The sequence below is a fragment of the Mytilus californianus genome, unplaced genomic scaffold (genome assembly GCF_021869535.1).
Source record: "Mytilus californianus isolate M0D057914Y unplaced genomic scaffold, xbMytCali1.0.p SCAF_1, whole genome shotgun sequence".
In the NCBI taxonomy this organism is placed as follows: domain Eukaryota; kingdom Metazoa; phylum Mollusca; class Bivalvia; order Mytilida; family Mytilidae; genus Mytilus; species Mytilus californianus.
The window spans coordinates 4,812,102-4,935,486 of NW_026262581.1; the positions used below are offsets into that span (position 1 = coordinate 4,812,102).

The 123,385-nt window shown below is 31.9% G+C and overlaps 1 protein-coding gene and 1 long non-coding RNA gene across 7 annotated transcripts; both read left to right on the forward strand.

Moving 5' to 3' along the window:
- The first annotated feature begins 1,107 nt into the window (after nt 1-1,107).
- LOC127698466 (uncharacterized) lies at nt 1,108-16,398 on the forward strand. Its single transcript, XR_007980848.1, has 3 exons — nt 1,108-1,247; nt 8,097-8,158; nt 16,357-16,398. It is a non-coding gene; the product is annotated as an uncharacterized LOC127698466 (long non-coding RNA).
- Nucleotides 16,399-46,416: 30,018 nt separating this feature from the next.
- Nucleotides 46,417-116,633, forward strand: LOC127739261 (dystroglycan 1-like). 6 transcript variants are annotated; one of them, XM_052250918.1, is made up of 4 exons: nt 46,417-46,660; nt 70,315-70,374; nt 103,927-104,363; nt 110,512-116,633. In XM_052250918.1, the coding sequence occupies exons 3-4, from the start codon at nt 104,034-104,036 to the stop codon at nt 112,810-112,812; spliced, it is 2,631 nt and encodes an 876-aa protein (XP_052106878.1). In that variant the 5' UTR covers nt 46,417-46,660; nt 70,315-70,374; nt 103,927-104,033; the 3' UTR covers nt 112,813-116,633. The 6 variants fall into 6 exon arrangements, with proteins under 6 accessions (XP_052106878.1, XP_052106868.1, XP_052106857.1 ...); XM_052250908.1 differs by lacking the exon at nt 46,417-46,660 and adding an exon at nt 59,210-59,290; XM_052250897.1 differs by lacking the exon at nt 46,417-46,660 and adding an exon at nt 69,908-70,039.
- The last annotated feature ends 6,752 nt before the right edge of the window (nt 116,634-123,385 follow it).

Consider the following 123,385-nt stretch of genomic DNA (forward strand, 5'->3'; position numbering starts at 1 on the left):
AAGCTTCTCCCTCAAAGACAAAAAATGAAAAAAAATGGTAAAATTCGTCATCTAAGGACAATAACTCCTATAAGAATTCATCTGACAGTTATGATGTTAACATGGTTAACAGCTTAACGGACAATTGGTTTTCAAGATAACAGACAAAACTTGCATATTATCCTTATGTTCTATTTTTAGCCATGTCGGACATGTAGGTTAGCAGGCGGGTCATCGGACATAAGTTTTAAAGGCTAACGTCACGGTACCCAAATTGCACCGAGTACCCAAATTACACCTATCTAATGAAAATAGCAGAGGAAATCTTACAAGTTTTCCTAGAGACTAAACAATTTGTATTTTTATGATTTGACACTTTGCACGTCTTTCAACATAGGTATATATATTTAAATATACACAAAAAATTCACAGTATATATAAACAGATGAAGTGTTCACTGGAAAAAGGAAAATCAGAGACATATAATACAATTATAATACAATTGTATTATATGTCTCTGGTAAAATGTACGGAAACGTCGCCATGCGACGTCCACAAAAAGTCACCTTTTAAAAATTATATTAGCAAATAAAATATGTTACAAGCATTCATTTCTTAAAAAATGAATAGTAAGCATGGACTAATGTCAAATTGTTCTAAATATTTAAAGAAATAAAACAAAATATCTGTTATTCGACTTTTGAGGATGTGAATTTAAGCATGGATGCAATTTGGGTACTCCTCATTACAGAATTATTGGTCGTTTGGAGGTCTGTTCAAACCCATTTTTCTATGATTCAATATGGATTCAAAATTAAATTGGTGGAACTATATAGTAAATAATAATATATCTACAAAATAAACACAGAATGGAAACTTTTGTCTAGATCATAAATAAACGTAGGTGAAAAAACTGTCAAAATAGGTGCAATTTGGGTAGCCTCACGTTTGATACCATAATGATGATTGGGCCAAGTTTGCTTGAATTTAGTCCAGTAGTTTTAGAGGAGAAGATATTTGTAAATACGGCGACGGACACTAAATTGACGAGAAAAGCTCACTTGGTCCTGTGGGCCAGGTGAGCTAAAAAGGTGGGTAATGTTAAGCGCGGGAAAATGCCTACGGAAATTGTCGAAAAACGACGATTAGGACATGTGATTGTGAAAGCGAAAGTAGAACACGCGAGAGACCGCACGAGTCGGGGAAAACTTACTGTTCACAGAAACCCAAAGGCACAGTAGATTGTCCCTGTTTGGTTTTTAATTATTGTATGTAGTTGTTGCTTGTGTCATATAAAAATAAGTTTCCAACAATAGATGCTCATTATAAAATTTACACATAGAAGCTAAGTAAGCCTGAAAATTAAATACTAGATAAATATGTATGTGTTTACTGTCACAAGTTCCACAAATTAGGGTCAGTACTTTTCCACTATCAATCTTATACACTTGTCCCTGTGGCAGTCAGTGGCGTAGCTAGACTTATAATGATCTGCACGCAGAAGTTGCCGAGCGTAGAAAAAAGAATCTTTTTTCGATCTAAGATGTTTAATTCTGAAGTGAAGTATGCACAGTTGAGTGTTTTGCTATACTAGTATATCAAATCAAAGACCTAAAACTGACTAAAAAATTCTAAAAACTTTGCAATGCTCGCCAATTTATTATGCTTCAAAGAAAGAAAGGGCTAGTGAACTGGATCATCTCATGACATATATGTTAACATACGAAAACAAAGCAATTCAAACAATCAATTTTTAATTTGGTGATATATGAATGTGACGTTCGTATGTAAGACCGTATGTAAGACTGAAGTTAACAACCGAGGTCCTTTAGGAGAGTAACATTTTCATTTGCCTAGCATTGTTAAACGTGTTAACTTCTTTTAATAGTGTCAATGTCAAAATCAGAAAGAACGTGCAGCAGTGCAAGTGAAGAAAGTCTTTCTTGTCCCATGGTCGATCTCAGATACGTTTTTACGCGTTTCAGAGCGTTGAAAGAGCGTTCAGCAGTAGAGGTTGAGGGTGGCATGGTGAGAAGTATTTTCAGAATACAGAATACATTTGGGCAAAGTTCTTTCGGCGTCATCTTCAATGTTGCACAGAGATGGTCTGGTTTCTTAGATGGATAAATATCCCATCGCGCAACCCACCTTTTAATTTTGAGAAGAAACTGATCTTTTGATTGAAGATCGGACTCGTAGGCGTGAAATATGCGAATTTGATGGTCCCGATTCAAACTTTTCAGATTGTTTGGAAGAAGCATCTGGGCAAGAAAACGTTCTTCTGAACTGACAAGACGATCTCGTAGTTCGTTTAGTAGATGGTCTAAAAATAGTATATACCCATGTACGCACAACAAAACTGAACTGATAGAAAACACGGAAACCTTTCTGACAAGTTGAAAAACCTATATATATAAAGTGACAGTCAAACGCACTCTTTCTTTTTTTTGACTGCTATGATTTTTTAATTATGATTTTTTTTGGGGCCATTTCGTTTGTGCACGCAAGTGTGCGTTGCGTCAATGGTAGCTACGCCACTGGCAGTCAAACTTTACCATCCTCAATCCTGGTTCAGTGGTTGACAAGCTTGGCAGAACTTTCCTATTCGATATTTTAAATAATGAAAATTATGAAATTTTTGCATGCTATTTATTAGTCCAAATAATTATTTGGACTAGCTATATAGAATGTAAAAATGACCAACATATATCACATAAGAGGAAGAGATTTACAATTTCTATACTAATTAAAATTGGGTTAAGAAAAAAAGTCTAGGAAAGGTCTTTTAAACATTGTGAGAATTCTTATTGCATTTTTTGTTAGCATGGATCAATGGACAAAAATGTGAAATAAATCAATGTGATTTCAGAAATAAGTATTCAAATAATGCAATTGGTATTAAAATGTGAGTTCCAGATAATGGAAGTTCTAAATACATGACACTAATATTTTTAGCAATGATAAAACATAGCTAAAATTTATGAACTTACAGTAAATAAACAAAACTATTTATCCTGTAGCAGGAACAAAAAATACTAAAATGATGTGAACCAGAATGTTGATATTTTTACTTGGTACTGTACTTTAGATACAATGTACTATCATGACTATGATTTACATCAGAATATCAAAACACATGACAGAGTGTGTATGTACGTAGTCCGTTGTGTTTGCTTGCATCCCCTTGTTTGATTAATTCTTATAAAGAGATGAAGCTGTGTCCAGTTAGGAAATTAAAGTACTATACAAACAAGAAAAAATTATATTAAGTCTAAAGATTTGTTCCACCATGCTGATATGAAATATATAAATATCAACTTTATTTTACTCTTTATAATTCTTGACTGTTAGTAAATAAGTCCTATAGCATCTTTTGAGTTACTTCCCTTAGATTAAGAAACAAACATTTCTGAAATGTAATTTCAAATATCCATGATATATTTGTCACCTGGCAGGTGTTAACACCAACAATCAATCCATTTCATACTACAATGAGAGAATCCCCCCCCCCCTGGCAAAAAAACTTGTAATAAAAAAATCTATATTTCAGAAAAGATATAGTTTGTCTTATATATTAGTGCATTTCCTGATTTCTTGACGAAGAATGTGCTGCATAAATTTGAAATTAGTTACCAGTAAATGATAACCTTTTCTAATTCAAAAGATACATAGTGCTGTTCTTTATTGACCTACAGAAATTAGGGACCAAAAGAATGAAAAATATAATGAAATTCCAATTTATATGGTCATGTAATCTAAAACTAGTAATTCTATAACATTTTCCCCAAGTCTTTTCCAGGCTGCCTTGCTTTACTTAAAATTTTCTCACCATTTGATAAACTATAGTCTAAACTGTATTCTGGCTTTCTTTTCAATAAAAAGTGTTAAAGTGTTGGCATGCACTAAAATTACAGAATTCTTGAATTGACACAGTTCAGTGATAATTCAATATGCTGAGAAAAATTTCCTGTCTTTAAATTGAAAATTATGTAACAGATAATAAAGGAATAAATAATATACTGATAAGAGTTTCTCTTTAAGTTTTTAAGCCCTTTGAAGGACTTTTAGTTAATCTACACTTTAGTATACACTCTTAACCTTTAATATACACTCTTAACCTATTCACCTCAATGACAAAGTTCCTAAAAAGATTTACATATATTATTGGTAAAGTTATTTTTTCCTTTTACGTTAATTCACCAATATATAAACTATTAAAGATAAAAGCAACAAGCATATAGTATAGGACCTATAATTACTTACAATCTCACCAATTGGTCAATGGTGGATAGTTGTCTCATTGGCAATCATACCATATTTTATTTCACACAATACCAGGAAAAAAATATCTGAAAAAAATAACAAGGAGTTGAGTTGCAGAATGAAACAAGATTGAAGCTACTGTATATTCAGAAATAAATGTGTGCATTTATTTTTGTGATTTTTGAAGAATGGACAAAAATGCAAGATTAATTATTGCTTTTTCAGGAAAATCTGAAAATAGATATATGTATCCTGCTATCAGAATGCAAGTTTGTATTATTGCAAATCTCAGCCAGTCGCATTATTCGCATTTATAAAAACATCGCAATATTTTCTGGATTTACAGTATATCAAAAACAACCTACATTTACACCAAGATGTTGTTAAATGAAAGTGGATACCCTTCATATCATGCTTTTCAATAACATGGTAAAATTGCTGAATGACCCCCCTCCTAAATTATTATTGAAAACTATCATTCTGCATTGACAAAAATATCTTGGTGTAAATTAGATACACCAAATCGGGCGTTACTCATAGGTGTATCTAATACATATATATTAACAGCTTATTATTTCATGATACTAGAATTCTTGCAATTTGGCAAGTGTTAAGAACTAAGTAATTTAATAAGATTTTATTTTCTAGTAGATATGATTGCATACCAGCCTCCACCCATTATATTGTCATGAAAGTATATTACTTTTCAGTATGGCTAATTTGATACAATTCTACTGCCTTCAATTATTGCCTATCAGATATTAAATCTTAAAAACTTAGAATGTATTCTAGATATCTGGTTAATATATTTTTCTTTGATAAATGATATTGTCTGTGTACATGGTGTAATAGTAGCTTTAGATTATATTTCAAGTTCAAACAAATTGATAGTCGATACTGAATAATAAAGAAGAACAAATATGATGTTGACGTCATTGAGACAATAGTAATTTAAATGCCACAGTCCAACAAACCTTTAAAAAGACCATTACAATCCCCAAATTATGAAAGGTATGCATAAAATGATTGATTGATTGATTGCTGGTGGTGGTATAAGCAACAGTTTCAGTACTAATTGATTGATTGATTGCTGGTGGTGGTATAAGCAACAGTTTCAGTACTAATTGATTGATTGATTGCTGGTGGTGGTATAAGCAACAGTTTCAGTACTTATTGATTGATTGATTGCTGGTGGTGGTATAAGCAACAGTTTCAGTACTAATTGATTGATTGATTGCTGGTGGTGGTATAAGCAACAGTTTCAGTACTACTGACTATATCATGGCACCCAGACTTTATTGTTGGAGGAAGCTCAGAGAGAATAAAAGGAGATGAGGGTTATATGAGACAGCAACCCAACAAGATAGACAACTTAAAAACATCTAGTGGTCAACAATAGATATTTTTCTGCAGGTATAAAAAAATGTCAGATCATTTACAATTGACATAAGACAAACAGTTGTGAATAAACATTAGAAATTATCGGAGATCTGCAATCAAAAATTTGAAACTAAAAAAAAAAAAAAAGGTATAACAAAAGACAACCATGCACAGATAAGGTCCATGCAGAGTTAAACTAATTTTCTGGTCTCAATTTGGTTCCCTCTGTCCTTTAATTGATAAGTGGAATAACACACTTGTATATAAATGAAGATACAATGAAAATCAGTACTGAGGCACCTAACTCCAAAAATGGATTTTATTTATCAAATTTCTTTATGAAAGTTCTTTAAATCTTTTAAAATATATATGTCAGAAGACATGGAAATTCTATAGAGTCATACAATTGTCATTAATGATTCTAAAGTCACACTCCACACAGTTCTAAAACCTGTAGAAAGGTACAATCTACATTTATAATGTTGTGCCTAGAACTAGCATTGATTGAATCAGTTCTAAAACCTGTAAAAAGGTACAGTCTGCATTTATAATGTTGTGCCTAGAACTAGCATTGATTGAATCAGTTCTAAAACCTGTAGAAAGGTACAATCTGCATTTATAATGTTGTGCCTAGAACTAGCATTGATTGAATCAGTTCTAAAACCTGAAGAAAGGTACAATCTGCATTTATAATGTTGTGCCGAGAACTAGCATTGATTGAATCAGTTCTAAAACCTGTAGAAAGGTACAATCTACATTTATAATGTTGTGCCTAGAACTAGCATTGATTGAATCAGTTATAAAACCTGTAGAAAGGTACAATCTACATTTATAATGTTGTGCCTAGAACTAGCATTGATTGAATCAGTTCTAAAACCTGTAGAAAGGTACAATCTACATTTATAATGTTGTGCCTAGAACTAGCATTGATTGAATCAGTTCTAAGAACCTGTAGAAAGGTACAATCTACATTTATAATGTTGTGCCAAGAACTAGCATTGATTGAATCAGTTCTAAAACCTGTAGAAAGGTACAATCTACATTTATAATGTTGTGCCTAGAACTAGCATTGATTGAATCATTGATAAACTTTCAAGCTGAAAATAAAGAACAGATGTGAATTTAGCATCAATGAGACTGACCCAACCATATAAAAACAATAAGGAAGACATCTGAGGGTCAACATAACATCTTAACAATAAACAAATTTAAAAAATACCTTATTTCAAGTTGTAAATTGTCTTTAAAAGTCTTTACAAAATGCTAATAGAGGTTTGATCACGAAAGTATTATATTGACTTTTTTCAATTTACTTCCATGGTTTTATAAGGTCCTAATATGGCCCCTATTTCTAGCCTAAAATTTAAAACTAGTATTAAATGGCTATTAACAAAATGTATTCCTCTTAAAACAATAACCAAATAGGAAATAGAACTTTTTTTTTTGGAAATTGACATATAGGTGCATCAAAGGAGGGGGTATGATAAAAGCCACTGAAATTACCAAAAAAATAAGAAAATTATTCAAGCCTATCAAGATTATGCAAACTTTACTGATAAATGAACAAGTTGATATAATCTTGACATTTAAGTGCAGAAAGGTCACTTATATAATCACTATGATATCATTTATAAACATGTTAAAATTGACATATTTGACCTAAAATGGCCATTTTACACATAGTTTTGGAATAAAAAAAGATATGAGCCGAGGCTTTACCCCATAGAATATTTTATGCACATACATGTAAACATCTTTGTAAAATACATCTTGCAGAAAAATATCTTTTTGGGTAAAGCCTTGTTGAACCCTGCCTAAATGTGGTTGAAATCAATAAAACTTAGTCATATCTATTTGGCCTATATGAGTTGAAAATGTTAATGCTTTATTAGAAAAGCTTGACACAAATCATTCTATTTCACTTTCTCATACGTTTATCCATCAACTTGAAACTCTTTTCATCTTAATATAAAGGAATTTATATTCAGGACCAAAAAGTGTTTTACCACATCTTCTCATGTAACAGAATGAAAAAGAAAGGATATGTTGTAATGAGTTGTTGACAGATGCAAGAGTTATATTTAGAGATGGACCAATTTGGTCACCTTTTGGGCACTTCCATATCTTGTAATTTATAAATTTAATTCTTGACACAAAAAAGATAACTTTACCAAATATCTACAATAAACATCAAATTTAAAGCACTAATAAAAATGAACAAAAAATGGCTTCTTGACTTGGAGCATGCTCATTTACATGTGGTGGACTGAAACTATCTTTTAGGATATCTGAACATGAGATGAAGCAATAGAAATATATGGAATAAGCGGATTAATAGCCAGTATTAGAAGTTAGAACTTCCCTGAAAGTCGGATGATAGTTCTATGTAGTTTGTGGTTAGAGATATATATATGTATGATACAAAAAGATCTCCATATGACCAACAATTTGAAAATTACTTTTTGTTATTGTAGATTAAAGAGCTGAGTTTTGCAAAAGTAAAACAACAGAAGAAATGTTGGAATATGTATAACCAGTGAGTATCAAGTTTGACAGATATTTGTTCATATGGCTTGGTTTTATAGTCAGTAGATTGTTTATAGATCGACTACTTATTAGAGCCCCGCCGAATGGCGGACGCCCAATAGTGATCAGTCTGTCCGTCCGTTCGTCCGTCCGTCCATCCGTACGAAACAAATTGTGTCTGCTCTATATCTAGAGAACTGTTATGATTTCAAAGTTTATACTTGACATGTATATTAACCAACACCAGAGGGGGTGTCATAATGTATGTACAACTTCCTAGGTCAAAGGTCAAGGTCAAAAACTTTGGTTTTAGTTGACAACCCCATGTCCTATGGTAAAGATCATGTCCGCTCTATATCTTGAGAACCGTTATGATTTCAAAGTTTATACTTGATATGTATATAAACCAACACCAGAGGGTGTGTCATAATATATGTACAACTTCCTAGGTCAAAGGTCAAGGTCAAAAACTTTGGTTTTATTTGACAACTCCATGTCCTATGGTAAAGATCGTGTCCGCTCTATATCTTGAGAACCGTTATGATTTCAAAGTTTATACTTGATATGTATATAAACCAATACCAGAGGGTGTGTCATAATTTATGTACAACTTCCTAGGTCAAAGGTCAAGGTCAAAAAGTTTGGTTTTAGTTGACAAACCCATGTCCAATGATAAAGATACAAGATTTTTTACCACACATTATTCACAGTGGGGCCCACAGAGATGGCTCCCATCTCAATGATATCTAGTTGTTACCTCTATGGTACTGCCATGTCTGTTTTGCCTTTGCATCTTTTTTTAAAGAACATCCACTTTTGCAACCTTTTCATCAAGACAGTTGTCAGATCCAAGTAAAAAGTAGACAGTAACTTTTTCACACAGGTGCTGTGAAACTTCTTTGATATGCAACCAAGCTTATGGCTCAATACCACTTACTTTTATACGTGGGTATGACCTACATTGACATGCTTTTCTTATAGTTGCTGAAATCAGTTTTCTTGGTGAGGACACCAGAATACTTTTTATTTTTAAACTCCATGACCTTCAGAAAACTAACATAAATTTTGGCCACATGCTGCAGAGTAATTATGCATGCCTGGGTGTGTAATGATGCAAGGTAATTATGCATGCCTGGGACTGGGTGTGTAAAAGATGTGAAGGAATAAAACAGATACTATCAAAGATGTGCCATGACTTAAGACTACCACCGAAGAAATTCCTGTTTTGGGATGGGCACATGAACATGTGGCAGGGTTTATAACATTTAAGTAATGTTTGTCATCATTTTTTGTACAGAAAAAAAGGACCAGTTTCAATTATTTATAGTAGAATGATAAAAAGGCCCTTGATATCCATATCTGTATCTGTGTAAAAATTAAAAACATAGTAAAACTTATTTTTCTCCACAACTGAGAATTAGAACAGTAATAAAAGAAAAATTTCACTCGCATGTAAATAGGATGGAAATGTAGGTACTTTTACAAAATGTATATAGATCTAAGACATGAACTTATGTGAAGCAGTGAAGCATACAATATCTTACTATATGGCATGGTTTTTGCTCATTGTTAAAGGTTGTACAGTGACCTATAATTGCTTATATCTATGTTTTTTGGTCTCTGATAGATAGTTGTTTCATTGGCAATAATATCACATCTTCTTATTTTATACTGAAGGTCAAAATGAAACTATTTTTGTGGATTTTAATTGGTAAGGGTTAACTGCAAATTTAAGTGTTCAACAAAACACAAATTAAGAATTAGAAATGTGTGCAGAATTTACCATACACAAAATCAATTTTTGCTCAATCCATGATGTATGTTGACCACCAAAATAAATGAATCTACAGTATAAGACAGAGAAACTTTAACCTAATCAATATAAGTGAAGTGTGAAGTATGGGTCTGTATAAAACCTTCATTTTACAGCAAATATTCTACCAAAATAAATCTTCTCCCTACATTACTGGTATATGGCTAAATATCATTTAGTTTCTGAAAATTGTCTTTTGACACTGACAAGAACATGGATGATTTGATTATCTAATACCCCCTCCACTTCCAACTATTTAGTCTTAAGCAATTGACCATGTCCTTGTAATGATTGAAGTTAACCTTGTTTGTCCCTCACAGTAATGCTGTCAACCCACTTTCTCCGACAATTTTTATATGAATGAACAAATAGATTATCCTTCAGTGAAATTGTGTTCCCCTTATGTGTCCTCGGTGATGATATATTGTATCATAATTGAAGTAGACATCCCATTTGTTGTTATTACAATTTACACCTAATTTAACTTGTTTTCTACCTATTAAATATATATAAAGATGAAATTTTATCCAATACACAAAAAAGGAAACCAACATTATTGAAAGGTGAGTAGTTCATCATTATTTCATGCCCTACGGTCATATCAAATTTGAAGATACAAAAAGTCAGTAATTACTACTCCACCTCTTTGGCTACTTATTGTTCTTCATATTATGGTTATTAGTAATATTGTTGTTATTTGTGGTTTTGACAAGATTATTGAAGGTGCCATAAACAAAATTTAAGTTAGAGTGACCACTCGTGTCATCCACAGTATTGTACACTTTAATTTGACTTGATAAAATTATTTTATAATCAGATATGTGGTTTACCTGTTGAGCATTAAAATAAGTTCATGGATTGACATTCTTGAGTAAGGGTTTTCCATATTATTTCAAGCTGAAGTCTCATACTTGAAGAATATTGTTCCACATTAGACGAGCTGGATTCAAATGCTAGAGTTTATGAAATAAGAGTTCCTTCATAATATATATTAGTTCCAAATTGAATAATATTCTAGAATATTATTTCCGCTAGAACAAATATTACAGTATTTGTAACGGAATAAATGGTATAGAATTTGTGTTCCAACAGGAACAGATGTTATGGCATTATTTATATAAACAAAGTTTCCATGGGAACTTCTGTTAGGTGGAACAATTATACATTGTCAGAGTAAGGTTGTTTAACATTGTAAATTGAGGGGTAAAAAAAAATTTGAAGGATAGGAAGACTTGAGTACATGTACTTAGGTTTAACAGGGACAAAAAATACAGCAAGTAAATACAAAGAGATGTTTTGGGGATTTACAAAGAATATGAGCCCAGTATATAAAAGTATGTTCAGATGAGCAATGATTTACTTCAGTTTTGAAACAATTTTTTATTTAAGATTTAATTGAAAAAGGGTGTTCCTGTGGAGATTTTCATTCTTTTGCACTCAACGAATTCATGAATTTGGAGTTGTTGCTATATTAGTGTTAACAACTTTTTAAAGTTTGTGATTAGGTCAGTCTACGGGGAACCATTAATGGTATGTCATTGATGTTTGGTATGCAGTTAAAGAAGCATTGGGACATTGGAATCAGGAGCTGTTAGTTATGCGTTTTCAGCATTACCCATACTTTTTATTAAGCATTGTCACATCTCATTTCTATGGAGATTATTGGGCCCCGCCCACTCATTCTGACATGGTCTATTGACTTTGAAACTTTTGCTTAGTTTAGATGATTAGGACAGTTTGAGGGAACCCCTAATGGTACATTGTACAAGTCAATTATATAAGACTCTAGATGTTTTGCATAGTTTACACATGTTGCCATTTTAATATCAAAATTACACACAAGCGAGACATATCTCTGTGTCCACAGTTTATTAGTATGTATCATATCTTTACAGGACCATACATATTTTATTGCTCTTTATCTGCGAAGTTCTGATTTTTGTCTGGCCTTCTAAGAATTTCTATCTGACAGTGGCAGCATCGGCGGCAGTGATGTAAACTTTTTGTATAAAGCTTTATATTTCAGAAGTTAGAAGACCTGAATGCTCCATACCTTGTATGATTGCAGATACCTTATGTTATAAAGTTTCCGTCTGTCATTTGTCCATTGTCCTTGACCTCATTTTCATGGTTCAGGAACGGCTTGAAAAACAATTATAGTTTTTTGTCAGGTGAATTTCTAACCTATTATGAGTAATAGGAAAACTTTTTTTGGTATATAGGCTCCTTGCCACATCTACATGTCCGTTAGACCCAGTTCACCTGACCGTGACCTCATTGTATGGATCAGTAAAAAAGGTTAAAGTTACATGATTAGGTCCATTTCTCAAAGATGCTTTAAGAAGTAGGTCAACTATATGTGGTGTATGGAATGATTGTAAGGGGTACATGTTAGTATGGCAGGTATCATCTGACCTTGACCTCATTTTCAGTGTTCATTGGTCAGTGTTAAATTTTTCTGTTTTGGTCGGTTTTTCAAATACTTTAAGCAGTAGGTCAACTATATTTGGTGTATGGAATAATTGTAAAGTAAGCTGAACATGTCTGTTTGACAGGATTTATCTGACCTTGACCTCATTGTCATGGATCTTTAAAAATGTTAAGTTTATGTGATACTTGTAGTAAAACCTTTATCTTTAAGACTTTCAACATAAAATCAATGGTCAGTAAAACAGCCGAGACATTTCAGTGTGTGCTCTCTTGTGTTTTTTATATGACTGGATGTTTGTTTCAAAGAAGAAGCATCTTTTACTTCATTAACTGGACCAAACCAAATAATTCAGACTTTTGACAGTAAAAAAATGATTGGACAGACAAAAATAACTTGAGAACTAGAATTTTAAGATATGAGGAGTAAAAAAGGAAGGAAAAGATGACTTTGAGATGAAAAGAGTTCTGAGAGAGAAAAAATGTGTGGTAATGAGAGTCAAATGTATATAAAATAACATCCGAGTTCAAAGCCTAAAAAATAATATCCTCAAAAATATTATTGGAAAATATGAGAAAACAAGATTCCTGTAGAATTGATATGTTTTCAGTAATTATAGGTCATAAAATTGTACAAATATTTATCTTCTGAAACAAATTCTTCCAAATTATATCACTGTCAAGACCTGGAATATGAATTCATTAACCTAAAATAAGTTTTTTACAAGTAAAGTGTTGTTTTAATTAGGTTTATTGGCAAGGAACTAATATTCACTGGTTGTTTTCTGTTTGAAGTCTTTTCTAGCATAAGACAAAGATTATAATAAAAATTATGTTAATGTTATATGTTAGCATGAGACCAATAATCAGATCACTCATATATTATTGATGGTTGGTCACTAAGGTTGGTTTAATCATTTTTCAAAAGTTATTGGGTTTAGGGTCACCCATTCTGATAATTAATAGGGAAATCTGTATAAATTTGTTGTAGATTAAAAGGAGATACTAAGTAGGATAGTAACATCAGTAGAATTATACTATTACAATGGGAGTCATATTGTATCAACATTAGCCATTGAATGGATTTAAATCTGAAAATCTTACTGTGAGTTTTGGTATTAGTTCAGTACCAGAGCTAAGTTTATGTCTTCAGCATATCCATCCGACCTCAACGCCTTTCTAATGATTTTATGTGTAGAATTATGACCCAGTCACTAGGAAGCCTGCAGCCTCTGTTACAAATCCCAATTAGGGACAAACTTTTCTCAATTTTTTGTTACCTGTCAAATAATTTATTATTGAAAAATCTAAAACAATTTTTTTCAAAACTTTTATAAGGTATTTTTTAAAACCTTGCATTGAAAGACTTATTAAGAAATTTTGTATTTGAGACAAGGATAGGCTTGTTGAACATTTGCCAGAAATCAAAGTACTGTTCATCCTACAATAATTACATTACATGTATGTTTCATTATAATATGTAATTTTGATTGTCTAACAGCAATCTCGGGTCATTCTGAAATTAATCTTCGTTTCAAAATGAAATGTAACATTCATGATGACACAAGCTTCCACAATAAAGTGCACAGGTAAATAAAAGAAAAACTTGATAGAAATCATGTTTTCATGATCCTAGCAAAAAAAATGTAATTATAAGCATTGAATGCTTCTTTTAGTAATTTTATAGGGTTGTAAAAGACTGTGCGTACATTTTTAGAATGAAGCACTTGCGCTTCATACAAAACTTATTTCGGTCAATGCTTTTACACCCCAATAAATTTACAAAAAGAAGCATTCAATTCTTAAATGTTTTCCATACTTTTTAACCTAACAGTTTTTTAGCCAATGTTGCATTGGTTATCAATAATCGTTTTCTAAAGTATCTTTTTGTACAGTTGGTCAGTACTATCATGATTTAATGACAGGACCACAGGGAACTAATCTGTTGAACAGAGGTGTGTCAATAAACTAAACATAAAATAAGTAGTTAACTACCTGTCCAGGTGAGATAGAGGTAATAAAACCTGATGGACATTAATGTGTCTGATACATAAATCAATTTGTCCAACCTTCTGGTCAAGCAACTGACCATGTCCAGTTTTAGTGTATATCTATTTGATCTTTTGATAAGAGTTTTTAACCTTATATCTTTTAACCTCATAAAAATTTGTCATAAAACAGACATAATATATCATTGAGTATTTTCATAACAGGAAATGGACATCTGAATAAAGAATATGGGTTTTTTGTGGTATTTACTGTGCTTGAAATACAATGCCAGTATTTAATTTTTACAGGAACAAGTTGTAGAATGTTTTTCTTCACATGACCACAAAAAGTTTAATGATATGGTAAAGATTTTGCTATTTGACACTTTGTTTTTTCCATGAAAATCTTTAAGCAATACTGCTTGGAACCATTCATCTGTTGTAAAATTTCACTTTGTATACCTTTAAAGTTTATTGAATAATATCTGGTATCATACTTATCTATGATGCTGCCAGGTCAACAAATATGATTACTTATAGAAGACAGGCCAACAAATATGATTACTTATAGAAGACAGGCCAACACATATGATTACTTGTAGAGGACAGGCCAACAAATATGATTACTTATAGAAGACAGGCCAACAAATTTGATTACTTATAGAAGACAGGCCAACAAATATGATTACTTGTAGAGGACAGGCCAACAAATATGATTACTTATAGAAGACAGGCCAACAAATATGATTACTTATAGAAGACAGGCCAACAAATATGATTACTTATAGAAGACAGACCAACAAATATGATTACTTATAGAGGACAGGCCAACAAATATGATTACTTATAGAGGACAGGCCAACAAATATGATTACTTATAGAGGACAGGCCAACAAATATGATTACTTATAGAAGACAGGCCAACAAATATGATTACTTATAGAAGACAGGCAAACGAATATGATTACTTATAGAGGGTATCACCAACCCAGTTGTCAGTACTTTGTTGCTGGCATGAAAATACTAATATTGTTTGATTGAAATTTGCTGTTGTAAAATTTTGGAAATCATTTTAAACTAAGGAATATATCTCCCTCATGCAAAGCCCTGATTCCTAGAATGTATTTGGCTAAACTTTTGTTCTCTTTTGGTTTAATCAGCTCTTCTACGTTTTGGATTTTCAAATATTTTGGACTCGAGCATCACTGAAGAGACATTTAATGTCCAATTGCGAATCTGGTGCATTAAAATTGGTATTGTTAATGTTATTATAGAGGACAGGTAAACAAATATGATTACTAATAGAAGGACAAGTTTTACAGAGCAATTATATATGGGAAAGGTATGATGCAGAAATCTTCTCTGTAACCTGTCAAACAATTACAAACAAATATGATAGAGCAGTTCCTACTGTGACTTTGGTGCCAATAGTCCATCCAGTTTTGGCTGCTCGGGATGGTCATATATTTAAACAGGAGCTAATGGAAAATATGTAGAAATATTTTTTGGGGGACTGATAATTGATTTACTTCAGAATTATCTTAAAATATTTTGAACAATTAAAACAAAATTATATTATGAGTCATTTGTTAAACCAGGAATAAGATTTTGAAAAAAATATTTATGCTTACAAGTACAGACTTCTGTTGTTATTACATTTTGTAAATCAGGTGCAAAACTTTTGAAAGTTGTGGGAGCACAGTGGTGATGACGTAATACTTTACTATGAATGTAACTTGTCTCTGAGCAACTTGTAGATTGTGTTGATATTTTGTTTATAGATCAAATAATATTTGCAGCTATAAAAATGTTAATAAAAATGGCCTATCAACAAAAAGATTTCATAACTACTTAAACTTTGTATGTACCTTCATAACCATAAAATATAGATAATGATTAAATTGTTTTAGAAGTCAAGACTTATCTTTAAAAAAAATCTTAATTTTCTCTGTTTAATAAGAAAATTGATATTATTTTCAGATGTAAAGAATATTCTGATACTACAACAGAAAGAAATAGAAGGCCCCTAGGTAAATTTATCTTATACTACATTCTGGAATTCTTTCTGTTTCAGTAGAGAAGCAGCAATTTATTTTGACCTAATTTAGAGTTCAGTTAACACAGATCCTGTGAAAAGTTGAATATATATGACCATAGGTTAAAGTTGGGGTTCTAGTTTTTTTTTATTGGAGAATCTAGTCTTTTTGTTTCAGATATTTAGTAGTGATTGCTTTGAATTGATTTCAACATTTCTGTTGTCTTGGCTAATGTGTGCTTGTCATATAATGCAGCCACTTTTTCCTTCTTTTTGAAAAATAGTGAGTTCTGAATAATATGTTTTGTTGGGTTGCTATGCCAATAATGTTTATGGCACATGACTTTTTATTCATTAGTTGGGCAGTGTACATATGCAGTACTCTAGTTCTTTTTCAATGAGTTATTTAGGTCAAGGAACAGTAAATGGGCTATGTCATAGATATATGGTAGAAAAAAATACTTGGGCACGTTGAATACTATTTGAAATTTCAAAAAAAGAACCCATTAAACTGTTATACTTGCTAGAATATTATTGAATAAAAGTTCTTAAAATTGTTTAAAATTTTTATTTTAGAAGAATTCATTCAGTTATATTTTAGAAAATAAAAGAGATAAATGCATTAGTTTTTCAATATTTAATTCAAGTTTAACATATGTCTATTGTATGCAAAAACTTATAAAATTCTGTGTCATGACCCTTTACAATCTCATGTCTTTACAAGTATACGTCAAGCTCTAATTTACATAGCTTCTAGAAAAATTGTAAACTATTGTAAAATCAGAAATTATTGCGTGCATTTATTATTGCGATTTTTTCATTTTAGACTAAAATACGATTTTAATTTTTGCGATATTGAGAAAAATCCTGTTTAATTCATATAAAAAATTTCTAATTGCGAGTTTAAATTATTGCAATAATTTCTGAATTTACAGTAATTGAACAGTCAGTCTATCAAAGATCTGCCACCAATACAAAATTCTCTAAATCATAAAAAAAACATTAAAATAATAACAACAAACAAACACTGATTTAGGAGGGGCAAACAATTTTTAGAAGGAACCAATGGCAGTTAGATGCACATTGTTTCCCTTTCACTTGGTAATAAAACTTTCTTTGAGTTAGCCACATAGTAAATTCCTTGTTCTGATTTATGTACTGTGTAACCTTTTTATTTTGACAGTCGATCCTTTGCATGACGATCCTACTTCAACAGAAATGACACTCTAATTGTTCAAGATGTATGTCAGTTAAAGAGCTCATAAATAGATTGATTATTTAGCAGTTCATCTTTCATAAAGTTTTATTGTATAACCTATAATGTTTGATTTCATGCACTCAACCTGAAGATTTTTTAATATAATACTTGATCTTGGTTATTATATGTTTCACCGAGTATGAACTGTTATCTGATGAACTTGTAAACCGAGTTCTGAATGAATTTTGTTCTGGGTCAGACATTTATTGTCTGTCTGTTGAGTAAGGAATGTTATTTCAGTTTTAAATTTTAAATTTGTTTTTAATTGAACTTATACATTTTCATTTAAATAATTTTTACTCAAATAGTCAAAACATTTGTGATAAATGAAAGATGTGCATGAACTAATATCCAATTTTGCAACAGGCAAAAAAGTGATACTTCAGTTTCATTTTCCGCCCTGGTTTTTGTCTCATTTATAATTAAATAAATTATATAACAGGTGTAGTTTGATTGAAATCTTGAGTACCATATTAGTCATTTCTCTTTTTTTGTTGTTTGATTGTTGTTTCATATACCTGGTATTCCCAAGTTTCATATCTATTCATGGTACACATGTTATGTCAGGTTATAATCATAGTCTTGCAGTCATTAGCATTGCAAACATAAGGTCCACATCAGTCAACGTTTATTCTAATGAAATTATGAGACAACTATCCACCAGAGTTCCAATGAAGTGGATGTATGCAATTATAGGCTACTGTACAACTTTCAACAATGAGAAAAATCCGTATCGTATAGTTGTCTATAAAAGGCCCTGACATGAAAAATGTGAAACACTTCAAAGTCTTATTTATAACAAAACAATGTATGTTTGTTGGTTCATATGAGTTGTTGAATTAAATATATATAATGAAATGATTTATTGTTTAATTGATAGACAGGTGCTGAACACCAATCACCCAATATAAAATGCATATAATAAAAAAGCAGCATATTCATGATGATAGCATGGTAATGTTATATTTGTATACAATGCTTTGTACTGAACCATAAACATGAAGAGTCAAATTTTAAACATGTGCTGGTTAGGCTTATAAGGCATCAGTCCTGAGAAAGGCATGTTTCCCCTTGGATATTACATTGTCTGTATTATCACATTCATATTAGTAATATTGTTACAAATCATAGACAACCAAATTGTACACTTGCTCCTTTATATTGCTTTGTAGCAAGAGTTAGTATAACAACTGACGGTTAATCTTACAACATGGAAACAAGCTTTATGTATAGAGCATTTTCCAAGACTGATTGCTGAAATCATGAATCGAACTATTAAATAATTATTTTTTGCAAATGATCTCCCTTGCTGGAAAGAAGTACTAGTTTACAGTAATGAATTAGAAGATCCCTATTGATTTTTATATTTAAATTTGGTTTAGATAAACTTCAGAACAATACTTGTCATCTATTTGCTTTCAACATACTTGTGATAAAACTTGATTATAAAGTAAGAAATGTTTGTATATTAAAGTAATAAATATTTTTTGTTTATTTCTACCCTACAACTACTCCCCAGCTTAGTTTAAATTTGATTTAGATTTAGATGCATTAAACTGGATATTGACGAATTATCAATCTCAGGGTGTAAGTTAATCATCTTATAAAAAAATTCAGAACAAAATATTATCAGTAATAGTGCATTTGGATATAGAACTGTTGAGTTACTGTTACCAACTTTGATGGAATATTGATATTTCCCTATCTCAAAAATTTGCAACATTGAGTTAATAAGGTTGATAAGAACCAATCCTTTGCATTTGTAGATATTTTTAATTGAATTTTGTAGGTTGTCAGAAGATCAAAATTGAAAGATATTTCAACAAGATTTAGAGTCCAAGGCAGGTATTTAAAATGTTTTCAAAGGCATTGTTGAATAGTGAGAAACAGCAGGAATTTCTGATAAATTGCATTGCAAGAGATCAATGAATAATATCAAGAACTACTTTGAAAATGTCTTAGTTGCATGTGGAACAGGATCTGCTAATGATATTGGAACATCTTGAGATTACCCCTGGTTTTTGGTAGGGTTCTTGTTGCTCAGGCGTTAGTTTTCTATAGTGTGTTTTGTATACTGTTGTTTGTTGGTTTTTCTACCATGTCGTCAGTTTGTCTTCAACCTACGAGTTTGAATATCCCTTAGGTAGCTTCCGCCTCTCCTTTATCCCTAGAAAACTATGTATCTTTTTTCAATTTCACAGTCCCTGATACCTAATTTTGATAATAAAAAAAGTATGTTGACATTCTATTGAAAAAAACATGTCTGAAAAAAGGTATTTTGAAAATCTTTGCATTATTTTGGGTACTAAACATTCCTGGCAGATGGTAAAATTCTCAAATTTCTGATAAGCAATAAAAATCAATAAAAATAAAAGATAATTAAATTTATTTAAAGATAACTTATTTATATCTATAGATGTCATGGTGTCATTGCCCTAGTATTACAGTCTCCTTTAAGGGGTATTTAATTGATTATCTGATTGTTTAATCCAGTTATCTACATACCACAGTTATACTTAATACTGTTATCATTCTATTGTATTACTATTGTATGGTCAGTGTATTGTGTGTAGGTCTTTGCTGATATTATTGTTTTTATTGACCATGTTTCCTGAAGGCTTGTAGTTATTTGAGAGACATGGCATTTTTTCTTATATCAATTTTTGGGGTTTGCTATAGCGAATTCGGGACTTTGGCATAGTTCATTTAATATAGAAAATGGAACCCTTAAAAAGACCATCTAACCAAAACATAACATTCATTGGTAGATTCTTTCTAAGGAAGTAAACTGTTGCACATCAAGTTTTTGATCAATTAATTTGCCATGGTTCCAAGAAGCTTGTACATGGTCAAGTCCATTTGCACAACTCTTCATAAACATCAAAAAAGCATTAGTTTTCTATATTGTTTTAAGGTCACCTGGCCCGTAGGGCCAATTTAAGTTCATAATGCTATAGCCATCACTTTGAATCAATCCTCTTTTGTCTGTCATTCATTGTAAAACTTCTTAAAAAGAAACCTGGCATGCATCATTAATAGAGAGTATTCTTTAAACTTTATGACCATTTACCCTGTTATGAAACTAAAAGGGGTAAATCAACAGCAAAAACTTGATTAAACTGATCCTTGGCCAAATTCAGATTTTATGACAAACATTGCACATTCACCATATCTATAAGTAATTCTTAAAATGCAATAAAAAAATTGAAAATAAATTCAGGGCTAGCTAATTGCTTTAGAATATGAGCAGATTGAAAAAGTTTAATGAGAATAGGGAGTAGCTGTTGTTGACAAAAGGCATTTGGATAGGTTACTGATACAGGCGTTTTAGAAGAGGCAGTGGTTTATATCTTTTTCTTGAATTTTGAACTGCCTAAAAAGGTTTTTCATGGCCATGATTTATAGGTTATGAAGATTTATCCATAATTTGCATTGGAATTTTGAACAAATTATTTTTAAGGAAATGAAATATTTTCACCCTGATATTAAGGTATTTTGTGTCCTTTGTCTTGATGAAGTATGTACTGACTGTAATGAATGCCTTTATCAGGTGAAATATATCTTATGGAAGACTAACTTGTTAGTTTTATGTTGTTGTATAATCATGACTTATAAATCAAAAAAGCATGTTGTTATGGTTGACCTTCTTTGCACACTTTTACAGGCCTTCAACTTCTTAAAATTTCATGAAAATTGTACTTTTCTGTACAGTTTGGTATTATTGCAGATATTGAGATGATTTTTATGCCCCACCTACGATAGTAGAGGGGCATTATGTTTTTCAGTCTGTGTGTCCGTTCGTTCGTTCGTCCATCCATCTGTCCTGCTTCAGGTTAAAGTTTTTGGTCAAGTCAGGTTAAAGTTTTTGGTCAAGGTAGTTTTAGATGAAGTTGAAGTCCAATCTGAAAATTAGTACACATGTTCCCTATGATATGATCTTTCTAATTTTAATGCTAAATTAGAGTTTTGACGTCCACTGAACATAGAAAATGAAAGTGCGAGTGGGGCATCCCTGTACTATGGACACATTCTTGTTAGTATATGTGTTTCTGATTATGAAGAACAAGTTGACTTTACGCTTCCACTTGGTTGCCTCCTCTTTACATAATTATTGCTTTTTTGCATATTTTACATTCTGCAATCTACTGGAGGCATCTGTGTCATATCGACGCATCTAGTTCTCCTTTGGCTATGGTCTTCATTTTTTGATTATTTTTTTCAAAAGTACCTTTGAGTCAAGTAACAGCTTTACCATAAAATGTCATACTGACGTGTCTAGTTCACCTTTGGCCTACAACTTAGATTAGTTATTGTTATATTTTAAAACCTTAGAGTTAAGTAACAGCTTTAGCATGAACACTAGATTATAACGGTACTCAATGCATTGAAAAAAGAAAAATACATGTATTAACAAAAATTGGAATTCAACTACATGTATATTCGACTTAAGGGCATACAATACAGTTTTGATCCCATGGTGAATTTTCGACGAAAGTTTGCATCCAAGCTATTTTTCACCAAGTCAATTCAAATATGTAATAAAAAATATACCTTCATGTTCTACTTTTAGAGATAAATGGGGTCGAAATTTTAGACATTTACTGGACATTTCAGTTTCTGGGACATTTCTATCCAATGGAAAGACATACTTAACTTTTTTGTTTCAAAAGATAAACGCAAGCGGAGTCTTGTAAACACATCTAGAATATCTTCTCTACATAAGTTTGTTTTGAGTTTGTGTAACAATTCTTTGGAAAAAATTCATTTTTAACATATTTTCATGATTCAAGTAAAAAAACAGCATTTTTGACTGTATATTTATCTTATTTTAAAAAATTTCATCTGTGATTTTTTCATAAAAATTTGCACAAACAATCTTCATACATAATCAAGCCTAATGTCATTTTTAAAAAGATGGGTCCATGAACTGGTTTTCAAGTTAAATCAGTCTAAATGATAAAAATAAGTCAAAAAATGCATCTTTTCTCGATATGTCACAGTTTGACGTTGTGAAAAATAACATTTTACGTTAGCGATGTCATAACCTCCTCTGTAACTGTATCGTTTGCCCTTAAAATGTCTATTGCTTGAGTTCTCCAGGTCTGAAAAAATGTGAATGTCCCCACAGCTTTTGTGATTTTAGATGTATTGCAGGAAGTGCATAACTGGCCATGTAGTATGTTGATAACTTGATGTTGGTGGTTGGCTGGCATGGAAAAGTGGGTACCTATTTGCCTCCTCTTCCTACAGTTTTCAACCTATATATATCCTTGAAACTATCATTGAAACTTCACAGAAAATTTGCACACATATTGAAAACTGCAAATGTTATAATAGAATTGTTTGGGGAAGTTTTTCTATTTTTTTCAGATTTTGGAACTTAGTTATTTTTTCAGTAAATTGACAAAGGACTGTACATATTTTGTGTAATCAACACATATTGAAGGTGTGTATCTACTGTTATGGAATTGTGTGAGGAATTTTTATGCCCCCGCCATAGCAGAGGGGGCATTAAGTTTTACCCTTGTCCGTACATATGTACGTCCCAAAGTTGGTTTCCGTTCTCTAACTTTATTTTCCCTCAACCAAATGTTATGAAACTTATACACAATGCTTATTACCACAAAACACACATCAAGTTGGAATTTTGGAGGCATCACAATAACCATCCTAGAGTTATGCCCCTTTACAAATGGAAAAATTGCTGAATTTTTTGTTTCAGTTCTCTAACTTTAGTTTCCATCACCAAATGTTATGAAACTTATACGCAATGCTGATTACCACATAATACAGATCAGGTTTGAAATTGGGTGGCATCACATTTACCGTTCTAGAGTTATGCCCCTTTTTAAACATAAAAATTGCTGAATTTTTCGTTTCCGTTCTCTAACTTAAGTTAGCCTCAACCAAATGTTATGAGACTTATACACAATACTTATTACCACAAAACTCAGATCAAGTACGAATTTGGGTAGCGTCACTTTTACCGTTTTTCAGTTATGTCCTTTATAACTTTATATGAAATGCAAGCGGGGGCATCATCAGTGGTCCATGGACACATTCCTCATTTATTTTCTTCTATCCGAGACTTTTGAACTTGTCATTTTTTACCAAATTTACAAGACAATTTATACCAAATTTACAAGACAAAATAAATTTTGTGTAATCAACTACTACTACAGTTTTAAACCCAGATCCATGAAACTTTACAGAAAGTCTGCAACCCTATTGAGTTTTGCACTTCCCATTAATGGGTTGCTTAAAGATAACTTCCCCATTTTCCCTTTTTTTTTATATTTCCCTATCCCAACCTGGCAATTTTAAGTCTTTAATCCTTTCCAGGCGAACATTGCCTTGAGGCATTGCCACTCATGCGCCGAAAGATGCCTCAAGGCATCGCTGGTGGGAGGCCGAAACGATGCCTTCAGGTATCGTGGAGTCGTGAAAATGGCCATGTTCAGTTAACGAGCTTTGTGTTCCTCCTCGTATTTTTGCATAGTAATGCATTATATTCTGAAATCAGTAGGTTTCTTGGTTTCTTTTGAGTTACTTTTTGATTCAGGAAAGTAGGAGATAACAAATTAACAGCTGAAAATCAATTGAATTTATGTTTTCAAAATCTGCTGCAATTTTCGTCAATGTGGGACAAACCATGAAGGAAAGTATCAGTCGTATATGAACTGCACCAGTGATTCAAATGGAGTGTCAAAAGTTATTTTTTGAATTCAAAATTAAACAGGAGTTAGTTTCAGTTATGCTTTAACTTGAGAACATGTAACCAAACCACATGTTAATGTGACTGTCGTAAATCAGGAACCTTGTCTGAGGTTGCCTTTTTAGCTCACCTGACCTGAAAGGTCAAGTGAGCTTTTCTCATCACTTTGCGTCCGTCGTCCGTCGTCCTGCGTCTGTCGTCCGTAAACTTTTACAAAAATCTTCTCCTCTGAAACTACTGGGCCAAATTTAACCAAACTTGGCCACAATCATCATTGGGGTATCTAGTTTTAAAAATGTGTGGCGTGACCTGGTCAACCAACCAAGATGGCCGCCACGGCTAAAAATAGAACATAGGGGTAAAATGCAGTTTTTAGCTTATAACTCAAAAACCAAAGCATTAAGAGCAAATCTGACATGGGGGTAAAATTGTTCATCAGGTCAAGATCTATCTGCCCTGAAATTTTCAGATGAATCGGACAACCCGTTATTGGGTTGCTGCCCCTGAATTGGTAATTTTAAGGAAATTTTGCTGTTTTTGGTTATTATCTTGAATATTATTATAGATAGAGATAAACTGTAAACAGCAATAATGTTCAGCAAAGTAAGATTAACAAATAAGTCAACATGACTGAAATGGTCAGTTGACCCCTTTAGGAGTTATTGCCCTTTATAGTCAATTTTTAACCATTTTTCGTAAATCTTAGTTATCTTTTACAAAAATCTTCTCCTCTGAAACAACTGGGCCAAACTAAACCAAACTTGGCCACAATCATCATTGGGGTATCTAGTTTAAAAAATGTGTGGCGTGACCTGGCCAACCAACCAAGATGGCGGCCACAGCTAAAAATAAAACATAGGGGTAAAATGCAGTTTTTGGCTTATAACTCAAAAACCAAAGCATTTAGAGCAAATCTGACATGAAGTAAAATTGTTTATCAGGTCAAGATCTATCTGCCCTGAAATTTTCAGATGAATCGAACAACCTGTTGTTGGGTTGCTGCCCCTGAATTGGTAATTTTAAGGTGATTTTGCTGTTTTTGGTTATTATCTTGAATATTATTATAGATAGAGATAAACTGTAAAAAACAATAAATGTCGGCAAAGTAAGATCTACAAATAAGTCAACATGACCGAAATTGTCAGTTGACCCCTTTAGGAGTTATTGCCCTTTATAGTCAATTTTTAACCATTTTTTCGTAAATCTTAGTAATCTTTTACAAAAATCTTCTCCTCTGAAACTACTGGGCCAAGTTAATTATAGATAGAGATAATTGTAAGCAGGAAAAATGTTCAGTAAATTAAGATGTACAAACACATCACCATCACCAAAACACAATTTTGTCATGAATCCATCTGCGTCCTTTGTTTAATTTTCACATAGACCAAGGTGAGCGACACAGGCTCTTTAGAGCCTCTAGTTTGTAAATCTTAGTAATCTTTTACAAAAATCTTCTCCTCTGAAACTACTGGGCCAAGTTAATTATAGATAGAGATAATTGTAAGCAGGAAAAATGTTCAGTAAATTAAGATGTACAAACACATCACCATCACCAAAACACAATTTTGTCATGAATCCATCTGCGTCCTTTATTTAATATTCACATAGACCAAGCTGAGCGACACAGGCTCTTTAGAGCCTCTAGTTTTAATCCTCACAATTTTTTGTTCCTTCAAGAATTGGAAATTTTGATAAATGTGATGGTCGCAGTTAAATTCAGACTTGTTTAGAATCTAGGCAATTTAGAGCTTGATTTATGGTATAAATAAACACTGGTCTTGTCTTTTGTTGAAACTGCATGTTGACCAGTCGAAAGCTTTTTTTGTTATAATTGTGTTGTTACATTGCTAACTTCTTGACATCCTTAATGTCGATAATGTAACATGTTACCAGTTAGGCATTCAAAGATAATTGTCTTAAAACACAGCTTGTAAATAAGTTCAGTGGACATATCTTAAACATAATTAGTCTGAAAACATGGGGAAAAAAGGCAAGAGATTTGAAAAGAGGAGTCACTATACAAATGAAGAAATGTGGTATCATATGGCAAAATCCTAGGTACTTTATTCATATGATTTGCACCATGTGACTTCAACCCTTTTGAATAACTTCCCTTAGTTGTAGATTAAAAAATATAAATTATATCGAATTTGCTGATAATCAAGTCTTTTTCGGTATTAGATCTAAAACTAACGTGTTTTTGAAAACTCCCTTTGACAGATATTTACAAATATGCTGTGTAATTCTAAGGGGAAATGCTTAAAATTTGACTTTTTGAGAAATGGGAAAGATGAAATCATGACAAATCTGTTCTTTTGTCTTTATTTCTATTTTGAATCTTGTTTTTTTAAGAATTTCCTAATTTTGTATAGCAATTATACTACGGTTACGCTTCTTATTTTCAAATTGACAATTCACCTATATGCGAACAAATTGTTGATGCACTTAGGAATTGGCATATTTGTATATTTATTTTAGGGGCATGTATAATCCTATTAAAATAGATGCCATCATGATTAGGCAATATGGCCGCTATGGAAAGTAGCAAAGTACTCCAAATTTTGTTACCGGTATATGTGATCATATCAGATGGCCATTAAAAAAGCTATCCACCGGTGACAAAAGAATGAGGATGTAAACAACTACAGATCACAGCCTTCAACAATGAGCAAAACCATTGAGTAACGAGGAGTCATGCTTATTGCTTTATGGATTTTATATAAAAACAAAACTGCAGAAAAGTGTGATTTGGTTTGCCTTAGGAAAGAGCCGATATGTTTAATAGGATTGATTTGTTACACTGAGATTCCATGTAAAACAAAACAATGCAGATATGTTACTACAATTATTTTCTTCGATATTTGCATACATTCATCAGTATCCACTGAGACTATATAACTTGAAAATTTTATAGACAGTTGCAATTCAGCTATGTTTCAAATCAGTTCTGGATGTAAAATCAATCTGAATGTAGTTGGATGCATATACATATAAGTCTAGACTATCAGCACTGGAAGTATTTCAAATTGATGTTCTTTAATCATCTGTTAACATACCAACTAGATATTCAATTAAAAATTACGTAACTGAATTAAGTTTATATCCAGAATTTATAATGCATACCTGTTTTCTCTGATATTTCATAAAATATTTTGGAGCCATAGAAATAATTGCATCTTTTTGAACTATTGATAAAAATCCTCAACTAACAAACACCATAAAATTATTAAATAAACTTTGAAAAAAAAGATTTCATGATTATTTTGTTGTTTTAACTCATTTGTATCCATTCCTGTTGTGTTATGATTGCAATAGTATTTCATTTGCCCTCCATACTTTTTAAAATTTGCCCTTATCAAATTTGATATGCTGGGAAAAAATTGTAATAACTACTAATAAAAACTGTAAGCTTTCTAAAAAAACACCACAGTGGTCTTGTAGCATGTTCACCTCAAGTGCAGGAGGTCCGAGGTTTAAACCCTCGCCAGTTCAAACCAAAGACTTAGAAATTGGTATCAGCTGCTTCTCTGATAAGCACACAGCATTCAAGGAGTAAGAGCAAAGACTGGTCTGCTCAGAGTCAGACATTGTCTTACTAGGACTGTTATCTTGTGAACAAGCATGTTATAAAACAATCTCAGCATGTCAGTCTCAGTCAGGGTTCTACTTCTTTAAAATTATCTCCCCATTACGCCACCTAATTGTTTTAATCGTAAAAATGGAAGCCATTGTAGTGATGAGGCACTGTCAATTTAGCTCATGAAAACAGATCAATTTATCCACATAGCATCATTACGATCCTTATATACCAGTTGTATTTTAAAAGACAAATGTATCTACTAGCTATTGAGCATCATTTAATGTACTTTTATGCATTTTATCAACTTAAAACTATTGTCTGGTTGGTTGTTAGGGGGAATTTTCGAAAGTTCAAAAATATTTAAAAAAATTAAATTAAATATTTCGTGGAAGAACAGACCAAATATTTTCAGAGGTTGAGATCTAATTACCCTAGATAATACACACAAAAAATGAAGTTTTTTTTAAAGTTATGTAATAGTTATACACGGAGGGACACGCCGTATCCCGAGGTGTATAACTAACTTACACCCCATTATAAACCCTATATTTGTTAACATTGATTATTAAACGAAAAAAAAGAAAACGATAGCATATTTATTGACAATATCAAACCATGATTTATGAAAATATTTTTTTATTAAATGAAACCCCGCTAGTAACCTTTCTTTGGTTATCTTCGTTCAAACTTTTACAAGTGATGATATTTTACAAATGTCAAGTTGTTTTGCATATTCCTGTTAAATCCTGTGCTAATATGGATCAGCAGGTCAAGGTTGACTGTTTCGTTAATTCTTATTACAAACAAAAAATACATCATGCTCCTGGTATACAGTTGTCAATATGGACGGGTATAAGACTGACGACATTTTGTGGCAAGCGTTGGATTTGGTAGAAGAGATTAAAGGTATAGGCAATATTATAACCCAAAGTACTTACCTGCATCAGTTTAATAAAGGTAATCATAACTGTATTTTATATCTTACGATTTTATCAAAAACAAAAGCCCCCCCTCCCCCCCTCCTCTTCTCGAGAATAAACAAACATTCATATTCGAACATACTAAGGGATAGGTGTGTCTGCATTAAAAACCCGACTACCAGTACCAGACACGCTCAACATACAATATTGAATATAGAGGAACTCCCTTTTGGGGGGCAATCAGGGGCTAATCCCGGGGGTTCCCAACTGAAGAGAAAAAGGGGGGGTCCAACCATTCAAATGCATTGATCTATTAAAAAAAAGTCGGGTCCAACCCGCGGAACCCCCAACCCCGGATTTGCCACTAGGTAACCGGGGGGGGGGGAGGTTGTCCGGGAATTAGAATCCCCATTTTTTTGAAAGATCAATGCTTTAGAATAGAGACATATGACTGGGATAAAAAAAAATTACCTTTAAGCAAAAGAGTATTTAAAGGATTATTTTTGTATTCCATATAGATGCTTATTGGAATTTCCTAAAATGTGTTTTTTTAATATCATGAAACAATTTGTAGTGAACACTATTAGTAATTTCTTATGTTCAAACTATTAAAAAAATAATCAATTTCTATTGTTACGAATAACAATGGGCTTTGTTTGCGGGATGCAGAAGCAGGAGTTTCCAGAAACCCCGCTCATCACACCCTGTGGTCAAAATCCATTGTTATTCGTAACAATAGATCTATTCAATTTACACATGTTTCAGAAATAGAAACTATGAAGTATAACAATAGAACTTGGGTGTAAGCATTTTTAAGATCCACTTGTAAAGTCTGTCGTCAAGTACTTTTAGTAAAAAATTGTAATTCGAACACACCTACTCTGTTGTTATGACTCATTAGAAAGATATTTCACTTAATCCATATATTTCATTTCTTTAAGTACTGTAAGTTTTTAATGTTATTTTATCAACCTATAGCCTAAATATATAGAAATAATAGAATCTGAAGCAAGATGATGTATCAAATATTTTTCTTTTATACCTTTTCAAGACAGAATAGTCAACTCAAACATGCCTGAACATAAAAAGGTGTACTCCACTTTCTCTTTTCGATGAAATTATTGCCTATTTTGGGGATTTTTTTCCAAAAAACTGTCCCTGGGGGCAGAGATGCAAATTAATGCTTTGAAAAGATCGATCTATTATCTTTCTTTAAAAAATTTGGGCAGAATTTATGCTTATGCACGAAAAAGATCCACATGTATTTGCACCTAACCCAATCGACTGTTTTGTGAAAGCCCATAGAAACAGATGTAAACAATCCAAATATACCAACTTGTCCTTTTTGTCCCTCGCAGAAAGCTAGACATAGGGATAGTGATCCAGCGGCAGCGTTAACTAACTTCTTAAAAGCTTAATATTTCAGAAGGTAGAAGACCTGGGTGCTTCATACTTTGTATAAAGATGCCTTATGATATGAAGTTTCCGTCTGTCATATGTCAATTGTCCTTGACCTCATTTTCATGGTTCAGTGACTACTTGAAAAAATAGTTAAGATTTTTTTGTAATGTTAATTTCTCTCTTATTATAAGTAATAGGATAACTATATTTGGTATGTGTGTACCTTGCAAGGTCTGTATGCCTGTCAGACAGTTTTCACTTGACCTTGACCTCATTTCATGGATCAGTGAACAAGGTTAAGTGTTAGTGGTCAAGTCCATATCTCAGATACTATAAGCAATAGGTCAACTATATTTGGTGTATGTAATGATTGTTAGGTGTACATGTCCAACTGGCAGGTGTCATCTAACCTTGACCTCATTTTCATGGTTCAGTGGTAAAAGTTAAGTTTTTGTGTTTTGGTCTGTTTTTCTTAGACTGTATGCAATAGGTCAACTATATTTGGTGTATGGAAATATTTTATGATGTACATGTCAGTCTGGCAGGTTTTATTTGACCTTGACCACATTTTCACGGTTCATTGATCAATATTAAGTTTGTGTTTTTGGTCTGTTTTTCTAATACTGTATGCATTAGGTCAACTATATTTGGTGTATGGAAATATTTCAGGTGTACACTCTTGTTTACCTTCTCTAATAAAGAGTTCCATTTCTTTTGATTAAGTTCAACTGGTGATAAATCGCCTGGTCTGTAGTGTACAAAGCAGGGTTAATATTCATATTACATTATCCAGGCTTAGTATATTTCTCGAATTTTGATTGGGTAATGGCCCTCATTAAAAAACCCATAGCCCTGGGTGTTGCTCACCCATATACCCTGGCTTGCTACCCATTATCCTGGGGAACTTCATGCAAATTTTCCTGGTTCTGTGGTTGTTCCCAGTAAATTCTGTAGATTATCCATGATGGCTGTAATTAAATATGTAATTTACTAAGGACTTTATCATATTATGCTGATCATCGGCATTCATTTTAGTAAATGCATCACTTGGCTACCATGTCTTCAATAAACGGGACTACTGACCTAGTTATGCAAATGACCCATGTTGACATCACACCATCTATGACATAAGGCTTGCGACATTGACTGCCAAATTGGATTAAAACTAGTTTCTTTGTCTCTGGATTTCAAATGTCTTGTATTTGACTACTTGTAGGGTTATACAAAAGGTAGTACACGTGTACCATACACCCTGTAAAAAATATGTGAAATTGCCAAATTTCTATCCAACATTTTTGTTCACTTTGAGACTGAATTTCCCTAAAAATCAACCAATTAAGACTAAGACCAGGAATAGTTTGTTATCTTGATTCATATCCGTATATTAACGTAGATAACTTATATTAACTTGTTCTCGTCCTGAATATGTGTTTAATTTGCCACTGGACTTTAAGCAGTCATCCATCATGATCATCTAAATGACACAAATAGGATAATTAAGAAAATATAAAAAATGGTGGTAGGTAATGAAATAATTAGAACTATAATTATTCTATATAGACTAGAACTATGCACAGCTGTATGATGCTGTATGCAATCTACTCTAAACACGGAATTATTTGAATCTGGAATAATTTTGAATTCTGAAAAATTGATAAGAAATGTAGGATGAAAACTAAACTTTATTAGCTCACCTTTCCAAAGGAAATGTGAGCTTTTGCTATTACTTGGCGTCCGTCGTCCTTGTCGTTGTCCGTCCGGTGTAACCTATTTCAAACATCTTCTCCTCTGAAACTACTAAACCAATTCCAACCAAACTTAAGCTAAATGATCCTTAGGGTATCTAGAATAAAGATTGTGTTTTATTTTCTGTTTCGTCAAAAAACATGGCCGTTGTGGATAAAAATAGAACATAGGGGTTAAATGCAGTTTTTATACGACCGCAAAAAATTTTGGTCGTATATTGGTATCACGTCGTCGTCGTCATCAGCAGTGTCCAAAGACAGTTGGTTTCCGGACAATAACTTTAGTATAATTAAATAGAAATCTTTGAAATTTTAACACAAGGTTTATAACCACAAAAGGAAGGTTGGGATTGATTTTGGGGGTTATGGTCCTAACAGTTTAGGAATTAGGGGCCAAAAAGGGGCCCAAATAAGCATTTTTCTAGTTTCCAGACAATAACTTGTGGAACGGTGTATGGATCTCTCTGAAATTATACCACAAGTTTCAATACCACAAAGGGATGGTTAGGATTTGCTTTAGGAGGTTATGGCTCAAACCGTTTAGGAATCAGGGGCTAAAAAGGTGGAAAAACAAGAGTTTCCTGGTTAATGGACATAATACTTAAGACAATTTTAAAGCAGTGTAAGGGAGGTAATCCAAACACAATGTTTTGATTACCTCCCTTACACTGCTTTTAAATTATATATAAAGAAATGTTGTATTGTCTTGAGATGAATAGCTGTCAATTTATTTTTAGAAGTTACTATTAAGGAATATTAATTTTAGCCATGATTATGTATGTCATTTTCTATTTTAAGACTTTTATGATGTATTTAAACGGGTAATTATGATTGCAAACTCCATTTGAAATTTGAATTGAGATTATGACCATATCTTGAGGGAAAGAATTTTTTGGGGGGAAAAAGGGGGGGGGGGGGTAAAAAGAAATTGTGGGGGTCAATTTTTTCTGATTTCAGAGATGAGAAAAATTCTTCAAATATTTTTTTTTTGCAAAAAAAAAAAAAGGGGGGGTAATACGCAACAGCAAAGTGTATTGCACAAAAGCAAAAAATTGGATATAAATTCAAATCATATAACCAATTCTAAGTTCTTTGACTACAGTTATTCTGTGTCAAATTAGTAATTACAATCCAAATTCAGACCTGTATCAAGCGCGAATATTGTGTCCATTTTTGCCTCAACTGTTCAGGGTTGGACCTCTGCGGTCGTATCCAGCTGCGCTCGGCGAAGCAATTTATTGGCTTTTATCTCAAAAACTAAAGCATTTAGAGCAAATCTGACATGGGGTAAAATTGTTCATTAGGTCAAGTTCTATTAGCCCTGAAATTTTCAGATGAATCTAACAACCCACTAAATTGGTAATTTTAAGGAAATTTTGCAGTTTTTATGTCCCATTTATGGGCATTATGTTTTTCAGTCTGTTAGTCCTTTCGTTTGTCCGTCCTTCTGTCCCGCTTCAGGTTAAAGTTTTTGGTCAAGGTAGTTTTTGATGAAGTTGAAGTCCAATCAACTTGAAACAAAGTACACATGTTCCGTATGATATGATCTTTCTAATTTTAATGCCAAATTAGAGTTTTGACCCCAATTTCATTGTCGACTGAACATATAAAATGATAGTGTGAGTGGGGCATCCATGTACTATGGACACATTCTTGTTGGTTATTATCTTGAATACTATTATAGATAAAAGATAAACTGTAAACAGCAAAAATGTTCAACAAAGTAAGATCTACAAATAAGTTTATATGACCAAAATTGTCAATTGACCCCTTAAGGAGTAATTGCCCTTTAAAGACAATTTTTCACAATTTGTTCATCTAGTTTGCTTACTTTAAAAAATCTTTTGAAACTGCTGAATCAATTTCAGCCAAGCTTGGGCTGAATGAGTTTCAGAGTATCTAGTATAAATTTTGTATTTTATTTCCTTGTACGTCAAGAAACATAGCCACTGTGGCTAAAATAGAACATAGGGGTAAAATGCATTTTTTTGCTTTTGAAGAAAATATGACAAATACAAAGAACATTTAAATGGCATTTTTAAGCCACTCATTAATATATATTGAAAAGCAAAAATAATCATTGATGAAAGATTTAAGCAAAAATTTACAGGTGAGTGATTCAGGCTCTTGAGAGCCTCTTGTTAGTTGAAAAAGTGTTGAAAACTGTAGAGTTTTCACACTTTGGACAGTTATAGAATTATATTTCACAAAAATCGAGGCCAAAAACTTAAATAAACTTGAGGTAGCCTTATAAGTGCCCAATTATTCATGTTTTTTTTTTTTTTTTTTTTTAAGGGGGTGTTTGTCTTTTTTCGAGCAGTGCTCACAGTATTTCTAGTTGATCATATAAATTCATTTAAAAGATAAAGACGAGCTAAAAAGGCAACGGGCGTATCATGTGCTCATGGTGCAGCTCTATATTTACCTTTTGTCAGTCTAGGCCACTGATGGAGATTAAAAGGGGGCAATCTAATTAAAATTATTAAAATTAGTTCTCTGCGCTTGCTCCTCTTTTTGTTCAATTGTTTAGATGTTGCTCTTAGACATCTTAAAAACCGAACAAAAAAAATGAAGAGCAAGCGGGGAGAACTAATTTTAATTAGATTGAAATATAAACACCACATGTTTCCTTTAATGTTTCTATGTCAGGAACCTTTCCAGTGACTGTCTTTTGTTGTATTTTAATGTTTTTTGTTATTTAGAGGATTTGGAGTTGATGGCAGATCATTAATAGTTTCTTTACAACTTTTTTAGATTTGGAGAAATTGAGAGATTATAATATTGTACAGATACCTGTCTCTCGTTGAAGACCCTATGTGTTGACTTCTAGATTTCTTTTAGTTATTTGTGTTGTTTGGTTGCTGTCTCATTGACAAATTCCCCACATCTACTTGTATTCCCTTGTCCTAAATATGTACAAGATATATGCCACTGAATGTGAAGAAAAGACATTTTATCATTCAATAGAACCTTTTATTTATAAAGATATTGAGCATTATCTAAAAGTATCTGCAAGTGTCACAGTAATTGAAGAACTATCTTTTATCTTGTTCAATTTCAGCAGTTGAAAGCAAGGGAACTGTATGTGTAGAAATCTGTTAATGAAATTAATACTTTATAAATTTTGTGTGTCTTTAGCGCTTTTCTGGGTCTCTGTCTACTTTCATCAGTAATGCTCAAACTTAAGGGTTATATAAATAAGTAGAAACGTTCTTTTTCATATTTTGACAAACTTGCGTATCTTTAATGGGTTCTGTAAAGGAAAATTACCAATAAAAGATGATTATTGATGGTTTATATTAAAAGTAGATTACTCTGATATTGAGCTTGTAAATATTGGTTACCATAGTATAAAAAAGGATGCAATTTCGTAAAGAAGCAGTAAAGATTTTAATCTGATGCATTGTCACTATCTAATCTTCACATGACATTGCATGAGGGAAACATTTATTGCTGTTAGCCCAGATTGACAAGTTTTAAAGTTTTTTGTATCCCAGAATAATTTGCACAGGAAATTACTTGCTAAGCTAAGAATGATTTAAGACTGAACTATGTCTATAAAGCCAATAAAGTGCAGGAAGTGTATACTTGAATGAACAGAAGATTTGAAAATCTGCAAGATTTCATTAAAATTGAAAATTTAATGAATAAATCATTTATAAGATTCACAAGGGAGAGGATACATCAAAAAGTTTTCATTAGAATGCTATATACATTATTACCCAGAGTTGTCAGGCTTAATAATCTCTAATGAGCTGTATGAATAACGATTAGGATGACAATATTCTTATTACATGTTATATAATCTGTGTAATTAATGGACGAACTGGAATATGCTTACAGTAGATGTACATGAATCACCTACCATTTAATTGTTATCCTTGAGCCTGTTTCTTGGGTTTGTTGACAAGGTACAATAAGAAGCCTTTTTGATGCTTAAAACAACTTAAACTATGCCCATGTAAGGTATAAATGGAAAATTGATTGTTTGGATTCATGTAGAAGTTAAAAATATAAGTTGATAGTCTTCCGTTGCTTTAATTGATAAATACGATTCAGATATATCTCTGAAAATTCAGAAGTACACTTGACCCTTTCATCATATTTTTAACAGTTAGAGTCAGCTATTCTATGCTGGTAGTTATGTTGATTATTACACCCCTGTCATTTTTAGGTTGATGAACAGAGTTTATAATACATACACTGCTTAAGTACTGTTAACTTTGAATTAAAAGTGCAGATCTTTAGTCCTAGATCATCATGGAAAGTTGAATTTGTTTCTAGTTTATATCTGTACAGATATCTATGTGAATTATATTGGTTTTGATCTCTAAAAAATTGGTAAAAATTTGTTTTGGTTAATATAAAGATATGAAAATATTGTTTTCATGTGTTTTTGGTTGGATTGACAATAAGTGCTTGTTCAGCAGTAGGAAATATGAAACTTCTTATATGTAAATAATATATTTCTATTTTCACTGTATAAAATTACCATTATCATTAAATGTTTTTCATACAAGGACATTACTAATGTAGTGCCATCATCAAGAAATTGTCTTACTTGAACCTCATCAGTGATTATGGTTGGCTCATTTATTGGGATGGATATTCCTATGGCAATGCAATAAATGAGCCAGCCATAATCACTGATGTTGTTCAAGTAAGACAATTTCTTGATGATAATGATAATTTTATACTGTGAATATAGAAATATATTATTTACATATTAGATATTTCATATTTCAAACTGCTGAACAAGCATAAATTTTAATCAATCCAACCAAAAACACATGAAAATAATATTTTCATATTTTTATATTAACCAAAACTAATTTTTACCAATTTTTTTTTAGATCAAAACCAGATATCTGTTCTTACTTCAACCACATCAGTAATATGATGGCTGGTTCATTGATCGATTGCATTGTCATAGCCTAGGAATATTTATTGCTAGTAGGTCACCAGACCTTTCCTGTTTTTGAAAGAAAAGCATGTGGATTTATAAAATCCTAGCTTGAATGGAAGAACTACTGGTTAATAATCAAGTTTTGATGTGACTTTAAAAAAGCTACAATTTATCTTCTTCTGAAAATTTGGTTGTGTCTAAAATGCTTGATAAATATTAGTTATTTTTTTAGTGCATACATTAGAAAATGGTTCAGTGTTATCAATAGACTTTTGGACATTTTATAATGAAAAGTATTCTGAGAGTTTTAGTACAATACATATATACTCTATTGTCGATAAATATAAATTATTTTCTGTTTATCACAGATTCTCAATCTGTTTGATGGTCAGTAGAGCTTGAGACAATTATTATATTACAGGTTTCCTGTTTCAAATCTTGTGTGATATTTACCTAGTATAACCTGAGTAAAGGTTCATAAAGACAAAGATTTTCAGGTGAGTTTCATTTTCTTGATATAAAGATTAAAGGATGGGCAAAAAAAGCAATGCCAGTAGCTTAAGTATTATCTTTTGATATTTTATATTTATATGGTTTGTGGTCTGAAGTTATATCATGTATAAGTTGCCTTGAGTGAAGGAAGGATGTGGGTTTGTACCCCAGCAAGTCAAACCAAAGACTTGTATATTGGTATTTGCTGCTTTTGCACTGAACATACAGCTTAGGGGTAAAAGCAAAGACATGTCAACTTAAAGTCAGGATTTTGTGTCTAGTATAGGGTCACATGTCTCCTTCAGACTTTAACTTTGTGAACTAGCAAGTTGAAAATCATACCTAGCGTTGGTTGTTAGTACAAAGCAGGATTCATATTCAAATCACGTTAACATGATTTCATCCTGATATACATGTAATATTTGCCACTGGATATAAAACAACAATTCATCCATCCTAACCGTGAGCATTTGTCAGTTGTCCTTGAACTATTTTCACTTAAAACGGGATGAAATTTTCCTGAGTAGGTCAGCTTCTCATTAGCAAAGTGTAGATTTTAATTGTTTTTGCTCTATGAAATTATTGTAAAATGTGCATATCTATCTGAATAAAGTTTGATGTTCTCCTTTTTTCCCATCATATATGCTTCAAAAGTACTAACATGACATGAACCTTGTTACAGTTCATTAAAACTAAATTTTATGGTCAAAAATTTATGTTGTCAATATGAATTATGTATGGTATCTAGCCATATATGATCATAAACACCATACCTGATAGCTACAGATAGCATTACAACTGCATAACAATACACAAATGAGCAATAAATAATTGACTCATATGTTTTGTTATGGCTCATTACAAATAGAGAATACAAATTTTTATTTACTTATAGACAAACTTTATTGGACAGTTGATAAAATGTTCTGTTTGGAAAATTAGCGCTGATCAACTATTTTTACAGGAGTTATGTCCCTTGGAAATGCATATTCTATTACAAATTGTCTTGAAAGAAATTTTATTTGAAAGGTTCAAATCAGTAAGGTCTTGGACAAGTTTGATAATCAGCATTTATCAGCTATTTTTACAGGAGTTATGCCCCTTGGAAATAAGAATTACATATGGAAAATAGCATTTTGAGCGATCGTAGGCATACATTTCTTCTTGGATATATATATAAAAAAATATATTTGTATTGGAGCTTTTGCCCTTTAACAGATAAAATATGTGCATCACCCTGGACACTTGTCTTCCTTTGAAGACTCAACCTTTTTTACATCACGATGACCGTGAGGGCATTCCGATGTATTGTTGCTACAGAGATTTGACTTTCGTTTTTGACTGGTAACTGATCGTATAAATTCGTGGACATTATCGAGTGCAAAATAACAGTCCTTAATTATCGCTTGTTGTAAATTCATTTCTTCAATGAATACTCATGAAAATGTTTTGTTGTTAGAAATTTATATTTAAGTAAAAAATCATTAATATCTATGCACACGTACAGAAAAATTGTGTTAATGCATGTGGAAGAATATCTCAAGAACGTTTTGCAGGAAAATATGAATGCCTACTCAAATCCAATCTATTAGAAAAATCGAATTATTACAGAAGAGTGTCCACCATGCACTTGCACTGCACTATTATTAGAATAGTAGAATAGAATGCTATACAAATGGATGAAAATTATATATACATGTAACTGTTATATACAAATATTAATATAATATATAACAACAAACCAGACTATACTGAAAATGTATCACTACAATATAATAGTTATTACGGTGAGGTTGAATTCCCTGTCATTTATTCATCATCCACGCACGAACTTGTCTCAGAAAAAAAAAATCTCTGTACATCAACCTCACTTTCAGGTATAGAGATGTGATTTTTTTTCTGAGACAAGTGCTTGTGGCCATCCACAAGAACTTGCGGTCATCCAATGTTCAGTACTTCAGTACTTTAATTATACCTTGTGCCTAGAGATAGATGCATTAACAAAAAAGGGTAAATTATGTACGGGTGGAGGGAGAGGGGGTATTTATAGAACTCAGTACTAAAAAAAAGAAGAAAAAAAACCTAGTAGCCACATATTTCAAACTTGAAAGAGTAAATACTGGTTAGTAATTTCATTTCCCTATACATTGATGGGTTTTTACATAATGATGTTGACATTATTAGTGGCTACAACAGAGTTCCTACCTACAGATATATAAAGTCTACTGACAACAACAGAGTTCCTACCTACAGATATATAAAATCTACTGAGATTTGATTGATTTTCTGATTAACTGTTTTCTTTTCTAAGGTTTGCATGTTATTTTTAATGTGTCATGTAATGAAAAATCTGTAGATAGAAATAATTAATTTTTTTTTTTTTACAGCTTGGCCACTAATACAGTCCTACACACAGCCCTCAAATTGAAAAGTTTCCCACAACTACTGTTGAGATAAAAACAATATAAAACTTAAAAATGGAAAATCCCCCCTTTTTAGCTCACCTGGCCCGAAGGGCCAAGTGAGCTTTTCTCATGACTTGGTCCGCCGTCGTCGTCGTCGTCGTCGTCGTCGTCGTTAGCTTTTTACAAAAATCTTCTTCTCTGAAACCACTGGGGCAAATTTAACCAAACTTGGCCACAATCATCATTAGGGTATCTAGTTTAAAAAGTGTGTCCGTTGACCCCGCCAACCAACCAAGATGGCAGCCATAGCTAAAAATAGAACATAGGGGTAAAATGTAGATTTTGGCTTATATCTCTGAAACCAAAGCATTTAGAGCAAATCTGACATAGGGTAAAACTGATTATCAGGTCAAGATCTATCTGGCCTGAAATTTTCAGACAAATCTGACAGCCTGTTGTTGGGTTGCTGCCCCTGAATTGGTAATTTTAAGGAAATTTTGCAGTTTTTGGTTATTATCTTGAATATTATTATAGATAGAGATAAACTGTAAACAGCAATAATGTTCAGCAAAGTAAGATCTACAAATCAGTTGTCATGACCAAAATTGTCAGTCAACCCCTTTAGGAGTTATTGCCCTTAATAGTCAATTTTTAACAATTTTTCGTAAATTTTTGTAATCTTTTACAAAAATCTTCTTCTCTGAAACTACTGAGACAAATTTAACCATACTTGGCCATAATCATTATTAGGGTATCTAGTTTAAAAAATTTGTCGGATGACCCCGCCTTCCAACCATCATGGCCGACTTGGTTAAAAATAGAACATAGGGGTAAAATGCAGTTTTTGGTTTATATCTCTGAAACTAAAGCATTTAGAGCAAATCTGACAGGTGGCAAAAATGTTCATCAGATTTAGATTATCTGCCCTGAAATTTACAGACAAATCCAACAACCCGTTGTTGGGTTGCTGCCCCTGAGTAAGTAATTTTACAAAAATTTTGCAGTTTTTTGTTATTATCTTAGATATCATTATAATACCTAATATCTAATACTATTAATTATGATTTTAACCTTATTTTACATGATTTCCAAAGCATCAGTAAATACAGGTGAGCGACACAGGCTCTTGAGAGCCTCTAGTTTAATGAATAAAACTCCATAACTCAAAAATGTAAAATCCAAAATTTATAAAATTCTAAAGGGAGCTTACATCAACAGATATAAACAATTCACCAAAGTTTCAAGAGAACTGCTGAAAGCATTTTTTAGTTATTGTCTGAAAACTGGAAAATCACCCTTTTTTATGAATAAAACCCTGTAACTCGGAAAAGTAAAATCTAAAATTTATAAAAATCCACAGGGAGCTCATGTCAATAGATATAAACAATTCACCAAAATTTCTTGCAAGTTGGTGAAAGCATTCTTGAGTTATTGTCGGAAAACTGGAAAATCCCCCCTTTTTTAATGAATAAAACTCAGAAACGGTAAATCTGAAATTTATAAAAAACGAAAGGGAGCTCACGTCAATAGATATAAACAATTCACCAAAGTTTCATGCATATTGGTTAAAGCTTTTTTGAGTTAATGTCCGACATGTTGTTGATGGACGGACGGACAGACGGACAGACGGTCAACGGTATACCATAATATCTCCCGTAAAGGGGCGTATAAAAACAGATCAATAGGGGACAACTTTCTTATATAATCTATCATATTTGTGACAATTGAAAACTTATTTACTTTTGATTTGGATATTCTTTGAATGATTTGATTGTCAGAAAACAACAGTGGACAACTAACCTGAATAATTCAGTCCCTCCCCGTAATCGATCTCTCCTACTTGTTAATGAAGTAATCGTAGATCAGTGAAATAATTAGAAACAATATTCCAATTCTGAGCTGACCAGTCTTTGCACTTACTCGTTTATATTTTGTTTAAAAGCAGAGAAGCAGCAAATACCAATCTTATTTTGTCTTGACTTAGAAACCAGCAACTTCCCACCTTATTTGTCTCACAACGTCCAGACTCAAAATTCCATTATTAAGATTTCAGAAATACAATTGATAAGCATGAAAATAATTACTTTTCTACTTTCTTTCTTAATTTTTGATAAAGTGAAATCTTTATCTATGACAAAACCTGTAGTCAGGTAGTGTTTACATTTTTTGGAGTCATATTACACCATCTTGTACATAGTTTAACTTTTTACAGATAAAAATTGAAACAATAATATATTTAATTGGAGGATGGGTTACTTTATGATGCTTATGTTTGTAATAAAATTTTAGATGCAGGAAACATTAATTGTTGGTATTCATCTATGAGATATGTCCTTCAATCACTTGATATACAAAATTTGAATACAAAGCTCAATAGATTAATTAAATTTGTAAAATGTAAACTTTGTAACAGTTTTAAAACATTTTGGGGGGTCAAAAGATCTGATACCTTATCACAAGGTAATAGTAAATTAGAAAATTATTTCAACCTCAAGACTGACTTCGTAAAGGAGGCTTATTTATCAATTAAAGATTTTAATATAAGAAGAGCTATATGTAAATTGAGAATAAGTGCACATGATCTTAAAATTGAGAAAGATAGGTATAGTAAAAAATGCATAGAGAGAAGTCAGCGTCTATGTCATCACTGCCTATCACATGGATCAAATTCTATTGAAGATGAGACCCATTTCACAGTAAGTTGTCCTTTATATAACGAACAGAGAAAATTATTATGGGATAAAGTAAACAGTTTTTGTAATAATTTTAAAGAATTACCCAAGGATAAAAAATATTTCTGGCTGTTCACAAATGAGCATTTACCAACTCTTATGTGCCTAGGCAATTATATAATTAAGTGTTTAGAAATAAGATCCAGGTGGATACAAAATATATAAAATTATTATGCAATTATTGTTAATGTTATGTAAGACACATGATGTGTTAGGCTCTGATCCTGTCCAATATATGATAGTATTATATTAGGATATAGTTTTTCTTTTTTCCAATCATATTGTGCTTAATATTGTTGTAAATGATGCCCTTTATGGGTTCTTGATTAGATTAATAAAATTCTTATCTTATCTTTAATTGAAAGTGACAAGTACTTAGATAATACTAGCTTATCTGACATTTAATACCAGATGAAAGAGCGCTCCAGAATAGCGAAAAATAGAGGGCTGTGTGGTGGACTGAATAGAACCTTTACTATATTAACTAAAACATTCATCTCTAGTGCTAAAAACCTTATTTATAAAATATTAATTACATAGATAAGTGATCATGGTGATTGAAATATAGATAGGATCTTGGTTGAAAGAAAAAAACATTTTTTTATGTTGCAAACTTGGTCTGCATTATTTACTTTAACTTAATTGACTTTTTAAGAAACAGTAAAGTTGTATATAGATAAAGCTACAAAAAATTGTGAATTAAACTACAAAATGTATGATAAAGGAATATGATTTTATAAGAGTGTGAAATATAATCACCAAATGGAGATTAAGTTTAAGTTATAATTTAGAGAATTATTGTCCTTTATGCACCCATGCTGGGGGGGGGATACATTAACATAGTTTCCATCCGTGAATCCAACTCTTCTGACAGAATTTGACAGAAATCTCTCATACTTGAAAGGATTGATGCCATCATGTGTAGATTACTATGTAAATAACGCATATCTGAGAGGTTGATAGATCAAAATTGTTCGCCTCAGTTGACAATGTCTTTTTCATGGGGTAACAATCTGCTCTATCACCCTTTTTGCTAGAGTCTAACAATCTTGTTTCTGTTGCTATTTATCTTTTCCAGATTGCTCTTTGAAATTTAGATGATATTACAGGCTACATATGATCCCGTCCCCTTTTCCTCGAATGTGACCTACTGAATTAGACTTATTACCGGGTTTGTACTAACATGAGCAACACAATGGGTGCCACATGTGGAGCAGGATCTGCTTACCCTTCCGGAGCACCTGATATCACTCCCAGTTTTTGGTGGGGTTCATGTTGCTCAGTCTTTAGTTTTTCTATGTTGTGTTTTGTGTATTATTGTTTTTCTGTTGGTCTTTTTTATGCCCCCGCTGCTTCGGCGGGGGCATTAAGTTTTACCCTTGTCCGTCTGTCCGTATGTACGTACGTACATCCGTATGTCCCAAAACTGGTTTCCGTTCTCTAATCTTTTTTAGCCATGGCATTGTCAGTTTATTTTCGACTTGTGAGTTTGAATGTCCCTTTGGTATATTTCGCCTCTCTTTGATGGTAAACTAGCTTAAATAATTTCAAATGATGCCTCCAAGACAATATATTTTGACTTAAAAAGAGAAATGTGAGCTTATGCTTCTAAATACAGTAGTACTGTACTTGTAACAATGTTTTTGATTTTCTTTATAACTATTAATTATTCTGAAGAATGGTTCTGATAGATAATGAATTATAATAGAATCATAATCACACAAATTCTTAAGAATTTTCTAAAGTATAGAACTAGTAAAATGAGATAATCTTATTCAAGATTTTTTAACCTACCTAATAATTATTATGGAAATGAAACTCGAGAGACCAATGTGAATGTTGGAAGAAAATGACACTACTGTCTAAAGTAGCGACGTCACACATTCACTAGTGTCCCAATTGTATTCATTATGGTACTTTATAGTGCAAAGAATACAATGTATAATGTGGAGACAACTTCACAAGTGTCCCCACTGAATGCATTCTGTGACTTGTAGTAAAAAGAATACAATGTATAATGTGGAGACAACTTCACAAGTGTTCCCACTGAATGCATTCTGTGACTTATAGTAAACAGAATACAATGTACAATGTGAAGACAACTTCACAAGTGTCCCCACTGAACACATTCTGTGACTTATAGTAAAAAGAATACAATGTATAAAGTGGAGACAACTTCACAAGTGTTCCCACTGAATGCATTCTGTGATTTATAGTACAAAGAATACAATGTATAAATTATGTGGAGACAACTTCACAAGTGTTCCCACTGAATGCATTCTGTGTCTTATAGTACAAAGAATACAATGTATAAATTATGTGGAGACAACTTCACAAGTGTTCCCACTGAATGCATTCTGTGTCTTATAGTACAAAGTATTCAATGTATAAATTATGTGGAGACAACTTCACAAGTGTTCCCACTGAATGCATTCTGTGTCTTATAGTACAAAGAATACAATGTATAAATTATGTGGAGACAACTTCACAAGTGTCCCCACTGAATGCATTCTGTGACTTATAGTACAAAGAATACAATGCATACAATAATTTTTCATACAAGGTTATGAATAGGTCATCTGTTACCTACACCTTTATTGTTTGATATAAAGTAATCAAAATATGTTAATATTTTGTTGGTCAACCCTTTTGTAAATGCATCTTAAATTTCAGTATAATGAACCCTGGACAGTTTGTAAAGAGATTCCAGTGATATATGAGGTCTTTTAAGGTAAAAATTTACATTAAATAGTAAACAGAACAAAACTGGAGTGTAAAATTGGATCTTTGAAGCTCAGGTATATAGATGATTGAACTTTTAGATTAAAGTTTCACATGTTTTTGAGGAGTCTTTGTCAGTCATGGTCTGAAATCTAACAACCCTATTGAGTTTGTTTATATCTCATTTAATGTTCTTTCAATTACTTTGTGGTGTTTTTATAGAGATAAAATTATAGTAGTTCATCAAAATAGATTTAGTGTTACTTAAACCTTTAATTTAATGTCAGTAATTCATGAACTCTCTGATTAAGTAAATAATATTAAGTGTCAGCTATCTATACACAGCTCATTTTTAAGTTTAAACTATTTGTGAATTTCAATTAAATAGTTTCACATTTTTGTGCCTGACACTAATTTTGTCAAACCCTATTCAGGTACCATTAGAACCGCTAATTTGAGAAATTAAAGACAAATTTGTATACATAATTACATTTATTGATATTGATAAGGTCATCCCATCCCACAGTCAAATCCAGTATTTTAAAAGAGGTCTTATTTCTCTAATTGACAGAGATTCTCTTCTTCTTTGAGAGAAAAAAAATAAACCAAGGGACAATAAAAAAATCTTAAGTTGAAGAAAAAACAAACAACACCAACTGCTAAAATGAAAAAAAGTTGAAAGACAATACTGGGTTGTCCATATAGAATTAAGCAGATATAGAGAAAAAAACAATCCCAAACAAAAGCTTAAGATGAAACTCATGTTGACTGTGGAAGGAAAGCTGTTCCTGCTCCATTAGAGGCATCCATCATGTTGGACATGAAAATAAAAGATCTGATGAAAAAAGTATTATGATAACTCATGAACATGGATTTTAAGGTTTTAAGTGTTCTTTCTCTGACACACCAAATGCATATAGATTATGACTGCAGTAATTGTTTTATGTGTCCTTGCATAATTTTATAGTCAGACTTTGGCACATTCATTATATGACATCATTAATCTCACAATACAAGAAACATTAGAAACTTTTTTTAATGCACATTTAATTGCAGTTGACTACAGCGTTATGAAAAGAATTGACCTTAATGTACCATTGCATAAATAGCATCTGACAAGTTGAACACATAATATTTTCTTTGGATTAAATTTAGGCCAGACAGACGATTAAAAACATTTTAATTTATTTAGAAGTCAGACTATATTATTACAATCCATTTTTCTTGTGTAAATATTAATAACAACAAGCTTACGGTTAATTTATTATCAGTCATTGTAATGAATGTACTCATATAATATGTGATATATCTTCAGAAGAGCAACGCAAAGATTTTGATTGCATATTACTAGGACCATTGCTCATTAAAGCAAAGGTAAGAAAATTTGTTAATTAATTTTTGTTTTTTTCTGCTATTTTGAATTTTTCAATGATAATAAATAAATGTTAAAAAATATAGAAATTTGATATGTAAATTGTTTTAGAAAAATATATGTTTTATTCCAGATGGTATTACATTTTGGGTTTCTATTTTGAGATGTTTAAAATATTTGAAATGTTTATACCCATTTTATAACACATAAAGAATACATGGCCGCAGGGCTATTGTCATCTAAAGTAGGAAAATTATGTTTACAATAAAAATAACCATTATCTATTATATTTAATATGACGGAAAATTTTTGCTTCACATCACATGTGTGAAGTGGTTTTGAGTGTAGCCATTCTGATAGACTTATTTAAAAAAAAAATTTGACAGAAAATTAACCTGTTGTTGACATTTTGAATGTTGATGACCAATATTTGGTAGTCTCATTTGAATCATTTACAATTTATTTAGACTAGTGGAGATTTTAAGCATGGAATATAGAAATGGACACTTGTCTATCATTTGAAGTATACATTGGACTCAAGTTGACCTCATGGTTTTATTGTGTTGTTGGGGGTTACTGTTTCATGAATAAGAATAAGAATAAGAACATGAATATATACCACTCATCTGAGCCTTAATAACATTTTAAGATTGATGTACTTTTTGATAATTTTGTAAAGTGCTTTGAGCTAAGCCCTGAGTAACTGCAAGTAACTGTGAGTTACTGTGAGTACTGTTAAATTGATACTTTGTGTTCTTTGTCTTTTCTGTTAGTTGTTTTTGTGTTTATAACCAATCTGATGAGTCCAGTTGTTTTCTGTGTTTATAACCAATCTGATGAATCCAACCCTTTCCGATGTTTTTTTTGCAGTTTGTGCTGTTACACCACTTTCCCAGGTTAGGGGTGTTGAGTGCTCACTAACATGTTTAACTCAGACATATTCTTTATGTGCATGTCCAAATTCTTCAGCCTGTAATATAGTGGTTGCAGTTGGAATGCTTTCTGTTATAATTGTTTTCATTCAATGTCTTAAGCATGAATTTGGCTGTTTCTCTTTTGAATTGTTTCACATTTTATTCTGCTGGGGCCTTTTATAGCCTCTACTATACTGTATGGGTTTTGCTCATTGTTGAAGGCATTACAGTACCATATACCAGTGGTTGTTTTCATTTCTGATGGATGTTTTCTCATTTGCAATCATGCCAGTCATCCTTATATTTATACTGATGTAAACTTATTCCTATCTGACTTCAGTTAGCTTTATTTGATGTATTTCAAACTTTCACTAATGATAAAAATGAGAATTTTTATTCTTTCTGTCCTTTTTTCACTCAAAGTTTTTTCTTGCCTGGGACTATTTTCACAGAATAGGGAATTAGGCATGTTTTTCTGGTGTCAGTGAGATTGGCAGAGTCTACAACTGTTATAGTTAAATGTACCAAGGTAACTAAGACGATACATTACCTCAACTGTAACAGTTGAGTCCATAATTTTATGAGAATTTGTCTGTGTGATCAATGGTTTTCTTTAAAATTCAATGTTGTAACTGATGTCTTTAATGAATTCATAGTGAGAAACTGGTGTCTTTCATGAAACCAACATAATCAAAGAACAATAACAGCAAGATAATAGTTGACATTTTCACAATTTTATCTCATCCACTTGAAATTCATACATAATCATTTTAGCTTTAACATGTTTATATGATTTCATAATTGATTTAAAAAAGTAAGTTTGCTGTAACAGAATAAGGTCTTTTTTACAAAAAAAATTTGAAGCGGACTGATTTATCCCCGCCTTTGATTATATTTTTCTGTGTGTGGGTCTTTTTTATTCGTTTCCTGTTAACAGTAAAAGTTTTAGTTGAAGGTAGTTGACCATAGAGCTATGTTCAAATCATCTTGAAACTAAGTACAGATATTCATTACATGAAGTTTTTAAAATATATGCCAAATGAGGCTTTTTACACTAATTAGCTGGCAATTTAATTTTTATGACGTTTTAATACTGGTACTTAGAAAAAAGTCTTTTGAAGTTTCTGAAATTAATGGCTTAAGAAACAATTGATGTACATCTTTCTGTTACAGGTACTTGTTGATGAGACACGTTTTATTTAACAGGACAATACTATGAATTTAATAAAATCAGGGGAAAGTAGATATAAAGATATTATCTGAGGTCAAACCCAGTAAGTTGTGACCTAAACTTAAAGACTTGAGATGTATTTTGACAGTAATGATATGAAATTTTTCTGTATTTTTGCCCAGGTGTACAAAATGTATATTTATCCTCTGTCAGTAAGCACAATTCCCATTAAATACTAAATTATAAGCAAACATATTTTGTTTGCATTGTTGATAGATAGAGAAGAAATATCTAGAGGATGGGTGTTTTATGATGGTGTAGATAATTATTTTACCCAGTGTAAGATTCAGCTCACATATTGTATTTGCTCTTTCAAAATATTGTTAAAGGGGCACTAGCTACGAGATATATAAAAAATCTAAAGTATGATTTTTTTGTTCAATCATTAATGAAAGTGCAATAGTGAAATAATAATTGGCTTTTAGCAGCCAGTATGGTTCAATTTTGCCAAATTAAGGTAAGAAACATTGATGATGAATTATTCACTTGCAAGTGAATAATTCGACCTCATTGAATCCGTATTCATGTGAACTTCAATTTAACCCCTTACCTAGAGATGGATAATGCATGCTGTGTGCATGGTTGGTTATTTAAAGGAAAAGAATGTCAACATTGAAAGTGAAACAAAGGTAAATCATTTGAATGACTGATTCGATCCACAAAAAATCGTTCTTATCCAGGTAAAAATGATGATTAACATATATGTTTAATCTATAATATGAAATTAAACAAACCTAGAAAAATCCAATTGCAGGAGTTCGTTTCTATTTATATCTATATTTATGTTTATATTGCTTATATGACCATTGGAGGGAGGTCTTCAGAGGTCAACTCAATAGTTAATTAGATGGCGTCAAGACTAAAATACACACGAAACGAAGCTCATGCCCTGTAAGTTGTTTATTCTAGACTTTATATAATTTGGATAAATGTTTTACATGGTTATAAATCAAATATGAGAATTTGAGTCAAATCAGTGAACATGAATTTGACAGCTAGTGCCCCTTTAAAGAAAAATCAAGGTATCAAAATATAGCAGCTCACCTTTTGCCTTATACAATCTGATAGATGATGGTGAAATATATTCTCCTCATTATGAGGTCACAAGAGCCCAATTATTGTTTTACATTTAATCATCTCATTTTTACACCAAGATGGTATTCAGAATAAAATCTTGTACAACTCCTGATTGGACGATACAGGGTTGGAGTTAGTTTTTATAGAAAGCATAATTCATTTAGTTTTAAAAAATCCAGAAAATTAAATTCAACTTTAATAAAGTGTAGAAAACATAGTCAATGTATTTACAAAGATGCAATTTTAGGTCAACTTTTGGCACATGACCATATTCTTTTTTTGGGATGTAATATAACATTCTCATTTCTCAAAACGAGAACTGCTACCCATTTTGTTCAAGTTTATTTATTCTTCAAGAAATAAACTTTGAAACACTACTAATATGAAAAAATTGCAAATAATTGCTCTTGTAACCATGAATAACAGAAGAATTGTGCTTCATTGTTTCATGTGTTTGTGTCCCTTGAAATGTTAGTAAATCTATGGTTATCTCAAGCATCAGATATAAAAAATATTATCCCTTTTCTCAAGCAATTCTTTTGTCTTACAATCATGTATTTGCGTCTGATAAACTGCTCATAACTTATTTAGGCCATCAACTGGAAATACATCAGGGAATACACCTTTTTCTTACAAAGAACTGCTTTGTGATTTGCAATTTCAGATTGTATCACTATGTCAGAAGCCACATTGGCATAACAATGAAACTTGAATCTTCAGTCTCTAAAACTGAAATCTGAGGATGGGTTGTTTCTGGATAAGAAAAGGGAAAATAATGAGGAATAAGATATGATTGATTGATTGATGGCTACTTAATGACCAATTATTACCTGCATACTCAGGACAGGAACATGTTAATGAGATATGTATATACCCTGCTTAGTTATACTGGCATGCTAAGTCAGATTTTTTACTTGCTTGCTCACTAGGTAACTGTCTACAAGAGGCCATATAGTCTTTGCTCTTGCTCCCATGCTTGATGAAGAAGCAGTAATTGAGGATAATTAAAAGTCTTTGGTTTAACCCAGAAACGCAGCCAGCACAGGAAATTGACATCCTACCACAAGACCACTTAAAATGGAGATGGCAAACTATTCAAATGACTATTTTAACTTATCAAACCTCCTACAAAAGGTATTACCAGAGTAATCATATTTTATTTTTAGTAAGTTCATTGAAAAGGAAACGGGTCACAGCTATTAATTACCCATTAATCTCCTATCAGCCTCATTCACCAGGTATTTCTCACTTTACATTTGCTACTATATATGGTGAATATTATCTGGAAGTATAGATAACATTGATTAAAAGAAAATACTGGTGTTGTCACTCAGTCTGGTATTACTGAAACTTATCGCAGGATTAAGCACAACAAATTATATATTTGTATATCAATAACAGATAGGTAAAATTACTGTATGTCAAGAGCATTGACTTAAAATTGTTACTTCTAAGGGACAACTTTTATTTTAACTTTGTGTGATATTAAATGTGGTCATACTTTTCCAGATTTTGTTGAATTTTTGTTTCAAAAATGTTTTACTTTTGAAAGACTGTCTTTACTTAACCTTCAATTAGCAACTGAGCAAGAGATCAAGTGGACGAAATTTCCTCGATGCATGTAGTATTTTCTATATTTTCAGTGATATCTTACACATATCTACTTTCATAAAAAAAAATTGAAGATGTAACCCAAACCAAAATTAAGACACTATAACCTACAAATTGGCATGTACATATATGTAACTTTGTCTATTCAAAATGAATTATCATTGATATGGTCTTATTTATAAACACATGTGAAGAATTTAAAGATTTTCTACCCCCAGGAAAAGATTACCTTAGCTGTATTACAGAATTTTGGGTCCTTAATACTTTTCAACTTTGTACTTTATTTGGCCTTTTAACTTTTTTGATTCCAGCGTCACTGATGAGTCTTGTAGACAAAATGCATGTCTGGGGTGCAGAATTATAAGCCTGGTTGGTATCTTTGATGGGTTTTTTTTTTACAATACATAATTATCAGAGATAAACAATTCCATAGGGATAGATATTTGGCATGCAATCTGACACAAAAAATGTAAAGAAGGTAAATTTCTTACTGATTTTTAGTGAAATCATGAAGATAAGAGAAATATGTATCAGCACCTCCCATCAATGTCAATCGTATTATTAAAGATGTACTGTAAAAACTGAGAGATTAGATCAGAATGAGTCTATGAAATAAACATAGATAATACTTCATCCATGACATCATTTCCAGTCAATGGAAAAAATGACAAATTAACAGATCATTATCACATTTGGATGATTTTAAGCTTGAATACAGGGAAACTAAAAAAGTATTGTAGTAACTTTTATTTATGAAAAACTACAATAGTAGGTTATTATGTTTTCCGGTCTGTATATCTGGTATTTGATTAAAGTTTTGGTATAGGGACTAGTTTGTGTTCACATCAACCTGAAACTTTTTATTCATGTTAATAATCAAGTCAAGTGTAATTCACCGAACATGGGAATGTGATAGTGCAAGTGGGACACATGTATAGGTATTCTTGTTATTAAGCACAAGTGCTCTGCTCTTTTCACACCTGGTTTCTCTAACTTCCTTAAATTCTCACCTGGTACCAGCTGCTATCTTTGATTTTTTGGGGTTTTCATGAAGTTTAGAAAGCATTATAATGCGATTTTACTATTAACAATGAAATAACAATTTAACAATCATGCATTATTGTATTCAATTAAGTCTTAGGATAAGACAGAAAATTACAAGAATAAGACAACAAATTTGATTGATGTGAGCAAGTGATCAATCTCAGTTTCATCTAAATTCTCTTCTCAAGTACAAAAAAATGTGCAGTAAGACAAACAATTCACCAGATCCATGTACTGTGACTTGAGAAGATTAAATGTGTTTCCACCTATTGCAGTTCTTTCAAAATTCTGACCCAATTGCAGTGTGTTACATCAAATCAAACAGTTCAACTTGTCAGACATTTTAACTTACTGCTGTTGAAAAACCACAGTCAAGTCATTAAAGTGCAAAGTGGTATAATAAAGCTTACTACAATCGTGCAAGAATTTAACTCCACGAAAGGGTTAGTTAAAATTCTATCCCAGGAAGGAATAGATTACCTTAATAGCTGTATTTGGCAAAACCTTTCGGGATTTTGTGTCCTTAACACTCCATCTTTATTTGGCCTTTTACCTTTTTTGATTGTGCCTGATTGATGAGTTTTTTGTAGAGGAAACGCTAGTCTGGCCTACAAATTTTTAATCCTGTTATCTATGATGATTTTATCTACACATATGTATTGTAATATTGTCATTTGAATGGTAAGGTAATAATTTCTGACCAGTTGAACAGTTTAGTTTGATGAAACAAATTGTAATTGGGTCAGACTTTTAAGGAACTGCAGTAGGTGAAGAGAAAACTTAAAATCAAGTCACTGAAAAAAACCTCCTTGTTGGACTTATGGTATTGTGCTCAGCTTGAGTGCTGGAGGTCATCGGGGGTCTAACCAAAGACTTCAAAATTGGTATTTTCTGCTTTCTCTACCGTGCATGTGACATGTAAGGGTAGTATAGCAAGAGAGGATTATGTTCTTACGACTGCTTTGTATTCAGTAAATTTAAATCGAAATTGGAGGTTATAAGTTTAATTTAAGGAATGACTCAAACATTATTCAACAACATGCAATTTTTAGTCAATAACTGTCTCATGCCAAATTTTTAGTTTTGCCACATAAATACATTTGTGTACATTTCTTTCCAAATTCAATACACATTAAGGTAGATACACAGCTGTCAAAGTTATCAAATTACCTTTTTTTATGTAAGATGAAACCTACAATCTTACAAAAACATGTAATTTTCACAGTATCCATGTTATTAGTGACAGAAACTGACACCTTTCATAATCACCAGAAGGCACTTTATAAAGTGTTTTACTAAATTTACTGTCATACTGTTTATCAAAATGCTGATGTCATATATATAATTCTTTTCTGAAAATTCAAATTGTCACAGTATTAAAATAGGATCTAAATATTCATTCCCATGAAAAGTATTGTTCCCTACTTTTGGGGAGATATGTTATAGCAGGTGGTGAGATTGAAAATATTTTGCTACCTTGATGGTTGAGGAAATTGGGAAAAGTGGGATCTGTTTCTCAATTGGTGTCATTTGAACGGCAGACACTATGGCTCTTAATATTTTGCTTTATACATTGTAATAATGATGTTCCCCTGTTAATTCTGGCCTTGGGGTCATAAAAATGTATAGTATGATTATCCTACTCAGACTCAGAATTCAACCAATCAAAAATACTGGATTTGCTGTTTAGAAAACGAAGGACAAGGTACGAGTACTGAGTGATATTTTATGACAGTTTCAGAACCCTGGTCATGCCATGTCTTTATGTTTGGCATGAACCATGATGATCCATATAAAAATATTAGGAAAATAAAGAGGGCAATAAAAAATCTCAAGTGAAGAAAAACAGATACCTTTGTAAAAAGACAATATGGCATAACATGAAAAAGAGGTGATGTTTATTGCACAAGTCAGTCTCACAGTGAACTTAATTGTTATCTCATTGCTACAGACTGAGTATAGAAAACATTTTCCTCCTTTTTTCACATAAAACACTTCTGAAGGCATCTTTAGACATCTTAAAAGAGTTATTACATAAATAGTTATCCAATGATGCATGTTTCTTGTCTGTTATATTGTTAATACAAACATCTTTACTTTTATAAAACTTTCCTCTTAAATGTAAAAATATACCACACCCACCCTAAAAACAGAGAGAAATGAGTTGATAATACCTCAGTTTATACCCCTGTCTCCTTAATCATCTCACACATACAGTCAGAACTTATCTAGTCATTGTAGGTGTAAAATGCATCATTATATGTAAAGTTAATTTGCAGAGAACAGGTGCACTTTAATATTCTTTCAAATATATGACTAACAATTACTGCATAATTTAGGAATGAGGAAATGGAAACATTGATTGATTGATATTTGCTTAACATCTTGTGCACATTGCAGGATAAAAACAAATAAATAAATAAATGAGATAAGTTAGGTTTTTCAAAGCTGTCCTTGTCCTAACCATGCATGAAATATTTGTCACTGGACGTTAATCAAACAACAATCAATCAATCTGTGTTTTATCAGGAAGGAGAACAGGAAATTTTGAATTTCAATATGTCTCCTCAAAGTTTATACAAGGGCTTTTTGATATACAGAAAGTATAGCACTATTGATTGATTGATTAATGGCTGCTTAATGTCCAGGGGCAAATATTAGATGCATATCAAGACAAGAAATGACATTTTAATATCAAACTGAGTCTAGTTTTCAATGTCCTAGCTTACAAGGTAACATACTATAAGAAAACATTTCACTCTTCCCTGCCTTTGAGCCGATCAGTCTTTGCACTAAGAAGACATGTCATCCTATACTGCCTTTGAGCCGATCAATCTTTGCACTTTGTACTCACTGATACAAATCATGATGTCTTCGGTTTCAAAAGAACTGTTACCTATATATAAAAACCCTGATTTCAATTGGTCGCTTAAGAATTATTTCAGACTGATGGTCTACTTTTGAGGGTAATAATATGAGATAAGTTTTCAAACTCTGCAAACCTCTGTCCTTGAGTAAACCTGTCCAAAAGTCTTTGAAGTGACCATCAAAATTACTGTCTATGATCATATTGTGTGAAGGAAAAATCTTGTCTCAGTCATGCTTCATGTAAGATTTACATGTAAAAATGTGCATTTTCCACTGATTACTTTCTGTATTTAGCATTCATGGACATTGGTGTTAAAATGCTTTTGATAAATTGGAAATTGTAGTAAAAGTATTTACAAATTCCTATTTTGGTATTTTGAAATATCTTTTTCAAGTAAATGAGATATTTTGAATTGTCTGTTGTCTCATTTTAGAAATTGAAGCGAAAATTGTAGCATTTAGAAAGCCTTTTAAGGAAAACCTATTAGACTGAATGAGTATTGTTTATTCTTATATCTTTAGTATTTGATTCCTAATAGAAAGCCAGCTTTTCCTTGGAATTTTTATGACAAATTTCAAAAATCTCTAAAAGCCATATTTATATTAATGATAAATGTAGAAAAATTAGATGGTAATTTTTTACCGATTGTAAATATCTCAGTGTGATAAAATGCATAGGTTTTCAATCACAGCTTTTTATCTATAAAATGTATATATAATATGCAACATGATTACAGATCATACACTGCAGCCAACACCCAGTAATAACTTGTAAGAAATTCTTGACATCTGTTAAAAATAACCTCAAAAATCCAATCCCATCAAAAATGTTCTTTGATTCCAAATTGCTACTTATTTTAATACAAAAAATCCATTTGTTCTCTGAAATTACAAGTATTTAGACCTCTTTAACTTTTATTAGATTCTGATGTTGTTTGTGGGTGTAATATTTTATAAGTGAGATACAAGTACCAATTTACACCTACAGTACTCTTTATTTTTTAAATCAAAGAACATTATGTAGTTATATATTTTGTTAGAGAATTAGTCAACACATGCTATATAACATTTTTTTCACTTCCTGGTTATAATATAATAGAATATGAACTATGTATGTAATAAAAATAAAGTGTTAGATATTGCTCTTTAATTCTTTCTCTTAAAACATGATGAACAGTATTTGTTCCATAGTGTGAAAACTGACACTCATTACACTCAAGTTTGGACCAATTAGTCAGGTGTTATCAAAGATGCAACACAATAAAACTAGCATGACTATTCAATAATACCACAAAGAAGTGCCAGTTAACTACTGTAACTACATGGTAAAAAATTTAGGAATAGTACCTTTTCTTCGTTTTCAACTGATTTTTATAGTTTTTATGCCCCCGCCGTACCGGAGGGGGCATTAAGTTTTACCCTTGTCCGTCTGTACGTCCGTCCGTACTTCCCAAAATTGGTTCCTGTTCTCTAACTTTTTGTTTGCCTCAACCAAATGTTATGAAACTTATACACTATGCTTACTACCACAAAACACAGATCAAATTTGAATTTTGGTGGCGTCACTTTTACGGTTCTAGAGTTATGCCCCTTTACAAATGGAAAAATTGCTGAATTTTGCGTTTCCATTCTCTAACTTAAGTTTGCCTCAACCAAATGTTATGAAACTTATACACTATGCTTACTACCACAAAACACAGATCAAATTTGAATTTTGGTGGCGTCACTTTTACGGTTCTAGAGTTATGCCCCTTTACAAATGGAAAAATTGCTGAATTTTGCGTTTCCATTCTCTAACTTAAGTTTGCCTCAACCAAATGTTATGAAACTTATACACAATGCTAAATACAACAAAACACAGATCAAGTTTGAAATTTTGTGGTGTCACTTTTACTGTTTTAGAGTTATGCCCCTTTACAAATGGAAAAATTGCTGAAATACTCGTTTCTGTTCTCTAACTTTATTTTGCCTCAGCCAAATGTTATGAAACTTATGCACAATGATAATTACCACAAAACACAGATCAAGTTCAAATTTTGGTGGTGTCACTTTTACCGTTCTAGAGCAGGGGCATCATCTGTGTCCCATGGAGACATTTCCCATTTATTTCTTATGTTGTACTGTTATACCTGACTGTCCCTGGTTAGGGGAGGGTTGGCGCTTTCAAACTTGTTTAACCCCACCCTCCTCCCCACATTCTTTATGTGGCTTTCCTTAGTCAGGAGCCTATAGTTCAGTGGTTGTCATTGGTTCGTGTCTGTCGTAATTGTTTTTCGTAAATTCTTTTGTTTATATGAATTCGGCTATAAGTTTTCTCAAATGAATTTTTTAATGTCTGGGTTTTTTATAGCCGACTATATGGTATGGGTTTTTAGCTCACCTGGCCCGAAGGGCCAAGTGAGCTTTTCTCATCACTTGTCGTCGTCGTCGTCGTTAGCTTTTTACAAAAATCTTCTCCTCTGAAACCACTGGGCCAAATTTAACCAAACTTGGCCACAATCATTATTTGGGTATCTAGTTTAAAAAATGTGTCCGATGACCCCGCCAACCAACCAAGACGGCCGCCATGGCTTAAAATAGAACATAGGGGTAAAATGTAGATTTTGGCTTATATCTCTGAAACTAAAGCATTTAGAGTAAATCTGACATAGGGTAAAATTGATTATCAGGTCAAGATCTATCTGCCCTGAAATTTTCAGACAAATCTGACAACCGTCAAAAATGTTCATCAGATTTAGCTCTATCTGCCCTGAAATTTTCAGACAAATCTGACAACCCGTTGTTGGGTTGCTGCCCCTGAGTTAGTAAGTTTACAGAAATTTTGCAGTTTTTTGTTATTATCTTCGATATCATTATAATATCTAATATCTAATACTATTAATTATGATTTTAACCTTATTTTACATGATTTCCAAAGCATCAGTAAATACAGGTGAGCGACACAGGCTAATGAGAGCCTCTAGTTTCTTATTGTACGTATGGTTGCCTATAATTGTTTACATCCACTTCATTTGAACTTTTAAGGATATTGGTCTCATTGGCAGTCATACCACATCTCCTTATTTTTATATCTCCCATTTGAAATGTCATACCTTTTGTTTTTGAACATAGCTTTTCAGCTGTTCCGTCACATGGTCACAATAATGTGAGTAAGGAATAAAAAGGAAGTTTTTAAGATAATTTATAAATTTTCTGTGTTCTATGGTAATAACAAAATCATTTTCAATGACAAAAAGGGGATAAACTTTAAGCATACAAATATTGAATATTTTGGTATAAGGGAACATGATGCATTTAATCAGGTTTTATACAATGCCAAAATATCCCACTTTTGATATTACATAACTTTGATTAGTCTGAGCATAGTTGAAAACATGTACCATGTATGGGTTGATTTAATATGCCAACATACTGCAGTGGCCCAGTTCTGTCTGAAAACCTATAAACTAAGTGCACAAAATATCTGTTCAAGATTTTGAATGTTCAAGATAAGTTAGTAAAAATAGCCAATTTTTTAATTAGTTATTAGCAAATCTTTTGGACAGTGATGATCTCAGTATATGATAGAAATGTTAATGAATACTGCAATTCTCTTTGAAGCAGATATTGTTTCTTGTTAAAATAGAAAAATACATCTCAAATAAACAGGCTAGTGCAATTTAAAATACGGAATTTTTTTGAATTGATGAAATATTTGTTTGCTTTGCCAATATTTGGTAATTTTGTTTACCAATAGAATTCATAACATTCCAGTTATGTTTGTTCAGATCAATAGTATATTGACTATATTCTCAGCAGTAGTATGTGTAAGATATTAACATAATGTGTTTGATCGGCTAATTTAATAACAGGCTGAATACATGTACCTGTAGGCCCTACTTGTAAAGGTAGGTCTCTGTCATGTTTGTTTTCATTGTTTGAAGATTTACTTTGTCTGGTTTGTTGTAATTGTTTTTGATGTTTTGACCACCATATACTTTTTAATGATTTTTAGTAATTTAATCAAGTTTACTCAAATTTGAAATATTTCAATTGACTTTACCTTCTTAAACTTTAGAAAATTGATTTCAAATGTAGAAAAGTATTTAGTAATAATTTATATTGAATAATGCAGTAATATATCATTGTACAAGTAAAAAATATCCTTTCAAATGTATCTTTATAACTGAAAGTACATTTAAAAGAAGGGGGAGGGGGTGAAGGGTCTTGAGGATTTTTATTAATTTTAGGGAATTATCATTTTTAACTCAATGCCACAAAAACTTTTATCTTCATTTTTCATGCAAAATTGTTTGCAAAGTATTTTTTGTTTAGGATATATATTTTAAAGGTGCTTTTGGACAGAATGTTTACCTGAAATTCTATTTGGTCTCAGTTACAATGAAATTTTGTACATAAATATAGTCTTAAGTTTATGTTAATATTTAACAAACCAAATCCCAGCCAATGTTTCTTTTCTCTATTTTTCATTTTGATACATAAAGTTTATCATGTTGAACCTTCAATTTCTGCTTGCTTGAGTGATAACCATTTATTTTCTGTCTAAACATATATTTGATTATTGTTGTTGAATGGTCCCGAATATCTACAGGTCATGAAATGGTGTTTAAATACAATTTACAGTGCCAAAATAAATATTTGACTATATTCTAACTGAAGGGTGTGTAAGTACTGGTCAGTTTACTTTAGAGATTTATTAGTTCCAGTCCAAAGAATGTCCATCACTTGACTTTAAATAAATGGGGGTGGGTTAGAAATCTAGGGAATCAATATTGTTTTAAGATTTCATCTAATGCTTTGTTCAGGATATCAGTTAATGAGGTCTAGGAGCAGAAGAGAGCCAGTTTTAGAAAATGTTACAACAGATTATCTAAAAAATATTATTATGTGAAAAATTTATTATATCTTTGAAGTAAAAGTAAGAACGTGTATTGGCAATATCATCCTCTGGAAGTACCTTGTGAAAATTGAAGTGGCTTTAGTGTACTATTGGTTCTCTTTAAAACATCCAGTCTGGCTAAAGCCAGCCCCAACTATCCACTTGAATTTGTGGAACTTGCATTTGTGGATAGTGGGGGCTGGCTTTAGTCAGACTGGATGTTTCAAATAATTTATCTTATCTTAAAAGAGATTCTGTCAAAAAGCACTTTAAGAATATATATCCTAAACCACAAAATACTTTGCAAAAAAAAAAAAATTTTGCATGAAAAATGAAGATAAAAGCCCCACTATCCACAAACTCAAGTGGATAATGGGGGCTGGCTTTAGTCAGACTGTGAAGCATTAGTCCCTGTTTTTCTTATAATTTAGCGCCCTCTATCCACTACCATTTCTCGAGGTTATGGAGCGATCAAAGTGATTATTCGGGTTTAGTGTAATATTGGTCTCTTTGAAAGTTAGACCCTGCAGACATCAATGAAGTAAACAAATGCACACTGTGTGCATTGCCAATGTTTTCCTTTGATCTACAATAATTCAAATATTTTTGTTGTTGTTTTTTTAAGACGAATGTAAACAAAGATACCTGCACAAACCTTTACAGGTGATACAACAAAGAATAATTTATACCTATATGATACATCGTTTATTTTTATACAGATATACATCACAATGTCCAAACTTTAGTTGTGACACATGTAAATGATATTAAATTACACCATTTTAGACAGATTTATAATTATATAGTCATCTGTTAGGAAGTTTTTTTTCCTTTCTTTCTTTAATTGTCAATGTTAGTAAATTGGTCATGTGTGACAAGTAGTGCAGTATGATAGACCTACCACAATGTACTGATTAGGTTCTTAATTTCAGAGACTGGAAGGGTTCAAGACATCAATTAAGAATAAACAATACAGTGATTAGTTATAATGAAGAAACACTCTATTTTGTTGAAAGCTTTAACTATTCCCAAAAATGAGGGTTATAGATCTGGAGGTTTCTCTTGAAGTATTTATCTTGGATTTTATGTATACTAATATGACAACTTTATTTTAAAGGACCCTTTTTGGTGTGTATGTCAATTGTTTCTGTGATAAACATCATACTATACAGTTTAGACCAAAAGTTTGAAAGTGATTTGAAACATGAAATAAAAATGCCTTTAAAAAAAACAAATACATTGACATTGAACTTTGGTACCTTAATTATTGTTTAAAGTCCAAGCTGTTACACTGGTCCACTCTATAGTTTCTGATTTGATTTTTCATACACTTATATACTTCTTTTTTGGCAGAAAAGAAATTATTCTTCAGCCCATTGCTATTAATATAACTATGACATTCATGCATAAATTAAGCATTTATTTATTTCCAATGTTGTGTAAAACATATGAATGTTTTGGCAAGCAGACGTTACTTAATATTTAAAAAGTGAATTTAAGATTCTGGCTAGTCATGTTCTTAGTTCAGCTGTCAGGAATTTTTAATACTAAATAAGATTGTTTGTTCGGTGAATCATTCTATATCTATAGGTAGTTTATTTACCTATATAGAATAGGTTGTTGACAATTCCATAGTTCTGAGTAATAATACTGATAAGATTTCAAAAATATACTTTACCCAATGACTGTAAGAGATACTTTTTGGATAAAGTACAGTGGATTCATTATCATTTGTGGAATACCAATTTTAGTGGTTTTTATGAGTAAATGTAAACCAGGAATTTAAATGTTTAAGGAAGTAAAAAAAATGCTATAGGCTTGTATGTAGACTTTGGCATTATTCATGAAATCAAATATGCACGAAAATACAATTTTTACTCAATCCACGAAAATTAATAAATCCACAGTATAATATTTGAAGACAAAACAATACAATTTTTTCACTTTAAAGTATGTTTTACATCACTTCTTTTGAAATCTAGTCAAAATAAACAATTCCTCCTTCTTTAAGTAAAACGAAAAAAATAAGCTTTCAATCAATGATGTTATTTTTATGCAGATGTTACTGCTACACTAACACTTGCATCTAAGAATGACTTTTCAATCAGTTAAACAGTATAGAAAAGATTTATAAAGTTCATTTTGGTAAAAATTGACTATATTTCCTTTTGAAGTTAGTACTTAATCCTTTTTGTGCTGTTCTTTTTGTACCATGTTGATTTATATAATTTCAACTAGTTAAGTTTTCAATTTTATGCCCTGCCTACAATAGTCTCTCCATCCATACTGTATCCAACATTTTAAACCTCAGCTGGTTTCCTATGTACCCATATTCTTGTAGATAACAAAATTTAGAAATTCTGTGGTTCCATAAATTTCTCATTTTTAGTTCGCCAGGCCCATAGGGCCAAGTGAACTTTTCTCATCACTTGGCGTCCTTCGTCCATCGTCTTCCCTTAACTTTTACCAAATTCTTCTCCTTTGAAACTACTTGGCAAAATTTAACCAAACTTAGCCACAATTATCATTGGGGTATATAGTGTAAAAAATGTGTTCAAGATAGAGAGAAACTTTTAATTGCAAAAACGATCAGCAAGACAAGAATTGCAAATCAGTCAACATGGCTGAAATTGTCCTAAATAAAGCAAGCATAAAATATTTTCCACTGGGCATTAAGCAAACAGCAATTGTTTTGATGCATGTTTTGTCTAAATTGTAATATTATGGCTGTGCAGAGAATAAATGATTGTTTACACATTTGTGAACCATTCCAGGTATGACAATATTATCCTTCATCTATTCGCTTGATAACTTAGTGTGGAACCAGATGTTTTACAAATATGTTTACTAGCAGAAGGTGTAATTGAGGTACATTGTATATACTTTTTATGACCTGGCCTGTATCCAAATGTCTCTTTATTTGTTATGGCTAATAGAAATGAGGAACAAATAGACAAGATAAAAATTTGCTACAAAGATGTATGTATGTTTGTCATAATGTTTCGGTTGAGAACTGTAGTAATGTTTACTGTGGCTATTAGTGGGATACATAATCCATTATATTCACATTCTTGTTGGATTATGATAAATCTCTGTACTTGCACAAAACATAATTCATAGGTAATAAGGAGAATGTTATTAATGGGACATAGTTCAATCAGAGCAACACATAGATTATATAGTAGTATATTTTACTACTGCATTTTTAAAAGATGGAGAGGTTTTCTATTCTAGAAAAAAAAAATTCTCTGAAAAAAAGTCTTGTATTAATTTCACCTTATTATTGGCCTCATCTTTTAGATGTCCTCAGAAAGATGAAATTATGGCAGTTCCCTGAAATTGCCTGGCAAATATATGGTGTTAGTATCGTGGTATTCAAAATTGTATCCACCATTAAACAGACCAGTTTCCAATTACCCAATTAAAGTTGCTTACATCAACAAACTTATTGAAATGCAGATCCTATGTCTCCTCTTAGCTTATGAAGACCATTTTTTAGCTCACCTGGCCCATTTCTCATCACTTGGCGTCCATAGGCCATTGTCGTCGTCTGTTAACTTTTACAAAAATCTTCCCCTCTGAAACTACTGGACCAAATTTAACCAAACTTGGCCAATTTAATCATTGGGGTATCTAGTTTAAAAAAATATGTCTGATGACCAAGCCTGCCAGCCAAGGTGGCTGAAATGGCTAAAAATAGAACATAGGGATAAAATGCAAGTTTTGTCTTTTATTTTGAAAACCATTATAAATAGAGAAAATTTGACAGGGCAAAAATGTTTGGAATGTTGAGCTTTACCTATTTTTCGTTGAAGACAAAAATGTCAGGCGACTTTTTAAAGGAGTTATTGCCCTAAAATGACAAATTTTACCATTTTTTTTGTTCATTTTTGCCTTTTTTCCTGAAAACTATAAAAGATAGATAGAAGAAACTTTAAGTTGCAAAAATGATCAGCAAACCAAGAACTATGAATAAGTATGATGGTCGAAATCGTCAGTCGACTTCTAATTAGAGTTATTGCCCTGTGATGACGATTTTTACCAATATTTTGCGTTTTTCAAAAATGATCAGCAAGGCAAGATCCACAAGCAAGTCAAATTTTGCGGATATAGTTAGTTGACATGATCTTTATCAGAAAGTAGAGTTGAGTGTTCTCGGATCCTTAATTGTAAGAGAAGTGTGGAAGCAGGATCTGTTTTTTAATTTAGTTGTTACATTCACATCATTTGTACTCTGGTGGATAGTTACCCGAGTGGCAAACATACCACATCTCTTTACTTTCACTAACCATACCCAAAATTATAACGAGCGAAAAAGTATGTAATTTCAGAATTTTGAGCAAAGGGAAGCAAAACAAGCATAGTAAGACTAATTGTCACATATTATCTCTGCCTTTATAAAGCAAGTGAATTGTACAGGATCTGAGAATAATTTTCACTTCATGCATTACATTTAAATAAATATTTTTTGATAATTTAACCTAGGCAGACCAATCTGAACAGAATCTCCAGTTCCAAACGGTTAGCTTTAAACAGATGGTTGTGTTTGAGTATTTTAAGAGGAGGATCAATAAAAGCACTGTTCCATTGATAAATTGCTGGGCATTGCCCATATATTTTGGGAATTTTTTCTCATATACTTTCACTATGTATCCCTTTTTATAACCTGATAGTAGGGAGTATTATTAGGGCCCCGCCGAATGGCGGACGCCATATAGTGATCAGTCTGTCCGTCTGTCCGTCCGTCCGTCCATATGTCCTTAAGAAATTGTGTCTGCTCTATATCTAGAGAACCGTTATGATTTCAAAGTTTATACTTGACATGTATATTAACCAACACCAGAGGGTGTGTCATAATGTATGTTCAACTTCATAGGTCAAAGGTCAAGGTCAAAAACTTTGGTTTTAGTTGACAACCCCATGTCCTATGGTAAAGATCTTGTGCGCTCTATATCTTGAGAACCGTTATGATTTCAAAGTTTATACTTGATATGTATATTAACCAACACGAGAGGATGTGTCTTAATGTATGTTCAACTTCCTAGGTCAAAGGTCAAGGTCAAAAACTTTGGTTTTAGTTGACAACCCCATGTCCTATGGTAAAGATCGTGTCCGCTCTATATCTTGAGAACCGTTATGATTTCAAAGTTTATACTTGATATGTATATAAACCAACACCAGAGGGTGTGTCATAATATATGTACAACTTCTTAGGTCAAAGGTCAAGGTCAAAAACTTTGGTTTCAGTTGACAACCCCATGTCCAATGATAAAGATACACATTTTTTACCACACATTATTCACAGCGGGGCCCACAGAGATGGCCCCCATCTCAATGATGTGTTTTCTGATCCAATATCAGGTTAAATATTTGTTTTCAGGTAGTTTACATGAAGATGTCAGTGGTCACACCAACTTGAAACTTAGTTGCATGTCATTTTGTGAACTTTTTGAAAAATATAAGATAGTGTTTTGACCTAGATTTTTTGGTTCAATGAACATGGAAATGTGTTACACTGTAGTGTAAATTAGGCATGATGTTCTATGGACACATTCTTGTTCTTCTTGAAAATCCATACTTGGTGATTATTTTAGGGGATTTATGTAGGTTTGACATTGTTAAGATAAATGGATATGTCAAGACTGAAGACTTTTAGAGAAAAGGATCTGGAATCTTTTAAACTTACCTGTAATACCACAAAGTACAAAGTTTACCTTTTGAAGACATTTATGATACATTCCAAAGTACACTGATACTCGATATATGAAAAATTGCTTTTAAGTTTAAATTTATCTAATTGAACAACACAGTGTTGATTTATTTGTCAAGGTTTGAAGTGACAAGAACTTATAGCCAAGAGGTTCTTGAAATGATGATTTCCGGAGCATACCTTTGAAGTCATGTGAGTCAGAGTGACTTAGTTGATAATATCTATAAGACTTTTGTTGAACATTATTGATATCAGTTCCAAGTCGATATTTCAAGCTGACTATTCTCTTTATAACACATGTAACAGTTTGCCACTTGGTCATTTAGCCATTTAATTATACCATTATTAATAATAAATTAATTTAGCTATAACTTAAGATTGGTAATCGATACGATTCACAAAGAAATTAATTGCTTTTCAATATTTCTTTTGTTTACCTTTCTGTACATAGCTATGGTTTAACTTTGCAATCAGCATTAATTCATTCTTGGGTGTCCATTTAAAGGTCTGAATATTAAAATTGATTTTTTATAGCAATGCTATTATTTCAATGCATAATTTATATAATAAAGAGCCCATTTTGAGATACATAGATATAAAAACCAATGATTTATTATTATTAATTTTAGCATTCAATTGAAATAGAGGAATAAATATATATGATACAATGATTGATTTTCATAACTATAAAGAAAAGGATTGATTCAAAGACACATTTGTTAAATACATAGAGGATATGATTTATTCTGTAAATAATGGTTCAAACATATTGATTGAATGATATCAGCATTTATGATTTGAATGAACTCTCATCAAAGGTACTTTAATGGGACTTTTGTTTCAGAAGAAAACAATAATAACAAACAGCTTGTAATGTTATTATACCCTGATGGTTTGTACTTTTAGATAAAAGGCTGTGTAGCAAGGGGTTATACATTTTTTGTCATACTTTTATCATTCTAATTACTGATTTTATATAAGGATGGGGATTTAGTCCATCAAGGACACCAGTCAATGATCAATAACAAATTTAAGGGATTTGGGGTTTTGTCTGTCACACTCTTGGTCACCTAAAGATTTCATATGCAATTTTTGGGAAAAAATCTCTGTTGAGCTTTTTTTAATATTCCAGGAATACCAAGTGAAGTCGGCACAAAGGGCAGAGCTCTGTGAAGTTGCATTGGAAACAAAACTTGTATTTTCTGTGTTTAAGATAATTTGTAACATGTGCAGTGTCCAGTGCTAAGAGATTTGGTTATTGTCTATTGTCTATTTGTTTATCTCATAAGTTAAAAATCTGAAAGTCAATGAAACCTAGTTGAAATTGAATTCATTTATGAAACCAAAAGATTTTCAACAATATTGTTTTTATACCCATGAAATCAAAATGTTATTCAGTGCTCTATATTGCCAGGTTGCCTACTGACTGTCTGTGGCTCTCTGGGTTCTCCGGCTTCCTCCACAGATATAAACTGGACGCCATGACATAGCCAAGTGTGCTGAAAGTGTTGTTAAACACCAATAATCAATCAATCATGGCACCAAAATGCTGTCCATACCTTTCTGTTATAAAAAATGTACGGTAACTCAGTCCGTAAGCACAGAACACTTACAGGTTCAAGGATAAAAAAAAAATAGCATTGAAAACAATAGAAAATTCATCCAGAAACCATATTTCAATTAACTCAAATTACATGTTGCCTCATTGGCAATCATACTGATTCCGTGACTGATACAGGCTTTTCTTAATCTCTAGTTATGTACATGTACAAAAACTAAGGATGCAACTCCCTCTGGCTAAAATACCAAAGATTTTCTACCCAAAGAATAGATAACCTTAGCTGTGTTTGGCAAAACTTTTCAGATTTTTCAAATTTTTGGGGTCCTCAATGCTCTTCGTACTTTTTTGATTGGAGCATCACTGATGAGTATTTTGTAGATAAAACACTGTGAAAATGTACATCTGGCATACAAAATTATAAGCCCGAATCTATGATGAGTTATATAGGCCTTAGATCATATTTTGTCTGTTCTATTAAGCCTTTGTTTGGTTTTGATGCTTACAATTGTTTATTTTATTACTACCTAACCTTGCTTTTGGGTGTACCTGAAACAGGTGTCATATTCACTGAAATCTGTATCAATTGATTGGAAATAACACTTTGTAAATTTTGGACACCCAAAGTGCTTTTATGGATTTACCTTCATTAGGAACAATCAAACCCAGAAAATTGATGTTCAAGATGTATAAATATTTGAGGCGCTACATGACCAAAACAAACCTAAAGAGAACAGCCAAATCCATCTGAAGTCAACTTAGAAAAGATATCAAATAATCAGATTAACTTACAGCATTTAGAATTTAGAGTAAACAAGTTGTTTTGTTAGAATAAATTGTGTTAAAAGTTTATCCATTTGTCTGCATGTTACATGTAGATTATTGACAGCAAGTATAACAGAGGGAACATTGTGAATTGTTTCAAAATTACCCCAAAAGGAATTAGTTTATCTTTTACCTGTTTATCCAAATCTTTCAGATATGTTTATGAGAATACAAAATTTTCTAAATAAAAGAAAATGTACTCTGTACATGTGCATGTGTTGAATATAGTCAATATGAGCTGGTCTTCCTAAATTGGAACTTCTTTAAACCATGACCTACTTGACTCAGTTCTCTTTATGTAAAATGATCAACTACAAAGAGAAAACTGTGTGTTTCTTTATTGGTGTCTTATTTGCCATGAATAGCAGTAGCTTTATAAATTCTCTTTGTTCAGTGTTCATGGTTTATGATTCATATTTTAATGTTGTGTACTGATCTGCAACAGTGAATTTTCAGATAAAGATTTCTTTGTGTCAGCTGTCTCATCTCCAAGTCTGATTAATAATGCATATAATTTTTACTAAATTGTCGATATTTAAAAGAACCATGAAGGGAAAAATGTTAAATGAATATTTGAATATCACTGATTTTGAAATTTGAGAGAATTTTACATTGTCTATGATATTGTATACAAATAAAATCTCATTTACGATGAAATAATCCTGAATGTACGAGACAAATTGTTTATATCTATCATAAGAGTACAGGCTTCTTTCAATTGATCAGTACAGTAGGATACTGATAACTGGGGATTCCATAAACAGATTGGTTTTTTTTGTCTTATTTCCAGTGACAAATATTACATGTATCTTCAGGATTTAAATACTGATAAATTGAAATGTTCAACCAGAAAAATTTAAATGATAGTATGTCTTATATTCATTAAAATTCGCCGTTTCAGAATCTTAATTTCTATTTCATCGTTCGTACCTCAAAATGAAAATAACATTGCGCCATTGGCTGAATTTATATTGTTTAGGACGTTTTTAATCAATCACAATAATTTGGTGTACGCTTTTGAAAATATTACCCACAATGAATTAAATTCTGATAGAATGGATAAGCCAGAAATGATATTTTTCTATGTCCCAAGCTATATGTAAATCTCAGATGAATCATAATACTTAAAGTAAGGCTCTTTAGTGGATAGTCCACATCACTTAACCAATGGTTTTTGATGATGCTGTTTCTCTCAAATATAGCTTATAAAAATGAGGTTTACTAGAAATCCCCCCTGTATCCCATCATTCTATAGTTTATCAATTAAAAAGAGTTAACAGACAGTATAACATTATGCATCTTTACAGTGTTGATTTTTCTTCCCACTCAGTTTTACAGTCTGTTTTGATTATTACTTACTTTACAGAAGTGTAAATGAAGCAATTATTAAAGCTTCATATTGGTATCCTTGACGATAGTCTTCTGCCCTGGCTGTTCTCCAGTGTTCAGTACTAGACAATTGTTATGTCATCTGCATTCTGTTGCTGTACAGCAGTTAATTACCGTTGTGATGATGCAACATTGTAAATAAAATTTGAATCATTGTCATTTGGACGTTTGCTGCCATATCTAAACCTGTTTCATTTTATTTTGCCTACAGTTCCTTAGTCAGAGGCCTTTGTAATTCTGGATTTTGTAAATTAATCATGCTTATAATTCTTCAGGTGAAATATAGCAATATTTGCATGACAATTCACACAAAGTTAGTCATATATTACTGCCGGAGGTAGAAGAGGATTAGATAATATAAATGAGACGGAAGTTATGCTTTAAAACTTTTAGTTTCGCTTTGTTCATGTTTTGTTCATGTTTTCGTTACATTTGTTAGAGATACTGGTGTATACTTTCTTCATGGAATCATGTGATATAGATCAGCTATATAGAATTTTTCTATGATGTTAGGATAAGTTTTGTTAAAATTATTAATTTCTCTTAACAGGAAAACTGATGTGGAAAAGTTCTTCCAGAAGAATACAGCAGGAGAAGTCAGAGAAATCAGGTATGTTTGTACTTATAATGGTGCAATATAGAGTAGAATATAGTAAAAACAGCTGAACAGTCATGACAGTTAGTATGATTTTGTTCCTGGTTATATTGTATCAGGAACATCCAGAGAAAAAGAATATACAGTCAAAGATGTTTAGAAAGGGGGCAATCAAATCAAAATCGGCAAATCTAGAAGGCCCATGACATTAACAAACATTGCACTATTATTTTATAACATAAATGCACAATAAAATGAAAATATAAACTGTTACATATATTATTAAGTATATAAAAATAAGAAAATAAGGTATGATTTCCAATGAGAAAACTTTCAATCAGAGATGAAATGAAAGAAGTTAACAACTATTGGTCACCATATGGCCTTCAACAATGAGCAAAGCCCATACTGCTTAGCAAGCTATAAAAGGCACCAACATTACACATTAAACGACAACCACTGAATTACAGGCACATTCAGAATGTGGCAGGGTTAAACATGTTTGTGGTCACCAAAAGAGAATGTTAATGTGCCATAAAAACAGAAATGATTGGTTTACTTTGAATTATTTTTTGCTAACACTATCTCTTAGAGGCCTTACAACTTATCCGAAATTATGTTGTTCAATTTTACTTAAAAACAAGACTTATGAACATTTCCTGTACTTTTGACACTTAAAAAATGAATGACAAAATAACATGTAGCTTGGAGATATTGTCAGAGGTTGAAATAGTTCTGGTGGGAGTTGACCCTAGTACAGTAAATCAACAGCCATTATTATGTTAACTGTTAATTATTACCTGTGTACCTGTAATTAATATCAATTAACCTGGCAGCATTACACAATAAAATGTTATAGAGTGTGTTTTATGTCCGATTATGTGAACAAATGACATAAAATGGCCAGTTTTCAAGTCATAAAGGATGTCCTGATACTTTGGCTTGGAGCTATAACAGTATATTGTATTGTGTAATTGATATTTATGGACTTCTGAAAATGAGGCTACTTGAATTATTGTTTCTTGTTCAATTCAAACATTGGATGGTATATTATGTATACTGGTACTTACAACTAACTCAGGCCTCTCCATGCACTAACTGTCTGTATTTTAATGAAACAAAAAAATTGTAGAACACCCATTTTTAAAAATAAGTGTAAAAGCATTTTAGACATTTTTTTTCTCCAAAAATGTAGTTCACATAAGACAAGCTGAAGCTTGCCAGTATAAAAATAATTAGTTGTGGTATGATTGCCAAGGAGACGACTGTCCACCAGACACCAAATGATGTGAATGTAAGCAACTAAAGGTCCATGTTTGACCTTCAACAATGAGCAAAACCCATGCATATCATGAAGTCAACTATTAAAGAACCCGACATGACAAAATGTGAAATAATTCAAACGAGAAAAACAATGGCCTGAATTATGACAAAACAATTAACAAAAAACAAATATGACGGACAGCTACCAACAAAAACAACTGAATTACAAGCTTCTTACTTGGAACAGGCATTTATAGAAGGTGATGATGTTGAAAATGTTTGTGAGCGGCTCATCCCTGCCCTAACCTGGGACAGTGGTGTAATAGCACAAAATAATAACAAACTGTAAAAATCAGTTGGACCTGGTTTCACTCAACAGTGTCTAGTTATAGTCCAAATATAACTGCTGTACAGAGATGGGAGCCAACGTTTAAATTATTGCTGGTCTCTGCATTGTTTTTTTTTAATTACTTTTACTTTTGTAAATACAATTTTAATTCATTTGATGAATTTTGATTCTTTTGCTCCTCATATTACAGTGGGATTCCTTTTTTTAGCTCACCTGGCCCGAAGGGCCAAGTGAGCTTTTCTCATCACTTGGCATCTGTCGTCCGTCGTCGGCGTTAACTTTTTACATTTTGAACTTCTTCTAGAGAACCACTGAATGGAATGAAACCAAACATGGCATGAATGTTCCTTATGAGGTGCTGACCAAGTTTTGTTACTTTGTAGCCGATCCATCATCCAAGATGGCCGCCAGCGGGGGACTTAGTTTAACATAGGACCCTATGGGAAATGCATACAAATGACTTCTTTTAGAGAACCACTGAATGGAAAGTAACAAAACATAGCATGAATATTCCTTACAAGGTGCTGACCAAGTGTTGTTACTTTGTAGCTGTTCCATCATCCAAAATGGCCGCCAGCGGAGGACTTAGTTTAACATAGGACCCTATGGGAAATGCATACAAATGACTTCTTTTAGAGAACCACTGAATGGAATGAAACAAAACATAGCATGAATGTTCATTAGGAGGTGCTGACCAAGTGTTGTTACTTTGTAGCCGATCCATCATCCAAGATGGCCGCCAGCAGGGGACTTAGTTTAACATAGGACCCTATGGGAAATGCATACAAATGACTTCTTTTAGAGAACCACTGAATGGAATGTAACAAAACATAGCATGAATGTTCCTTACAAGGTGCTGACCAAGTGTTGTTACTTTGTAGCTGTTCCATCATCCAAAATGGCCACCAGTGAGGGACTTAGTTTAACATAGGACCCTATGGGAAATACATACAAATGTCTTCTTTTATAGAACCACTGAACGGAATGAAACCAAACATGGTATGAATGTTCCTTATGAGGTGCTGACCGAGTGTTGTTACTTTGAAGCTGATCCATCATCCAAGATGGCAGCCAGCGGGGGACTTAGTTTAACATAGGACCCTATGGGAAATACATACAAATGTCTTCTTTTAGAGAACCACTGAATGGAATGAAACCAAACATGGTATGAATGTTCCTTATGAGGTGCTGACTGAGTGTTGTTACTTTGAAGCCGATCCATAATCCAAGATGGCCGCCAGCAGGGGACTTAGTTTAACATAGGACCCTATGGGAAATACATACAAATGTCTTCTTTTAGAGAACCACTGAATGGAATGAAACCAAACATTGCATGAATGTTTCTTATGAGGTGCTGACCGAGTGTTGTTACTTTGAAGCCGATCCATAATCCAAGATGGCCGCCAGCGGGGGACTTAGTTTAACATAGGACCCTATGGGAAATACATACAAATGTCTTCTTTTAGAGAACCACTGAATGGAATGAAACCAAACATGGTATGAATGTTCTTTATGAGGTGCTGACCGAGTGTTGTTACTTTGAAGCAGATCCATAATCCAAGATGGATGCCAGCGGGGGACTTAGTTTAACATGGGACCCTATGGGAAATACATACAAATGTCTTCTTTTAGAGAACCACTGAATGCAATGAAACCAAACATGGCATGAATGTTCCTTATGAGGTCTTGACTAAGTGTTGTTACTTTTAAGCCGATCCATCATCCAAGATGGCCGCCAGAGAGGGACTTAGTTTAACATAGGACCCTATGGGAAATACATACAAATGTCTTCTTTTAGAGAACCACTGAATGCAATGAAACCAAACATGGCATGAATGTTCCTTATGAGGTGCTGACCAAGTGTTGTTACTTTGAAGCTGATCCATCATCCAAGATGGCAGCCAGCGGGAGACTTAGTTTAACATAGGACCCTATAGGAAATACATACAAATGTCTTCTTTTAGAGAACCACTGAATGCAATGAAACCAAACATGGCATGAATGTTCCTTATGAGGTGCTGACCAAGTGTTGTTACTTTGAAGCTGATCCATCATCCAAGATGGCAGCCAGCGGGGGACTTAGTTTAACATAGGACCCTATGGGAAATACATACAAATGTCTTCTTTTAGAGAACCACTGAATGCAATGAAACCAAACATGGCATGAATGTTCCTTATGAGGTGCTGACCAAGTGTTGTTACTATGAAGCCGATCCATAATCTAAGATGGCCGCCAGCGGAGGACTTAGTTTAACATAGGACCCTATGAGAAATACGTACAAATGTTTTCTTTTAGAGAACCATTGAATGGAATGAAACCAAACATGGCATGCATGTTCCTTTTGAGGTGCTGACCAAGTGTTGTTACTTTGAAGCTGATCCTTTATCCATGATGGCTGCCAGATGGGGACAATGTTTAACAAAGGACCCTATGGATGATACATACAAATGTCTTCTTTTAGAGAACCACATACTGAATGGATTGAAACCAAACATGGCATGAATGTTCCTTATGAGGTGCTGACTAAGTTTTGTTACTTTGAAGCTGATCCTTCATCCATGATGGCCGCCAATAGGGGGACTTCCTTTAACATAAGACCCTATGGGAAATACATACAAATACTTCTTCTAGAGGTGCACTGAATGGAATGAAACCAAAACATGGCATAAATGTTTCTTGTGAGGTGCTGATTAAGTGTTGCTACTTTGTTGCCGATTTACTGTTCAAGATGGCCACCAGGATTTTTTATTAAATTACAGGACCAATATTAAACCAAATTTGGCCTCACTCATTATTAGGGTATCTGTTATGATTTTAATCTATTTTTACATGATTTCCAAAACCAAAGTAGAATCAGGTGAGCGACACAGGCTCTTGAGAGCCTCTAGTTGCCTATTGCAATAATTCAGTATTTTCATGTGGTTTTAATTTATATATTTATGAAATCAACAAGATTAAATACACTTTGAAGTTTTTGGGTGTCACAAAGATGCATTAGCCTCAACAATAATGAAAAATGCTACTTTACAACATTGTACTTTAAAACCACAGTCTAACCAGTTAGGACACCTAGGTTTAAATGGCTACTGAGCAGGAAGCATTGTCTTTTTAATGGGTCTTTTATTGGTGGAAAATAAGGCCATTAATCATGCTACAATAGATCCTGACACCAGCTATTGATATTTCCTTTGAGGGAAAGTTAATCCATGTTTGATTTTTCACACTGTGGTGGCTATTTGATGTCCCTTACTTGATATGAGTGAATTTGACAGATATATCATGGGATAAAAGCAAGGCAATCACAAATTCTGATGGGACATCAATATTTTTACACTTGGACATCACATTCATGTTTTTTTAGGTTTTATATTGCCTATTTATTTAGTAATTTAACTACAAGGGTTTACTTGTGCTGTAGATTATGTTTGTTAAAATTTGCACAATGCCTATTTGTTGGATTAAAATGTATGTAACCTATTATCTTGACCTACATATAAATAATAGTACATTGTTAGATATCATCTAGCCACCTGAAGGAAGAACCTAAGTAAGATATTCAGTGAGGATCCTGGGATAAAATCAGTGGTGCTATAAAGATAACATACAAGCACTTTTATTGTGATTTTTAAATTTTCTCAGCTTGCTCCATACAGTACTTTTTTCATAGATATATGTTTTTATTTGTGGTTAATAGAATTCAAATCAGTTATAAAATTCTGTTGACAAAAGGGGCAGCCAAAAACCAATAGTCTATGAAAACAGACAAACAATAGTCCACTAAATACTACACATGAACTGAAGATTGAGCAACACAGGCCCAACCGAAGACCACAGCAGGACTGTGAACATAGTGCTCAGGAACAGTAATTCATTATTTAATTGATTTTAGTTTTCTTGGTTAAATTGAATCCTGAAACTGCAAAAACAGCACTGCTGGAATAGTACATCTTTTATTGTATAAATATTGTCATATTTATTTAAAAAGTTAATATGGGCAAGAGGTCATAATTTTGTTATTTCAATAATTCTTGTTTTCAATGACATTCTATCTATTTCTAACAGACAATGCACACACACACATATCTCCTACAGTAATTAACCAATCTATTGTTGCAAAGATTGAATAAAACCTAATGGACGTCAATGGGATATGTTAGTATAATCCTGCCACATGTTCAGTCCTATTAATTTAGATTTCCAGTTGGACATAATAACTCTGTTAATGATTTATGGTAATGAAGCCTAATAGAGATGTTTTACATTATGATCCCACAGTTGATATACTTCAGTGTCCTTGAAATTAAAACTGCTGTTGTTAGAAGTTGTTCTATATTAGTCATGTACAATCAATTTATGACTTTTAGCATTTTATATATATTGTACTTTAAAGATGTGATTTTATTCTAATTGTGTGATTTATATCAATTTCCCTTGAGATCTGATTGAAGTTTAAATGCCAGATAAAAAAGCTGTGAAACTTTAATCTGTTTCTGGCTGCACTAGATGCCCCCTCCTCCCTTATGTTAGTAGGTGCCACAAAGAAAATAAACTTACAACAATTGCTCTGAGGATTAAGAAGGTGGCCTGTTCCAAAGACATATATACTAGATGTTACTGTCTGTCCAAAGGCAAAATTTTGCACCCTGTTTTATTTGATATAGATGGAAAGAATTGCCATTTCAATGTAAGCAGACAGCAATGAGAGATGTAATTTATTTTAGTCTTCTAACATTAGGAATGAAGAAACTTTTCATGAAATTTCCATCTCTATCATGATTTATCACAAATTACATGTAGTTCATGTTTGTTGAATTTTAATTTTCTCTTCCTCAGAGTCAAGTTATTCTTGCTTTATGTAGCCAAACCAATATCTGACATGTCTGTTTAGACAGTTTTGAAGTCATTTTGACAAATTGTAAACATGACCATGATATTGATCCTGCTGCCTTACAACATTAGCCTTAATTCATTTCCGTAATGGATCTTTTCTATCCATTAAACTTGGAGTACAAGATTCTGGAGAGTTTGCATATTTTGTGGAAGATTTTCTCGTTATCTACCCTCTTGGCTATGTTGATTATATTTATTGTATAGTTTATTGTGGTCAGTTATCAGCTCCATATGGTTTGTCAATAATATCTTCTGTAGCTTTATATTGCCTTTGACAGCTAATGTTAGGACATGGATTTTATTTTCATACATATTTATTGTCTATAGATTTTTCGATAAGGTCGCTTTAGATATGTGACATTGTACGATTCCTTAGCAAGTATCATGTTTTGTATATATGTTTATTGTATGATTTCTTTGCAACAGAGCTGAGGCCTACATATCAACCCATCTGTTCACTATAACCCTTGTAGACACAATAGAGAAATTCACTTGTCATAGAACATGTACAACATATTTACATTCTGTTTGGGGATTTTGAAAAGTCTAAAATATTTTGTTAGATAGTCTGACAAACATGTAAACATAGAACAATTCTTGATTCAAAATCGGCATTCCTTCAGTAAGAATAGTAAGTGACATAGATGTGTTACGATTTTGTATAGACGTATTATATGTCAATTTGCTTTCCATTACTGAAAATGACACAAGTTCCAGCAAAATTTTGCACCTGCAAATAAAAAAAAAATAATTTCATAATTAAAAAGGTGTTTACTGCAAGATGTCAGGTTATTCGGAGCAAAATCTTTGGGTTATTTGGAGCAACTTCTGCTAAATGCCCAGATGTGTTTTGAAATACGTCTATTGTCAAAGCCATTTCTTTGAATGTACAGTACCTGATTGTGCTCTGCCTTACAGTTAATGTGCATTGTTACTGACCAAACATGTTATAATGATTTAGACTTTTGTAATTCCATGTACAACCTTTACCTATAAACCATACATAACAGGGCAACCAGGCATGTAGTTCCTGAAACTGATAGTAAAAAACAGTTTTTGAAATAATTATAGTTTGATAGAAAGAAAAAGTTTTAATGATTGATTGTCAGTTCCTGCAGCTATTGTTCTACTGGGTGTCTTTTGCAGCCATGCATAATTAGATTAAACTATTAATCAATAAACTGCTCTGTATGCAGATATGCAAATTAAGTGCATCAATCATTGGAAAAGCGACAAAAAAACTTTGATAAGAAATTTTATTAGCTATGAAGATATTGGATTTAGTTCAGAAATAATCACTTTTCCCTTGTAACATGGTCTTTAATAGCCAAAAGCTTTCAACATTGTTTTTGAAACATTTCCAATTTAAGAGACTTTCTGTACCATGACTTCCTTTAGTGTAAGAGCTTTTGACATCATTTTAAGTTCATCTTAGTTGACATTTGAATGTGTTTCTCGTAAAATCTATTTGAAATCTGTATTTATTATATATTTTCTATGTTTATACAAGTTAATCAATGTTGTTGTATATTATATATTTCATACCAACAGTGTATTATTGATGTCTTAGAAAAATGCTGACTTAGGTATTGACTGTTTGTTGAGACTATTGTTGTCATCTTTATAAAGTTAGATATAAGAAGATGTGGTATGAGTGCCAATGAGACAACTCTCCATCCAAGTCACAATTTGTAAAGTAAACCATTATAGGCATTATATAATGCATTCATGAGGAGGTAAGGTCTCCTCTTTCATGTCTTAAGGATGTTCGCTACTCTGTTTCAAAATAACAAGCTTTTTAAAAGACTGTTATCAAATGATAGTATATAAATAAAGGAACTAAAAAAGCAGAAAAAAATGAAGGGTCCGTGTGCTTGTTTTCGAGATAAAAGCCATTGAAAATTTGGCGGGAAATGATTCTCTCTAGATTTTTTATACTTTTAACATTGGCCGCTTTTTTGTTTCAAAAACTATGAAAAAATAACAAGGATTTTATAAGATTTTCAAATATGGCTTTTTAAACTATATGTAATAAAATTATGAAAAGAAAAGTAGGGGTTAGTGGGCAAATTTTTTTTAATGGCAATACATGGATAAAACCAGAGGATTCCGAAAATCTGGCAGAAATTCAAAAAGAAGAGGAGCAAACATCCTTAAGGATAAGTTAAAGACAGTTGAAACAGAGTACAGAGGTTTCATTTATTATCGTGGGTACCAATTTTTATGGATTGAGAACAAATTGTATTTTTGTGGATATTTGATTTCATGGTTTTGCCAAAGTCTGCACACAAGATTTTAGAAAGTTTGTACTTCATTGAACATTTAAATTTGAGGTTCACCTATACTCATGAAATCAATGAAAATTGGTATTCACCAATAATAATGAATCTATGGTATTTAGAAAAAATCATGCCAAATAACAGGAAATGACTTCCCAGCAAAAGACTAACACTTGTGTTATCATGACATCACTGTATACATAAAGCTTCTTTATGCTGTAAAACTCATGTTTCTATATTGAACTTTTGGAATAATAAAATTTCTGTCAAAGAGCTCTGGTTGAGAAGTAACAAGTGGATTGATATTTATTTACTATAAACCTACATAATTACACCTGAACTACCATTTTTATAGGATCCTAATCTTTTTGATTGTAAAGCTTAAGTCTAAATACCTTGTACATGTAGTAATTGTTAAAATGAATAATTGTGGTTTACAGGACCAAAATAAATTATGTTGATTTAAATTTTCTGTAAATTCATAAACTTTTATTATAAAGGATTGGACACTTATAAATGGACAGTGACAGTTTTCATAAGGTAATCTCAAAAGATCTCATGCAGATTTGATTTAAACTGGAGGAACATATTGTATGAATGGCTTTTAAATGAAGAAAAAAACACTCCTAGACTAGCTACATTTAAAATAATTTTACTAGTAGCAACATAAATAAAAAAACCTACAGCTAAACAATAGTGAATTGACAAGATTTTCTTTTAATGATTAAGTAAATATGTTTTTCCATGTTATAATTAGAGAACTGTTTTGATTAATTTAAAACTAAGTTCATCCTTAAATTCCAAGTTTTATATAATAAGACTTCAATCCTTGAAAAGAAAAACCATTTCAATGCTTTGAAATTCCAAGTTTTATACATGTTTAATAAGGCTTCAATCCTTGAAAAAAAAATTTCAATGCTTTGAAATTGCAACATATTGTTTACTTCACAGTCCAAGATTTGATTTTGACAATACCTATTCATGAGTCCATATATCATGATTTCCTTTAAAACCTTACTTTGCTTTTTTTTGTGCTGTATGGATGTTTTTAAATTGAAGCTTTGTACTTGAAATGAATTATAAAGATTAGAATTGATTTCAAAGATTACTTGCAAATGTCTTATTATGCTTTAGTCTGGTGCATTAAACCAATCGGAACAGCTTTAACAAATCTGTTGACACAACATAATGTTTGCAATGAAGAAATAGTAATTTAATTTGATTTTGTCAATAACTTAGGAGATATGTCTATTATTTCAATGTGAAATCATTCTATGTAGTAGCGTCAGAGCTTTTAAAGTTTGAAATTTAATCATTATCTATACCTATTTGTGATGACAAGTAAAAGCTAGGTTCAGTTTATGCTTTCACTACTTTATCAGTTACAGTATATTCTTTAAGTCTGAGAAAAACTCTTCTTGAAATTAAAAAAAAAATTTAGTAATTTTTGAAAATTCAACACTATGTTTATTATGAAGGAAATAAAGGTCAGTTAGATTTTTAAAAAATGTTCACTTTTGATGATTTCCATTTTTTCCAGTCCTTATGAGATTTGACATTCTGATTGCTGTCGTTTGATAGCTTTCTTCAAATGTGAAATAATTCACTAGCAGTTGATAAATTTAAGATGGGTTTTCGCTCTAATAACCAACTTATGGCCTGAAGCTAAGATTGTAGGCCTCAATTGGCGCAGGTTCATCTCAAGATCAGTGGCAATTTATATACTTATAATTTATGAGGTTGCATAAATTTAGTTATATGGCGGACACATAAGGTTCATATCTGGTTAAGGTAAATTTTATCCCTTGTAGTGAATACTGTTTATACTATTAAAATAAAGCCGTAGCTTTATTCACTTAAATCTTAATCCCTCAGTAGGCGGGGTTTTATTTACCATTTTATTATCATTTATCTTATAAGAATTTATGATTATATCTTGGTCGGTCACCGTAAGACTTAAGTATCGTCCCTATCTAGTACTGAACTGTGTCGAATGTTAAGGTCGTCATTTACCTGGGCCAATAGAGGGAGTTGTAGTCAAAATGCATGTTCATATGTGATTCATCCGACAAAGTAACAAAGGTAAGATCAAAGTTACATTACACCTGGATTTTACCTGTTGTTTTTGTCTTTGATGTTCAATTCATTTGCACCATGTTATTATTATAAAAGGATTTTGTTGCTGTTTTGAATTTAATTCAACAGGTGAGACATAGATTTCTTTTTTTACTTTACTACTAACAAAGACAGGCTATACATGTATATGTAATTTAATGGTCTATTTGGAGTAACAAAACATAGATGTTTAAAGATTCACTCAATCAATAAGAAACATTTCCCGTAAGACATATATATAACTTCTATTTGCACAAAACCTGTCTCGAGGGGAAGTTCTCTAATGGAAGCCTACCATTCTTGTTCGATAATACAAATAGGACTTGGATTCTAATTAAAGGATTTATATCATGAAATTCTTCATGCTGTGATTGTTAAATGAAATGTGCATGCCTTACAATAGAATGCATTGTCAGGATTTGTAAGAAAACGTTTCAATTTTTTAAAGAATATCTCGTTGTGTAGGTGCCTGAATTTATTATATTAGAACAAACTCCTAATAAACAGTAGTATACAGCTGTTCAATAGTCAAAAATCATTTAACTGAAACAAATCCGGGTCACAAACCAAAACCGAGGGAAACACATAAATGGTTCTTTATCAATTCAGGAGACAAAATTAAATATTTCTATTGATGTTCTGAATTTGAGGAACAAATTACAATACAGAGTGTGAAAAGTCCAGTTCCCCTCCACCAAAAGTTGCATAGATCTTTAGAATTTGTTTGTATGTGTTGTCTGGGACTGTTATAAGTTAGTATGATAGTCCCAGGTGTTGTCTGATGCCATTGCAGCCATTTCTGACATAGTTGTCTATTATATAACACATTCAAAACTTCAGATTCAAAGCTTGTTGATAACTACCATCCAAATGTTTCTTCTGCTGAGTATCTTGTCATCATCTTTTGATGCAGAAATAAAATGCTGATATACCATGGAACATGCTTTTGTGATGTATATTTTATGACTAAGTGTGATGTAACTTTACTTTTATGCAATAATCTTAACAGCCTGCTTGGTAATAAATAAAATTATGATAAAACTTGTCTTACATGAAAAATCTTTGTATTCTGGTACTTGCTTACGTTGGTTTTTAATCTTACAATCTGATGGTTTTCATGGCTATACAGTTTTGAAGTATTTGGCTTTCAACATTCTCAAGCTATGAAAAATAAACTTAATATACACTCAGTATTTACATTGTAAAATAATAGGTCTCTAAAATAGTCTTCCACCTATAAAGTGAAGATCATTGACCAACCAGATATTTAAATTTCAATTTTATTGACCTGTTCAGTATTTGAGAAACAAAAATGTCACAGGTGAAATATCTAGGTTGAGGTGTAATAAATAGTTTCTCTCAGCAACATCTGGCACAGTAGGTAAATATACTTTAATTAGTCAAAATTGACCACAGGTAGATGCTTTGTCATAGGACAGGTAAAGATCAAAAGAATTTCACCTGTATAGTGTGGGTCAAATGGATAATGTCCCCAGCAGGGACTGTGTGATCTAGACTTTTCTGTAGAGGTGACCCTGTGTTTGTGGGAGTCTTAATGACATGCTTTATAATTTGGAAATTGTTTATTTTCTTCCTATGATTTGATCAAGGTAAATGAATTTCATTCTTTAATTGAGGACGAAATATTTTTCACCATTATGGATGTGTAACATTTTAAAATTTTAAAAGTGTCTGAACATCACATTATAGTGTGCCCAAACAATGAAACATAAGTTTCGCTGCTATTAAACATGACTTAAACTAGATATCTTGAAAATGTAATTAATGTACCATGTTTTCGTTATTTGGTGGATAGAAAGAGTTTGTCACCATATACATGTAGTATGTATTAAAAGAACAAGAACACATTTTATTACCAATTAAGGGCCCACAAGGGGCATATAGAGAATACGTGCATAAGGAAAAAGAACATGATTAGCATAGATACATAGAATTTAAATACATAATCGCAATACAATTAGACAGTAATAAAGCCCTTGGTTTATAGTATATAATATAGTTACATGAAAAATAAATAGATCTAAGTCATATTGATCAACATGTTAATATAACTAGTTTTATATTTTTACTGTGAAAACTATAAAGTAATTTTTTTTCAGAAGCTTGTTTAAAAATACTAAAAGTATGGTGAGCTATAGTTGTTAACTTCTATGTTATTTGGTCTCTGGTGGAGAGTTGTCTCATTGCCAATTATACCACATCTTTATAAGCAGTGTGGGAAGACTAAAATAGATATTAGCAATCTATTCTTGATTTTCTTTGAGTATTCTGGCATGATTGACATCAAGGTCATTATATACCATTTCAACAATGAAGATTGACATTTCAAAGTAATACTTATACTAAATATTTCAATGCAATTGTACTTTGTGAAGAAACAGTGCAACAGTTGCATAGCAATATCTTTATGAATAAACCATGTACTGTACATGTAAGATATCGGCAACATCTGTTGTTTGTCTACACAAGGACATGTTTTACATATATATTTGATAAAACCAAGTAGTAGGAGTGAGTAATGTTAAATTTAAGGACTAATAGTTTATGTATATTGTTTGGTTTTTTTTTATGTACTTATAACTGATTCTAATATAATGTTCATCTTTCGTTTGTTAACAAAGCCATGTTCTAATTCCAATAGAACATGGGGTGCAGGTGTGTGACGTTACAATTAAAATTGCTAAGTCAGTTATCTTTTAAACAATGCCCGAGATCACAATGGATTTTTGTTGGTGTTGCTTGCTTATATTAGCGATTGGATTTCTGTAATGTTTTGGCTTCATCAAATCAATATGGTTGCTTTTTAAATGTGTCTTATAGGTCTACTTCAAAGTACAATTTCTACATTTTTCTATTAGAATCAAATTAATTCTAGCATGGCATTGAAATGAATGTTTCTTAAATAGTTATTAAAGCAAGAGTTTTTTTAAAAGTATGACCTTGACTTACAGAAAAAGTCTACAGATTTCATAATGTTCAATCACTCAAGATTTTAAAATTTCATTGAATCAGTGGGCGCTGTATTTAATTTCAAAATCTGCAACAAATTTAATAGTGTTGCTTTTCAAGATTTTTATCTTTATGCTACAATTTGCTTCATAGAAGTCTTCCTATTGTGGTTGACAAGTTAATTACTTGCTGTTGTTAATGGACATGGTCATCTGTCGATCTTATCATCTTGTTACTTTTGTTTCTGACCAAGATTGTGTAGATACCTTGTTGTTAGGCATGCCCTTCCTGGCTAAATAAATATATTATCCTCACATTTTCTAGCAAGAATCAAATGCAACAGTGATAGATAGATTGATCAACACAGATATAACATGAAATATGTCCAGAAAAATTAGTTTTACCTGGCAGGTAACATTTCTTATGATGGGGGAGTTTCTCTGATAAGAGAAGGTGATTAAGATGCAGAGTCAAGGATGGTTGAGGAGCTGAACGCATTCCTGTTAAAGACTATCTTGAAGCTGTACATATTTCTGCAGTATCACTGGCTTGGTGCCTATAAACCTGGGACGAATACATTCTGTAAACATGTTATACTAATTACAAAATTACGTAACATTGTCTTTTTTAAAGAAGGAAATAAAATCTGTAAATTTTAGACATCAATAAAAATTTGGAGCAATTGCATAACCAGAGTTGATCAGTATTTAATTTCATTGCTCATTTATTTCATTCCATTTTGTAAACGTTTGTTCTAAGTTTGCCTGATGCAACCATTTGAAAGGTGTTTATTTTGACTTTAAAAAATCTCATAGCTATTCATGATCTAATAATTGAGAGAACAATTTGGTATCAATTCTAATTAGTTTCTGTGCATTACAAAAAAGCATACTTTGAAAAGGTTGTTTCAACTGGATTTTTACAAATGTTAAAAAACAAGCAACAGATGCCAGATCCTGAAATACTTAGTTGACTTTGTTGATGTTTAATATTGGCTAAGCCTACTTGTCCAGTCTTGTTAAGTTTTATATTTTTCTTGTTACCACTTCCACTTCAAATGTTGATTAGATATGATATACCACCTGGTGTGTCTCATTAGAACACCTCATAGACTTTTTTCTGTTTAATATTGGCCAAGCCTATTAGTCCAGTCTGGTCAAGTTTTTTTATAATTTTCTTTTTAAAACTGTCACATCAGACCTTGACTAGATACAATACACCACCTGGTCTGTCTCATTAGAACACTTCATTGACTTTTTGAATGTGATCTGTTTTGTCTTATACTTTCTACTTGATTTACAGATGACTTTAGATATACGTTGATTGACCCTGTACTAGAAATTTACAAAATAGTTCAGTGACACTGTCCGTCCCTATCTATGGTTATGTATTTGTTCAAATCATTGAACTCCTTGATATTATTGATTCAGTCACTTTGATTATTTTGTACCAGAATTTTTTCAAATGTGTCTTATAAAATTTTTTGTGGCTAACTTGCACAATATACATAGTTTTGGTATTCAGTTTGTATGGGGAACACTTATGTCATGTTATATCGTACCTTAATCACTGAGTACTAGAATATTATTTCCTGTATGTGACTAATATACCCTCTGTTGTATTTTGTGGAATCGTATAAAGATTTCCTGTAAGTGACTTGTAACTTATGAAGTGTTTCATGCAATCATATAAAGATTTCCTGTAAGTGACTTGTAACTTATGAAGTGTTTCTTAGAATCATATAAAGATTTCCTGTAAGTGACTTGTAACTTATGAAGTGTTTCATGGAATCATATAAAGATTTCCTGTAAGTGACTTGTAACTTATGAAGTGATTCTTGAAATCATATAAAGATTTCCTGTAAGTGACTTGTAACTTATGAAGTGTTTCATGCAATCATATAAAGATTTCCTGTAAGTGACTTGTAACTTATGAAGTGTTTCATGCAATCATATAAAGATTTCCTGTAAGTGACTTGTAACTTATGAAGTGTTTCATGCAATCATATAAAGATTTCCTGTAAGTGACTTGTAACTTATGAAGTGTTTCATGCAATCATATAAAGATTTCCTGTAAGTGACTTGTAACTTATGAAGTGTTTCTTGGAATCATATAAAGATTTCCTGTAAGTGACTTGTAACTTATGAAGTGTTTCTTGGAATCATATAAAGATTTCCTGTAAGTGACTTGTAACTTATGAAGTGTTTCTTGGAATCATATAAAGATTTCCTGTAAGTGACTTGTAACTTATGAAGTGTTTCTTGGAATCATATAAAGATTTCCTGTAAGTGACTTGTAACTTATGAAGTGTTTCATGGAATCATATAAAGATTTCCTGTAAGTGACTTGTAACTTATGAAGTGATTCTTGAAATCATATAAAGATTTCCTGTAAGTGACTTGTAACTTATGAAGTGTTTCATGCAATCATATAAAGATTTCCTGTAAGTGACTTGTAACTTATGAAGTGTTTCATGCAATCATATAAAGATTTCCTGTAAGTGACTTGTAACTTATGAAGTGTTTCATGCAATCATATAAAGATTTCCTGTAAGTGACTTGTAACTTATGAAGTGTTTCATGCAATCATATAAAGATTTCCTGTAAGTGACTTGTAACTTATGAAGTGTTTCTTGGAATCATATAAAGATTTCCTGTAAGTGACTTGTAACTTATGAAGTGTTTCTTGGAATCATATAAAGATTTCCTGTAAGTGACTTGTAACTTATGAAGTGTTTCTTGGAATCATATAAAGATTTCCTGTAAGTGACTTGTAACGTATGTAGTGTTACTTAGAATTGGATAAAATCCCATAGATATAAATATCACTTTTTAGGTGATTAGTAACCAGCCAACAGCTGTAGCTAACTTAGATAGCTTCCTGTTTCAAGATTTCAACCATGCTTTCAAAATTATGTGCTGTCTTTACTGGAGGTTTGTTTGCAAGTAAAACGTCTTTAACCCCACCTCATCTTGTATCTTTACCATTATTCAGGCTATCTGGAGCATCTGCTGTTGTTCCTTGTATTTGTTGTGTCTACAACTCTATATTATTTTTTTTGGTGGAGTCTGGTGTTGGGTGTCTGGTGACATCTTTTAGCGTTTTGTGGAATTGCAGTTAACTCCTGTACATCTAGAATGTTTTGTGAGATTGCAGAGATTTGGAGGAAAAGTTAGCAAGATAATTTTTATGTTGCTGAAAAGTATTAAAGATTAACTTATTGTCTCACATAGTCTGTCGTCTATGAGGGAATAATTTTTTTAAATACATGTACTATACATTCTTTTATATATCTACACCTGTGTCCTTTATTCTTGTTGTGCAGATGAACTAAATCTTCGGTACCTACTAATGACAAGCTTCATTTTAGAAGAAACCTCTTATCATTTTAAAACATCTTCATAAAACATTCATTACAATTGTTTTGTTTATCATAATTAGCAATCAAGGTTCCTTATAACATGTCCTGACTCTAATTGCATCTTGGCAGCCTACTTGGTGAATGGTAGAATGAACAGTGCTTACTATGTTATAGGTTGACTAACTTGACATAAGGTTTGGCAGAATGTTGTTCTTAGTACTAAACTGTACATCAGCACAGTGTTAATTACAATAGACAACACAAATTGCTAGAGATTCCATGTACAGATGGTATAGATAATTAGACAATGAGGTGAACCAGTGACCTTTGACCTGAAACTTTCACAAGTAATTAATTCTTTGCTTTGTCATTCTCAACAAATCTTCACATTCTTATCCCCATGTACTAGCTGTCATTTTGAAACAAGGAGATGTTTATGGAAGAATCAAATCTATAAAACAATAACTTTATTATTTCAACAGCAATGTCTTATGGTTCTGAAATTTTATTAAAATCCCAGATTAAAGAAGTAAAAGTTTTGATGAGCCCCTCAAGAATATACTGTATTTCATCTGGACTTTAAGAGAAACTATATTAGCTAAGGTTAATAATTATTTGTGGTACAGTTCTTGCCTTGAGTGAATGATGTTATTTCTTTCATAAAGAATGTAGGAGTAAGATGAGTGAATGAGGTTGTGTCTTTCATAAAGAATGTAGAAGTAAAAGATGAGTAAATGATGTTATGTCTTTTACAAAGAATGTAGGAGTAAGATGAGTGAATGAGGTCGTGTCTTTTATAAAAAATGTAAGAGAAAGATGAGTGAATGAGGTTGTGTCTTTCATAAAGAATGTAGGAGTAAGATGAGTGAATGAGGTTGTGTCTTTCATAAAGAATGTAGGAGTAAGATGAGTGAATGATTTTGTGTCTTTCATAAAGAATGTAGGAGTAAGAGGAGTGAATGAGGTTGTGTATTTCATAAAGAATATAGGAGTAAGATGAGTGAATGAGGTTGTGTCTTTAATCATAAAGCATGTAGGAGTAAGATGAGTGAATGAGGTTGTGTTTTTCATAAAGAAAGTAGAAGTTAGATGAGTAAATGAGGTTGTGTCTTTCATAAGGAATGTAGGAGTAAGATGAGTGAATGAGGTTGTGTCTTAAATCATAAAGCATGTAGGAGTAAGATGAGTGAATGAGGTTGTGTCTTTCATAAAGAATGTAGGAGTAAGATGAGTGAATGAGGATGTGTCTTTCATAAAGAATGTAGGAGTAAGATGAGTGAATGAGGTTGTGTCTTCAATCATTAAGCATGTAGGAGTAAGATGAGTGAATGAGGTTGTGTCTTCAATCATTAAGCATGTATGAGTAAAAGCAAAGTATGACAGCTATATAAGAGAAATGAGTCAAGGTTGAGTGACTGCTAATTATTTTACTAAAGAATGTTTTACTTGACCATGAGCCTGTCAGTGTTATATTCACATGATGTAAACATGATACCATCCTGACTAAATGTTGCACTATGGATTTGACAAAGATGGCTATAATTGATCTATTGCAAAAAAACTGCAATAACCAGATAACTCACCGTCATCAACATATTGCCTTTTTTGTCTTGTTTTATAAAGATTTTTTTTGTGCTAAAATTCTTACTACTTAAATCTTCCTTCAGATACCATTACACAAGATGATTAAGCAATATATTTCTATGCACAATAAAAAGGTAAACATTTGCATATCTTTTAATAAAAATTGGAAGTTTAAATCAGAAGTTATTTATGGTTCAAATGTATTGAAAACTTCGTTTTCTTTTGTACTCAGTTTATTTTGTATTCCAAATTTTCACTTTCTCACCTTATCAAACAAAGATTGGCTTTCCCACTGAATTAATTGGTACTTTGATAAAACTCCAAAAGGAAATATTTTATTACCTTTTGTGATGTAACAATGTTAGGAGTACTGCTTTTTAATTGAATTACATAGGTATTTTTTAGTAGCATACAATGTATAAGGGGGAACACAGTCGGAACACTGCTGTGAGAACATATTAAAAATTCATACTTAGTCTTTAAAGAAGATATTGTTAACTGTAAACTGTAAACTGGGATAATTTAAGTTGAAAGTTATAACTTGAGATGTATTTATGGATAACTATAAATTTCAGATTTGTTCTACATCAGTTTAAAAGTACAGGGTGAATTGAAGCCAGACATGTAGAACCCATCTACCTCAAAAGTGCTTTTTTGTGTCCATAATGCCTAACAGAAACTTTGAAACTGAAGAATGCTTTTTATCAATCTTAAAATGCAGTAGAATCAAACAGTATTTATGGAGTTCATTGTTCAATGCTATTTTCTACAGTTGAGTGAAATTTGCTATAATTCTCTATATTTGCCAATTTGGAGTTGGAGGCATCGTTAAAAATTTGGGCAAATTGCATAAATGTCCAGAAATTTCTGACTTTTAATACCCAACTCAACAGATTCATGAACATGTAGCAATTGTGATGTCTGTTGTTCATACTTTAGACTACTGGATAATTATAAAATGCCAGAACAAAAGTTGTAATTTGTATGCAATATCACAAATTTGAACAAATGAATAATCTTTAATTTTGGAAGGTTAAATGTTGTGCTCTTTTGTCCTATTAAAAAATTGGGATTTTTTTAGGACTGAGTGTGATATTTACTGTTTGACCAAATCTTCTGAAGTATTTTTTCAGAATATGATGTACAAAATGTACTAATAAAATATAGTATCATGTTTGATTTTTTTTTAGAGTTGGTATTTACCTTAATTTTCTACTATAAAAATTGCAACTTTTTGGCATTTAAGTATTACGTAATCTAGGTATAGTACATTGTCCTTGACCATCAGATACAGGTTGGGTTTTAGTTGATTAAACATACAAGAGTTATGCCCTTTCTATGAAAATTGTGGAATTTTATCAGTGAAATTTTATAAATACTGCATGGTCAACTCTTTAAATATATTAAGGTAAGGGTTTCAATCCAAAATCCATAAAATTCAAGTTTTGGTTACATTTTGTCTGATTCTGAGATTTCCTTTAATAAATCACAATGCTATGTGATATTCCTTACTTCACAGAACCTGCAGAGAGCTGTAATTTTTTTTTATCTACTTCACGGAATTCTAGTTGGACTTATGTAGGGCTATATATATGGATGGCTTATCAATTTTAGGACTATCATTGTGGAACAGTATGAAAAATTTGACTTCTTTCAACCGTTGTCTCTTGGGTTTTTCCAAATTGACAGAAGCTCAATATGTCCTTTTGAAACAATTATATTGGTGATAAATTATTGATTGATTGAAATGAACATCTTAGGATTAATTGTAGGAAACTTATCGATTTCAGTGGTCATAAGAATTAATGTAAATTAATGTTTACTGGTGTATTAATGATTAGAGATTTTTTTTCCCTATTTACATGGTCTAACATTTTAATGAATACGATAAGAAACATTTTCACAATGATGGATGTTTTGTTTATGCAAATTTTTTTTAACCATATCATGGTCTTTTTTTATAATTTACTATGGTATATTTAAAAAAATAAAAATTAATGTTCATTTTAAAAAATGATAAGCATTTTTAATCAAATAACATTTTCCTTCACTTTGTATCCATCACCTTTAGACATTTAACAAACTTTTGGACATATCAGAAGATTTTTTTTATATGTTCTGAAATTACAAATTTATGATATTTAGAACAATGAGTTGGAGGTTATTAAAAAAATTGATCAGATAATATTACAGACAAGAAACTGCATCCTTTTGTAGCACATGAAATTTTCTCAGGATTTTTGTTGGGGTTCCTTTTTCTCAATCTTTTGTTTTCTTTGAAGAGTTTTGGTGACTGTTGTTTGTTGTTTTGGCCATGATGTAAACAGTCTTTCTTCAACATGTTTTTTTGATTGGCCCATTGCGTCTTCTTACTTTTTTAAACACAAAGCATGGAAAATGGAGTTGGAACATATAAATTTGTTAGTGCCTGATCTAGCCAGACGCTTTTGCATCTTACACAGGGAGAGTCGAGTGATATTGGGATTTGTTCTATAGGGTAAACAATATAATTTGTGGAATAAAAAAACATGTATATGAAGATGTGGTATGACTGCCAATTAGACAACTATCCATAAAGACCGAAGGACAAAGATGTAAAAATTTACAGGTCACTATACGACCTTCAACAATGAGTAAACCCATACTCTGTAGAACCGATTAAGAATGAGCAATATCTGGAACAAATGTCCCATATAACGTCGGAAATTATTTTACATCACTCCAATGCACAATGAATATTCAAAATTGAATTAATAATCAATTTTCCAGGGATTATAATTAACAAAATTTAATCAGTCTGATAGAGTTTCAATTTCAGTGTTATGCCTGGAAAGCATAATGTGACGATAAAAAGTTTGAAAATGGCTTGCTGTTTTAAAAGATATGATCCTGATCAATATCGCATGGGAATTTATGGCGTGGAAGTAATGGTAAAAATAATGTTATTACATGACAACATACATGCCGAATGTGTGGGTTTTTATTAATAAAAGTATGAAATTATATAACTTTTATTGGTTCAGTCAGCTGGATATCCACCATTCACTTTTTTCCAAACGTATTGAATATTTGTCAGTCATAATTCATGAATGAATCAGAGATACAAACAGCTGTCTTCTGTGAAAAGGTAAATTTTCTTATATAAAAAAAAAGTCCCTGTTCAATTTTTAAGCAAGCAGACAGTCAACATTTTAGTGTTTGTATCATGTGACCTGGTATTGATTACCATAGAAACAATAGTGATTCTGAACAGTCCTCCATTGTCTCCCCTAATCTTATCATTGGTAGGATAACAAACTAGAACAGATGGTTCAAATGACATTTTTACACCAGCTTCGTGATTCATTCATTATGAATTCAGGTAATAGAACCTTTACATGGAATTCTCCATTACTCAATTCTCAGCATGTGTTTCCAATTTTAGCTAAAGGACATTAGTTTTTTGTTGACATATTTAACGTTATTGGCACTTCAGGACATTTTCTTTTTACACTGCAAGGACACTTGTGTGAATTTTTATCTGGAGGTATAAAATTGACAGTTCTTTTATCATTGTGTCTGATTACCAGGTAGGATTAGTGAAAATATTGATATATTATCTAACATGTTTACAATTTATCATTATAAATACCTTAGATATTAGTCTAAAGTGACTTTTGGGAATACATATTGAGAGCAAACAATTTAATAGCTTGCAAAAGAAACTAATGTCAGAATAAAATATCAAAATAATATACAATGTAACTGGGAAGTTTGTATGAATAAGAAAGAATAAGAATAAGAATATTTATTATTCCAATCAAGGGCCCTTGATGGGCAGCATAACATGTACACATAAAACAATACATCATGATTTGTAACAGAAAAACATTTTACTTGTATGTATTTTAGGTCTTTCATTGGTATGAAACCATTTTTTTATGGGAAAAGTCAGGATATATTTGACTTATATAGAGCATGAAATCCATAGTTCTTTCTTATCTTTGTGGTATATGTCTTGTAATATTAAAGGGAACCAACAGTACATTTCCAAATGTATCTACATTGGAAACAACGTCTCATGCTGAAAGCATTCCAGAGTTTCAGTTTTTTTTCTGAAAAAAAAGTTATCTTTTAGTTTCTAGACGATACAGAGAGAACTATTGAACCAAAGGGAATGAAATTGACTTCAAAATATAGCTCAGGTTTGATTTTTGGCAATTTTGATTTGACCATTAAAGAGTTGCAGTCTAATATTTCAAATCATTTCTTGGCTGCAAACAAAATTTTTAAGATATATATATTACTGATTCAGACTGACCAATGTAGACAAACATGACTGTAATTACAAATACAAATAAGAGGGCAGGGAAATCAGTGATCTAAAGATCTCAAAGTTTACTATTTGTTTTTAACTTCACTAGAGGAAGAAATCTGACTTTGATGCGTCTGATTTGACATCGGGAAAAATGGCTAAAGGATTTAGGTTATAAAGTATAATAAATTATTCAAGATATCATACAAAATATGCAGATTTATCAGTGAGGTGAAAGTGAATGAATAAATTACAAGATATTTTATTGATAGATTAATTCTGCATGAAAGTTTATCTCTGTTATTGGTCCATAAACCGTTGATATGAATCCCAATAAATATTACACTATCTCCAGAACCTAGGGGGCACTAGTTTGTCATTTTTATACCTTTCAGTTAGCAGGTATGGTTGCCTATTAGTTGGTACTGAACTCAAACTAATAGGTATTAATATTAATGATTCAGGAAATAATCTGAGAGTTGTGAACTTTTAAAGGTTAACATTGATTCTGACTGAAATATAAAAGGTAGGCATTTATTTACAAATTTGTCTAAGGTGTCTGATGATAAAGTTTCATTTGATTGCAAATGCGTCATTTAGTCTTTTTCTAGGAGACATGATATAAGCAGAATAAGACACATTATAGTATCATATCCAGCTGTAAGTTAACCTTGACAGATTATATAAATGCATATCCACTGACCCATTTGCAAGCAGACCCACTTAGCCACAACCCAGAGGCCCTTGCAATTTGAAGTTGTTTTTATGAATACATTTTTGCATTGCTCTTGATGTGCAGATGTATTATGATAGCCATTGTTTACAGCTTAGTCCTATTAAGTATATCCTTGGCTGATTTTTTTACTGGACCACCTTAAAATGTATCATATGCATTGTCAAAATGACTTAGAACCTTTATTTTTTAAAGTACACTAGAACATACAATTTATAGTCGCTCAGTAAGTACAGTTTGTTTTGTGTACTATAACAGAACAGTCTATATGGCATGTAAAGATATTATGAACTAAGAGTTGAAGGAGATGTGGAATATACAATTCTACAAGGTTACTGTCTAGTTCAAAGATAACAGTTTTCATACACATGCATGTGAAATTGCGTTTTTAATTTGAAACTAAAAAAACAGTCCACATTTACAGTTTACAGAGCAGTCATATTTACCTTATTGTCAAATAAATCTGAGTAACAGACAATATAGAAGTGTGGACTTCTGAACATGGATTAACTTGGGTTAATTTCCTCATAATATTATTTTATAACCACTATCAACACCAGTTACTCAATAGTTTAAATGGTCAATTGACTGTTCTCCTTTTATTACCAAGGTATTAGGGTGTCTCCATTGTATTTACCCAGACATATAATTGGACCTTATAATGACAAAATTGAAAGTCTTTGATCTGTGAAATTTTTCCCTATTTATTACCAGCAGAGACATATAATACATTATATGTCTCTGTTACCAGGTTTGACCTAACATGTTCACCCAGTTATCATGTTAATGTGTCCACAAGTAGTGGTGTAATAGTATTGATCTGTTTTAGTAGTTTGGATGTTTGTTTTTCTGTTGATTCTGTTATGAGTAAGGAATTTGCAAAACACATTTATAGAATAACAGAATTATCCTGGAATTAATAACATACATTTATTTTTCAAAGGAAATATATGGATTCATAAGTCAAAAGTCTATGTTAGGTGTATTATTACATTCCATTGTAATAATATTGGGTTTTACTACTACACATCTTCAATTGTTCCTAGTCTACGTAGGAAGGCCTTATATTAATGAAATATCAAAACAAATTTAACGTGGCATATAACTGAATGTATTTCTACACCTTTTTGAGGTGTGCTTGACATGGATTGCCTTTTTTCCTGTTGAAGGTCAGTGGTTCTCTCAGAGTACTCAGCTTTCCACACCCCCCAAAAAAATTGGTTGCTATGATAATGTAAAAGGAGATAAAAGGGTTTAAAACACCAACAATCAAACAAATTATTTGTGCCACTTCAAATAATTGTTTTTGCTAAAGCATCTGGCTGAATTAAAGTTTGGAAAAGTTATATGTCTAAGAAGAAGACAACATATATATAAAGGAAAAACTGCTTTCTCTTGTGTTGAGATGTCAACAAAGTTCGTGCTGACTCCAATTATTTCATTTGCAACTTGAGAACAGAAAACTGTGCCAAAAAAACTATTGCAGTCGGTTTCATGCTATTAAATAAGTGGATAAATGTAGGAAAACTTAGTGGTACAGTGCATTGCTACATTTATAACAAATGTTTTTTCAAAAAAACTAATTTTCAGGGATTATGAGACATGTAGTTGATGAAATTTCCAATGCCAAATATATATCTGTCAAGTGTATATTATGTATATATACTAACAATTATGAATAGGTAATATGCGTGATGTTAATGTAGACAACAGCTCTCTTTAGAATGGTATAGTATTTTGTCTGCACCATATGACACTGAAATGATTTGTGGTTTTAATTCATTCTTGAAGGATTAGTTGGATTAAAATACTCTTTTAATAATTGAATGAAATTATTCATCTGAATAAATATATTTTTATTTAAAAATTGTTTATGCGGGTTAGGCACTCCAAATTGTTTGTCTCCTAGCTATTTATTCAAGGAGTTCTTTGTTGAATATTTTTTGTGGAATAAATCTTGTCTTTTCTCATTTGAGGCAGATGGTTTGAATATCATTATTTTTCAGAAAATCTATAGATGGAAGATTTTGAAGAGCTTTTCATGAAAGATTAAAATATTTGCAAATAATTGGTATTTTTCTTTCTAATTGACAATGACAATTGCTAATCTTACAAAACTCTTTTTCATATTTTGCATAACTATAAAATTGACCTTACAGTAGCCAAATACTCAGACATATATATATATATAAAAAAAGAAAAAGTAATATCCATCACATTAAAAAAACTTAAGTATATTTTTGATAAAAGCGATCCTGAATAAAAAGTACTTAATCAACCAAAAGTTTTAGTAGATGGTGAAAAAACATTGAAAGACCTGTGAACAATGACCAGAGATTAAAGGGCAGGTAGAATGACTTCCTTTTGTCTATTATATGTTTGAAAATTGATACTTGTATAACATGGTTAATTTGCTGTCATTGTCCCAGCTTAACAACTTTCCCTTTATTACCTCCCCTGATGGTTATCACAAGGATCATCAGTCTTGTCAATGACACCAAGGTGTGTGTTCCTTTAGGGCACCTGTCTCACAAAGGATAGCTGAGCAGTGCATATCTTGTCCAGAGATTGTTTCTAGAAAGAAAAAAAACATATTTGTGGTTAGTTTGTGATTTAAGACCCAGGACTGAAGAAAATATTGTGGTTTGGTGTCTGTGTGAAGCATTTTAATTTGCAGGAAATATTTCTGTGTGGGTTTTTGGCAGTGAAACTTTATTTTTGTGCACTCAGATATACCTTGGATCATGTAAACTGAGTCGACCACAAGGGTAAGGTATGTTTGTGATATATGAAAGTGTTAACCAATAAATTCAACCAAATTTCAACACTTTTATGGTAGACTGACTTTCAAATATGGCTATGGTCCAGATAGTGATATATATTTTCATAGATGTAAATTTTTGTCATTATATGGTCTATAATTTTTTTCTAAACTAAAATGTGCATGTATCTTAAATTTCCATAAATTTGCAAAAATAATTTCCTTAATGAGGTTTTAAATATAAAATGAATCATTTTGAAATGACATTTTGAATGATTTACAAAATAAAATGTGGTAGGGTAAATTCTATTAAAAAAATGATTTATTTCTACAGGAAGATTCATATGGGTGTATTTAATTTGAAATTGTATACATGAACATGAATGACTTGACATTTCTTTGCATATGTTTTATATATGAATTAACTTCCTTCAAAAAATGTATTTGAAAGATTCTACATTCCAAAAACTCAAATGGATTTACACACATTGAATTATCAGAAATGAAAAAGACAAAAAATTACAAAGCAGGGAAAATAATTCTGGTAAAATTCCCATATCCTCCAGACTTTATAAACAAAGTACTGGTCAATATTTCTTGTTTATTTATGAATATTACACAATCTTTTGATTTCGTCATTCTGTCCCGTCAATGGCCATGCATAAATGATAAACTTAAGGTATGCTAATCAAATAGTTAAGAGAACAAACATGATCTGTTACGTAAGGAGGAGATAATGTAAAGTAAGGTAAACAATCGTCCCTAGATCACAGAGAGACCTCCGTTACCTGTATAGGTAAGTTTGAACAAGATTTAAGTTGCATAGAGGGTACGTCATTGTGGTCAGGTAGGTCTTTACTTCACAAGTTTAATATTTAGCTTTGACAGTACATACTGTTATATCGCATAGTCAGAAGTAAATTTGTAAGCTTATTCAGAAGTACATTTGTAATGGTTGTTTAATATTAAGCTTAGCCAGTAGTACATTTGTAATGGTTGATTAGTATTGAACTTGGACTGTTGTATTGCTTTTTCAGTAGTACTTGTGTATAAGATTGAGGTTTTCAAATACAAGCAGAAAGTGATCAAAATGTATATAACTTACTTACCTGGAATTCATGCACTTTTCTCTAATTTGTCCGTTCATACCGTCATGGTACAAATAAATGTAAATTATTCCATAAATTTTATCAGATAACCTTCAAGCTAAATTTTTGTTTAGCCAAACTGAATTTTTCAGTCCAAAACAGCCAAAAAAAGTATAGGTCGAACAGTGACCTATAGTTCGAAAACTTCTATGTCATTAAATGTTCTCTTTTTAGTCTTGCTACAATTCCCTTTCTTTTATTTCTTTCTTACTAATTTATATGTTTACTGAAAACTGCCAGTATACTGATTGCCCTTGGACCTTCCTCTGCAGATGTCAGTATAATGGAAATCTCTTTGTTATACATTGTAGCAGTAAAATTGTTAAAGGGGCAAAGTTGAAAAAATAGAAAATTAGGAAGGAACATGTAGCAAGTCTAGGTCTCTGGTGGAGAGTTATCTCATGGCAATCATACCACATCTTCTTATTTTTATAGGTCACCAGAAGAGTCACATAACCAAATTCAATTTTGTGTGTTTTGTACAATTGTATTTAACTTCATATGTAATTCAGTACAATTTGCAGGGTCTGTGGGTGACCTGTTTCAAGCTCTCTTTCCAACAGGCCCTCGTTTTCCAGTGGCAGTCAATATTCTTGCCTCTCATTCCAGTCAACCCACTATCTAGAAACTTCCTTTTGGATTAATTGGTAATTTGTTCTCTTCCTGAATATGAATGGAATATTTGCCACTGGTCATTAGCAAACAACATTTAATCAATCATAATTCAGTTTAAAGCCAAATTTTGTGATGACTCACAAACTTTAAGCTTTTTTAAAAAACATGTTTCTTGCAAGTGATTCAAATGCTGTATTTTGAATGAAGGTGGTGTTTCAATATAAAAACAAGAGAAAAGGCGTGGAGGCACAACACATCAGTCATAAGATAATAACCTCAATTCTACAGGATAAGTTGCTGTTTAGGCAAAGGTGACTTAGGTCTCACAGATTAAGGGTGAGGCTTGAGAATGTCTGCCAGTTAGACTAAGGTTGAATATCTGTCATTTATCACAAAAAATGATATAACAGTAAAATGGTTTCATAGATACCAAAAAGTCAAAGGTGAATAATGGTAAGTTTACAGGATATTATTTTTGTCTCAAATGTGTGATGAGATTTTGGAGATAAAACTAAGAGATGAAAGGCAAAGCCCAAACAATGATGGACAATAGTTTATTGTTCTGCTGTTATCATAAATCCTTGGGAGGTGAGAGTAAAGTGTTGAAATATGATATCATTGTTGACCATATAGTGTTGATGTATGGTCTGCTGCTTCACCCCTATCTGTCAGTCATGCAGACAGCTGAGATTAGAAAATATTTTTTTGAAGGGAAAATTACAGGGGTTGAAGCTTTTGAATACTTTTTAAAAAAAAACTAAAGGAAGGAATTTTCTACTTGTATCTTTTTCAACATCGAAGTATGATCATTTTAATCAGTATAAGCTATTTAACCATTAGTGAGGGTCTGGATGGGGTTAACAGAATATAGAAAATGGGGCAAAGGTTCAGAAAAAATCAACCAAAAAAATAAAGAATAGAGAAAAATATGGTGAAAAATACAGAATAGAGAAAAATATGGTAAAAAAATACGGAATAGAGAAAAATGAGCAAAAAATACTCATTGTTTGTATTGTATTATGAAAAATTATTGATGTTGTAATGTTTATGTCCTTTGGGGCCCATAATTGGAAATAATTGGAAATAAAGAATAGAGAAAACTTACCTAGAATAAGAATAAGAATATTTTATTTCCAATTAAAGGGCCCTATAAAGAGCTTTCATCACATTACATACAAGTACATAAGATTAGACATAAATACCTAGATATTTAAAGAATACAGAAATGAAGGACACCCCATCCAGACCCTCATTAGTGTGATTTGATGATTAGAAAGACTCTTTCTATAGTTCTGTTTCAAACTTGTATGTTTTGAATTTTATTTACCAAAATAGGGCCCCATGAATGATGTGCACATTCTTTTGTAATTAAACTAATGTTGATGTTGACCCAAATGCACCAGGGAAGTATTTTGCAACTTATCTGCAGACGGCACCATTATAGAGTTGGTGCTTAAAAATCTCTACTTGTAAAAAAACTTCACTATGCAGATTACCTTCAAATACATATTTAATAATAAGGAATATGTGTCTGGTAACAACAAGAAAATGGTTATTTATTACTTTCTGAGTAAATTGAATATATTGGTCCAATAAAGGCTAGAGGAAGGACTCTGTAACTCAGGTGACCTCCAATAGATGAGGGACCAAATGTGTTCATTCTTTTGCACTGACCAAGCACCTGTTAATGAGGGGTAGATAACTCTGTTAACCACCTGTTATAGACAGACTAGCTGATCTGATAGCCATAACCAGAGACATATATACACATGTGTATATATGTCTCTGCCATAACATATAAAACAAATGTTTTGACAAATTAGATGGGATATGTTAGTTATTGATAAATTTATATACTAAAACATACATCTGGATTCTATTTTTAGAATTGATTCAATGGAACATGTATTTCTTGTACTATGAGACTAAAATTGTGGTTGTTATATCTGCACATGTTGGTACAGAATTTCAGTGTTAGAACTTGAGTCACCAAAGGGGGCAATATTTTTTGAATAAAAAAACCTTGGTAGTTTTAAAGATTTATTTTATTAGGCAAGCACCTTTTCACATTTTGCCCTCAAAAGTGAACCAAGCATCAGAAAGTATAAGATCTAAATACACAATTCCAACTTGACAAGTTATCCATATTGCAAAATGTTTATTGAAATACTTTAAAACAATAAATATTATTTTACAGAATATTTAACCAAACATAAAAGATAAACCTTTAGTTCTGTAATTTTCAATTACCTTGGGGTTATATTTCAGCAGTTCAATGTTGAATTTGTCTGGGCAGTGGTGACACTAACATTGTCAATATTGTTATTATGTAGTCATCATGAATTATGTCATATTTTAATCTAATTAAATAATTTGAACTTAGTCATGTGAACTCAGGTGAGAAAACCAATCAGTCATGACAACCTGTGATAATTACACCACTGTCAAGTAATAATTAGCATAATTAGCATTAGCTGTTCTAGTTTTACTTTCCTGAGTGAAATGATTGGTGAATATAGAGTAGTTGTCAACTATTAATTGTATATGTATAGCCTACATAGTAGTGATCTGCATACACCTATACCAAACCACAAGAAGATATTGTAATAAAAAATTTGATAAGGTAGGAAATGTAGGAAGTGCACCATTTTATACAGAGGTCACGTGCACTTTTATATTGCTTTCAACAAAACCAACAGGATAGGTGGTGACAGGTATATATTTAGATTTGAGGTTTGAAACTCATAAATTGGAATAAATAATGGAAAAAATTATGTATGAGCAATACACCATTTATTTTGTTAAAATAATTGGTTGTTATTTTGTTTATATGTTGTTTATCATGACTCAAGGACTTTATAATTTTAAAGTACAAAAAATTAAACATATTATCAAGGATTTGTATAGTTTACTATACTAATCCTTGATATTATGCAAATCAATAATTATAAAAAAATATTCTCACTAAAAATCGACTGTTAATGATAATTAAAAATATAGGAAAATTGAAAATCAATTTAACATTTATTTTCAAGCTATTAAAAATCATTGTATATTCCTTCAGAAATTGACTGGAAAATCAGAACAATTGGTCTTTTTATGTTAAAATATGATTGAAATTGGGCAACATGTGCACATCTGCATCTAGTATTTTAACCAATGAATTTACAGGGTAGCAGCTGTGTTAAACTGGCAATAAAAAATAATGTCTTGAATATTTGGCAGATTAGAATTTTCATTTATACTTTTGCACTGATTTAACTATTCTGGTGAACTATTTATTTGGTGTATTATTTATTAGGCAAAACATATTCTACAAATTCAATCAGAGTGAAATTTTATCATGCTCAAAACAAATTTATAAAAGATATTGTCAAAAATTTGGCCTAGAAAAATTGAACATACTCGGTTACAGTAGATTCTAAGATGATATATCCCCCACTGACGTAAGAAAATAATAATTTTCATATAAAATGAATTCTTGAAGAAGAAAAATATTGCAACCACACCCTCACTGCTTAGTTTAACAGTGTGCAACTATATGATACATAGCATTCAACGAAAGTGATAAAATCCTATTTTTTACTGTCTATTAGTTTTCTCTTTTGACATTGGATATGAATTCAGGTTATCTTGATCTTGTTTTACTACATTTTTTTTAGTTTTGAATAAAGCTATAAAAATGTTAGTTCAGTGATATAATAAAACTGTCTAAAATTAATCAGATCTTTACAACTGCACGTTTTCTTTCTGTTGAATGTCTGCAGATTCCTGATGATGCAGAATTCATGTAATTTGTTATTTTTCTCAAGATATTGATTGCCATGGTAACAAATTATACATTACCATTTTTGTAGTAGTTCTGTGACACCCTGTTTTACTAAGAAAATCATCCTGACCACAAATATTTGAAGAGGATTAGCTTGATCAGTTATGTTGTTCAATTTCAAAATACTGTATCAAATGGACAAAACTAACATTTAATGAAGTAATAGTATATATAACAAAAGACCTTTGCAAATATTTAGCCAGGACAATACAATGTGTAGAAAATCGGTGTTAAGTAACAGGTTCATTATGATTAATAATAAATAATCAAGAAACATACAATTGAAAATTGTTTTCGACAAATTGTCATCCATGTGATGAAAATTACAATGACATTTACACTAAAATGGATCACACCTCTCTTAATGACAGAAAATAGATCGTAAATCACTCTCATCATATTTGTAACCATTGTGATGAAATGTCAGGTACTGTTATAGTATAGAATAGTAGGGTTTTTGTTTAAACAAGGAGATTGAAGAATTATATTCTTGCTGCATTTCAATTTATATTATCAGTTTCATCCTTTGTCTTGAATTGATATTACATTTTAAGCATGTCTAAAAGTCAGTGTCAAAAATGATGAATGAGGAATTTCTATGGGAAAGTAGTTACATTTTCCATTCACCAGAAATGTAAAATGACCCTAATGGACATGAGTGGACATCAAATGAAATCTCATGGTCACTGGAATGTAGAACTGCCATAAGCATCAGTGTAGGTGGCTGTGGAAATGATTCTCAACAAAGTGATGATTAGAAAACAAGACCTTTAGCATTGATGTGTCCTGACCCGAACTGATTAGCCAGGGGTGTGAAGATCTATTACAATTGCTTTTAATTACTTTTATCAGATATATCTTTTTTTCCTATTGATAAAAAATAGACTTTTACACTGGCTCCAATGTCATTGAGAGATTTAGGAAAGTTGAGTAATCCAAACAATGAGTAATGGGATTATAAGATTAAGATTAGATTACTAGTATTTTGGATAGTGTGATCTGATTTAACTCCCTTTGTCTTGGGACATTTCGCCAACAAGTAAATAAAATACCTCAGCACTGTGGGATTGGAAATTACACATGTCATGTGAATTCAAAAATTGATTTATTTAACGAGAGATGAATTACTACGATATGTAAATTGTGTACTTCCATTCCAAGGTATAGCATGTTTTATTCCTTGGACAGAAAATTATTTGATTAATTTACATTAGACATATTAGCATGTATATTATTCCATTACAGCCTTCTCACTAATTATATAGTGACTGAAGAAGTAGGTTGTAAAAACGGGGAAATCATATTATTTTTCGTCTAGGCCATCATAATGATGATATAGATTGTGTTATAATGTAGTTATCATTTTCTATTGCAGGTGATCTGAGACTCAGTCTATCAGTATTGTGACTGTGGATAATTATTTGTTTGGAAAGCGAACATTCCTCTGGAGACGTTTTATGCAGCAACACTGAATAGTGAGTTATGAAGGATTGGGATAGATGCCACAACTGCAGTTCTAATTTGGATTGTACTAAATCACAGAATTTTGTCAAGAGGAAGCGTACATATTCTATAAAGATGAATTCTTTAACATTCTTATCCCTAGGATTTTTACTCATTTCACAATGTGTAGCACAGGATTTTAAGTTAGATGTAGAAAATTTAGTGAATTCTTTGGATTTTAAAAAACCAGGAAAGACGGAACCAGTAGCTTTACATTGGGGAATAGCGGATACATCAGCTGTAGTTGGGAAAATGTTTAATTATGTCATACCTAGTGATGCCTTTAAAGGAGATATAATCAGTTATAAGGTTAGTTTAGATTTATTGAGCATGAAATTTGAAGAAAATTATTCAAAGTACTCTAAACAAAAAGTCAATTATTTTTAGAAAACCATAACACAGAAACAAAAGCATTAGAATAAAAGATAAGCTGAGATCTGATTTAATTGCTAATGACACAGCTGCTTGTGAAAAAATTAAAAAAAGATAATGGACAACCCCCCAAAAAAAAACAACAAACCAAAACAAGCAATCACTGTTAGATAAAAGATATGTTTTAAATTGAAAAAATGAAATGCAATTGATCACTCTAGAAACATCTATCCACCTAAGACACAGAAGTGAAATCATAGTGTTAGGAGCTACAAAATATACTGTTATTTTCATACAACTAGTTGTGAAATAATTTAAAGGAAGGAAAATTACTGCTGAAGTGCTTGACTTGGTCAAATTGCTGAAAGACCCCCTTCTAAATTATTGAAAACTATCATTCTGCAGTGCATTGACAATAATATCTTGGTGTAAATTAGATACACCCATTCAGGCTCAACGCCCTCAAGGTGTATCTAATACAAACAGGCTAAATGTTTGCTTTCTCTAACTCCCGATTAGGGTGAAGTTTATTGGTTCAAGTCCAGCTATGGAGTATATGACTATAATTTTATATTTTTAAAAGGCATATACATGTACTTGTTAATACATTAAAACTTTGCATTCAAATATAATCATTATGAGGTGTAAAAATAGTAAATCTTGTTTTAAATTTTGATGTTTGGCATCCAAGAGAAATAGTTAATGCACTTTGAATAGGGACGAAATAGTAATTTCAAAGTCTTAATGAGAGGAAGAACCTTGACCTAAGCTCCATTTGTTGAGGCTGAAGGGAGATTACTTTACATTAGGAGGATTTTCTTAATTTTCTTTTTTTTTTATTTCCTATTTAAAAACTTCTCATCTCTGTTTTCGATATTTACAGATTGTATATTTCTAGCCAAATTTATCAGTCTTAATTTAAATTTTAAAAGTTACATATTTTATTTGATATTTGGAAAGTCATTGACATTTAATGTGAAAATGTTGGATGAAAGATGTGAGAAATGTCTTTCATTGTATGATGTCAGCTGGAAAAATTGAATTCTTGATAGTTACACAAAATTTCATCATATTATGAATTGAAAAAGGTGTTGAGTGCTAGCCTTGGGCCAAATTGGACACTATCAGATCTGTAAGCTTGATGAATGACCAATAAATTTGTTTCCATGCTGGCCTCAAGTGAAAATATCACACATAATTTACAACATTACAAAACTTCCTGTTAATTAAAGCCAAGGTCAGGTCTCTGAAGAGTGACAATGACTGGCTAATCAGCCCTTCACCCCAGTTATGCAGGGGATCAATCTGAGGTGATATAAAAGGGAAGTCAATTCTTGTCATGCTGGGTTGCAATTGTTAAGAAATGAAGATAGGAGTTAATTGTGATGTTGCATGACAAGTAATTTATCATCCCACAGTGTAGAGACTTGTTACCTCTAATTAACCACACTTCCTTTTTGTACCTTTGATCATCATATAAGGAATTCTCAAGCCATTTAGCTTGACTTCTGGGTCAATGAGTTCATTCAGCATAGAAAAAAAATGAAAGTTTTAATAGATGAAACACTTGATGGTCAATAAATAAATAAATGGCACTAACAATCAATGCTATGATTATTTTGTAGAAGATGATTGATTTTAATCCCATTTCTATTCAATCAATAATAGAGAGTTTTGCTCTGAGTTCAACCTTTTCTCTAAGGACCATTTTAGCTAATTACACACATATAAAATTACTTAATAGCAAACAAAATTGGATATTCAACAACAAAGGCTTCACTATCTCATAAAATAGATAATAAATATATATTTCTCTATCAACTCAATTCATATTTTTATTTCAAATTCTTCAGAGTAGCGTTTATCATTTTGATGAGGTTAAAAAAAAAAGTAACATTCTGTCTATAAAACGCAATTTGTTGTCCTTCAAACCCACACATGGTAAAATGCACACATGGTAACATGTTTCATGAATTATAACGCCTTTTCATGATAATACTACAATTATCATAATAAAGTAATAAAAATATGTGTAAAGAAAAATAAAATAATATGGTAGAATAAAAACCATCAAAGAGAAAAGGTGAGCAGTTATTATCAAGTTATTGAGCAATGTAATAGTCTTCTCCCAACATCTGGTTATCATATTGTATTTCTGGCAGATATAATAGATTTCCTAAATTTATTACCTCCCCTTTGCTCTGACAAATAATTGTATGGGTCATTGGTAACAGTATGCAGATATTGGGATGATTAGGGTTGTTTATTGCAAGTGTCAGGGAATTTAAGAAATAAAGCAGAAAGGACTAGTCACATATTTAACATTGTTGATTTCTAACTATTTACATGTATATGAGCTTCACCAATGGTGCATGTCTTACCAAGTGCTGTGGTTTTGCATGTATATATCAGTACATTGCAAATCACTTTCAGTGCATAAGCCCTAGACTCAAACATGTCCAAATGTCACTAGAAAGTTGATACACATAAATCCTTGTGAGAACCCCCAAAAAATGACATAAGCAGAACAGTAATATGAGGAATTTTTTCTTAAAATTTGTCTTTTTAGTTGTGACTAGAAACTAATTTAAACTATCAAGTGCACTGTGAAGGTTTGGTACCATTAAACCATTTAAACCCGCTGCAATTGTTTGCACCTGTCCTACATGTAAGTCAGGAATCTGATGTTCAGTAGTTGTTGTTTGTTGATGTGGTTCATAAGTGTTTCTCGTTTCTTGTTTTTTATATACCGGTAGATTAGACTTCCCGTTTGAATGGTTTTACAATACATGTGTAGTAATTTTTGCGGCCCTTTATAGCTTGCTGTTCGTTGTGAGCCAAGGCTCTGTGTTGAAGACCGTACTTTGACCTATAATGGTTTACTTTTATAAATTTTGACTTGGATGGAGAGTTGTCTCATTGGCACTCATACCACATCTTCTTATATCTATATCAGACATTTTCAGTCAAATGCAGTTGCCAATATTGATCACAGTCATTAAAAAAAGAATGTCTGTTCAATTTTTATTTTGGTACAGTTCTTAAATGTCAATTGTATATGTTAGTGATAAAAATAATCTGGTTAACCAATACGACAGTTTGTCCCTCATGTGTTGGCTTTTAGATTATCTTCCAGACAGAATTTTAATGTTTTTGTCATCTGTAAAAAATACTCCAATACATAGGAGCTCCTCCAGGGACCTATTAACCGAATTTTCATGTCTACAACTAAACTTTCAGGAATTTGCTTTATCTTAAAGCTGTCAATTCCCAAGCATTACTTGACATTGATGGTTATTTTATAGAACTTATAGAAGTTTGCTATTATCGTTTTTGGTTTACCAGGTGCAGTTGGGTAAAAAATAACTTGTCAGTTTCTGTTTTTGCTCAATAATTTCTACAATAAGGATTATAATTACCAGTCATGAGTTATAATTACAGGGTCAAATATTTCTGTCAAATTGTTATTTAGGAAATGAGAAAACATGCACTGGAGGGTAAAATCTTGCTATAAATTCTTTAAATTTGTTCTTCTTAATTGACTAACTTTTCGTCTATCTATCACAGCTTAATCTAAGACAATGTTATCTAATTAGGCCTTCAAAATGAGGATACAATCAACAATTCAAATAATGATACTGAATATAAAGCTGCTATTTACTTTTTTGCCATAATTAGTTGAAAACATTTTCAGTATCCCTGTAAATGTGATATCAGGAAGGCTGAAAAAATTGAACTAGATTTAACCATTAAATTATAGCCTACATCAAATAAATATAAATCTGATCTTCTCTAAGATGTAATACTTAGTGGGACTCTGCAGATGTCACTTTTCTCAGTCTATCGCATTCTCCTATCTAGTTTCTTATTAAGGTGTACATGTACTAAAATACGTTGTAGGACTTTTAATTGCATAATGATATCACGTAGAAGTTTCATACCATTCTGTAAATTTGATTGACTGAAGCATTCCTAAAGTTATATGTTATTTCCTTTTGAATGCAACACCTATGACTGCAAGAGCTGTCTGTGACAATATTAAAACAATGCGTAGAAAAACAAACAAAAGGCTTGATTAGAGTTGTAATTTCATGGTTGCATAAATAAATGTAATCATACATTGTAAGAATTAAATGCTTCTTGTAATTTTATAGGGTTGTAAAGGCATTAAACTCGCACATATTTTTTTTTTGTGAATATGTGCTTTATAAATTTTGACTTGGATGGAGAGTTGTCTCATTGGCACTCATACCACATCTTCTTATATCTATTCAGTCAATGATTTAACACCCCAATAAAGTTACATAAAGAAGCAATCTATTCTTAAATAAAATAGTGGAGGATATGAAAATTTTTTTTTTTATATGAACCAAGAGAGATAACTATGATAGACCATCCAGAGTGATAATATTGCCTTTTAAATCAGTAAATCTTTTTATTAGAGGTAAGGTAAATTAACCGCACAGATCCTATATCAGTCAGTATCATAAAGTTAAATATTTATTCATTTTATATAGTTTTATAACTCAGAATTTTGTTATCTCATTTGAAAATTTCACTAATTTACTGGTCAATTAATCAAATCTTAAACATTATGTTCCGATGATTATGGCTTAATTTAGGGGGTCATCAATTTTCTATATCAGCCCAAGCATGAATTTCTATTACAAAAGCAAGAAATTTATAAGGGTATTTTTAATAACCTGAAATTTTTTTAAATTTTATGGCATACAATCGTTAAAAAAAATTCTGCCTCTCTATACTCGCCAATTCATGACCCTTTTGCACTATAAGGCCCCTTTCCTCAAACCATGGATCCACCCATGATTAGGATTAAAGAAAACTGTAAAAAAAAATCTTTATAAATGTCTAATACAGATCTTTTGTTGAAGTTGTCAGACTCATTGTCATTCAATATAGAATCATCAAAATAATATGATACCAGTTATTATAGAACTAATGTTGATAAGATATCTGTTTCTTGGTTAGACCTATTAAGGTGATGTTATCATGTCTAGCCTATGAAGGAATAACATGTGCTCTGACTGAACTTGACATGATGAAGTGATTTGTGCTCCACATGCTGCTGAGAAACAGCATTTCACCGAATTTCTATCATTGCATCACACTTTTCAAATTAGCAATTATAAATATAGCATAGGATTTCTTTCATCCCTGTCTGGAGAATAAGTCATTATTGCATTCTCATCTCTACAGGCATTTTTCATTCAAGTGCAAAAAGTTAAGTTTAGATTGCCCCAAAATTTTTTTTTTTTCACTAATCCAGTCAATTCCTTTTAAAAATGAGTCTGACATTACTGTAGGAAAGCGGACATGAACTGGTAAAAACAAATCATGGTGCCATGGTCCTATATTTTTTACCAGGGTGTTTTCTGAATAGATATTTTAAAAGAACTTAGAAGTGTTTTGTAAATGTGCTATAATTTTAGTGGAAACTGTTATTTCAAATCCCATGGTGCTACAATGTATTTGAAAATAATGACATGACTGGGCAGAACATTGCTTTCAGAATATTATATATATATATAAAAAAGTCTTAGTATATGAATGTAATGGAAACAAATTTGGTATATGTAGTTCTATCACTTTTAGTTGATGACAAAACATTTCTTTTAACAAAAAAAAATATACATTCTGTCTGTAAACATACATTTGTAGGTTCTTATAGTTCGGTATAAATTACAGCATATTAACTACAAAGCTGCATTAGTGGATTAAAAAAAAACTGTGTTGCCGACATTCTAGAAGTACTTGTTTACCACCAACCCTTACACATGTAAATAACTATAAGCAAGTCACAAGTTATACAAGGCTGATAACTTAATTATTTATAAAAAGCCATCAGTCAGCAGGTACTAGAGAAACTTGTTTTCACGGTCACCAAAAGTGCATGTTCGTATGTACTTTTAAAAGTTCTAAAAAGAATTCCAAAAATGTTATCACTAATGTTAGTATCAGGAGTGAGAATCTAGTTGTACTTGACTTATTTTTTTTTTTTTTTTTTTTTGTCAAGCCTCTTATTACTAAAATAATTGTATACTTAATTTTCTTTTATATTTTACAGATTATGGAAGTTGGCAAAGATGGATTACCAGTATGGTTACATTTTGATAGTAAAAATCACCAATTGAAAGGCATTCCAAGTCCAGGCGACCTTGGACAACATTACCTCGAAGTTGTAGTCAAAGGATTTAAAAATTCTGTAGCCAAGGATGTTTTCTCAGTTACTGTAACGGGAGAATCCCCAGTCCTTAAATATACACCATCAAACTCACAGAACGGGAAACCACAGGTTGTCAGATGTAGACGAGAAGTTCCAGAAACAGCTGTAACTATTGTTGTTGATGCCGATCTAGAATCTTTACCAGCTTTAAATAGATTAGACTTGGTCAATTCTGCCGCATCCTACCTCGGCCTAGCGAATGATATGATGAAACTGCTTCCAAAGGGAGATAAACCAATGATTGATAGCTCTACTTTAGTGGCTGGATCTGGTAATATCAAAGAACCTAAACATACCGGTGTGCAAGTGTCATGGCTGGTTGGTTGTGGACAAGTAGAGAAGGATCACATGCCAGTTCTACATCATGTTGAAAAGACAGCTCTTAATGGTAGCTTGGCACATGCAGTTGGTTATCAGATAAGTGGTTGGCAAGTAACCAATACACTTTTTCAGGAAGCTCCACATAGGAGAAGAAGAGCAATTAGAGCAACAGCTACTCCAGCTGTGACAAGGGGTCCACCAACTGTTTCAGAAGTTGTAACAGTTACTGACCCAATCAAACCAACAGATACAGAGGAACCAATGACCAGAAGTATCCCTATAATGGTCTCCCCATCAATGGATATCCATCCGACAAAGTCTGTTGTAGTACCACCAGCAACTCCAGAGCCAACAGAAATGATGACGAAAGTTGTCACCAAAGCTACTCCAATCATGCCACCAACAACACCAAAAGGTACACCTCAACCAGTCCCAACAAAAACAGAAATCTTACCAACTAAAACACATGTCATGACAGCAGCACCACCTACTGATTCTAAACCGGAACCTACACCACCTAAAACTGATACAGAGTCTACCATGATTGATAACACACCGAAATGTGATGATGGTAGTCCGGCAGCTCCTGTTAGAAAAGGCAAAATGAACGATATTGTATTTACCGCAGGAGAATCTAGTGTGATTGTAGTTCCTGATGATTTGTTTTATGATTGTATGGAAGGGTCAACAGGTCAATTACGTTTGGATTTATTCATCGATGGCATGCAAGTCCTAGATCCAAATTCATGGATTGGTTTACAAAGAAAAAATAACAAGTATTATATCACTGGAGCACCGCTTGCAAATGACATAGGAATGAAAAGTTATAGAATTACAGCACAAAACAGAAAAGGACTCTTCCCTCCTGCATTTGACAATTTCATGGTGACAGTTAAAAAATCAAATGTTAAAGCTCTTGAAAGTCCTTCACACGAGTTGGGATTAGTCTTAGATGAAGATTTTGATGAATTTACTGTTGCCAAAAGGATGATTCTGGTTAATCAAATTAAGAGAATATACCGTGATGATAGCACTGATAACATTAGTATACTGAAATTTGAACGAGGATCAGTGAAATTTGGCTGGACAAATAACACCCTTCCTACAGACTATTGTCCAATAGATGGCATTAAAAAGGTGGTTGGCAAACTTGTTAAGGAAGATGGTCAATTAACAGATAGGGCCAAGCGTATGTTAAAGGACTTTTCTGTAAACAAGGCTACTTCACAGCCTAAAGGAAAATGTATGAATAATCCAGATTTTCCTGTCCATGGTGAAGTTGTATTACCAATTGATCCCATTCCAGATTATAAAACTCCAAAGCCTACGCCTAAACCAACAACATTAACTCCAAAGAAAGAGGAACAGGAAAGTGATGATGATATGTTGATAACCACTGTTGTTCCTGCCGTTGTCATAATCATCATCCTACTTATTGCTTTGTTTATTGCATGTTGTTTGTACCGTAAGAGAAGGAAAGGAAAGATGTCATTGGAAGATAAAAATACATTTGTAAACAAAGGAGCACCCATTATATTCCCTGATGAATATGATGAGAAACCTAATGATGCAAACAAACCTTTGATAATGGATGATGAAAAACCACCAATGCCACCTCCTGAGTATACTCGTGCATCCAGTGAAAGCTCCCGGTCGTCAGATCATAAAAATGAGGAATATGAAGAACATGATATGACTGATATGAGTTCTCCCATGATTCAACCTCCACCTCCGATACATAGTTCTGGTGGAAACAAACAACCTAGACCTCACATGCAAACTGCTTACAATAACAAGCCTGCTCCATATGTGCCACCGTAATGTAAAAGGCTTTTATAGATCAATAGTTTAAATAAATTTGATGAGGACTTACGTGCTAACATACTGCAATATTTCCAAAAACATATATAAATATACATGTATACATGTAGAAAACTGCGACGTTCTCCAAGGATCTCACTGAGTCGGAGACGGACACTGTCTTGGGCTCGTCACATTTCACCTGTTATCTGTACACTTTATAGATGCATGGATGTGAAGTAAATGATTGATGGATGACTTTCTGAACTGTTAATTGGTAAATTGTATGAAGTGACAGTAACGGGAATGTTAACACAAGGTTGTCTTAAAAATGGTGATTCTGACCAAAGAAAGCAATGCAAAACAATGTACAAGATTTGTTATATTTTTATGCAAAATGTTGTGATTGAACTTTAAATGAATTGAAGGCATTCAGAAGATAAACAAAATTGTCTGTCAGTTCATAAATTTACTTTACAAAATTGTCAATTTATCTAATCTTTTATATATTCAAATTAGGATCTTAGTGCCTAGTTTTCTGTGTAACAGTGTTCAGGATTTTTATGTAGTTTTTGTGTTAAATATTGCTTTAAGATTCAGTTTATACATGTATTTCCATTGGGATTTTTTTCTCATGCTCTCTCTCCTCTCTTAACATGTTTAAATGGTATATATACTGTTTCATAAATGTTCTGGGTGTTTGATAATATCACAGCTATGAAACAAAATGTATATGTTCTAAATGTCTGTACATGTCAAAACCTGTTAAATAGGCCATTCAAAAAGTATATGTGATATGGCCAAATTGTTTGAAAATGTGTTGGCTAAATGATAGCTTTTAGATGTTGGGTCCAACTTAAGTGGACCAATTATTCCAGGTCAAAAATCCAGCAAAATTCGCATCATAGGGTAAAATGTTTCATTCAGTCTTCTATGTCATGTTTTTAACCAAAAACACTGCCCTAAATGTATGTTTTTAGTCTCACATTAAGGATTGCTCACATGAGAATTTTTAGCCACAAAATTATGTCATCTCATAAACTCAAACAAAGTCCAAAGATGTGATACTTCATATCCACCTGATAATTTCCCCCCATCAACTGTGTATACTGGTATTAAATTAATATATCTCTTTATTCACATGTATAAACATGTATTTAAAAATGAAATCCTTTATTTTTCCAAATTAATGATTTTTCGAACCTTTTATATCTATGGTTATTTTCTTTAAAAAAAATATAAATAAGAGAGATATATTTGTTGCTTTTTTCCATCTTCATATTATTTATTAGTAAAACATTTATGTATTCAGATTAGTGCTGTTATGATTTTATGTTTTGTACTATTACACCACTATAGGTATCATCTAGCGTCTTGTGGTACAAAAACTTTACCTGTCTAAAGAGGACACTGTCAAGAGAAACCACATTTTTCTACTGAGGCCTATTCATAGTGTCATTACAATTCATTTTTCATACTGAGTGTATATGTTTCCAATATATGTGTTATAAAAGATTTTTCCATTGTATGGTTTTCCAAGATTGAGAAAAGTGGTTTCTCTAGACAGGTCTATTGTTGTACAGGATTTGTATGTATAGAATGTCTTCACAATAAAAAGAACATGACAAGTTTCCTATATCCAATACAATAACAATACTCAAGACTATTTTTTTATCAGGGATCATATGATATTCAATATAGGAAAAGAAAAAAGATTTCTGTCCATGTTTTATGCAAATCACAAAATTGGGACTTACTGTAAATCAACTAATTTTCGTGAGCGATTTATTTTCGTGACTTTCTGGAGTATAAAAAAGCATGAATATAAATCGTCCCGAACATGTAAAAATTGGATCTTTCCTTATTTAACTACATCAAGTAAATTAGAAAATTGCAAAATCAAATCTCTGCGAAGTGGACTAGAAAAGGTTACACGCGAAATAAAGTATCCGCAAAAATAAGTTGGTTTACAGTACTTTTATGAGCACTTCATATTGAACTAAATAGAAGTGTGTATGTACTTGGAAAATTCATAAATAACAGTTCCTGAATTTTATGACATTTTACTTGATAGGTTGTAATTACAGAAGACATAGATGAAGCCTTCTTAAAATAAACTAATTGTTTCTGTTGTTATTTGTCATTTGTGATGATATATATTTGTAAATATTGCATTCAATTGATGTGATGGACGAATGAATTTGATGTTATTTTAGTGCCTATGATAATGTGACTAAGAAAAGAAATAAAATTTTGCCTTTTGCTAGTTGTTTTGTAGATGTATTTTAGTTTTTCTTACTTTTGCAACAGCAACTTGTTTCATTTTACAAATAAGACTTTGCATTTATTTGACCACCTTCCATGCAAATTCAAGTAGCTTGTCGTTTCATATTTTAAAGAAGAAAATCAACATTCAAATTAAACTACTGTGGATTCATTATTATTCGTTGGATACCAATTTTCGTGGTTTTCGTTGGTAAAGGTAAACCACGAATTTAAATGTTCAACGAATGACAAATTTTGTATCAGGTTGTATGCAGACTTTGGCAAAACCACGAAATCAAATATCCATGAAAAGACAAGTTTTCTGCATTCCACGAAAATTGCTACCCACGAAAATAAATGAATCCACAGAATGCTTTTTTTCACATGAGGTTCATAGATTTTTATACATATAATGTATACACTCTTGAGGAGAAATCTTTCTGTGTATAAAATATCATATTGATTGCAGGGAGGAAATGTTTTATCTGACACATACATATTTTAAATGAAAATAAAACTTGCCAATGTCATTATACATATGTTTTAGTAATTTTTCTTATTCTTTTATCTATTTATTAGAATAATTATAGAAGATGTTTTGATACATTCATCTCTATCTGTCTGTATAATTAGTTCATCCAAGGAGCATTTCTATTCTTGTTTAATAAAAGCCTCAGACTTTCTGGAGAAGCAAACTAATGGTAAATGTAACATCATTAAAAAAATCAATGTTAAGAAGATTTATTTTTCATTAACAGACATGTTTCACAAATTCAGCAGATAATTGCAATACCATTATTGAAGCAAAAGAGATCTACAACAATTTCAAATTGAATCTCCCAAAAGACTTTTAGATGCCTTTCATTATAACAATATAATGCAATGATGAATGTCATATTACTCAACAAATGCTTATAAGCATGGGGAAAAGCTTTTCCAGATACTTTAATATCTTTTTAGGCAAGACGACATTTGCCATTGCTGAACATGGAGGGAAATTAATTGGATTGAATATTTAATTCTGACATTGTATTTGTTCACCAATTCACCATTCTTTTCTCTATGTTTTTTCCCCAAAGACTTCAATCTGTAACATATACATTTTACATAAGAACATCTATATAATATATCTTACATATTTTATCTGTATTCAATCTTCCTTGTATGTGCCATACATATAATTTCATTATTCTTCATAAACACTGTATGGAAGAAGATAACACTGGACCTAAATAAATGAAATCAATTGTATTTATGGAATTTTCAAAGGGAAATAACTTGGATTTTTTAAATATCAAAGGGACATAACTTTCCTAGCTCCATGTGGGATTGTAAAAACAGATGGAAGTACAAGTACAATGTCCACTAATGGGAGTTAAAAAAGAAATACCACTGATCACAAATTTGTCCACTGTTTTATTAGTGATTATTTTATTTTGTGTTCAGTGTTTTCGCTGGAAGTATTATTTATGTTTATTATTAGTGAGGTACACTACAAATTTTATTGTATTGTATGCTGTTGTATATTGATTTATTTTCATCCAAGCATGATAAAATAATAAATATTCATAATACAAGTTTTTATATTTATTTTATTTTGGCAGTGGACTGCATGAGGTACAAGGTTTGAAAGCAGGAATTATTTCCAGAAATTATTGCATGACTTTGATGACATACCATATATATTTAATTTGGGTTTGGTTAGAAAAAAGAAAAAAAACAATACATGTTACAGTCATCAAATTTGGTTTCACCAGAAATCTTGAACATGTCATTTCAAGCCAATGAAAATGGTAATTTTATATATATGTAGCTATTGTTTCCATATCCCTTTAAAAAGACAAAACAAAAACAATGGTAAATACAAGTTGAAACTAGTATCATATAAAAGATAATGTTGAAATGTACCCTTTTCAAAATACACAAAATTCACAGGAATGAAACGACCCCCTCTGTCAGGTCAATCAGCACAACATTCAGATCAGTCAGAGAAAAGGTTCAAATTGTGACATAGTGTATTTCTGGATTTTGTTAACAAACATTTGTCCTTTGATTTTGCTCTTTTTTCTTTTTTTATCAAATGTGGTGTTTGCTTTATTATTTCATAAATTTGTATGTATACCAAATCGTGTGTACATAAAAGGCATGAGGTTAGGTCATTTCCTATATCTGATAGGTTATTGTTGCCAGTGATAAAAGATGCCAAACGTCAGACATTTGTATTCTTATCTAGCAGTGCTGGTGACTACATTTATTAGTCCCCTACCGACTTCGTCGAAGGGGACTTTAGGTTTGCACTCTGTCTGTCTGTCTGTCTGTCTGTCTGTCCGTCTGTCAGTCCGGCAAATCAGCTTTCCACACTTTTTTTCTTCGTTCTTAAAGATATTGATTTAATATTTGTTTTATGGTTTTATCATGACAAGTTATAGATCTAGTTCGAATTTTGTTCCATTCTAATGATTTAGTCCAGAGTTATGGTCCATAAAAAAAATCCATATCTAATTTTCGAGTACTATGTTAAACCATATTTCTATACAAAGAGAGATAACTCATTTTTTTAAAGAAATTCTTTAGTAAATTGTTTGAAAAATTTGTGCCAGTTTGTTTGTTTGTTATTTTGTATTAACTTATTTTCTGAATGCTATATATTTATAAAAAATATTATTCAGTGAAATCCTTTAATTAGATAATAATCTATTTTCATTAAGGTATATATTTCATTACATTACATTGTGTAGATAAAAGTTGTTGACACTTTATAGATAAGTTACAAATCTATATTAGTTTGTGACAAATGGAAGAAAAAATATTTGGAACTATTAATTATATTTGATTATAATTTGAAAATAAATATACATTGTATTACATCATATCTAATTTTAGAGAACTATTAATCATATCCAATGTTAAGAGTGTTTTCCACACTTTTTTCATCATGCTTGAAGATATTGATTGATAATTGGTATATAGTTTTATCATGACAAGTTCCAGATCAAGTTCAAATTTTTGTTTTGGTCTGATAATTTTCTGCATGTTATGGTCCTTGGACTTGAAAAATTCACTATTCACACTGTTTTTAGTCATTCTTAAATATAATGACTTGATATTTACTTTTTGTTTACCCTATGGCAAGTTATAGAACAAGTAAGCATTTTGTTCCAGTATAATGTAATTTTTACCCGGTAGGGGACTATGGCTTGCCATGCAATACTCTCAGAATGCTTGTTAAGTGTATAAAGCTTAATATATCAGAAGGTAGAAGATCATGAAATGTTGTATTTTGTATATAGCTGGTTTATGATCAATATGGTCTATGATATTGCTGTTGACCTTGGTCTCATTTTTATGGTGAATGACTGAGGTGAATTTTATGTCTCACCTTTGATAGTTGGCATAATGTTTACCGTTCTGTGCTTTAAACCGTGTGTTGCTCTATCTGTTCCATATCAGGTTAAAGTTTTGGTTGAAGGTAGTATTTCCATCTTTTTTTTTAGGGTTAAGTGATCAAGCTTGAGTTTTGCATTTACGGCAGTTTTTCGTTTACTTTGATTAATAGGTAAACTATATTTGGTTTCAAAAGAATTACATGTCCATCTGACCTTGCATTGGGTCTTTATTGGACTTAATATACATTATTTAAGTGCAACAATATTATGAGACTTGAGTTTAAGAACCGGACAGAGCTTGCAGCTAATTCAACAAAGCACAATTTTGGTTTTGAAAGAGCATAAATTCTTTATTAAGCTCTAGGAATTAAGATCAAACCATGGTGAACAAGAATGAGTCCATAGTACACGGATGCCCAACTCGCACTATCATTTTCTATGTTCAATGGACCGTGAAATTGGGGTCAAAACTCTAATTTGGCATTAAAATTAGAAAGATCTTATCATAGGGAACACGTGTACTAAGTTTCAAGTTGATTGGACTTCAACTTCATCAAAAACTACCTTGACCAGAAACTTTAACCTGAAGCGGGACATACGGACGTACGGACGAACGAACGAATGGAAGGACGCACAGACCTCAAATCATAATGCCCCTAAATGGGGCATAAAAATAGAAAGATAAATCTGTACTTAATCAATTCCAATCTGTTAAACATACATGTATTGCATTTTATTATATATATGCATCTGATAAAGATCAAGGTAACAATATTATTTAATTGAAGATGCTAATAAAAGCTTAATGAATGTATTTGTATGAATTAAGTGCAAAGGGGATGTTGACTCCTTTAGTTTCTGTTAGAAGACATCGCCAAAAGGATTTAACAATGTCCAACAAACAAACATTTTCTCAACCTAAGGGGTTATATTGAGTTTCTAGTAGTAGCCTTCCAATTTATACTTTTTATGCAATGATTGGCACAGCCAGTGGCAAATATTTCGTGTATATTCAGGACAGTGCCAGATTTGAAGAAGACGATGCGTTCATTTGCAATAAGAATGATAGTTATTTCGCTTTGATTTTCCTTAATTTAAATTCAATTTCGAATAATGTAGTGGTGGAGGTAAGAAAATCAAAATTTTAAATAACAAAATTTTTCTTCGGGACAGTCTGTAGTTTTAAAAACAACAACCATAAACAGTACATAAAGTAGACGTCTTATTGTATAACTACAATATATCCATGAAGCTCCTGGTTTTAATCTATGAAAATTCAATCACAAACATTTTTAGACACAGTTAAAATAATAAAAAGAGAAATAGTATCGCAGTTGAAAGTTCAAAGTTTTTATCAATCTATCAATGACAATGATTGTAAAACTATTTCTTAAATATTTTTTATGTAAATAAGCTACGAAAAAGTCTCTTGCTGAGAAATCTGTAGCTTTATTCGTACATGGAAGTAATATTTACCTTTCAATATTACTTCCATGATTCGTATGACTGCTTTACTGAATGCTAAAGTGGACCCAATGAAACTTGACCAGATGGATTAGAGCTATTTTTCCTTGCGTAAGAAACAATTAAGCACTATTGAATATAAATTCTTCTAAGTTTTGACTGATTACTTCTTTGCGGAGGTTGCTAGGGATATAACCAAAAGATTTGTGTTTTTTAGAAAGCAAAATATAATTGTAGTCAAATTCAATTCTATATTTAACATGAAGTGAATTCTTTTAAAGCAAAAAATTCTGATTTGTTTTCAATTTTTTCATAATTGATGTTCATGATCGTCCATGGCGTATCAGGAAAATTTACATGAAATCAATATAGCAATACTAGTTGTTGCTATTTTGAGTGTATATTTGAAAATCAAAATAAACATAAAGATTTTGACAAATGTTTCTTTCACCAGAAATCAAAGGAAATACTGAGTCAAACAACACTTGAAGATGATTCGCTTTTGATTATATGCTCTGGGACATAATATATTGATGTTATAATAGTCCCAGATATGCTGCATAAAGTTATGTCAGATTTCCATTTTCTATACAAATTAGAATTCAAAATGACGAACATCCTTCATTGACAAGGCAAAGCGATAAGATTAAACAATGATGACTGTTAAGAATAAGAATAAGAATTTTATTAGTTTAAAATCCAAACAATAGGATTATGAGATAACAGGATGTTACCCTAGTGATGTCATCTAATTGTGTCCTCATTCACTAAGAGCACTGGTAGAAAATCGAACGATTGCTTGAACGATGTACTACACATTGTATATGATCGACATTTTTTCTTTTCAATTTAAGTAGCCTCATTTCAACTACTGTACCACTAGCCTGTCAACATTGAGGTAGTGAGTTCCAACTATATATATACGTGTGACAGGTGTCTTCTTCTTTTTCTTCCAAGTAAGGAACCGAGTTAATACATGAACGTGTATGGTCCCTCGAAAACTTTGCGCAGTGACGGGCAACACAGCTAGTCTTCTCAAATCTACATTTAAAACATTATTCTTCCTTTTAGGTTTCGGCCGAGGTGATTTAGATGGAAGTTGATTCCAATCCCTGATGGTCTTTAATAAGAATGACTGTCCGTATGTGTCAGTTTTTGTTCTTTCTTGATAAAAGTGGTCTCTGGCCCGGCTGTCGTTGGGGATTATATATTGTTGTCTGTTTATATCTGTTAGTCCATCTTGAATATCATACACACACAGGCACTTGTCTTTGAAAAAAAAATTCCTATTTACCTTAATATAGTGTTATATTAAGGTAAATAGGATTTTTTTTCAGAGACAAGTGCCTGTGCATACACAGTCTGTTGGGTTTCCTTCGTTCTTTCCCACTGTAGTTTTTTACCATGTTTGTTACACAACCAGGTGTTCGGTCTATGTGGTTTTTTTTTTGATAAATCTCACTGCTCTTTTTTGTACTTGTTTTCATGATTTAGTTCATCTTTTTTTGGCTTGATGGATCCCATACTGTGGAGGTATATTCCATTGTGGGTTTAAACATGTCTGTATATGCCGCTGCTTTAATTGGTTTAGTCAATCTTTTAGGTTTCGTCGGATAAATCCAAATATTTTATTTCCTTTGCCTACAATGTTGTCAATGTGCCTATCCAAGGATAAGTTGTTGCTGGTGGTTACGCCTAAGTATTTGCTGACATCAACATGGTCAAGTGTATGTCCGTGAAGATTTCACGAGGTATCTATTACTTCTTTGTTCTTCTGTGATATTCTAATTACTATGCATGGTTTTGGCGTTAAAGCTCATTTGTCGTCTATTCTCCCAATCTTCCAATGATGTTAGATCTTTTTGCAAAAGGTATCTCGTTGTCTGCCTGGTTGTTGAACGTTCAAAAGAAAAAGCTATCGTCTGCAAATAGTTCGGTTTCAGATGACGTTGATGTTTCTTGCATGTCATTTATGTAGGTCAAAAACCAGAGGATAGATGTCCAGTCCAAGAACTGTGCCTTAGGGTACGCGGGAGAGTACGGGGACTTGAGAGGAGACAGCTCCTTCATATATTACGCTCTGCATTCTATTTTCGAGGAAAGAACAAATCCATTTGTTAGTTTAGGGTCAACTCCAAAGTATTAATTCTAGGTTGTGTATTAGGCGATGTTGTGGTACCTTTGCAAAGTCAAGAAGGATGATGTCGACTTGGGATCCTTTTTAGCTCACCGTGGCTGGCCGAAAGGTCAAGTGAGCTTTTCTCATCACTTTTCGTCCGTCGTCCGTCGTCGTCTGTTAACTTTTACAAAAATCTTCTCCTCTGAAACTACTGAGCCAAATTTAACCAAACTTGGTAACAATCATCATTGGGGTATCTAGTTTTTAAAATGTGTCATATGACCCCCACCTACCAACCAAGATGGCTGACATGGCTAAAATTAGAGCATACGGGTAAAAGGCAAGTTTGGCCTATTATTTTGAAAACCACTATAAACAGAGAAATTCTGACGGAAGCACAAATGTTCAGGATGTTGAGCTCTACCTATTGTCAGTTTAAGTCAAAACTGTCAGACGACTCCTTGTAGGAGTTATTACCCTTAAATGCCGAATTTTACCATTTTTAATATGTTTGCCCAATTATCTATAAAATAATTGTAGATAGACAGAAACTTAAAAAAGCAAAAATTATCAAAAAGACAAGATCTACAAATAAATCAAACATGACCAAAATCGTCAGACTACTCCTTATTAGAGTCATTGCCCTTTAGTGACGATTTTTACAATATTTTTTTTTGCGTTTTTGCCTAATATTTTTATAACTATGAAAAAGATAAATAGAAACAATACTAAGCAAAAATGACTAACAAGACAAGATCTACGAACAAAGTAACATAATCAACATAGTTAGTCGACTCCTTAATGAAGTTATTGTCCTTTAATAACGATTTTCCCCACTATTGCCTGTTATCTTGACAACTGTAATAGATAGATAGAAACTTTAAATAGCACAAATGACCAGCAAGACAAGATCTACAAATGAGCCAAATTGGCCGAAATCTTCAGTCGACTTGATTTGGAGTTATTGCCCATTAATAATAATTTTTACATTTTTTTGCATTTTTGCCTATTATCTTGAAAACCATAATAGATAGATAAACAATATTAAATAGCACAAATGACCATCAAGACAAGATCTACAAATGAGCCGTAATGGCCGAAATCTTCAGTCGACTCGTTTTTTAGTTATTGCCCTTTAATGATAATATTTTACATTTTTTTTGCATTTTTGCCTATTATCTTGGAAACTATAATAGATAAATAGAAACCTTAAAAGGAGAAAATATCAGAAGGATAAGATCTACAAATATGTCAACATTAATGAAATTGTCAGTTAACTCTTAATAGAGTTGTTCCCCTTTAATGCTGATTTTTACTAAAAAGTGACCATTGTTGAAGATGCAGGTGAGCGACACAGGCT

Excerpts from the sequence above, each read along its gene's own strand:
- LOC127739261 (XM_052250918.1), top strand. The coding sequence starts at position 104,034 with ATGAAGGATTGGGATAGATGCCACAACTGCAGTTCTAATTTGGATTGT. Across the intron at positions 104,364-110,511 it reads GAGATATAATCAGTTATAAG|ATTATGGAAGTTGGCAAAGA; the intron begins GTTAGTTTAGAT and ends TATATTTTACAG.